Source organism: Sapajus apella, unplaced genomic scaffold (genome assembly GCF_009761245.1).
Source record: "Sapajus apella isolate SASKATOON/1434 unplaced genomic scaffold, GSC_monkey_1.0 scaffold109, whole genome shotgun sequence".
Lineage (NCBI taxonomy): Eukaryota > Metazoa > Chordata > Mammalia > Primates > Cebidae > Sapajus > Sapajus apella.
This window is the reverse complement of record NW_022437049.1, coordinates 769518-913696: the sequence shown is the minus strand read 5'-3', so window position 1 is coordinate 913696 and position 144179 is coordinate 769518. Positions and strand designations below refer to the sequence as shown.

The following is a 144179-nucleotide window of genomic DNA, read 5'->3' as shown; positions in this document are numbered from 1 at the left end:
GAGCATGGGCATGGTGAGAAGGAGAGAAGCAATATATTGCACTTAAACTGAACTGCTGGGGCTTGAATCGAGATCTCTCTACCAGCCAAGAAAACATGGGCAAGTTACTTAATCTGTCCGTGCTTCAATTTTCCCAGCAGGGATGATGACAATAACAGCAACTTGCAGGTCACTGGGAGGAACAAGTGGTTCAATATCTACAAGACATTTAGGATATTGCCCAGCACATAGTAAGTGCTGTGTAAATGTCAATGTTGTGGTTAGTTTTGGGTCAGAGATGTGACAGGAACCTCAGGGAACACTGATGGTTATAGGGGAACAACCCCATATACAGCAGTCCCCAATCTTTTGGGCACTAGGGACCAGTTTCATGGAAGACAGTTTTTCCACGGACCCAGGCTATGGGGAGATGGTTTTGGGGATGCCACTGCTCTACTTCAGATCATCGTCAGAAGGAGTGTGCAGCTCAGATCCCTCACATGCACAGTTCACAATAGGGTTCGCGCTCCTATGAGAATCTAATGCTGCCGCTGATCTGCCAGGAGGTGGAGCTCAGGTGGTAATGCTCCCTCGCCCACTGCTCACCTCCTTCTGTGCCATCTGCTTTCTAACTGGCCATGGACGGGTACTAGTCTGCGGCCTGGGAGTTGGGGATATAAGACACACCGTGTTGAGACCTTTTATTCTGGGCTCCTGAGCTTGCTGCTTCTCTCTTTTCATTGTAATCTTAACTGTCAGGTCTTAACTTTAAAAAGTCCTTTTAAAGAACGTACTCGTTGCCAAGAGCTTGGCTACTGACCCAAGTGGGAACTTCTCTTTTAAAACCAAAATACAGTGGCATGCTTGAGAGATCCAATTAGACAATCAAGTCTCAAAATAAATGCAAACATGATGAATTTCCAATGTTCAAAGGTGGAATCGTTGGCTAGATCCTTAACGGTTTTATTCTACTCCAGCCCTGGAACTGATGGATTTCTGACCTGTTAATACCAACACCACAGGCTGGCTGGGCAACTGCAGGTTGTCCTAAATGAGGGAATTTTGCTGTCTGGTAACAAACTCATTAGAGAGAAATAATTTTATTGTTGTTTTTTTAAGAAAAAGAGAAATTAAAGCATTTGACTTAAAGAAATTTTAAAAGTTGGGAAAAGTTGTGTTCTAATCCCATGTCAGTCCCTCATTACTGACCTGAAGACATCCTTTCTGAAGTTAGCTTCCTCATCTGTAAAACAAAAGGGTCCCCTTCTAGAGAGGGGGCATCACAACTCCCTCTGAAATCTACCAAAGAACAAAGGCCAAAACAAAGAAAAAAATATTCCATCATGATATTACTAGAGAATGGCCACAATCTCACACCATATATTTAAAAGATATTCATTCATTCATACATACACGTGTCATCCATTCAACAAATATTTACTGAGTGCCACTGAGGTGCCAGCACTGTTCTAGATGCCAGGAGCTCTAGCTGCCAGTTATAAAGAAATCTGATCCAAAAGAAAGGAGAGGACCAGGCCCTGACATCTTTTTCCTCTAATTCAAAGCAGGTACAGATTTAGAAATGTAAATCAAAGTGTACACAGAGGATGTGTAGTAAAGAATGTAACCTTGCCCAAGAGAGGTCTCCTCTGTGCCCTCAGCTTCCGGGAGGTAATGTCTAAAGCCCTTGGAATGTCATGCCTGATAGGAATGTTTTTGATTGTCTGAGCACCTTGAGTCACTCCAGATAGTATAACAATGTGATGTAGGGTGGGGACTTGGGTGGTGTGGTATCAGCTCCAGCTCTGGAGGGGCTGGAGACTGAGATCTGTGACACGCTCCTTCCAACAGAGCAAGGAAGGAGACGACCGGAAGCTCCATGCTTAGAAATTCCCTGGACTCTGCTGCATGGGCCTCTTCCTTTGGCTGATTTTAATTCATACACTTTTGCTGTAATAAATCAAAATTGTGAGTATACAGAGCTCATTGAGTTCTGTGAGTCTCTCTAGTGAATTATCAAATGCAAAGGTGGTTTTGGGAACCCCTAAACTTGCAATTGTTGTCAGAAGTGAGGGTAGTGTTTGGACAACTGCTTCTTAATGTTACAGGGTCCCTTTCCAGGGATATGGAATAAGAAAGAGTATATTAGTCTGTTCTTACACTGCTATAAAGAACTACCTGAGATGGGGTAATTTATAAAGAAAACAGCCTCAATTGGCTTATGGTTCTGCAGGCTGTACAGGTAGCATGACGGGGAGCCATTAAGAAACTTTCAATCGTGGTGGAAGGCGAAGGGAAGCAGGCAAGTCCACACGTGGTGGAGCAAGAGAGAGAGCGTGAAGGGGAAGGTGCCACACACTTTTAAACAACCAGGTCTAGTCAGAACTCACTGTCATGAGAACACCAAGGGGAAAATCTGTCCCCATGATTCAATCACCTCCTACCAGGCCCCTCCTCTAAAACTGAGGATTACAATTTGATGTGAGGTTTGGGTGGGGACACAGAGCCAAGCCATATCAAATGGTGAGCAAGACATAAACGAAAAAGGAGATGTGTTGCTTGAAGCCAGGAAGGTGGGGTTGAAGGAGATCTCCCAAATCTCTCTTCATTCAGTCTCACTCAATTTCATAATTGGAAAACCTTTCCAGATGACCTACTGGTCCCAAAGCGGAGGGACAGCCAAAACCAGAAGAGAGCTCCTCTTCTGTGGAGTGAGAGACGTGCAAAGATGGATGATCAGACACAACGCATTTAGGTCCCTTTCTACTGCTACCCCCTTGCCATCTCTCCACACAGGCAGACATCACTGTCAGAGGCTGCCATCAATGACCTGCCTTCCAACTCAAATTCAAAGTACATTTTAAATACCACTCAGGGAAAAAAAGGCAAACAGTTCAGGATAATTTTCAGACAGAATTACTGGGCACATAAGCTGGAATAGAATGTTTCACTGAAGATGAATAATATGCCTCACTATCCATCCCCCATGCCAAAAAGATTTCTATGCATTGAGAAAAGAGAAAGAGAAAAAGGAAAAAGAGATAAAGATAGGAAGAAACAAATATCAAGTATAAATTAGATAAAGAACATTCTAAGAGAAGAATCTCTCTGGAAAACAGGAGAGATTGTTTGGCTAAACTTCTCTGTAGATTAAGACTATAAAATTTTATAAAACATACTCAAAACCAGGATAATACCACAGGCTGATATTAATAAAATCTGAGACCTGGGTGCAGAGGGTCATGCCACCCAACACTTTGGGAGGCCGAGGCAGGTAGATCACTTGAGGCCAGGAGTTCAAGACGAGCCTGGCCAACATGATGAAACTCTGTCTCTACTAAAAATACAAAAATTAGCTAGGCATGGTGATGGGTGCCTCAGCTACTCCAGAGACTGAGGCACGAGAATCACTTGAAGCCAGGAGGCAGAGTTTGCAGTGAGCCGAGATGGTGCCGCTGTACTCCAGCCTGGGCAACAGAGCAAGAGTCTTGTCTCAATAAATAAATAAATAAGTAAAATATAGAAAACTAACATCTACTGAATCTTTACTATGTTTCAAATGCTCTTCTTAGTGGTTTCGATGTATTAGACATTTGAAATCAGCAACATTATTGCTATCCCCTATTGCATATGGCGACATTAAATAACTTTCCTGGCCAGGCCGGTGGCTCATGCCTGCAATCCCAGCACTTTGGGAGGCCCAGGTGGGCAGATCACCTGAGGTCAGAAGTTAAAGACCAGCCTGGTCAACATGGTGAAACCCCCTCTCTACTAAAAATGCAAAAATTAGCTGGACATGGTGGTGCGCACCTGTAATCCCAGCTACTGGAGAAACTGAGGCAGAAGAATTGCTTGTAGTCCCAGCTACTCAGGAGGCTGAGGAAAGAGAATTGCTTGAACCCAGAAGGCAGAGGTTGCAGTGAGCCGAGATCCCATCACTGCACTCCAGCCTGGGCAACAGAGAGAGACTCTGTCTCAAAAAAAAAAAAAAAAAACTTTTCCTAAATGTTTCGGTTAGTGGTAGAACTGAGCTACACCCGCATTTGGTTTGGCTCTTAACTTCTATCCTATCCTACCTGAAACATTTGAAAAATTTTTATCAAACAGACCACAATAAAACCCTATAAAAATTCCAAGAAGAATCTTTTCTGGCTACATTATCTGACTGTAATGAAATAGTATAAGTAGTAATTACTGAAAAATAACTTTTCACTACTCTATCCCAATAACTTAAAAATCTGAATAAAATTGATAATTTTCTAAGAAAATGTGTTATTCAAAATAAGTTTTAAAGAAGAAGGCAAACTTAAATTAGCAACAAGGAAAACAACAATAGGATAAACTGAGAAGGAAAATTGTCAGCCCAGTGTGGTGGCTTCCACCTGTAATCTCAGCACATTCGTAGGGCAGCGTGGGAGAATCACTTGAGCCCAGCAGTTCAAGGCTGCAGTTAAGCTATGATCGTTCCACTACACTGCAGGCTGGACAACAGAGTGAGATTCTGTCTCTTAAAAAAAAAAAGTAGAAAGAAAAAAGAAAAAATGAAGAAGGAAAACTGTCAAAGTCCTGGGCCTAGAGAGTTTTATGGATGAATACTTTAGGGAACAGATTAATTTGGATGCTATTCAAATATTACAGAGTGTTACAAAATAAGGAACACTTTCTGCTCTCCTATTAGCCTGAGAATTACAGTGATGACAGTGATGCTGAAAGCTGACGAACGTGGTAGATGTGCATACTCACCTGTGTTCATGCACAGCCCATGTGTCAGATGAGATGCTCTGAGCTGTGTGTAACAGGATCAGTGAGTAACAGTCACTTAAATATCAGTCCATTTAAGATCAAACCAAACACCACCCCAAGTCTAGAAGTAGGTGTTTTCATTGTTAGGTCAAGCATTTAATGAGGCCCTCTGGGATCACAGCTCCAGGAGTTCTGCTCTTAGAGGAGATAGGAGAGCAGGAATAGATAGGTGGATGAGGAGCAGAGCCAAGTTCAGAAATCAAGCTGTGTGGCCCATGCCACAGGGACTGCCCGAGCCTACCATTGCCCCTTTTCACGGTTCCTTTGCCATAATGTGTAGATGCCCTGTTCCGACTGACTGGGGAGCCCATATTATATCTGTTTTTAAATAGTTGAATATCACCCTGAATATACCAAGTAGTTTTGGAAATGTAGTATCCTAAAGTTGGCATCTCAAATCAGCAGAAAAAAAGGTTGTTTATACAGATACCCACTTCATTGCTTAGAACAAAATAAAGCCAAATCCCTGCCTTACCTGTTGTAGCGATCACTACCAATACTTCAAAGATTAAAATGTTAAAAAAAAAAAAAAGGAAAGAAAGAGAGAAAGAAAAACCTCAGATTTCTAGAAGAAAACAAGGATGAATCATCTTTAAAATCTTGGAATGAGAAAGACCTTTCTAAGCATGATGTGAAAGCTAGAAGCAATAAAGAAAACATTTGACAGCTGAAAAAAAGGAAAGTTTCTGTATGGAAAAAAATGGCATCCTAAAAAAAGTCAAAAGCCAATAAATCAAAAATCAAAATATAAAAACACTGCAAAACTGCATTTGCAATACACCTGACAGCTAAGGAGTTAATTTCCCATACGTACAAATCCATGTGCACTCTTACAAATCAGGGTCCAATAATTAAGAAAACGTTCATACCATCACTAATACCTGATACATATAAATCTCATCCTTGTTTATTTGTTTGTCCACTAGATAATACTCGGTGTTGGATAGGGTATGGGAAAGTGGGCACATTCATATGTTTGCTAATACAATTTTTTTAGGAGAATAATTTGTCAAATTTATTAAAACTTATATATACCTATTGACAGATTCATTCCTGGAAGCATCATGTGTAGCTTGGTAAAACTGGAAAAAACTCAAATATCTATCGATAGGGGATCAATGAGACAAATTAGAGTACATATATTTATCCAATCAAATGTTGATTGTCTACTATCTGATGATACTTGAATTCTCATGGGAGGAAATGCAGAGCAAATAACTAAACAAACAGCCACACAAGGTTTGTAATAAATGCTTTGAAGGAAATGAATGTATTGTATTATAGAGCAAGCATTGGCAACATATGGCCCATGGGCCTACCCAGGCCTGCCGCTTGTTTTTGTGTGGTTTGTGATATAGTTTAGATGTGTATCCCCTTCACATCTCATGTTGAAATGTAATCTCCAATGTTGGAAGCGAGGCATGGTGGGAGACCTCACCTCCAACATTGGGATCATAGGGGTGGATCCCTCATGAGTATCTTGGTACTGTCCTCATGACAGTGAGCGAGTTCTTGCTCTGAGTTCACACAAGATCTGTTTGTTTATAAGAGTGTGGCATCTCCTCTCTCTATCTTGCTTTTGCACTCATCTTCCACCATGATCCAAAGCTTCCTCAGGCTCTTACCAGAAGCAGATCCTGGAGCCATGTTTCCTGTAAAGCCTGCAGAACTGTGAGCCAATTAAACCTCCTCTCTTTATAAATTACCCAATCTAGGGTACTTCTTTATAGGAAGGCACAAATGGACAAAAACAGCTTGTGTGTTAACAGTGATTCTTATTTTTTAAATGGTTGTTTAAAAATCACAAGATGAATATTATTTTGTGATGTGAACATATGTACCCACAAAAATTTAAAAATTTTAAAAACCTTAAGAAAAGAAAATTATATGGCTTTTCAAATGTTAATGTTCATGAATAAAATGCAATCAGAATGCAGCCATACCTGTTTTATGTTGTCCTTGTCTGCTTTTGCACTGCAGTGATAGAGTTAAGTCATTTCTCTAGAGACTGTTTTATAAAGCCTAGAATATTTACTCATCTGGCCCTTTGCTGGAAAAGATTGCTAACCCCTGTTTTAGAAGAAATAAATAATAAAGGGCCTAAGAGAAATGAAAACATATGCCCAGACAAAACTTGTACATGAATGTTTGATGAACAAATGAATGGATAAACAAAATGTGGTATATCCATGCAATGGAATATTAGTGAACCATGAAAAAGAATGAAGTACTGCTCCATGGTACAACATGAATGAACCTTGAAAACATGCTAAGGGAAAGAAGCCAGTCTCAAAGGAATATATATTGTATGATTCCACTTAAGTGAAATAAGCATAATAGGCAAGTCTATACAGACAGAAAGTTAATTGGTGCTTACCTAGGCCGGGGGGGGTTGGGTGGAAATGGGGAGCAATTGCTAACAGGGGTTATGAAAATGTTCTGAAATTGATTATGATGATAGTTACACAACGCTGTACGTATACTAAAAGTTATCAAATTGTACACTTGGGTGGGTTATGTATGGTATGCAAATAATATCTCAATAAAGCTGTTTTAAAAAAGAGTGGAGCATGCAATGAATTTGAAAGCTACTTAAGATAGGGTTTCAGGAAAAGCCTCTCCAAGGATATAATGTTTGAATTAAGACTTCAAGGAAGAGAAAAGGCAGGAGAAGACTATTCCACTCAGAGGAAATAACAAAAGCAAAAGTCCTGAAGCAGGAAGAAGCTTGTCTTGTTTGAGAAATAACAAAGCCAAGCATGGCTGCAGCATCATATTCTGGCGGGAGAACATAAGGTCAGAAAAGTAGGCAGGGTCTAGACCATCTACGTCCTGTGGGAGCTACTTACAAAGGCGGAGAGTAGGATGGTGGTTATCAGAGGCTTGGAAGGGAAGAGGGGAGGGGGAAATGAAGAGAAGTTGCTTAGTGGGTACAAAAATAGAGTTCGATAGAAGGAATGAGTTCTAGCATTCAATAGTACAATAGGGCAATTATGGTTAATGTATTGTATATTTAAAAATAGCTAAAAGAATTGTAATGTTTCCAACTCACAAAAAAGATAAATGTTGGAGGCATTGGGTGTCCCAATTACCTTGATTTGATCATTGTATGCATGTGTCAAAATATCACATATATCCCACAAATATATACAACTATGATATATCAATAAAGAAAGAATCTAGCTCTAGTGGGAGGTTGAATCAGCTCTCTCTGAAGAAGGTGGCTGCGTGTAGGAGAAGGAGTTCTCTGAAAATCTGCTAGGCTATTAAGTAAGATCTGGGTGGGTGAACAACAATGTCTGGTGTGATAATAACCATAGGAAGATACTGAGTCCTTGGCATGTGTCAGGCATTTATTCCTCACAGCATCTTTTGAGATTGGCACTAATATTCTCCAACTCAAGTTACAGATAAGAAACTCAAAGCTTAGTGAGATTAAGTACCAGATCCAAGGTCCCACAGATAAATAAATAGGAGAGTTGAGATTTGAACCCAGGTCTCCCAGAAGCCAAAGTTTGTGTTCTTTACAACATCATCAAACTGTACCCCTCTCCCCCAAGCAAAAACAGAAAGCCATGTAGGCTAAAGTGGTTGGGAGACGTTTTATGGAGGAGGTTGGATTTGAGGTAGACCCAGAAATAGAGATAAAAGGAGACAGAGGGCAGCCCAGAAGAGATGATCAATGTGAGCTAAGATGCAAAGGCTGGAGAACACAAGAGATATGTGGAACGCATTGGTGAATTCACCTGCTGGTTTTGAGGGCTCAGTAGCAGAGTAGTGGGATGAAGCCTAGAATAGTACATGAGAGCCAAATTCTAGCAGTCTCAAATGCTGTCCTGCCCAGGTGACATTGTCTGGTGGGTGACATAGAGACACAAAATGTTATGAGCAGAGGAGTGACGAGGTCACAGTGTAGGTGATAAATAGGGGTATGGTAGTGATAGGTAAGAGCAGAATGGGGAAGACACTGAAGGCATGAACTGGAGTTAGGGGACTGCTGCCATCCTTTACCTCTGAGGAGGATGGCTTTGACCTTTAAGTGGGGGCAGTGACAGTGGCCGCACCCCAAAAATAGCTAAACATAAGAGCTATTTCCATGTGATAAATAATTGGACTTGGTATTTGAACAGAGCATGGAGCTTAGGAGAGGAAGAAATCAAGGAGGATTCCAAGGCTGGGATGACAGATATAGGGAAGCTTCTAGAGTTAGATGCAGGTAAAGTATATATAGAAAAGAACAAAAGGCTAAGGATTCCCTCAACCTTGGAGAGTATCACATGTGTAGAAGGTGTGCAGACCCTGCTAGTTGGTAATCTGGTATCTACCTGATTTTCTTTACTAAGTTAACCCTCAGCAGCAATGTTCCTGCTTCCAAAAGTACATTTCCCAGCTCCTTTGCAGCAGGGATAAGCATGGGACACCATTTCTAGTTATGAGACCTAAGTGGAAGCATGTTGGGGATTTCTGGGAAGGTTTTTCTTTTCTCATGTAAATAGCAGCCTTTCTTCCACATGGCTTCCTTCTTCATTCTGCCTGGATAGAGGACAGGAGGCAAGAGGTTGAATAGCCATTTTGCAATCATAGCTAATCATGAAGACAAAAGCCACCTGCTAAGGATGGGCAACCAGAAAGATAGAAGCTGCTTGGTAAACTGTGAACATTGCAGAGCCATTGTACCAGTCCTGGATTGTCTACCTATGTACTTCATATGAAATAAGAGAAACAAGGCCAGGTGTAGTGGCTTACACCTACAATCCCAGCACTTTGGGAGGCCAAAGCGGGAAGATAGTTTGAGTCCAGGAGTTTGAGACCAGCCTGGACAACATGGCGACACTCCATCTCTACAAAAAAAAAAAAAATAATAATAATAATAATCATAATCATAATAACTGCTGTTAATTTGCGTGGTGATGCATGCCTATAGTCTCAGCTGCTGGGGAGGCTGAGGTGGGAGGATCACTTGAGCACAGGAGTTTGAGGCTGCAGTGAGCCATGATTCTGCCACTGTTCTACAGCCCGGGTGACAGAGACTTTCTTAGGAAAGTCAGGAACTATTTGGAAAAGATAAGCAAGGCACAAGCCTATGTCTCAAAAAAAAAAAAAAAAATTTGGCCAGGTGCGGTGGCTCATGCCTATAATCCCAGCACTTTTGGGAGCCCAAGGCATGTGGATCACCTAAGGTCAGGAGTTCACAACCAGCCTGGCCAACATGGTAAAACCCTGTCTCTACTAAAAATACAAAAAATTAGCCTGGTGTGGTGGTGGGCACCTGTAATCCCAGCTACGTGGGAGGCTGAGGCAGGAGAATTGGTTGAACCCAGCAGGTGGAGATTGCAGTGAGTCATTGCACTACAGCCTGGGCAACAAGAGCGAAACTCTGTTTAAAAAAAAAAAATCTTTATTTTGTTAAGCCACTGTAGTGGGGTTACTATCATATGAAGCTAAATGTAATTCCTGACTGATACAGTGGGTTGGAAAACAGGCGAGAGAAAAAAAGGAGTGATCAGATAAGTAAGAAGGGAGCCAGAAAAGCTCATGTATAGTATCACAGGAGCTGATGGAATAGAGTCTGCACCCTAAGAGGGTGTTCGTTAAAGGTTGTAGAGTGGGTGAGAAGGCAGAAAGGGTGTTCTAAGGCCAAGCTCACCAGAGCAGAGCTGCAATCTCAGCCATGAGTGAGATGGTGAGACTGGCAGTGTCACTGATATGGAGTAGAGAAGAGGTCCATGTGGTCAAGGAGGCAGAAATAAATGCAGTGTCAGGTAATTGATATGAACGTTGAAAGGAACTGGGATGAGGGCAGGAAGGATAGAAAGAATGAGAGTTAGGTGCCAAAAAGCTATTGAGGAGCCTAGAAATGGGTCCCAAAAAGCAGGACTCAGTGTTGCCTTTAAAGACAGTACTAGCCCACACCTATGCAGGGTTTCCCAGCCTGTCATCTTCTTGGAGATGTCACAGTAACTCAGTTTGTTTCCATTTATCCTTAATTGACCAGATGTTCAGTAACAGGCTCTCACTTTCCTGATTAATAAAGTTGGACCTCAAAAGCCATGTGACTACTAACCAACTTCCTGGGAAATATCACCTTCGTAGGATCAATCAGCATGCTCAGAATTATGCCTGTTTTTCATAGATACCTGTACTTGGTTTCCGGGTAACTGGGAAAACAAATCCATTGTCAGAAGGTCGCTGAATGAGCCCAGAACTGGAATAAAATCACTCCTGCTTGGATTCATGTGCTTTTTCAGAAGTGGTAGGGTAGTACAGATGAATCTCCTTCTGCCTCTGTCTCTCTGGACTGTGTGCACAACTCTCAATGCTGAGCCCCAAGTCTTTCTTCTTTTCTTCTTCTTTTTTTTTTTTGGAGACAGAGTCTCGCTCTGTCCCACAGGCTGGAGTGCAGTGGCTGGCAGGATATCCTCTCACTGCAACCTCCACCTCCCAGGTTCAAGCGATTCTCCTGCCTCAGCCTTCTGAGTAGCTGGGACTACAGGTGCCATGCCATCACGCACAGCTGACTTTTGTATTTTTAGTAGACATGGGGTTTCACCATGTTGGCTAGAATGGTCTTGATTACTTGACCTCATGATCCACCCACCTCAGCCTCCCGAAGTGTTGGGATTACAGGAATGACCCAAGTCTTTCTTTAATCACACAGTGCCTCTTAGAGCTGCTGAGGTTATGACTTTCTTCATGCTATGATCCAAGCCTAAGGATATCCACTGGTCACCTGGACAGGTATGATGTAGGTGTGTCTTTCTCAACAAGCAATTTAAAAGCCACCTATAGCTTGGTGGAGAGACTCTGTAGCTGGTTATTCTCACCAGCTGTGCACTGATTAGCATCATTTTTACTGTCATGGGGTGATAATTATCTGGCTTCATCCTCAAAGTCAGGGTGGAGGGCACACGACTGAAAGCCCTATGAGCCCAAGACAAATGTGGATAATCATTTTAGTTCTTACCAAATTGATATCATAACTTCAAATCACAGAATCAACACAATTCCTAATGGTGGCCGAGCAGTCTTTTCAGAGGCTACCCATGAACTTCCAAGAGCCACAGGGGGCCGCTGGGCTGATGTATCAGCCTGCCGGTCCTTAGGCCTGCTCCTTTCTGCACAGGGGGGCATGGGATGGCCTTCGCTGCATAGCAGGCAACAATTTGGCTGGTGGTTAGCAGGTGCAGTTTTTGTCTCAGGAAATACAGCCACGAAACTCATAGTGTAACACTTGTCCTGGGTTTTCTCAGGAAAGTCAGGAAATATTTGGAAAATGTAAGCAAGGCACAAGCCCCACCCTTTAGTCCCTGTGCCTGACTGTGTGCCTATTGCCCTGTGTTGGTCAGGCCCCAGCTGCGTGGCTGCGGCCAGGTCTGAGTGCCTCTCTTTCACACAATGTGGCAGCAAGGTGGCTGCCCAGGGCAGTGGGGATGTGGATACCTGGATGCTGGTAGAGCAGTGGAATGTCCTGGAGAAGGACAGCCTGAAGACAACACTTGAGGTACCACAGCCGAAGCCATCAGTCTCCTCAAAGGGCCACTAGGAAATCAAGTTTTAATATGCATGTCAGTAGTCCCAGCTACTTGGGAGGCTGAGACAGGAGGATAGCTTGAGTCCAGGAATTCGAGGCTGCAGTCAGCTATGATTTTGCTTGTGAATGACTACTGCGCACCAGCCTGAGCAACACAACAAGGTCCCATCTCTAAAAAAAAAGTAAATTAAAAGTATATATATAAGACTGGACTTTAAATGCCCTGGAAGTCAAATGGCTTCTTTTTAGAGGAAGAGGGATGCCTGAGGAGCTTAGCTGAAGCACAGGTTAGGTGACACTGTCAGGAAGAATGTGAAAGGGATTTTTTTCCTGAGCAAGAAATCAGACCACATGATTCTAAGGTCTCTTCCAACTCAGTTGCCAGGTTCTGTGGTCTGATATATGGCAATTGACGGGACTGATACAGGGAGAGTATCTAGTATTTACGTATTTGGTGTGCTTACTTACCTCCTGATCATTAGTTGTTAAAATCCTCCCAGCCATAACTTTGAAAGGAATAGAAATGACAGTTTTTGTCAAATGTAAATGGACACAGAATACCATGGCTTTGGAGGCAGATCTTAAAGCACTAGGTATATCTGGCATCAGAAATACATAGCTGTCTTGTTCATGCATGCTAATATGGAATAATAGTCAAGAGATGTTAAACGAAGATGAAGCAAGGGTAACAGTGTAAAGCACGTTCCTCTAGCTGGGTGCAGTGGTTCACGCTTGTAATCCCAGCACTTTGGGAGGCAGAGGCGGGTGGATCACTTGAGGTCAGGAGTTTGAGGCCATCTTGGCCAACATAGTGAAACCCCTCTCTACTAAAAATACAAAAAATTAGCTGGGCGTGGTGGCACGTGCCTATAGTCCCAGCTACTCAGGAGGCTGAGGCACAAGAATCACTTGAACTCAGGAGGCAGAGGTTGCAGTGAGCCAAGATCATGCCACTGCACTCCATCCTGGGTAACAGAGCGAGACTCTGTCTGAAAAAAAAAACACAGAGAGAGCAAGAGCATACCTTCCTCAATTTTAAAAGATGACATGTATGTATATAAATTTGTATACTGTATATTCATGGAATAACTCCAGGAGGATAAAAAAAATCTGATACCAGTGCTTTGGTTGCTGAGTGGCTGAAGGTAAGAAAAAGAATTACTTTCCACTGATTACTTTTTTTTGTACTTTTCTACTTCTGTACATTGTGTTTGTATAAATAATAATAATGAACCTTAGCTGCCTTACCAAGAAACCACAGTTACTGGCAGGCATGCGGGAAGGGTAGGGAGGCTCTGGAAAGGGAGGCCTTTGGGGGGCCCAGGAAGAAGACAGTCTGTATTTAAATAAAATTCAATCCTGCCCACATTTAGAAATCATTTGTGAATTCCATGTGGGACTAGATCAATTTGAACTTGAGCCACCCACAAGTGGATCATAAAAGTGAAAGGGGGGTTAATGACTGTTCGTGTTAATAAGTTATTTCTTTGGGCTATGGACATTTTCCTCAAATGCTCTAGTCTTCCTGGATGAACAACTGGGCACCTACGTCCTGTCCTCATTCTGCCACTGGCTAAGAGTGTGACCCTGGGTAACAGACTCTGTTCTCTGGGCCTCTTGGAGAAGTAATGAGCTCAGAAATGTATTGTCTAATTCATTCTTTCTGAACCAGGGTGTGGGTGTGGAAACACCACTGCAGAACAATGAAAACTGAAGGCTGGTCTTGAGGAATCAGAGACTGTATCGAGGAAACCACAGCAGAGTGGGGCTAAGCCTCGAGAGAATTACCATATCCTGTTTTCTGTCAGAGTCTGGCCAGACTCTTCGCCAGGTTCCACTGAATCACCAAATCACTCTGGGCACAGCTCAATGCACAGATGGCGCTGGGAGCCGGGAGAGCTGCATTAGGCGGTAAATCTCTCCTGTGCTAATCCCAGGAAGCATATGCTTAATTAGGCAAGGGTGTGTTGGACTTCCAGAGTACAGATAATTGAAAATCAGTGCAGGAGATGGCTTGTTTTCATCTTAAAAAAAGATGAAATATACTCATATGGGTAAGTGACAACATTGAGGCCCAACTTTGTTAATCTTTGAATTTTTATTGTACGCTTAACTTCACAGAAAATAATTTTAACTGAAACACTGCCCTAGAGTCTCTTCTGATCTTGTTTGATATATAAACATATTTGTACTATTTATTTATATATTTATTTAGAGACAGGGTCTTACTCTGTCACCCAGGCTGGAGTGCAAGTGGTGATCACAGCTCATGGCAGCCTTAACCTCCTGGGCTCAAGTGATCCTCCCTTCTCAGCGTCCGAGTAGCTGGGACTACAGGTGAGCACCACCATGCCTGGCTTATTTATTTTTTATTATTTTTATTATTTTTTAGTAGAGGCGAGGTCTTGCTGTGTTGCCTAGGCTGGTCTCAAACTCCTAAGCTCAAGCAATTCTCCCACCTTGGCCTTCCAAATTGCTGAGATTACAGGTATAAGCCACCTCACCCGGCTACGAACACATTTTTTATTTCAGAGGTGATACATGTTTTTATAAAAGGGTAATTTTGTTTTAGATTCCTTTTATAGACATTTGGAAAACAAATATATATAGAAAAAATAGAACTCATGAAAGAGTGAAATGAAGAAAGAATAAAGTACTGTGTTAGCAAAGTTGCAAATTACTGAAGTCACACTTGGCTGTATTTTAAAAATGTGGTTTCATTTTGGATTAATATTGAACTGCTAGTCAATATTCAATATTAATATATCATCGATGTATTTCTGATATTCCCCATGAGCACCTCCTCACTGGATAGTAAGGAGCCCTAGGGGTTCCCAGTGAATAATATTCCCCTCTCCTCTGGTTAAAACAGGCTACTTCAATTTATAAATTTTTACTTCTCAGAGACCAATCCCCCATAAAGTGTCAGCTGCCCAGAGACTGTATCTGAACCTATAACTGCTGAATAATACCTACCCTGAACTGGTCCCTTGGGATTCTGTGCTAGCACATGTTGCTGGGGTCTTTGAGTCCCACTTGTTTTTGCTGGTCCCCTGACCCTCTCTGCTCTACCAGGGAATTTGGCCCCACGTGGATCCTTTGCTATTTGTGAGCAGACCATGGAAAGCCAGGAGCACATGGTCTATCTAACTACCTATCTCCTGCCAAACCTGTCTCAGCTTTCTCTGTGCTCAAAGTAACCACAGGTAGGGTTTCTCCTGCCTTGTGTCCAGGGAAATGAGCTGCTAGCCCCAATGTCCTTGTACTTACCAAAATTTATCTAGATGTGTAAGTGCCTGCCTGGCATATGTGGAGAGGAAAATAAAAAGGATCCAGCACCTGACCTTCTTGCACTGCATCACTCTAGCTCCTTCGTTCTCTCATCTGAGCAGGGAAGGTCTGCCTTTAGATGTTCTGCTGTTTCTGTATATATATGAATATATACAGTGACAAATAGATTATATATTATATATATTTGTCTCTGTATAATATCCTCTCTCTATGTACAAGTATACACAGGGGATATATACAGCAGACACAGTACATATAGGATATACAGTATATGTTAAGTATATGCAGAGGATATTATATGTATTATATTTATATAAATATATGTATATATTTACATCTATATTTGTATGTATAAATATATAATATATGCATACATAAATATATAAATTTATATATTTATATCAAACATATTAACATGTATTTATGTAAATATACATATATATTATATAAATATATATTAAATATATTTATGTGAAGATATTTATTATATAAATATATAATATATGTATGTAAATATGTTTATATAAATATATCAATAGTTACATATTAATGTGATATATCTATTTTTGTCTGTATAATATCCTCCTTGCCCCTTCTCCATCCTAGACTATAAGGTTAGCAGACATCATAGTTTAACTGTTATAGGCAGAGTGGAACTTTCTTCCACAGTGAAAGAGACTGCAGAAATTTAGAAATCCTGTTTCTTCTGACAAAGTCTGTCTCTCCAAGCTATAAAACCCAATTTTGGATATCAGAAGCAAATTATTAACTCTTGCTTTCTGTTACAGTAAGACTTCTATTTGCCCCACCTGACATTCTCCCACCCCTAATTTCTCTTCTTCCCCTTTACGGAACACAGATGGATTTTGTAGGCTGATTAGGGTAAGGTCAAATGCACAGAACCATTAAGAGGGGAAAAAAAGCACATTAATATACTTAGAAACATTTCTCCAGCTATGACATCTTTAAATCGCAATGTTTTGGTAGTGACAAGATTAAACATTTTTTAAACATCTCATGTTATATAAATATAAAATATTTTATTACTTTATAACAGCTCTGTATATAGTAAGGCTATTAACTCTTTGCCTTGGTGCACAGCTTTTTCTATACAACGTTTTTGGTCTTATAAAATTTCCATTTCTTTCATAATTTGATGCTTAGAAAATTTGCCTCCAGACTCTATTTTCTGTCACATTTTTCCGTCACCAAAATTTTTATGATTTTATTTATTCTCTTTAATATGTTGGGAATCTATTCTAGGATATACTGTAAGGAGAATATCTAACTTGATTATTTCTAAACTGCCAATTTTCCCGGAATCATTTGATGAATATTCTAGAAACATAAGTATTTATATCACTGTATCTCATGCAGATGCACTTGTTTGTGCTTTTCATCACTTAACCATCTTTGAATGGCAAGCATATGTACAACCTCTTCTTTCCAAATGAGTGCTTCCCCTCCTGTGTAATCTCTTTAGAAGGTTACTGAATTGTTCTAAGGATGCTTCCATTGCTGGAAGTTCTGTTCTGGTTTCCTTTGAAAATTATTTTTGGCGACAGGTTTTGAGCCATATAGAAAACCAGTCTTATAGCTTACTAATACTTTTTTATTGGACCCCAAATTACTGTAGCTTGATTACCTGATTTGCCAGGTAATGTGGCTCCAGATGACTCCTTCCTATTTCCAAAGAGCAAACACACTTTTAAAGCATGTTTGAGAAAAAGATGGCCTCAGTTCTGCTATGTTTGTTTTAAAATTAGTCTTATGACTTTATAGTTGCTTGCGATCAGGTGTGTGCGTGCACATACACAAATAAGGCTTAATATTCCTGTTCTGCATATTTGTCTGTAACTACAAATCAGAGTCATATGCACTTGGGAAGAAGATGACTTTCTAAAGATACTGGCCTCTAAGCAAGCTTAGAGGGCAAGAGGAACTCCTCCCTTCTCCCTCCAAGAAAAGATTCATTGGTTTCACCTCCTATAGTGGGATTCATCAATGGGGACAATGAGTGATTCTTGTATGTCAGTGGTAGAACCCATGGTTCCATTTAATTTTTTTCCAGTGCCCTATTTATTTCTAACAACAACATTGACTAAAGGAAAGAAATGCCAAAATTGATATCCCTCTGGATTTTATAGATTTCCTAATTTTCTAATTGCTACACTCCTGCCAACAAAACACAGTGAAATAATGCCCCGTGAGGAGAGGTCTCAGAACACACCACAGGATAGGACTACAAATTTCAGTGATTACAAACAATTAAAGCAGGCAGCCAACATGTAATTTTCTTTTTAGGCATGGACATAGAATGAGAAATGACACACTGGGTTGGAATAGACAGACACAGAGCTGTTTCCCTTTGTGTAAAAATCATACTTGATCTAGTAGAGATTACAGCTAATGTGCCCTCCTCCATTTGCCTTTAAAATTGAGGGATGTGGAAATTAGTGAAATTAAATTCACAGCTGCATTATTTGCAAATAACAAAAATTCTATTTGATCTTTCATAAGCCAAAAAAGGAATGTTTTGGCTTGTGGAAAAAAAGAAAGAGTTGAACATCCAAACAATGGGAGAGGAAGGGATACACTTGAGTCTTCAGGAACAATTGGAATTATGACCCCAAATATAACTAGAACTGTCTCCCTCTGTTCTGCATTTTGGCTTCTTCCCACACATTGACTTCATCCTGTCTCACTGCAGATCAGCCTTTTACATGTATCAGCGTGGACGTCTGCCCTAAGCTCCTGAATTTTATTGTCTCTACTGGAGAGATACTGCCTATCATATTGTTGGTAGTCTAAAATTCAAAATTCCTGCTGTTGGAGTTACTCCAAACAGCTAGGAGTGCCATATGCCCCATAAACATTGTAGATTTCAACAGTTTCCTAACACAGGGTATAAAGTGTCTTGAGGAAGGGCCACTTCTTTCTAATTTACCCAAAAGTGCCATATGGGCTTATGATGGCCCTGGGTAGAGTTCTGATTGGCACAGGCTAGGTCAGATGCCCATACCTGGACCAATCACTTATGGCCATACAGTTGAGGTCCTCTAAGAATATGGTAGTCCCTATGAGATTCTTATAAGTAGAAGAAGAACGGTTTGTAGAGAAGGAGGACATAGTTCCCTAAAGAAAGGGATGTGCTGGCAGGCAAAATATTAATTGTCCACTATGCCATGGTAGCAGTTTGGTGAGCCTATTTTACATTTTCTTTCTCCTTTGAAAAAATGTCTTGATTCTGTTGTTCTTCTTTGCTAAGTGTAAACTCTGATAGGGCAATGACTGAGGTTCCATATTTTTCCAGTAATTTTTACACTAATTTATTTATTAGGTGGTGCTATGGTTTGAATGCTCGTATCCCTCCAAAATTCTTGTTGAAACTTAATCTCCAATGCAATGGTATTAAGAGGTGGGGTCTTAAAGAGGTGATTAGACCACCTCCTTCTTTAAAAATGACATAAACTTGAATACACTTTACCTATTGAACACTGTGCTCCCAATCTTCTTCTTTTTATTCAGAATATTAATTTACTCTCCCTTTTATAAGCATGGATCATCAGTTATTTTGATTTTTATTTCAGTCAATATTAACTAAATTTGTGGAAATATATTTTCTTATTCTGTCCTCATCATATTTTCTTCTATTCCATGTCTTCATTTATCTTTCTTTCATTTTATTCTTTTTCTTCTTCCTTTCTTATTTCTTTAGATTAAAAGTTTTAAGGGTTCTCTTTTAGTGAGGCTTGAGGGTGGTAAACTCTCTCAAGTTATGTGTATGTGCCTATATTTTGCCATCTGTTGAATGGAAGTTTAGCTGGGTATAAAATTTTAGCTTGCCAAATATATTTCTTTGCATGTTGAAGATATTATTCCATTGTCTTTTGGCCTTAATTTTTTCCTATTAGAAGCCTATTATTAGTCTATCATTCAATGTTAGATGATCTATTATTTTCTTTACTAATTATTAAAGATTTTTGTTTATTTTTATGTTCTTTATGCAGTTTCACTGCATAAAGAATATAAGTGGGAATTTAGTTGTATTCTTCCTATTTGGTACTTGAAACACACTTTCAAACCAAGGACCTATATCATTGCTTAATTCTGGCTAATTTTCAGATACCACCTCTTCAATTATGACTTTTTCCTTATTCCTTCTGTTCTTTTCCTCTGGAACTCTTATTAGATGTATTATATGGTCTCTCAATTTATTATCCATGTCTTTTAATTATTATTTAAAACGTTTTATATATTTTGTGCTGCATTCTGAGTGCATTTTGTAACACTGTAAATCAGTTCATTAATTTGTTTATCAACAGTACTCATTTCTGGTCTACTAAAGTTTTAATTTCAAAAATCTATATTTCTATTTCAAAATTTATAATCAATTTTTGTCTTATCTATATAGTTCTTATTTCTGCCTGTTAGCTTGCTTGTTTTTGTTTTTGTTTTTCTCACTCTATTGTCCAGGCTGGAGTGCAATGGTGTGATCTCAGTTCACTGCAACCTCTGCCTCCTGGGTTCAAGCAATTTTCCTGCCTCAGCCTCCTGAGTAGCTGAGATTACAGGTGCACACCACCATGCCCAGCTAATTTTTGTATTTTTAGTGGAGATGAGGTTTCACCATGTTGGTCAGGCTGATCTTGAATTCCTGACCCTGTAATCTGCCTGCCTTCACTTCCCAAAGTGCTGAGATTACAGGCGTGAGCCGCTGTCCCTAGCCGTTTGCTTGTTTGTTTTTCTTATGGATTTTAGCATCCCAAGCACAGTTATGTTTTAGCCTTTCTCAGAATAACCCCTAAAATATATCTAATAAAGAAAATTATATTTTAATAACTGATTTTTATTCTGGTCTTTCTTGGCTTTTTAGTTTTCTTCAAATGCCTTATCATACTTTCAGTTTGTAGGATCATTTTGAGAGGGAGATTTGTTTCTATCTCTCTTCCCTATTTAGTAGGTTTATGATAGCTTATAGTTAGTTTCCCCCACCCTCATGCCAGTGTCTCAGTCCAGAACCAAGTATTCCATTTGTGATGGGGGATTCCTGCCCTATAAGGCACTGAAGATGCTTCAGATCCAGTCAGTAGGCTAGGAGGCAGCTTGATTCAGTTCCTAGTTATGTTTCTATCTTCTGCCTCCTTAGGGTTTCCTCCTGCTTTTATAAAAGCTATACGCTCACATATGCATCAACATGAGTTTTCTTTTTCAGCTTCTTTTCATGTTCAGGCAAATATTCCTGCCTTTAATACCTAATCTCATGTGGGGTCCACTTGGTCCTGTTATTCTACAGTACTGAGCTCCTAGACATGACTGCTGCCTCCAGACCAGAAGCCCAGAGCACAATGGTTTCAGCCCTCTTTACTTCTTGATGTTTACACTTTGTTTCTGGGTCATGGAGCTTTTCATCTTGTTATTGAGTCCAGTTGTATTGTTGCATTACTTTCGTTTCTTTTTTTAAATCATCATCTATTACTGCTATACTTTTTTAGTAAAAGGAATGCTTCTGAATTTACCATCTCCAGTAAAAATTTAAACTGCATCATTTTACAGTAAAATCACACAAAAGGTGAAGGGATATTCCTCAGATTAAATGCTAGTGTGGGTACTTATTCTTTTCTTTATCTTTTATTTTATTTCTTTAAGACAGAGTCTGCCTCTGTTGCCCAGGCTGATCTCGAACTGCCAGGCTCAAGCGATGCTCTCATTTCAGTCTCCCAAGTAGCTGAGACTACAGGCATGTGTGCCACCATGTCCAGCTCACGTGTACCTATTTATTTATAATTTTCTTTATTCCATAAATAAGGATTTTCATATAGCATTTATAATAAATAGTAAAATATAAATAAGATATTAAAATTGAGTTTAAGGAACATATAAATTAGAACATATTCCTAAGATTAGGAGGAAAACATAAAAATTCCATATTCACATTGCAGAGTATAAGGTCCCACATGTTGAGCTGTATATTTGCCTTTGAGCTTCCATATGGCCAAAGTGAATAAACACAATCGATTCCTGAGTTCTCTCTTTTCACAAAGAAAACTCTTCCCAGTTCTTTGAGAGAAGTCAGGTTCTTCTGGCAACAAATTCCAAAATAAATTTCTCCTGTGCGTATCATAGAGAGGATACCGAGAGGTGAAGTAGATGGTGCCTTCAAAAATGTAGCTGCAACATAAGTTAGCAAGGCTGATTTTAGAGATTCTTCAATGAAACCCTAAGGCACAATGCCCACTTCATTAGCACATGGCAGAGTTGAGACAAACTCAGATTTGAGCCATCATCAGATGTTCTTTAAACCTTACAACACTCCCTCCTCTCGAGGGCTTTCAGGGATCTCCAAGAATGAACCCTGTATTAGATCACTTTGGCCAGCCTGAGGCAAGAGGTGAATTCTCTTATTAGCCATTTCATTGTTTTTAGTGTTGTTGGCAATGGCCAGAACTCAACTCAAATTAATGTAAGCATAACAACATTAAACTTTTTAGTTTTGTTAACTCTAAAACCTAACTGAATAATTGTAGGCAAAGGGTCTACTGGCTATAGAGACAACTTACTCCAGGGAAGTGAACACTGCCACAATCTCCCCATCTTGTCTCTGCTTCCATTTGTATTGCACAACCAAAGAGAAAAGAGAGTCCTTCTCCAGTGGATCAAGTTACACAATCCTTGGGAAGGTTTGGTTTGGACCACATGCCCATCTTTGAACCTCTACTAACATTTATTAGTCACATACTGTGTGCCTAGCTCTGTACTCATGCCCTTATGTGAATTATATCATTCAATCTTCATGGTAACTCGATGGGAGAGGTAGAAAGGAACTGGCTGAAACTAACTTCTGCCAATAGGTGGTTTTACCTTTGCCTCTGTTTCTTGATTCCTCACCTGCAGTGATCTTACCCTCCACCTCACCAAGTCACACAATTCCATGGTCATACCCTAAACATTGTCTTCAACAACAACTGCAGATTCCCAATTTCAAGTGTCCTATTCTCTAATCACTATTGCCAGTATCCTAACTCCAACATTCATTGACCTTATTGGGTTCTTGAATCCACTGATCCCATTATTCTTCACCATCTATCAATCCTATCTTTTTTCCATCCCCATTCCCACCATCATGTACTTAATTCTTTTCTCACCCGGCTTGAAACTGTGGTTCGTCAGTGTCCTAGTTTGGTTATCTCAGAAGCTGACCCTGAGACAAAGATTTGAGTGCAAGTCATTTATTTAGGAAGTGATCCCAGGAAGCATTGGAGGGGAGTAGGAAGGTCACACAGGGAAGAGGAGGAAGTGAATACAGGGAATTTATTAAGCAGGTGTGTGGAACAGTCCTTAGAATTATTCCCCCTTAAGGGCAAGGAAAGTGTAGTATCCCATCCTTTGTTAGCTAAAGGTTACTCCCAGGGGCTTCCTAGCACTTCTGGACTATTCTAACACAGGCCAACAAGAAGCCTTCCCACTGAGAGCTGCAGGTGTTTGCTGTGAGAAGCCAACAACATGTGCTGTTATAAGGTGTGCAAAGTGAGGGTAAGGAATTGAGGACCATTATAACCACCCTGTTGGAGATGCCCTTGCTCATATCTCCAGCCATTGTACTCCCCTAGTAAAATCCAAACCCTGGTGAAACCCAACCACTGCCTAATCTGAGCATCTCAATGTGGTTAGAGAAAAGCACACAAACATGATGACTGATCTCACCTTAAAGAGTCCATGAACATCAAGTGAGTCTTTAGTCAATTCCCTCCCTGACCCTCTGAGACATCAATTTCAAACTTTTTCATTTCTTGTCAAACCTATAAAACTCCCTTCCTCCTTCTTGTATTTGGTTGTTCTTGCTCCTTTTTTCACTGGGAAATAGATGCCATCAGAAGAGAACTTTCACATGTTTCCAACATCTAAACACCGAACATCAGAACACTGATATCTACTCATATGCTCTCTGCCTTCACTTGAGTTACCGTAGATCAGTGTATCTCAAACTTTTCTTTTCATTGCTGCCCCTTAAAGAGTCTTTTTAAATACCTTTTTCCTAATTGCCTGTGCCATGAGATTACATACTGCATGCATATCTGTGCTTTGTATATAAAAAGAGTAGGAACCAACTTTTGTCCTCATCAAGGATACGTGCAATAGGTGAACCATCAAAGCTGCTGTCTTAGGCTAAACCTTCCCAGTGCACTGGGTCCCATCTCCTTTTACCAACTCTAGAGTGCCATTCTCACTGTTATCTATTCTCTTTCCTGTACTATCATTTCTCCCTTTCTACTGGATTATTCCCTTCAATCTATAAAAATATTCTATGTTCCATCTGATTAAAATCTTCTCTTAAATGCCTATGTCCCTTCACTGGTCTTTCCTATTTCTCTATATCCATTCCCCTTTACCAAAAACTCAAAAGACCATGTTTAGGTGTGCCGGCCAGCAGCCAGCATCACCCACCAGACATGTGAGTGAAAATGCCTCCACACAGTGCCAGCCCCAGCCCCACCCCCACCCCCAAGTCTCAAAAGGGCTTTTTGTCACTTTCCTTAGAACCAAAGAGCAGAGATACAAGAAAGGCCCCTGGAGGCCAGCTGTAAGAGAATTCAACCCCATTTTCACTCAGCTGAACTTGGCGATTGCCCATGTGACCACGGTTGGTGTATATTTCCTGGTTTTCATGTCAATTGGAAATGTCCACTGTGGCTTGTTGATCTTGGGTTATTTTACCTCTATGGGGACTTCTGTTACTTATGAGAAAAATACCTTCTTGATGGTGTTATTGGAAATTCAAATGAGATAAAGTGAGTTTGAAGAACCTTGTGGCTGGGCGCAGTGGCTCATGCCTATAATCCCAGCACTTTGCAAGGCCGGCAGATCACGAGGACAGGAGATCCAGACCATCTTGGCTAACACGGTGAAACCCTGTCTCTACTAAAAATTCAAAAAATTAGCCAGGCATGGTGGCACACACCTGTAGTCCCAGCTACTCAGGAGGCTGAGGCAGGAGAATTGCTTGAACTCAGAAGGCGGAGGTTGCAATGAGCCAAGATTGCGCCATTGCACTACAGCCTGGGTGACAGAGTGAGACTCTGTCTTAAAATAAAAAGAAGTTTTCACAATGAGAGAAGACAATAAACACTCCCCCGACCTCCTCTATGCCACTTCCAGTAGAACTGGAAGTTCACTGAGGGAAGGAACCATACCCACCATTTCTTTATATTCTTCATAGCCCATAGGACCCTACTTTGCTTGTAATATTTAATAAATGTTTTTTTTAAAAAATATACTTCTGCTGGGCGCAGTGGCTCACGCCTGTAATCCCAGCACTTTGGGAGGCCGAGGCGGGTGGATCACGAGGTCAATTGATCGAGACCACCCTGGTCAACAAGGAGAAACCCCGTCTCTACTAAAAATACAAAAATTAGCTGGGCATGGTGGCGCATGCCTGTAGTCCCAGCTACTCGGGAGGCTGAGGCAGGAGAATTGCTTGAACCCGGGAGGCGGAGGTTGCAGTGAGCTGAGATCGCGCCATTGCACTCCAGCCTGGGTAACAAGAGCAAAAACTTCGTCTCAAAAAAAAAAAAAAAATATATATATATATATACTTCTAGTGTTTTTCCCTGAATTGGACCAGAAGATAAAAGATTTCCAAAGCAAAAACAATTAAGAGCCTTCTTAGTTGAAGGCCCCTTGGTGTAGGGGTCTTTTAAAAAATTAAATCAATTATAATTGTTCCAATGAGGGACACTAATGTTGTTACAATTTGAATTCTTTGGTGGTGCCTCTTCTTCTGAATGAGAAATTTATTAAATATGTATAATATATAAAATATTACTGATTTCTTCATGTACCTCATGTGATTTAACACTTAATGCCTTGAAGTGAGGAACCAAGCATTGTGAAGCATTTTGTAGCCTCGGAGATTGGAGTAATCTCTTTTACATAGGAGGGTCTAAACACATATTTGTTAAATAATTAAAAGAAAATAATTTTAAACATTACTATTATTACACGTTGATGCCAAATTTGAAAAGTTTGATTAAAAGAGAAACACAATTACTTCTAATGCAAAGACTAAAAAGTAGCATTTCATCAATTGCTTTTGGTTTTTTACATTTTCCAATAAGTTTTTGTGTTTGTTTGGTGTTGAGAGGGTCAAACATTCAGTGAATATTTAATCTGCTGATTTTTGGGGATCCTTCCTCTTCAAGCAGAGGCACTTTTCCTTAGCTTGGCTTTCAAAGCCTTTAACAGCTCTTCTTTACTGGTTCAGCTTTCATTTCTTTCCACACCTCCTCATGTCCCTCCCCTCTTTCTCCTTTCCTTTCTCCTTCCCTTTCATACAGACATGCTCCTCTCACATCTGGGCCCTTGCTCTTATGTTTGCCTTTGCTCTGTTGGCTCTTTTCCTGGCTAACCCTTAGCAGTACCATCCTGGCCTTCCCTGACCACCAAGACCAGTTGAGCTGCATCCCCTACAACTGTCTCCTCTAACAGAATGGAAGATCCTGGAGGGCAAGGACTATATGTTAATTCTTGTCTTCCCAGTACAGTGCACAGTCCCTAACAGAGAAGACTCTTCAAGAACATGGCTTGTTGGCTTTTTTTTTTTTTTTTTTTTTGAGACTGCCTCACTCTGTTGCCCAGGCTGGAGTACAGTGGTGTGACTTGGCTCACTGCAACCTCTGCCTCCTGGGTTCAAGTGATTCTCATGCCTTAGCCTCCTGAGTAGCTGGGATTACAGGAGTAGGCCACCACACCTGGTTAATTTTTGTATTTTTAATAGAGACAGGGTTTCACCATATTAGCCAGGTTGGTCTCGAAGTGCCTTAGCCTCCTAAAGTGTTGGGGTTACAGGTGTGAGCTACCACACCCAGCCTTCCTTGGCATCTTTTAACAGGTCACAAAATGTCATTGGAGATACAGTTGTTTCATTAGTTCAGTGAAATATTTTATATATTGATAATAATTACAGTAACAGAAACAGTGAATCTTTGCCAGGTAAACCTTAGGCCTTCAATAACTATTAATAATCAATTATAAAAAGCCTAGAAGAACCTTATAAATTACTGGAGAGCCTACTTGGAGACAAGAGCATCAGAGGGGTGGAAGAAATTTTGAAACCAAGTTATGGTTTAAAAAGTAGTAGAGAAACATGAATGTTTACATCAGCATTATTCATAAGAGACAAAAAATGGAAACAACCAAATGCCCATTCACTGATGATGAATGGATAAACAAAATACGGTATATCCGTATCATAGAATATTATTCAGGTATAATAAAATAAAGAAATGAAATACTGATACGTGTTCTAACATAGCTGGACCTTGAAAACATGCTTAGTGAATGAAGCCAGGCACAAAAAAACACATACTATATGATTCCATTTATATGACCATTCAGAATAGGCAAATCTATAAATATAAAAAAGATTAGTAGTTGGCTAGGGTTGAGAGTCGGGGAGAGAAGAATGAGGGTGAATGCTACCATTTTATTTTTGGAGCGATGAAAATGTTATAAAATTATATTGTGGTGACATTTGCATAGCTCTGTGCATACCAAAAGCCATTGAACTGTACAGTTTAACTGGTTGAGTTTTATGGTATATGGATTATATCTCAATAACGCTGATTTTTTTTTTTTTTTTTTTTTTGAGACGGAGTCTCGCTCTTGTCACCCAGGCTGGAGTGCAGTGGCGTGATCTCGGTTCACTGCAACCTTTGCCTCCCAAATTCAAGCAATTCTCCTGCCTCAGCCTCCTGAGTAGCTGAGACTACAGGCACCCGCCACCACGCCTGGCTAATTTTTATATTTTTAGAAGAGATGGGGTTTTACCATGTTGACCAGGCTGGTGTTGAACTCCACACCTCAGGTAATCCACTCACTTTGGCCTCCCAAAGTGCTGGGATCACAGGTGTGAGCCACCGTACCTGGCCAATAAAGCTGATTTTTAAAAGTAGTACAGAATATTTGCTGCAAAGTTAAATCTCAGGAGGTCATCAAAAAAATAACTTTCTACATAATCGTTGCTGATATGGTTCTTCTTTGTACTTCTTAGTAAGTGAAAAACCGAATCTCTAAATAATCTGGGCCTTGGAAACCCTGTGCACACAGGCCAGAAAGCCCCCAACTCAGTGTTGACCAGTCAAGTGGGTGAGAAGCGGAGATTACAGGATGCTAAAGATGACAGCAATGCTGGTGCTGTGTGATGAATGCAAGAAAGAGAGCTGTAAATGAGGTGAGTAAACAGATTATTCGAAGGACACAGCATAATTAAGGGAAACAGCAAAATTACGTTTACAGTGTAAAATGTAAACATATACCTGGAAACTGACAGCTTGTAGAAAATGCGACTGTTTGTGGTATAGACGTCTCTCTGGCTAGCTGTCAGATTTGGAAAGCATTTGTTTCTGGCATCAGTATGGTTAAGTGTAGTTGGAAGGAATCTGGTCTAGGTCTTGGGACACCCGGGTTCCAGCTCTGGCTCTCTCATTTATTCACCATTCAACAAACAACTATTAAGCCTACTGTGTGCCAGGCACTGCAGCTGGCCCTGGTGACCCAAAGTTCAAAGACACACAGATTCCTACTTCAAGGATCGTACTGTTCTGAGAAAAACAATTTAAAAAGATAGTAATTAAGTGCTCTGGCAAGGAGCAAGATACGTCTTCTGTCTTGAGGTGTGAAGGAAGGAATAGATGTGAGAGAAAGACTTGCCACAACTTGAAGTGGTATTGTTTCCTTGTTAACTCTTTTTTAAAATATAGTTTTTATAGAGACAGGGTCCCACTATGTTGTCAAGGTTGTTCTTGAACTCCTGGCCTCAAGTGATCCTTTCAGGCCTCCCAAAGCTCTGAGATTACAGACATAACCAGGGGCCACTGGCGACCACCTTGTTAAGTCTGCTGTCCTACAAGCACATCAGCACCATGAGGAATTTTTATTGTATCCATATTTTATTTTATTTTGAGATGGAGTCTCACTCTGTCGCCTAGGCTGGAGTGCAGTGGCACAATCTCTGCTCACTATAACCTCTGACTCTTGGGGTCAAACAATTCTCTGCTTCGGCCTCCCAAGTAACTGGGATTATAGGAACCTGCCACCACACCCAGCTAATTTTTGTATTTTTAGTAGAGATGGGGTTTTACCATCTTGACCAGGCTGGTCTTGAATCTTGACCTCGTGATCCACTCACCTCAGTCTCCCAAAGTGCTGAGGTTAGAGGTGTGAGCCACGGTTCCCGGCCCTGTATTCATTTTTTATAAACAGCTTTATTAAGACATCACTCACATAGCATACAATTCACTCATTTAAAGTATATGATCCAGTGGTTTTTAGTATATTCACAGAACTATACAATCATCACTGCAATCTAATTTTACAGCATTTTCATTGCCACAGAAAGAAATCCTGTGCTCATGAGCTGTCACTTCCCTTCCCACCCCAGCTCTGCTCCCAGACCTTGCCAATCACAAATCCATTTTCTGTCTCCATAGATTTGCTTATTCTGGATGTTACATATAATGCAACGACACACTATGTGACCTTTGCTACTGTCTTCTTTCACTTAGCATAATGGTTCAAGTTTCAATATTCATCCACATGGTAGCAGGACTTAATACTCCATTATTTTTCATGGCCGAATAATATTCCATCGTATAGATGTGCCACATTTTGTTTATCATTCATCAGTTGGTGGATATTTGGGATATTTCTACTTTATGGTCTTATCAGTGCCATGAACATTTGTGTAAACACTTTTGGGTGGACATATGTTGCTATTTCCCTTGGCTGTATACCTAGAAGTGGAATTGCTGGATCATATGGTTACTCTGTTTGATCTTTGAAGGTATTAGTACTACCAGATTGTTTTTCAGAAGGACTGTACCATTTTACATTGTCACTCCACATCCTTAGGAACACTTGCTATTTTCTGTCTTTTTGTTCATAGCCATCTTAGCGGGTATGAAGTTGTCACTTTATTCATTTTCGTATCTTGAGTGCCTCAAAGACAACCTGGCACAGGTAGATGCACAATTTATTTGTTGAGCAATGTTGAGAACATGGTGGACATTTGTCATTTAGGGGCTCCCCAGAACCTGGCCCCCTTTCTTTTGTTTAGATAATTCTCTAAGGATTACTGGAAAGAAGCAAATCCCAAATATAATATAGAAGGCTCCCAATATGTCAGCTCCTTACTTTCTCAACCCTGCCTGCAAGTAGAGCATACAACATAGGCTAAGCTTGGTTGACCTAACGGATCTGCCCCGGGCTTCAAAGACAGGGCTCTAGTAATGCAAAATACAGGTGGTGAAGAAACAATTCTGGTGGCAGTAACAGGCACTGCAGTGATATCTGGTTGCCAGGAGCAACAGTGCTGATACTGAGAGTGGTGGGTAGCAAATGGTGGGTAGTGCCCAGTGGCACTGACTTGGAAGTGAAAGCTGTGGTATCCTGTGTGGAATGATGGTGGTCGTGATGGTTGCCTCTTTCCCCCAGTATGCTGTCCTGTGTCTTGGCTGTGTTCCTGGCTGCTGGCCAGCCTTCCTTGTTCCCGCTTGTTTGAGTCTGTTTCTGCAGCCTCCCCAGCAATTGTGTCAGCCAATATCCTTTCACTAAATTCTCTTTTTCCTTAAGTCAGCCAATGTCAGTTTCCTCTGTTGCTTGCAACTAAGAACTCTGGCTGTTACAATGAACACTGAATGTGTGTGTGTGTGTGTGTGTGTGTGTGTGTATGTGTGTGCGTGTGTGTGTCTGTGTATGTATGGATAGAGATCAATGGATGAATGAGGCTACTGAAGCTCTATACAGAGCTTTGAAAGATGAGTAGGGGTTGATCAGGCACCATAGGGCAAGTGCTTTCTAGCAGAACAAAGAGCACGGCATAGGTACTTCGGAATGAGAGAACATGGTGATTAGGAAAATTGTCAGGAGTTCAGTCTGGCTGGGGAAAAGGGAGCAAGGTGGGGAGTGTTGAGAGTGTTGAGACTGGCCTGGGATGGATCATGAAGGATCTTTTACGTTATGCTAAACAGTCATGATTTTATTCTGGAAAAAAAATAGGAAGGACACTATTAATCGAGGTAATGATATCAGATTTCTATTTAGAAAATATGCTATTAAAAAAAATTCTGGCAGTGGAAGAAGGATGAATTGGAAGGGAGCAAGACTAGAGACAAGGAGACCAGCTGCGGAACTAGAGCAATAATTCTAATGAAAGACAATGAAGTCTGAATCAAGGCAGTGAGCTTGGAGATGAGGCATTGGATCTGAGGTACATTAAGGAGGCAAAACCAATGGAAATTTTGTCTTTGTTTTGATATATAGGAATTAGGAAAGAAGGAAGACCATGGATGACTCCAAGGTTTCTGTTTAAGTAGGCCTGGCAGGTGGCAGTGTCATTTATGCAGGGATTTATTTGACAAAAGTTTAATTAGCACATAATGTGGTAGGTGCTGTGTATAATGAAGTGGATAAAATAAACCTGGTCTTACCTTTGCCGTAGTAATGATTACTCTATGTCAGCCTTCATTTACATGCCTTCTCAGATTTTCTGGGCCTCACCGTCTCTGGGACCCTTGACCTCTTCCTCTAATTTCAGCTGCTGCCACTAGAGACTTTGGTTAAGTCCCTTGTGGTTTAACTGCCTGAGGCCAACCAGCCACATACCCACAGTTTCCTCCCACCATTTCTGAACTCCAGGGATTGGGACCTGGCTTTCTGAGCGACTATCAAAGAAAATGGGTAACACAACTGGGAAGTGAGGGAATTTTAACTCCCTGAGGGACAAGCGAAGACCAACAGGAGATAGGAGACACAGGGATAAAATTCCTTATTTCTTCACATTGTTTCATGGTGTGATTTCTCCATACTGCCTGTCTAGAAATGTCCCGTATGGCTAAGGGGCTGCACCTGCCCAAGAGACAGGCTGTATTTCTTTAAGGATTTTCATGGAGTAGTGTTTAGCACAGTAATGCATTGCTGTACCTTGTTCCCCATGTTTTCTTGTCTTTTTTCTCATATTGCTGCCCTGGGATTATGCTTCCTAAAATAAAGCATCAACACTTAATCCTTGCATCAGGGTTTGTTTTCTAGGGAACTGGGCTAAGACATATCCAGATAGGAAAACAGGAGATGATCAGTTCCATTTGGATATGCTGAGTTTGAGTTAACTTGAGTGAAAATGATTCATCCATTCAAAAATACTTAGAGTGCCTCCCTGGATGCTTGAATTAGGAATACTATGGTGAACAAAACAGACATATTTTCTGCTCTTTTAGAGCTTACGTTGAGTGTTAAGGGGTGACAAGTGATAATTCAGTACAGAATAAGTGGACATGATGATTCTACATGATGATAAAAGTTTTTAAAGAAAAAAAATTTAAAGGTGATGTGATAGTGTGACACGTGTATGTTGGGAGGGGGTGCTAATCTAGACAGGGTGGTCAAAGAAACAGAGAGTAAGTGGAGGAAAAAGCCTCTCCAGAGGGAGAGAAAAGGCTTTTAAAGAAACTGGCTGGAAGAGTGGGTCTGGAGACAGATATATCTGCCCATCATTGGGGGTTTAGGCATGGGTAGGAAATTTGCCTCTATTTTCATGATGAAATAGTTGGTGAGGACATACGCATAAAAAGTAATGGAAACTTGGGAGTTTTGTAGAGCTCCGAGTTCAGAAATGTCGTTTTGCAGCATGGGTGTGCGTGCAGACCAGGAACAGGAAGAAGAGTGTGGGCAGTGCCAGAGCAGAAAAGGCAGATACTATGTGCACAATCGCTGGCCCTAATGGTCACAGGACTTTGGAGAAGGAAGCCTGGGCCTCAGTTTCCTCAACTGCAAAATAAGAGCACTGAATCGGGCTCCATGATTTTTCAAAGGCAAGGAGGAGTTGACATAAAACCTCCATATAGCTATATAATTTATCCTTGAAACTCACCAGTGAAGTCTTTAAGACCCAGTAGTAATTGGCTCTCTCCCACCATTAATTACATTCTGGCCACTTGTCAGCTAACACAATTGTCAGACTCCTTCAGCAAAATGTCTGTTTCATAGCAAGGACCATTTATAGTAAGGACAAACAATTGGGACTCATTAATTCAATAATTAGGACACTGCTTATGCATCTATTGTCTACTCTAGTCAGCTAAGTTAAGTAAGCTCTTCAGTCTTCATCAGAGCAATTATGCTAATATGCCTGAAATTTTCCAAGAGTATTATACCTTCATATACTTACCCTGCCTAGCAGCAGCCTGGCTCAGTCAATATTGTCACCCACAGACAATTATAATGAAGGCATAAGGCCCTATTGTTGGCATATGACTACCAAATAATCTCCCCTCACAACAGAATTTTAAACAATTTGTATATTGTCCTTTCAGGGTTTAGACACTGGCCTCTGTTATTCTTCTTTCAAAATATGTAGATCTCAGATATTTAAATGCTTTTAAGGGAGAGCTCATTGCATTGGAATTGTATTGTAATTTTCCAAGTAATATTTGAACAGTCATTGGGTTATCCAATGGTCTAAATGATTATTTATCCGCTTAAGTGTATAGATGAGAAATATAAGATGCTTGGAGAATAAGAAATATAATTTGTTTTGCATATACGTTTCTATCAGAGCCAACTTCTCTTTTAATCTCTTTCTAATTATAAAAAATCCTACTTATTTTCTCAAATGACTTTGGCCAAAGAGTGAGAATTCTCCAGTATGATCAAGCAATGCTTCTATGGTAGGTGCATGAACACTTGTTAAATTTGAAGGTTTTTTTTTGTCATATATGCCTTATTCCTGTCTCCTGCATTTCCTATCAGATGTGAAATACTAAAAACTAACGTGAAAAATGATTGTGTGTGTGTGGGGGGGGGTGCATATGTTCATATCTGGAACATAAATTCATTTGGAACCTGAAATTTCATTGTATCGATATAAAAATCTAGCTAGTGTTGGATTTCTTACCATTTACAATAAAAGTAACCCCACAGATTTGTTCTTTATAATTTTTACTTAGAAGATCTCATCTCATTTAATCAGTGTCCTTTCAGCTGCAAAAAACTGGATCTTTCCTTAAGATGTAATAATGCTCACTACAATTTAATCCCACTAAGATGAGCAAATGTATAGCTCTGATGTTGAAAACAGACCCAACAGTTGTATGGAGGGCCACTATAAACAGGAAGAATGGGTGCAAAGCTGTGTAGAATGTTTGCAGACCTGTGACACGTTTTCCTTTTATACAAATGCTGTGTTTTACCTTTCTTCAATTACTTAGTGCTTTGGTAAGGGTAGGGGAAGACAAGTGAGAATAAGTTGTCCTTGTCCTTCAGGGATTTACATTATAGATGGGGAGACAGTTTGTATACACAGAAGAAGCTAAATAAAACTGCTTAAGACTAAATGATTAAGATATTAATCATTATGAAGTAATTGTATGTATACCATTGTAGTTATGAGAGAGAAAATTCATATGTGAGTGATACAGCTTTAGGCTGGGGAAGCCAGAAAGGGCTTTAAAGATTTACCAGAGGGTAGATAGAATATGAGTTGTTTTTTGAAAAATCATGACTACATTTTTAAAAACATCAAACTACAGAAGAAATAACGATGAAATTTAAGTTTTCCACTTAGAAGCAACCACCATTATCATTTTTATGTGTCTCTAGTGCACTTAACCACTTTTGGATTCTGAATTGATTTAGATTTAATTGATTTTGCTGTGCCATGTGTAATGAAGGGTTAAACTTGGTCTTTATCCATATAAAAATAAGACTCACTCAATCTAATTTATACAATAGGGACCTACTGCTAGATCTTGAGGTACCCTAGTGCATTTCCAAGCTGTTTGTTGCCATGGCAATCCCTGCTCTATGTGCCTTCAGTTTCTGTCTTGACCCACTTTGGTTTAGATGCATTTCTAACAGAGGGGACAGTAGGCACGCTCCCATTTCTAAGCCCCTTGGGGATTGCATTGGTAGCCAGATTGTCCCTCCTCCCTCTTCCTCTATTATAGATATCCTGGAAGGTTTCCTAAATGAGAGTTCTGGACCCAAAGTCTGAGACTTCGGAGAAATGGTCTTTGACCTTAGGCATACTACCCACTCAATTAATGTAACCTCAAAGTACCTAACTCCCATACTGGGAGCACATTCTTCTGGAATCCCAGCTAGGCCTGCTTTTGTTCCTATTCCTATTATTCAGGTGGACACCCAAATCCACACCCTGTTCACATAGGAAAGAATACTGGTGTGACCAGGGCAGCTTTTAACATGCTACTTCATATTACAACTGTTGACTTGCATTAGCAGGAAGACAGGCCCAAAACCAGAAACAGCCTTCCTACTTTTAAGTTGAACAGCCTTTGCCCTAGACCATCCTCCCTAGTGGCTCTGGAAAGAGGAAACAAGGCAGAGGAGGTGGGACAGCTCCACCAATTAGCTTCCTGGGTTTCCTTCACAAACCTTTTTTATTAAAGGGTTAGTAGAGCTGCCTCTAAACTAACAATGGAAGAAACCACCCTGGAAGGAAATATCTGGAGGAAGAATTTCTGCTGAGTAGGTTTGTCTTAGCATAAATGTTTGCATGCAACAGAAGAGAAGTTAATGATCACAGACTTTCCTTGAACTTCAAAGTCCTATGCTATTTACTTTCATATTATTATTTAACCATCACACAACTATATTTAAGTAGGTATGGCTGCAGGTGAGTTCCATTTGCCAAAGATTAGCTATGGAACAGAGCCGTACTCAAAGCTACAATGTGCCTGATACCTGGGTTCATGCTCTTCCTCGCAACTTTTGCTTGAAAAAAGTTCCTCCATGTGTGAGGAGATGGTGGAGAGGACAGAGATTTTGAATGGACATCTGGAAAACTTGTCTCAGGGGATGGCCACGTTGCTCTTAAGATCCATCTGAAGGCACCCTCCTCTGGGACACCTTCATTTTTAAGAAAGAGTATACTTCAAAAGCTCTTATTGTTTGAAGTGCTCATTTGGTACTTCCTGATTACTGATTTGCATTGCTAGTGCTTCTTTCCAGCTTATCTGAAGTCCCCAACTGAATCTATAAAGTAATCCAGTTTCTGGACAGGCAGCCAAGGAAGCTGTGTTCTAGTCTTGTCTCTGGCACCTGTGTGAGACCTAAGTTTCTTTTCAACTTTAGTTCTACGATGCTCCCTGCTTGTGTCACAGTGGGTGCATAGTAAATACTTGATGTCATTAGTTGGGCTCAATATTTTGTCAGCAGAGGCTTGGGTGTTCCTAAGGGTAAAAGCAACAAGCTTTCCCCTGGGTGCAGTTATGCCCTGGGCAGTCGTAAGGGTAGGGCCTGCTGCCTCCTGTAGGCCAGATGTGCAGACCCGGGCCTAATCGCAGCAACAGTGGAGAAAAGGGGAAGGGAAGATAGCTCAATCATCAAGGGGCATCGTGACAGGCGTTTCTTTTAGACTTCACAAAGACCCTTCCGGACATGCATTATTGATATCATTTTTACTGAAGAAGGAACCAAGATCACGTTAAATACTTATATCTGGCAACCCCTGCCCGGGCCTAAGTGGTCTCCAAAGACCCCAGCTCCGGGCTTATTTACATCGCGAACTCGCTCTCCGCGGCCGCACGAGGGCCCCGCCCGCTCATTTGCATAGGGCGCACCCAGTCGCAGGCAAGGTCCTCCGGCTGCTCCAGAACCCCTGTCTTCCAGGCGCGTCCTCTGGGCTGCCCGGGGCCTCCCCGTGGCATGAGCACGTGTCCGCCCCGGCCTCACGACGGACGGTGGACGAGGCGGCAGGCCCCCACAGGACCCACCCCACGGTGCTGGCGAGGGACTCGGCATTTGCCGGGGATCGTTTCCTAGCGCGACAAGGCACGGGCCTCTCCCTCCCCACCCCCGAGCCCCGATGGGAGCGCGCCGAAGCCCAACTCAAGCGAAACCGCGGGCGTCCCGCCCCGCCCGGCCGCGCCCCGCCTCGCCTCACGCTAGACGGGGGAGGCGGGACCAATCAGCAAGCGACGTCTCCCTTCCGATTCGAGGCCCCCGACGCGCGGCTCACACCCCGAGCTCCCCGCGTGCCGATTGGCTGCAGGCGCCGCCGGTCCGGCCGGGAGGCGGGGCGGGCCGTAAGCAAAGGGAGGTGGGGAGGCGGTGGCCGGCGACTCCCCGCGCCCCGCTCGCCCCCTGGCCCTTCCCGCGGCGCTCGGCCTCGTTCCTTTCCTCCTCCGCTCCCTCCTTCTTCCGTACACGCCCCGCGCGGCGCTCGGCCAGCGTGCCTCGCGCCCTAACGGGCGGCTGGAGGCGCCAATCAGCGGGCGGCAGGGTGCCAGCCCCGGGGCTGCGCCGGCGAATCGGCGGGGCCCGCGGCCCGGGGTGGCAGGCGGGTCTACCCGCGCGGCCGCGGCGGCGGAGGAGCAGCTCGCCAGCCAGCAGCCCGCCAGCCGCCGGGAGGTGAGTGCGCGGCGGCCGGCGGCCGAGGGCGGAGGGCGGAAGCGGAGGTGGGGCGGCGGGGGAGGGCGCGGCCGTGCGGGAGGCCGAGAGGGCTGTGGGCGCGCGCCTGAGGGGAGGAGGGGCGGCGCGGGCGCGCGCGTCCTCACCCCCTTCTTCCCAGCGGGCGGCGGCCAGGCCCCCACCTCTCCTCTCCCCTCGCGCGCGCCGGGGCGGCTGGCCGGGCCCTGGCCTGGGGGCGGGGCGGGAAGACGGCGGCCGGGAGTGTTTTCAGTTCCGCCTCCAATCGCCCATTCCCCTCTTCCCCTCCCAGCCCCCTCCATCCCATCGGAAGAGGAAGGAACAAAAGGTCCCGGACCCCCCGGATCTGACGGGGCGGGACCTGGCGCCTCTGTGCAGGTAAAGCCTCGGCGCCCGCGGGCCTCGGGCTAGGGGTGTGTTTGTGCGGCCGCGGCTTGGGGCGATGGGCCGTGTCACATGGCCGCGGCGGGTGGGGGCTGGGGTGTGGCGAGTTCAGGGGCTGTGGGTGCGCGGGCCCGGTCGTGCGGGTTGGGGGCCGGAGAACCCGGGAGGGATGAGACTTGGCGGTCAGTGCTGCCACCCAGCCTGGCGGGGGCGGAGGATGCCTGCGTCCCTTCCCCTCGCAGCTCGCACGCTCCCTAGTTTGTGGTTCTGATTTTTAAAGCCGAAGGACCAGAGCTCTTGTTTCAGGAGTTGTGGGGGAAGCTGTGTTAGGGGCGCGTAATACTTTGTTTCCACTTTTTTTTTTTTTTTTTGGTCCGGTAACCTTTATTAACCATAGTAGTCTCGGGTTTTCCATGGCTTGTTTGTACTCACAAACACGCACACAGCTGATACTCTGTGATCATCCTTCACTCACTTGTGAAAGTTGTTCTGCGGGTGGAGCCTATTAGTTTTTATCACACGCCTTTGTAAAGCGCTATAAGTGGTTTCACGTATTTCAAATTTGGTTTTCAAAATTGCAACTTATTTTGTTCTCTTGGAGGGGGATACTGTCCTTGGGTCAAGTACTTTTGTCTTTTACTTATCCTTACGATTTCCTTTTGATCCTAAACAGAAGGAGAATACCTGGGATGGTTTTGTTATTCCTTCCTCTTGACCATTTGAAAGCAAAGCACCACCAGTGTGGTGTCAACCATATCTTTAAAAAAAAAAAAAAAAAAAAAAAAAATCTCCAGGTGAAACGGATTGGCAAGCAGCATTTTCCATTAGTCCTGGCTTGTTATAGTTTTCTTTTTTTTTTTTTTTTTTTGATCCGGTAACCTTTGTTAACCATAGTAGTCTCGAGTTTTCAATGGCTTGTTTGTACTCACAAACACGCACACAGCTGTTACTCTTAAATTTTGGTGTGTGAAAATTTTGAAAATATATGTGTAAAATAATTGTTAGTAAATAAATAACTTGGAAGTAATTTCACCTTTTTAGAAATGGTCCTTGAAATGTCAATGAATTTCCAAAATCCTTTTTCTCTCTTCTGACTTCATATGAATTGAACCTGATAGGCTCGTATGAATGAATCACTGATAGGATGTTTTTCTTGAGCCTAATAATAAATTTGCTCTTATGCTGAAAATTTGTACTTCTATTTTAACCCCCTTTCATAAAGTTTCCATCTTACATATAACTTAGTCAAATAGTTAAATGGAGATTCAACATTTTTTAATACATGAATTAGTGAAGCAAATGCTGCAGAGATGTGAGAAAGAATTTAAAATGGCCTTCATAAATGTATCACAGTTTGAGGGTTTTTTTAAAAAAAATTTGCCTTCAGAAAACCCACACAAGATATTTAAAGAATTTCCTCTGCCAAAAGATCATTTAGCGAACGTTTATATTAAATTCAAAAGTAATACTTTAATTTTTAAAGTTCCTTTGCCTTTGCGGTAAACTTGGCTGTGGCAGTAAATATATATAGTTCACACCTTTGGGCATTTCTAAAGCGAGTACCCACTTATACACTTACTGTAAATATTAACTGGATTTAATTGAGTTCAAGGCAGTTCTCTGGCCAGGTTTAATTAATGGAATGTGCTTGGAAACGTTCATTTTGGGGTTTTAGTAAGAAATTGCTCTTACAGCTTTTTTATACTTTGCCACACCTTCTAAAGTGCGGCTACAAGTGTTGTAGGTGTTCAACAAAAGTTTGGTGTTTCAAGGTTGTAACCTACGTGTACTTAGTCATAAGTGGTCATGTCTCCACATAGTCTGTAAGCTTCATGAAATAATAGTCTTTTAAGAAACTGTGCAGGGTAATTTCCTGTTGTGTGTGGCTTATCAGGCTTGGTATGTGTTTTTAACTCTTATGTAGGAATATTGGCGATGGTTTTGTGTATTTCAACAGAGCTTCTCTTTAATAGGAATAAAGGTTATTTCTATTCTACTTCAAGGTGGCAAGAGGTTGTCCCCTTTTCATTTTTATGTAATATTAGAATCATTTTGCTATAATCTTGCTATAATCTTACTTCACATTTGGGGAAATATATTTGAACGGAAAAACTCAGTTTAGCTGCATAAAATGCTGGCCAAAGACCTATTGAATTTTTACATTTTGCAAATGGAGATTTCATATTCTTGGGACAAGAGTCATTTTTAGAGGGTGAAGGGGTTCATGTCTTTTAAGATTCCTAGTCTTTTGATATGTATAGAACAGCTATTTTTAGGCCCTTAGTTTCTGTAAGAGGGAAGATGTATTCCACTAACTTTTGCAAAAGTGTGTCAGAAAATGTGAAATGTAAAGAATTCCAAGCCAATTTAGGAGAGGTATGTATTTATTCAACAAATAACTTGTATTGACCAAGTAGCATTTATTCATCAAGCAGCTTTTTCTGTGAGTCGGGCTTTGGTCTAGGCAATAAAGTATCTATCAGCAAAAAAGTACACCCCTTTTCCTTAATGGAATTAGAAAAATGGAAAGTCATGTCCATTGCCTGATTCTCCAGTGTTTAGAGTAAGAAAATTGTTAGTGTACAAATCGAGGGAGCATGTGTTACTGAGCCATTCCTTAAGTATGCTTGCCATGCTTCCTGTCACATGTAGTGGGGACAGCACTGGGGAAGATGTGAAGTGTTAACTCGGTGTCATTGGGAACAATTGATGTATTTTGGGGGGAATTGGTACCAGTTTTGCACAGTCTATATAAACAAGATATGGTCAGTCTTTCAGAAACGTGTTTATTGCTGAACAGATGTACACTTGTAGAGCTAAGCTTCATTTGGCCTTAATTTGATTACTTATTGCCCTTTAGTTACAGAAACTGGTTAAGGAAAGAAAGCAGACTTGAATGAATCAGGTTCCAGTGAAGGGATTAGGAATAAAGTGTAAAAGCAATTAGTTATACTGAGAACCAGAACTGGACAGCAATCTCATGTAGTGCAAAGGCCTTGGGTTTTGGAATCAGAGAGCCCCTAGGCTAATACTTTGTTTCTCAGTTACAGTATTGGGCAATTTACTACTTAATCCTTTACCCTTGGTTTTCTGACAGAAAATGGAAGTAATAACCCCTTCCTCTCATTAAGTGATCATAATTAAAGTACCTAGTACATTACCTGAAGATATAAGGGTCCCCCCAAATGATCTCTTCCTCTCTTGTAGTTGTGGGTTTGTTACTTGGGTTCTTTCTAATCCAAATGATTTGCCTACACTGTTATTATTGACCTATTAAAATTTATTCGAGCAGCAGACAGTGAACAGCAAAAGCCTGGGATAGCCAAATTGTCCCAGTCTGCAGCTTAAAGCTTAGGAGAGCCTCGGAGACCCCTAATAAGAATGTGTTGGCATTTATTTAAAGTGTTTCTAAAAAGCACATTTATCTGGCTTCTAAACCTGCACTAGATTAGAAACAAGTAGATTATGAGTACTGTGGGAGGTTTAAAGGGGGTGTGGTGGGGGTTGGATAGTAGGATGTTAGCCTAGTGTCTATTGTAAGAAAAAACAGATAACAGCCTGGTGAGGATAATAGAGATAATCTACAAGACACAGAAATAGTCAGAGCCTGGCTAGCATGTCTGGGTCCATTCCATGCAGGACCAGACCTGAAAGCATGTAATGAATGTTCATCAATTAGCTTAAATCATGTTTGGGAAAATCTTTTTAAGAGTGCAGTAATCTACATAATATACTTTAGATTGTCACTCAGGATGATTAACAAATGTTCTTAAAGGGGTAGAAGATTGTGCTATGGCTTATGACTTATTTCATGAAAGATCCACAGTACCTGTTATGACCAAGATGTTTTTTATTTGTTTTGCCATTCAAACAGCCATTCAGATTCCAAGCTGAAAGGGTAGCCAGCAGTAAAGGAAGGCTGTCTCAGTGTGGTAGCACCCTGTGCCACCCCTTTCTTCGAAGTAAGTAATTTTTTTGTCAGTCTGCAGGAGCATCATACAAAATTTCACTAGTGCTTTGAGAATAGCGTATGCTTTTCACTGTGCTTTGTGATAGAGTATGCTGGAGATTTCTGCGACAAAGCAAGAGAGGATAGTTGGCTGATCTCTCTGTTGAGGGTTTCTTGACTCTTGTAATGTGACTTCTGCCCAGTATTAGCATTGATACTTTCTTTGATCCCCTTTCTTCTAACCTTACCTCAGGGTTACTTTTTAAACCATCTGTATCATCAGATAATTATTGGTAACCTTGTAATATGTTGCCTAGGCTACTTTTAAAAATTGGATTTTTTTTTTTATCAGTACAAAAGTAATCTAGCATTTTTGGTTTAAAAATGCATAGTTAGAGGCCTATTGCTTGTCATTGATCAATTTTGATCATTGTTTTCAAGTTGATGTAATTGTGATATATTCAGGTAGGACGTAATTCAGTGTTGATTCTAGATTTACATCTCAAAGATAGCTCTCAGCTTCAGTTCAGCAATTTTATGTAGAGAGAATGTAATTTTTCCAAGCTAGGTGGATTTAGACACTGCCTTTAGTTTGATTAGCCAGAAATTTTAGGGCGATTCTGTTTTTTCTGTGCTTGCCTTACATTGTACAGTGTGAGTGGTTCTTCTTGGCTCAGTGGGTTTCTATTATTTGTAACTGAAGCACATTGATAGGACAGGTGCTTGATGTATTTAGGTTTGTACTCTTAAGAAAACAAATTCTACCATGATTCATTCTTATCAAAATTTGTGAATTTACTGTGAAATTGTCACTAATTCTCCTAGGTAGCTCATTTCTTTTTCAAAATCTGGTTTTACATTGGCTTGAAGTCTGTAGAGCAGTGGAAAGCTAGGATAGACTTTAGTTGCTTGTTTAGTGCACGTGTCCACCTTACATGTAAAAATCTGCATTTCCTTGAATAATCTACAGTGCCATACCTTCATTCTGTGGGGAAGGGGGATATAGTTTCAGATTTAATTTATTCAGTTAATAAGAAAGAGTAATCTTTGGTGAACCACTGTTAGTCCGTTTGTTCATTACTTTTAGTCTCTTAAGTCAAAAAAAACAACTATCTGAGGAAGTAGCGTGGTAAATCTGTATAGTTGATGCTATAGTTTGTCTGTACTTAAAAAAAAGTAAACTACATTTTCATATGCTGCTTCAGCTACTTCCAGAAATCCTATAAAGAGATCATGGTTAAGGTCTTGTAAATATCGAGGAAATGTTCCATCTTAATCACATCTTTCATTTCAGAATGTCGGGTGGTGAGGCTGGACGCGGTGGCTCAAGCCTGTAATCTCAGCACTTTGGGAGGCCAAGATGGGCGGATCACTTGAGGTCAGGAGTTTAGACCAGCCTGGCTAACATGGTGAAACCCTGTCTCTACTAAAAATGCAACAGTTAGCCAGGTGTGGTGGTGACGGCGGCGGTGCTGGTGGCAGCCGCCTGTAGTCCCAGCTACTTGGGAGGCTGAGGTAGGAGAATTGGGTGAACCTGGGAGTATGAGGTTGCAGTGAGCTGAGATCCCACCACTGCACTCCAGCCTGGGCAACAGAGTGAAGCTCCATCTCAAAAAAAAAAAATCTGGAGTGGCAGATCTTTTTTGTAGAGTCCCCTGTATAAACTCCTTATAAATGATGCAAGGGAAGCTGGGCCCACAAGCCTTCTCCCTTGACTTAAATGAACTATTGAAACTTTTTTGTTGACTAGAGATACTTTATCTGAGGCAGTGAATGCAAATTTTCCTTATTTGGATCAAATTAAAAAAATTTTTTTTTTTCAGATGGAGTTTTGCTCTTATGCTTAGGCTACCTCAGCCTCCCAAGTAGTTGGGATTACAGGCCTGGGCCACCACACCCGGCTAATTTTGTATTTTGGTAGAGATGGGGTTTCACTTTGTTGGTCAGGCTGGTCTTGAACTCCTGACCTCAGGTGATCTGCCTGCCTCAGACTCCCAAGTGCTGGGATTACGGGCATGAGCCACCGCACTCGGCCTAAAATTCTTAATAGATAGGTAGTTAGGTTGTAGTTCATGTTAACTGATCAATTACACTTTTCTTTTAAAAAATGTTTTAGTTATCAAGAGGGTCCGGCTTTGCCTGAGGTTTGTGCATTGGCCATTTCCACTCTAAACCAGTAGTAGTCAGACTTAAACACATATGCACACCTGTACACAAAGCAACAACTCTAAAGCCTTTAGAGAGAGATATGCAGAATCTCAAAATGTAAAATAGATAAAAAGAGTAAAGCTGTTTTGTGGAAGGAAGAGTAAGCAGTTGAAGTCCTGCCTGATCAGTGTTGCTCTCATCCTCAACCCAAGGAAGCCTTTGAAGCACCACTGAAGAACTTTACGTCTTAGAGAAATTTTTACTGTAGACCTGCTCTGTCTTAACAGGTAGCTGCCAGCCACATGTAGCTATTTAGCACCTGAAATGTGGCTGCTGTGACTGAGGAACTGAATATTAAATTTTACTTAATCTAAATGTATATAGCCATATGCAGCTGATGGCTACTGTATTAGACAGCAGATACCTAAGGACATTTACATCACTGTAGAAGGTTCTGTTGGAGGGCACTACTCTAAACTTTAATTGAACTTTTACTGCCTGAGGACCCCACTCGTGATTTGACATGGTATTAGTTGCTGCTTCAGAAGAGGGTCAAGATAGACTTTGGGAAATTGTAGAGCAGTTGGAGTACTTAATATTTGTGCTGATTTGAGTCTGGGCCTGTGTAGTGCTGTGAAATGTGTCTGCTTTTTTTTTTTTTTTTTGAACTGGGAATGATTAATAAATAAGTTGTATGTTTACAAGCTGATGATAGAGCTGTGGATTCCACAAAACTCATTATAGGTGATAGGAATATAACTCGTAGGTTTAAAAAAAAAAAAAAAAGGCAGTCATTTTCCATAGCAGTCCCTATTTAATGTGGACTTTTGGTAAAATAATAACTTTCTTGAATTCAAGCTTGCGTTAGGTTAGACAGTCCATAAAGTTGAACACATGAATGTTTCCTGTTTGCTTTTGTTTAAAAGACACATCACTCATTCTCCATGGGGCCAACTTAGGTTTCCAGTTGGCAGTGTCTTTTTTTTACTAACTTATGCTTTGGAAAGAACATCGTTATTAGTGAGAATTGAAAAATCTGTTTTTAAAAAATTGGCTTTTATGTATTTTAATTTTTTTGATATTTTCTATTGTCCTGGTTACTAATGAATCATTTATCTGACTAAAACTGTTGTAAAATTCCAGGTCATTGATGCTGTTGCTTTTTTCTCTGTCTTGTAGTATGTTTGACCATACATTGCTAAAAATCTCAGTCTCTTTAGGGGATTGTTTCCAGGACCTCCTGCAGGCACCAGAATCTGAGAATGCTGAAGTCCCTTGTATAAAATGGTGTAGAATTTGTTTGTAATGTATGCATATTTTATTGTTCAGTCTTCTCTAGATTGCTTAATATCTAATACAGTGCAAATAGTTGTTCTGTATTAAGAAATGACGAGAAAAAAGTCTGTACATGTTCAATACAGTCGGCTTTTTCCTGAATATTTTTTATCAATGGTTGGTTTAATCCATGTATTTGGAACCCACAGGTAAGCAGGACTGGCTGGACAGTGATTTTGTATTTCTAGTGGGCCCTTAAATGTTCTAGATGAGGCAGCACCATCATATTTAAAGTATTTTATGTTGAAATAGTTAACCTTGGTTTTCTTCTGAAATAAAAATTTACATAGGTATTTGGGGCCTATTTTGTATTTCTCTGTGGTTTGAAGATTTGAAATTCCTCTTTTCTCCATACCTTTGAAAAGTGCGGTCTACATTTGCTTTCTGCATGTAATCACCTCATCTGTTCTTGACTTCAACTTTGTGAAATTTTTTTTAACCATTCTTTTTCACATATCTCTTCCTACTGGCCTTCCAGATGAACTACCAAGTTTAGTGATCTTTTCTTAGTAATCATACCTTCATTGTTTGCCATTATTGCTTATACTCTATCTAAATTTCTTAAAATGGCACAGACACAAGTTCGGCCCATTGTTCCTACTGTAAAGAGATAAAAATGTTGGATAAAGCATAAAACAAGTTTTCTCATATGTATATAGTTGAGCTTAAGGGAGAGAGAAAGTGCCCTAGTACTAGAAACTTAGAAAAATCAGTCAACTTTAAGGAAATGCTGGCCTTGGGGGATTTACTAGAGATAAGATTCAGTAGCTGGGGCTGAGGTTATTCAATGAAGAGATGGAACTCTGGGAACTGTGTGCTTAAAAAAATTAAAAATAAAAACTTCTGGTATCATCGAAACATCTGGGGATTCTGGGAGAAAGAAGCCTCGGACCTCTCTATGGAGGAATTGAAAAAACAGTAGGCTTTAGATGGACTTAAATATCACAACAAGGCAAGGCAGAGTAAATGAAAACAGATCTGTAGCTGCATGTGGAATAGTGAATTTTTGTATATATGGTACATTACTACAATCCAAAATTCAGGGATACACAGTGAAGAGTCTCTTTACTAGTCTGTCCTTTGCCATACAGTTGCCTTTTCAAAGGCAAGTAGCTTTCCTAGGTTTTTGTGTGGTGGTACAGGTATTTTATGTATCTATGAACAATTTTGTATGTATATTACCTTTTAATACAAGTGGTCATATATGTCATTTAATAGTACATCTTATTTTGTGTCAGTATATAATGCGTGTCTTTTTTTTGGAGGAGTGGGTTATATAGTATTCTTTTGTATGGGTGTCTGTAATTTTTTTTTTTTTTTTTTAAGTCAGTGCTTCACTCTGTTACCCAGGCTGGGTTGCAGTGGTGTGATCACAGCTCACCACAGTCTTGACTGTCAGGGCTCAAGTGATCCTCCCACCTTGGCCACCTGAGTAGCTGGGACTCCAGACACATGCCTACGATGTCTAGCTAATTTTTAAATTTTTTGTAGAGAGGGGTTTTGCCATGTTGCCCAGGCTTGTCTTGAACTCCTAGTCTCAAGCGATTTGCCTGCCTCGGCCTCCCAAAGTTTTGGGATTACAGGCGTGAGCCACTGGGCCTGGCTGGGTGTCTGCATATATTTATCAGTCCTCTGTTGAACATTTAGATGATTTCCAGCCTTGTGGTATTAAAAACAATGCTACAACAAATAACTTTGTTTATATATAGTGTTTTGCTCCTTTGCAGGTATGTCTGTAAGATAGATTTCTAGGAGTCTAGGAGTAGTTCAAAGCATATGTACATTTGTAATTTATTTTAGAGAATGTACTTCATTTTTTTTTGAATAACACATGCACATGGTATAAAAGACCAGGAGAACAAAATTGTAGATACTGAAAAAAGTAAGTCTCCTTCACATCTCCTACCTCCTTCTGTCCAGTTGTGCTTTCCAGAAATGTAATAATTACTGTTACTAGCTTCTCATTTATCTTTCTAGAGTTGCTCTGTCCAGTGTGATAGCCACTGCCCACATATGGCTATTGAACTCTTGGAATGTAGCTAGTCTGAATTGAGATGGACCACAAGTGTAAAATATACACTAAATTTCTAATAGTACGAAAAGAGAATGTTAAATATCTCAGTGGTTTTTAATACTGATTGCAAATTGAAATAGTATTTTGGATATATTGGGTTAAATTAATAAAATTATTATGATTTCATCTTGTAATTCCTACTGTGATGGCCATCAGGAAGCGTGGGATCTTTGGGAGATAATGAGGTCAGAAGGGTAGAGCCCTCATGAATGGGTTTAGTGCCTTTATGAAAGAGACCCCTGTTAACATTCTGTCCTCCATGCGTAGATACCCCCAAAAAGCTGCAGTCTGCAACTCGAAGAGGGCCCTCACTGGAACCTAACTATGCTGGTACCCTGACCTGGGACTTCCAGCCTCTGGAACTATGAAAAATAAATTTCTGTTGTTTATAAGCCACCTAGTCTATAGTACTTTGTTATAGCAGCCTGAACTGACTAAAGCACACCTATTTTTACTTTTTTAATGTGGCTGATGAAAATTTAACAATACGTGGTTTGCATCATATTTCTGTTGGATAGCACTGGTTTAAAGAAATCCATACATATATAAACATGTACGAATACAGGAATTCCTCTTAGGCAATTTTTTTTTCTTTTGCATGGTAATCTATGGAATCAGAAATCTGCTGAGATGTTGGTTACAAAAAAGTGGTACAAGGCTGTTCTTCATGGCCCCATCAGTCACGCTCATCCATTTGTCATTATCATTGTGGGTGTAATCAGTGAAGGCTATGCTTCCATTGACTTTTGCAGTGTTCACTTTGGAGAGAAGGCTGCCATTGTTTTGGCTCCATCTTTTTTTAACTTGCTTCAATTTGCACTGGTTGCCTCTACACCTAGTGCGCAGCAGTCATACTGAGATTCTCCCTCACTAGTGTATTAGGGATTTCCTTCATTTTTTTTATTTGTTAGAGCTCCTATTCTTATTTTTTTATACTTTTTTTTTTTTTTTTTTTGAGACAAGGTCTTACTTTGTTGCCTAGTTGGAGTATAGTAGGGTGATCATGGCTCACTGCAGCCTTGCACTCCTGGGCTCAAGTGTAGATTATAGTCTTGTTTGTTTTCTAGTCTCTCCTTTTGATGAGACATAGTCTTCAGGACCTTCTGGAGAGAGTGTTGAGGGGGGTAAATATTTGGAGATGTTGCTTGTCTGAAAATGCCTTTGTTCTGGGTAACATAAGCCTAGGTTGGAAAAAAATTTTTTTTTTTTTAGATTATGAAGGCATTGCTTTTCTGACTTTATTTACAGTGTATTGTTGACAAAACCAAAGCCATTTTGATTGTTTTCTGTGTAACCTATTTTTTTTCCTCCTCGGAAACTTTAGGCCCTTTCTTTGTCCTTGGCATTTTGGTTTTGCTCCCATGGGCCTTCATGTAGGTTTGTTTTCATCTATTGCACTGGGGTCTTGATGGGCCCTTTTCATCTGGAAACGCCCATCTTTCAGTTCAGGGACTTTTTCTTAATTTAGTTATTTGACTTCCCTACTCTCCATCTCTGTACTTTGGAACTCCTCTTGGGACATTGGAGCTCCAGAACCAGCCTTCCAATTTTTTTCACTTTACTGTTTCCCATCTTTTTCTACTTTCTGGAAGATTTCTTCTACTTTATCTTCTAGCACTTCTGCTGATTTCCCCGCCCCGCTTTCTGCCGTCATGAGCTATCAAGCTATACAGGAGCTGTTCAGTTCTCTGCCGCCTTTGAGAGAGTGCTGCTCTTGCTTCAGGGTTGCTGTCTTACTTCTCTGGCTATATTGATGGTTTACAAATGTTTTTTTTTTTCTCTGTATGGTCTTATGTTGAAGCTGAATTTTTCTGGTTTTGTTTGACACTTCTCCTCAGATAATCAAAGTAATCATTAAGAAGTAAGGATCTAAAAAGCTGGTTGAAACTGAACATGTGGGTGAAGCTTGTCTCCTTTCAGTTTCACTGTAGAGCAATCTGAGCAGGCTGTTTGTTGGTAAACTCTCAATATTAGCACCTGTGTGCCTTTCCTCCTGGGCTGGTCGGGTACCCTAGTGAAGTCTTTTGATCTGAATAACTGGATGAAGTCTGGCTGCTAGTATTTGGGAGCCAGAACCCAGTGGAGGAAGGGGTTTGGGAGTTGACATTTAGCATAGTGTGCTCATGTTCATTCACATCTTATTTTCTTCCTACTTATACTCAGGCCATCTCCTAATCCAGGGATGTTGTTTTACCCTTTGCAGTAAGTAAGCATTGAGGCAGAGGATTAGTTATCCAGAGACAGTGTGGGAGCACAGATCTAAGAACTGAATTCCTTTCTAAATAGCTCTTAACAAGTGCTACCTATTACTTCTTTCCCCTCCTGACCTCCAGTTCCTGCCATATCTTGCTTTTGGTTCCTTAACTTTTTGAGGATTCTGTGGTAATGGATTGTTTTCAGCTTTCTGTACAGCTAGCCTAGAGTTAGTAGTTTCTGATCTGTTCAGTTACTACTCGCCCATTTTCCAGCCATTAAAAGTTTGCTTCTGTTTTCTCCTTACCCCTTTTCCCCATCCTCATGACCATGTTTTTGTTTTTTAAAAATTCCCTTGGTTGGGTGCTGTGGCTCATGCCTATAATCCTAGGACTTTGGGAGGCTGAGGCAGGAGGATCACTTGAGTCCAGGAGTTCAAGCCTGGGCAACATAGGGAGACCCCCATCTCTTAAAAAAAAAAATTCCTTTTATTTTGGTTTTGAATAGGCTACTGTTTTCATCTGCAATGCAATGATGAGTTAAAGTTTTCCATTAAAAATTTTTACCAGTAACCCTCCAAAAGAATTGAAATGGAAGAATAATGCATAACTCCAAGTCAGTGCAGATGAGGGATAGAAATGAAGAAAATTTGATCACTTCAATATAAGTCAGGGAAGAAGAAAAAAGAAGCAAAGGAAAATACATAGGTAGTAGAAAACACAAAATAAGATGGTAGAAAATAAGCTGAGATACCTCCATAAACCCGATACATAATCTCAGATTAAACTTGCTGGCTAAAGGAGAATGAAAATTTAAAAAATCCAAACAACCGTATTTTACAAGTGGAGTAACTCCTAAAGGTATGATGACATAGTTTAAAAGCAAAGGAATGGAAAAGATATACATGGTGCAATTTATAAGGTAAAATTGGAAGAATTACAGGGATAAATCAAATCTATAATCATAGTAGAAAATTTTAATATACCTCTCAGTAATTTATGAAAAGGAAGATTTAAAAAATTACAAGTTTTAAAGGATTAGCAAGCACCCAACAATTGCAGAAGATACGGTCTTTTCGGGTACCGATGGAATCTTACAGATTGGTTATATACTAGACTCCAGTGCAAGTGTTGACAAATTCTAAGAAATTTATACTGTACAGATTATATCCTTGGAGCCCAGTGCATTTAAGTTAGTAGCATGATAGGAGGATAGCAACATCCCCAAATTTACAGTCAAATACCAAAAACATTTCTAAACTTAGGGCTGAACAACTCAGTGGAAATGAGAAGATATTTCAAACAGAGTATGAAAATACTACCTATTGACACTGTGAGATAGAACAAAAGTGCATTTGACTCTATGGGAAGCTTGTATGAAAATACTACCTATTGACGCTGTGAGATAGAACAAAAGTGCATTTGACTCTATGGGAAGCTTGGAACCTTAAATGTTTACTTGTAGATAACTGAAAGTTAATGAGCTAACTAATATAAGGAGTTAGAAAAAATAGTTTAGAATGTAATAGAAAAAGGAAGGAAATAATAAAGTTTAGATTAGACATTAAAGAAAAGTAGACATTAATAAAAAAGGCAGATGGGCGCAGTGGCTCATGCCTGTAATCTCAGTACTTCGGGAGGCCGAGGCGGGTGGATCACGAGGTCAGGAGATTGAGACCATCCTGGCCAACATGGTGAAGCCCCGTCTCTACTAAAAATACAAAAATTAGCCGGGTATGGTAGCATGCACCTGTAGTTCCAGCTACTTGGGAGGCTGAGGCAGGAGGACCGCTTGAACTCAGGAGGCAGAGGTTGCCATGAGCCAAGATTGTACCACTGCACTCCAGCCTGGGTGACAGTGAGACTCTGTTCTCAAACAAACAAAAATAGCACCTTTGATTTAGTGTTTGTAATTAAATTGAAAAGACTGCCAGGATTGATAGAGGAGAAAAATAATGCACAAATCTTTTGGAAATGAAAAGGTGGTATAACTGCAAACAAATTGAGATGTTAAAACTACAAGAATACTGGGAACAGTTTTCTTTAAATTTGGAAATAGGTAAAGCGGACGGTTTCTCGCAAAGCAAATTACAGAGTTGGCTTAATAAGAATTAGAAGCTTCACTAGATTATGATTTAAAAACTTAAAGTCATATTTAGAAATATACCTATATCAGGCCAGGCATGGTGGCTCATGCCAGTAATCCCAGCACTTTGGGAGGCCGAGCGAGTGGATCACTTGAGGTCAGCAGTTTGAGACCAGCCTGGCCAGCATAGTGAAACCCCATCTCTACCAAAAGTACAAAAATTAGCTGAGCGTGGTGGTAGGTGCCTGTAATCCTAAATGGGCGGCTGAGGTGGGAGAATTGCTTGAGTCCAGGAGGCGGAGGTTGCAGTGAGGCAAGATCGTGCCACTACACTCCAGCCTGGGTGACAGAGTGAGACTCTTATCTCAAAACAAGAAAATAAAAAATAAAGAAATATACCCGTACCAAAATAAAATTTCAAATCCTCAAGCGAAACACCAATTACAAACGACAACCCCATATGGACAAGTGCAACCAAACGTGAGGAATTAACTTCAATCTTGTATAAAATCTTACAGAAAAATTATTTTGCAAGGCTTCTGTAATCTTGATACCCCAACCACAGAGTGTGAGAAGGGGATATAGCTGCATTCTCACCAATGAACATGGCAATAAAAATTGTAGTTTAAAATGTTAGCATTTACTCAAAACAAAAAAATAGCATGACTAATTAGAGTTTGTCTTAGGAATTTAGAGATGATTAAACATTAGAAAACTTGTGAAAGAAATTCGTCTTGTTAACACATTAAAGGAGAAAAGCCATATAATTTTGATGGACGACAGGAAGGCATGTGACAACTTTTAGTACTTGTTCGTGACAAAAGTTCTTAGAAAACGAGGAATACAAGAGAATTTTCAAAAGGGTGTTAAGACACAGAGAAGAGTACATATGGTATAATTCCATTTACACGAATTTCTAGAACAGGTAAAATTGATACTAAGTGATAGAAGACAGTAGTTGCCTGGGATGGGGAGGGTGGATTGACTGAAAAGCGGCATAGGGGAGACATCTGAGATGATGGAGATGTTGTCTTGTTTGGGATGGTGGTTATATGAGTGTAAACATTTGTTAGAATCATTGATTTCATGTTCACTCATGGTTCACAACCCTCAGTTTGGAGAAATTGTAGAGTGCAGCATGTGGTGAAATGTCTCTTCTGGCCGAATGTGTGTTTATACACTAGGTTGCAGTGTAAAAGGAACTTTTCACTGTGGGACTTTCTTTGGTTAAAAAGTTTGAAAGTTTCTGCCCTAGAAGAGCTTTTACATAGTATAAAATGAAATATACCAGATTATTTATAGCAGTTTATGAGAGGAAAATTGGAAACCTAACTAGTTATCCAGAGCGAATGGACAATGAACTGTGCTAGTCATAAAATAGGATGCTATATAGCAGCTAAAATGAATCAACTAGAATTTAGGATTATGTGTGTATCAGCATGGACTGGACAGTATCAAACTTTCATATAAATTCATAAAATGTATAGAAGTATATTGTATGTATACACTATGTAGCAAAACTGTTAAATGACCGTGGGGGGAACATCAGGATAGTGATTATCTCTGAGCAAGAGGGAGGGAAATGGTATCAAAAAGGAATACATAGGGTACTGTATCCTGGCTGTATCCATGGCTTGTCTTATTTCTTATATCTATGTGATCAAATACTGCAAAATTGTAAGATATGACGGCTGGATGGAAAGTACAAGAGTGTTCAATGTAATATTTTTGTATAATTAAAAAAATAAAGTCCCCATTTACAGTAAAAAACCAAGATACCTGGAAAAATAAGTAAATTTAACAAGATGTAGGTTTTTTATGCAGAAAATTATGCAACTTATCAATAGATAATAAATGGAAATATCCATTTGCATAATAGGAGTACTTGATACCATAAATGCGTTCTCCATAAACTAATATAAATTCATTGCACTTCCAATCAAAATCCTGTAGGATTTTTGTAGAACATGCTAAACTCAAAGTAATCAGCAATGCTACACATTTGAAAAATGAGGGAGGCTCACCCTGGCAAATATCAAGACTAACTAGAAAGCAGTAGTAATTAATATTCTCTTATATTGATGTTAAGTGTGAACAAATAACAGAATAGAAAGTGTGCGATCAGACCTTTAGTAGGAATTTGCTATTCGACAGAAGTAGCATTATGACTTAGTGAAAGGTAAACTTTAACAGGCTGTCCTTATGAGAGTTGGTTAGATCACTATCTCATCTCTTAAAACCAGATTTCTGATCTTTTAGAAACTCAAATATGAAACGTCAAATTAAAGTGTCTATAAAAATATCTAGAGGGGATTCTCTGTGTTACATCAGGATATTTGTGCTTCACATTCCTTATTTATAAATAATAGTACCTACCCCAGTTGGTTCTTAAGATTCTGCAAATTCATGCTTACTGGACTCTTAGGCTTAAGCACTCAATAAATGTTTCCGACTATATTTAGAGACAGAGCAAGATTTCTTTGGAAAGAAGCAAAGTTGTGTCATAAAAGATTTTGAATTAAAATATAACTTTGTGTGCTCCAAAAGACGACATAAAATGAAAAGTCATTTTAAGGATTTAGAGATTTTTTGTGTGTCTGTGATGGAGTTTTGCCCTTGCTACCCAGGCTGGAGTGCAATGGCGCAGTCTTGGCTCACCGCAACCTCCGCCTCCTGGGTTCAGGCAATTCTCCTGCTGGAGATTTTTTTTTTTTTTTTTTAATACATATGCAGTGATAGGTTTATGTCAGAATAAAAACAGTAAGAAAAGTACCACATATTTGAGGACTCTGGAATGAATATGAACTGTTGTTTAATTAAATATGTAGAGAATGCTATTTGTCAAACTATAGTTTAGAGTAAATAACTTGAAGGCTTTACTACGAGTTCAAGATAATTAGACCTCTTACCTAATTGAAACTTTCCGGTGAGTAATCTTAGAATCCTAATTTTACTAAGATGTAACATTTGGTAAGCTTACTTATTCAGCTGTAAAGATAAAGCCTTTGTGTTCTTTTGAAATCTGCATTATGTAAGTATCACTTATTGCTGGAATTAGAATTAGTGTCTGAACTTAGATTTCAATTCTTGCAGATGCTGAAAATTTATTTTAGTAGAGAACTTGCTGCCATACCATTGAAGGAGATCTGTGTATTCTGTAAATGACTCATTCACATTTTGATAGCAATTTGATCATAAATATAGTTTTCTTTTTTTGTATTTCATTTGTTTTTAACTTGGAACACATTGTTATCTATTCTTTGTCAACCTACATTCAGTCTATTTACACTTCAAAAATAGTGGCTAAATATAATATTTTAGCTTTTAAAATAAAAGCTTAACTAATTGATATGTATTATTAGCATTATTTACAACAAATGTTATTTTATTATATGATTTAAAAATTCTCCAGAGATATTAGACAGATGTCAGCCAACAGTGGTTACTGAGACATGTAAAGATAAGGCTGGTAACTTTTAAGTTCCAAAATGGTTTTAACTCCTCTTGTAAGACATGGGACACTGAAATCATGTGGCAATACCAGGTCATGTGGCCGTTCAGGTGACCTAGAATAGGCTTAAACTTAAGGTAGTTTCATTTTTGTGAAGAAAAAATATGGTAGAAGTTTTATAGAAAACTTGGAGAACCCCGGGAATACAGCTTAACTCATAGGAAACATTTCTCTAACAAAAGTGTAACAGAGGCTGGGTGCCGTGGCTCACACCTGTAATCCCAGCACTTTGGAAGGCCGAGGCGGGTGGATCATCTGAGATCAGGAGTCAAGACCAGCCTGACCAACATAGTGAAACCCAGTCTCTACTAAAAATACAAAAATCAGCTGAGCCTGGTGGTGTGGTATGTGCCTGTAATCCCAGCTACTCCAGAGGCTGAAGCAGGAGAATTGCTTGTACCCGGGAGGCAGAGTTTGCGGTGAGCCGTGGTCGTGCCATTGCACTCCAGCCTGGGCAACAAGAGCGAAATTCTGTCTCCAAGAAAAAAAAAATGTAACGGAAACTGTTTACTGTGATTTCTTCTAATACTGGAAATCTTTTATTTTTGCTGATTGTAAAGAGGCTTCATTTTTAAATTCATTTTTGTAGGCTAAATTCCTATGAATGAAATAATCAAACCAAAGATATAGACACTTCTAGGGAGATTCTTATATTTTGCTTTTTCTATCATTTTTTCACAAGGATCAGAGATATTACTCATGCTAACTCAAAAAGAGGTGTTGTTCAGAGGATATAATTGTGGAGCTGGAACAGGCCTGGATGGTCTTCAGAAACCAAGCCTAGTGATTGGCCACTCTGCTTTTCTTTAAGACTCCAGTTCTCTCTGCCTAGCTTGGGTACACACTCTTTGTGCACTGACTACTCTTTGCCCTGAGTCTACTATATCTTATGCCGCCTCCTGGCCATGTGATGAATATAGTTAGTTAAATGTATAAAACTGACCCTTTCACCTTAGCCCTCAGGTTTGCTCCTCTTTACTCGTTCCAAGTAGTGATGAATGTCTCATTACGTGCTGGTCAGTTAGTTACTCGGAGGTCACATTAGTTGTGTTTGAATCATTTTCCCTAAACTGTACATGTCCAGTAGGTCAGTAAAACATGTGAATTGTCACTGAAATAAAGTAATACTGTCATTAGCAGTAATTTCTGTCCTCAGCTCTTTAATCTGTGCTGGCCTTATTTGCCCCTCATCTACTGCCACAGTGCTTCCTGTGCACCATATTTTAGTGATAACCTAAATTTTTTGTCTCTTCCTAAAATGTTTCCTGCCTTTAGAAAACATGCTGAACTTTCTGCCTGGTGTACTATCTCTTTCTTCATACTTGCGCTCTGGTGCCAACTTTTGTGACACCTTTCCCTCCAAAGGTTGAATTAATCCTGTTCTCCGTGCTAGGATAAGACTGCGTCACAAGATACTAGTGTCTGTAGTTGGCGCCTCTAGAGCATGCTTTGTGGCACAGAGTAGGAATCCAGCAGGGGCCAAAGGTAGCCAGAGATACTTTGTGCTGCCCAGTAGTCCCAGGTTATTAGTTGGTAGGTTATTACACGTGTTTGATGGAGTTATGTGTGTTTGCTTTATTTTATCAAGTTATATAGTTCAGTGCTTATTTATGTGTAGTATTATAGGGTCTACCACTGTAGACAGTTTAACAGGGCTACTGTTAAGTTCTCTATTGCTCTTTTATTTGCATTACAATTTCCAAATTCTGTGCAAACCTCACTTTTCCACCATTTCTACTATATTGCTAAAGAAAGTCACATAATCCTATTACTGACTCCTTTCAAATTTTTAGTGTTTGAACCATAGTTGGACTCCCAAGGTTGCCAATGCAGTATTGTTATGTGGCATTCCATGCATCCCTAAAAGAGGGTTGACATGGCCAAATTTATGACATTTGGCATGCTGTGTTACCTCTTCCTGTAGGGAGGCCCTGGGGTCAGTCTCCTGAATTGAGCTTGAGGACTCCATTAATTGTTTTTCCCTTTTGAGGGGCGTGAGTATCATTATATTAGGTTATGGCTATTATTTTCTAGCTAATTATACCAAGGCCTAAATATCTTCAGTTTGAAGACCTTTTTTGAGAACAGTCTTTTGATAATTTATAGTTTTTTTGAGCCTTTACTTAATGTTTCTAAAAAGTAAATGTACAGTTGACCCTTGAACAATGAAGTGACTCGGTTGCTGTCCTGCAGAGTGAAGTCAGCATATAACTTTTGACTCTCCTAAAACTCAGCTAGTGACTTACTGTTGAGTGGAAGCCTTACCAGTACATAGAGCTGATTAACCATATTTTGTATGTCACATGCATAATAAACTATTCTTTAAGCTAGAGAAAAGAAGCTTACCAAGAAAATCATAAGGAAGAGAAAATACATATACTATTCACTAAGTGGAAGTGGGTCATCTTGAAGGTCTTCATTCTCATTGTCTTCACCCTGAGTAGGCTGAGGAGTTTGGTTGGTCATGCTGTTTCATGGCGGAAGAGGTAGACTGGGAGACAGGCACATTCAGTGTAACTTTATGAAAATAAATCATTTTTGCCTTTTTTTCATTTTCATTTCTCTGAAAATGTTTGTGTGGTACCAATCCTCTTTCCACCTTTTGCTTTAGTTTCAGTGCCCATGTCATAGAAGGATCTATGTTATAAAAGAAGTCAAAAGCGCCTTGAATAACTAGAACCCTTCTGCTAGATTATCCTATGTCAATTTGTTTTCTGACACTGCTGCTTCTGCATCTTCCTCATTGGGAGCTGGTTTAGAGGCACTCATCTCCATTATGTCATCTTCTGTTAATTCCTCTGGTATGGAGTCTGTTAGCCCTTGAATTTCTCCAAGATCCATGTCTTGAAACCCTTTACTCCCCTACCTTTTTTATCCCCCCCAATATCCACAGTCATGTATGATTTCCTTGATAGGCTTTGGCACAAATCCTGTGAAGTCGGGCACATCTTGACACTGTTTTCTCCAGCAGGAATGTAACTTTTTGGACTTGATGGCTTTCATGCTTTTTTTTTTTTTTTTTTTTTTTTCTGTAACAGCAAGGGCATCTTCAATGGCATAATCCTTCCATACTTTGATGACACTCTTATCAGAGTTCTTTTTCATAGCAATGACAGTTTTTTCCATGGAGTACCGTGTGTAATGAGCCTTAAAGGTCCTTACCACTCCCTGATCTAGAGACTGATTTAGAGATGTTATTAATATGTTCTGGGACAAGTAGATCACTTTGACACATTTGGTGTTGGAATCATGGGATTGTGGGTTACCAGGGGCATTGTCTAATGTCAAAAGAACTTTAAAAGGCAGTCCTTTACTGGCAGGCTCCTTCTTGACTTCATGGACAAAGCATTGATGGAACGAATCCAGAAAAAAGGGTTCTGGTTGCCCTGGCCTTTTTGTTGTGGCAGCTGGCGTTTATCTTTTCCTTTCAAGGATTGGAGGTCAGCAGCTTTATAGAGAAGGGCAGTCCCGATCATAAACCTGACGCACAAAACAGTAGAGTTAACCTGTCCTTTTCTGCCTCAAATCCTGGTGCTTGCTTCTCTTTTTGCTAATAAATGTCTTTTGTGTTAGTTTTTATCCCTAGAATTGAGCACTTGGGTCTGCATTAAAAACCTGTTCAGGCAGATACCTTTTCTCCTCAATGATTTTCTTAATGGTGCCTGGGAACTCATCTACTGCCTCTTGGTTGGCAGAAGCTCCTTTCCCGTTAATCTTGACATTTTTTAAGCCATGCTTCTTTCCAAATTCTTGACCATCTTTTGCTTTCATTAAATTTTTCAGCTTTAGATTCTTCACCTTCATTTTGCTTTAGGTTGCCATATAATGACTTCGTTTTTTCTTGAACAATGTGATAGTCTATAGGTATGCCTGCCTTTATAGTAATTCTGTACCTATATAAAACCTGCATTTCCAATGTGAGATAAAAGTTGTTTCACAAAAGGTGCAAGGTCTTTACACCTGCTGGTGTAGCTGCAGTGACAGCTTCACAAATTTCCTTTTCTTTTTTTACAGTGGTTTTTACCCTGGATTCATTTATCTTGAAATGGCGGGTGACAGCAGCTGCAGACCTCAGTCTGCGATATATACCAAGCAATTTGAGTTTTTCTTGTAATGTCATGACTTTTCTCTGCTACTTGGGAGCACTTTGAGCATCACTAGTGGCACATCGTATGGATCTCATGGTATGAGTTAAGGCTTATGGTATTGCACTACACATGGTGAAAAATACATGAGAAATGTGAAAAATCACTTTTTACTGTGATACTCAATTTACTGGAGAGAAGAACTGCTCATGCAGAGATGATTAGCCTCACTTGGTGGGTATTCGCAGCACTTCTGCTCACTGTGATAGCAACAGGAGGTGGCTATGGAATTATTACAGTAATACAGTATGTACTATGGTTAATCTTATGTAGTTATGATTACATACTTCCTTTGTATGTTTACATTTCTCTTGACTGTAAATGGTTCCATGTTTGGTCTGTGTGTATGTTTTGATAAATTTTAACTTTTTATAGTAGATTTTTATATTTCATGGTGGTAAACGATAGACTAGTAGCTACATATCTTTTATGCATTTATAACATACCTTTTTGTGAGTTTTTTTCAGTGTTTGTAGTCTACCTGCTTTATCTGAGCCTTTTTTTTTCCTTCAGATTGTCTCAAATCTCCAAGGCATTTTGCAGTATTTCTTGAATAAAATCTGTGAATAAGTGGACCTATACAGTTTAAACCTGTGTTGTTGAAGGGGTTGGCAAAAAAAAAACCCGTTTTTGTCAACTGTATAGCTCTGTTACAACAACCATTTTGTCAGTGCCTCACATAAGTTTGTGATTGGCTGTCATTTTGGCTCTCAGTTTTTGTCCTTAAAATAATACCCCTTCCATCCCCCATCCACCAACATTTGCCTAGATGTACTTACATGGGTACATCTGCATGTTGTGGACAGACGCTTCTAAGCTTACATCTTTGGTCACTTGCAACCTCCTTCCTTCTGAAATTGGCAATGTGCATTGGTAGATTGATGCTTTTGAGATGTTCTTCAGTAAAGAAGTCTATTTATTTAGGAACTTCTTAATGTGTTTGTTCAGGCATCTTTAAAATTTTTTTTTAATTGTAATTTACATATGCTAAAATGCACAAATTTTAAATGTTCTGTGTTTTTGAAATGGAGTCTTACCCTGTCACCTAGGCTGGAGTGCAGTGGCACGATGTTGACTCACTGCAACCTCTGCCTCCTGAACTCAAGTGATCCTTTCAAGTAGCTGGCCTATAGACACGCACATGGCTAACTTTTTCGGTATTTTTTGTACAAATGGGATTTCGCCACGTTGCCCAGGCTGGTCTCAAACTCCTGGACTCAAGTGATTTCTCCGCCTCAGCCTCCCAAAGTGCTGGGATTATAGGCGTGAGCCACTGGGCCCGGCCAGTTCTGTGAGCTTTTGATAATTTGTACTCACGTATGACTACCTTTCAAATAACATAGAAAACATTCAGGAATTCAACAGTGGATAGGCAGGGGTGGGGGAATAAAACAAAGATAGAGGACACTTTTACATCCCTAGAAAGGTACTTTGTGCTTCTGTCCAAACATTTCCACTTCTCTTCCTTGATGCCTCTGAGACGATCATTTTGACTTGTCATTAGATTAGTTTTGCCTGTTGCAGGAAGCCATGAATGAAATCAGTCTATATCTTTTTGTCTTTTGCCTAGCATATTTTGGAGACTGATCCATGTTGTGAAGTGTATATGCACATTCATTTTTGTTTCTAAGCAGTGTTTTTATGAGTACGCCAGAATTTTTTTGTTTTCTTTGGATATTTTGGCTGTTTTTAGTTTTTTGCTATTATTAATATGGCTACTATGAACATTCTCATACAGGTTTCTTTTTGTGGACATACGTATTCATTTTTCCTGAATGTGTGATACAGGGTAGACCTATGTTTAACTATTTGGAACTTGCCCGTTTTCCAAATGTGCTATACCATTCTATACTTTCATTTCGGCAGCGTTTGAGTGTTCTGGTTGCTTGATGTAGTAGGCTGAATCATGGTCTCCAAAGATTCAGGTTCTCATCCCAAGAACCTGTGCGTGTTGTTTTATATGGCAAAAGAGACTTTACAGGTGTGATTAAGTTAAGGATCTTGAGATGGGGAGATTATCCTGGATTATCTGGGTGGGCTTTAAATGTAATGCCAAGTGTTATTAGAAGAGGGTAGAGGGAGATTTGAATACAGAAGAGAAGGCAATGTGACAGTGGAAGCAGAGATTGGAATGATGTGCTCTGAAGGTGGAGAAAGGGGCAGCACAAGCTAAGGATTTCTGGTAACCACTAGAAGCTGAAAAAGACAAGGATGAACTTCCCCTCAGACACTCCAGGAGGAGTCAGTCCAGCCAACTTCCCCTCAGACACTCCAGGAGGAGTCAGTCCAGCCAACACTGTGACTTTAGTTCATTGAAACTGATTTTGCTAAATTTGTGCTGTAATTATGATCATTTGTTACAGCAGCAGTAGTATACTAATACACTCCCCCTCACCAACGTTTTGTAGTGTCAGAAAATTTTTAAACCATTCTAGATGGTGTGAAATGGTATTGCATTATGGTTGTACTTTGCGTTTTCCTGATGATTGGTGATACTAAATACCTCTTAATGTGCTCCTGTATCCTCTTTTATGAAATGTCTGTAATTTGTTCTTTTCTATTTAACAAAAATTGCTGAGCTCATCTTTTTCTGTGATTTGCAGGAGTTCTTTGTACATTTAAGATAGCCCTTTGTCAGATACATGTACTGTAAAAAAAATTTTGCCCCAGTTTCTGGTGTCTTTGGATAAGCAAGCAGACATTCTAAGTTTTGGTGGATTTGAGTATCCCTTACCCAAAATGCTTGGGACCAGAAGTGGTTCAGATTTTTTCTAATTTTTGGAATACTTGCATTACAGCTGTATACTGCAATGACCATTTTCTTTGGGTGTCATGATGGTACTCAAGAAATTTCAGATTTTGGAGGATTTTATATTTCAGTTTGCAGATTTGGGATGGTCAGTCTGTATTTTCTTTTGTTTTTTTTTTTTTAGACAGGGTCTCATACTCTCACCCAGCCTGGAGTGCAGTGGAGTGATCTTGGCTCACTGCAGCCTCTGCATGTCTGTGCTCAAATGATCCTCTCACCTCAGCCTCCTGAGTAATTGGGAGCACAGGCATGCATCACCATACCCAGCTTTTTTTTTTTTTTTTTTTTTTTTCTTTTTTAAGTAGAGATGGGGTCTTGCCATCCTGTCCCAGGCTGATCTCAAACTCTTGAGCTCAAGCAGTTTGCCTATTTTGGCCTCCCAAAGTGCTGGGAATACAGGCGTGAGCCACCATGCCTGGCTCAACCTGATTTCTTTTGTGGTTAATGGTTTTTAATGTTTTAAGGCCATGAATGTATTCTGTGTTTTCTTCTATAAGCTTAAGATTCTGCTTTCCCATTGAAGATAGTATGTAATTGTGGTTGAGGCTTATTATTTTCCATGTATGTTGAAAAGTTGTTGAAAACTAGATTGACCTTGTGCCTTAGTGGAAGAGGAGTTGACAATATGTATGGGTCTATTTCTAGACTTGTTCTGTTCCACTGATCTTTTCTTCTTATGCCTACTCTATAATCTTGATTACTGCGTCTTTTTAGTAAGCCTTGAAATAAGGTGGTGTAAGTCCTCCAGTTTCCTTTTTCAAGAATGGCTTGGCTATTCTAGTTTTTTTGTTGTTGTTGTTGTTTTTCCATATGAACTTTATGTCATATGAATGTCTTAACTCTGCTGGAATTTTGGTAGGGATTAAACTGAATCCATATATCAAATTGGAAAGAATGGACATTTAAGCAAAATGAGTCTTCTAGTCTGTGAACACGGTCTCTCTTTGTTCAGTGTTTTTCATTTTTCTTAGCAGTATTTTGTAATTCTTAGTGTCGAGGTCTTGAATATCTTTCTTTAGATATATAGAAAATATCTGTTGTTTGAAGTATATTTCTTGAAATTTCATTTTCCAGATGTTTTTGCTTTTATGTAGAAATAGTTTTTGTATGTTGAATTTGCCTCTTGACCACCCTGTATCTTGAAACTTTGCCAGCTTGTTCAGTGTTTTTGTAGATTCCATGTACTTTTCTATGAAGACAGTCACATCACTGGAGAATAAAGTCAGTTTTATTTTTTTCTTTCCAATGTATCTTTTCTTGGTTGTGTAGTTGTCCTGGCAAGAACATTCAATGCATTACTGAATAGAATGGGTGACCGTGGACAACCTTGTCTTATTCCCAGTTGTAAGGGAGAGATTTAATGTTTCTTCATGGCATATGATGTTAGCTTTAGGTTTTTCATAGATGTCCTTTTCAGGTTGAAGAAGTCTTTTCTAGTGCTGCTGGGGGTTTTAAATTATAGCTGAGTATTGAATTAACATTTTCAGATGCCTTTTTTTCTTGCTCATTTGAGAAAATCATAGGGGTGTTTTCTCCTTTATACTCTAAGTGAGGTGCTTGATTTTTAAATGTTAAACCAGTTTTGTTCCTTGGGATAAACCCTACTTGGTGATGTTGACCTTTTCTATTATGTTGCTGAATGTGATTTGCTAATATTTTGTTAAGGATTTTTGCGTCTAGTAGTAACAAACCTTTGCTATGTATTAGTACGAGATCTTGGGCCCAAGCCAGTTTCTTGTCCCTTTTTCAATAGCAAACAGCTGTTGCCTCTCATTCCTCAGCATCAGTGTACCTTTGTCTGGGACTGGTGGTGACAATGTTTCCTCCCTTCCTCTGGCAGTATAATGTGGTGGTTATTGTTACGGAGTGAAAGGCATGTTTATGTGTGGGAGGTGGGCCAGTAAGTTGTGCTCCACAAATCTCCCAACCCAACAGCACATGTCTTTTGCTCTACCCTTCCCCATGAAGGCAGGGCATCTTTGCTTGCCCTTGGGTTTGGTAGATCTCCCTGCATCTTCTGTCGTGGTTGAAATGAGATGCCACCAAGCGGGAGGAAGGAGCTCTCTCCCATTTTCTTCCTTTTTCAAGAACACTCAGTTGAGGCTCTTGGAAAAGAGCTTGCGAATGGATGCAGGTTTTCTTTCTGTCTGGGGCTCCTAGGGATTCTTAACTGTCATCCTAGCTCAGCCTTTAATCCTCACTTTTATCTTTAATATTCAGCAGGTTGACCATGAATGTGTTTTCTTTCCATATGTGGGTTAGTATCTGTCAACTCTTGAAAAGTTTGTGGTCATTATCTCTTCATACATTTTTTTCTTCCTCATTCTCTTTCATCTTCCTCTGGCATTCCAGTTACATCCAACTGAGATTTGGTTTTGGATAATCTGAGTTTTTTTCCCCCAAAATTTTTTTTTTCCTGTTTGTGTTTAAATATGCATACTTTAATTTGGCCTGTGTTCAAGTTCCCTGTTCATTTCTGTTAAGCCCATCTAATGATATCTTCAATTTCTAATACTGTATTTTTCATTTCTAACATCTTCCTGTGGTCTTCTTTTGTAGCTTCGATGTCTGATGAAATTCTTTCATTATTCATGTTGCCATCTCTTCCATCAGCTTCTTCAGCATTCTTATCATAGTTATCCGATGTTATTAATTCATGTTTTGACTGTTTGCTACTCCCCATATCTTGTAATTTTTGATTGAATGCTGAACATTTGTATAAAAACAATAGAGATTGAAGTAAAGAATATTTACCTTAGAAAATGGTCCATCATTTCTTGTGTCAGCCTGGTAAGTCTTTAAGATATGTAGTTGAGCTAGTCCTGGGCTTGCTTTCCACTTCAGTTTGATTTAGTTCAGGTGTTTTGAGGATAAGAGAATGACTTCCCATTTTGTCAGTTTTGTTGTCCAGGTATGATTTTGGATATCTCTTTTTGGTTTGTAGCTGAACCATGAGAGAATTTTCTGTAGCTCAGCTGTCAATTCCTTGGTCATTCTGATTTTCTTTCCCTCCCCCCACCTCTGTAGTCCTGCCTCCAAGCTTTTGTGCCTAGTGAGAGATCTTTCTGCTAGTAATACCTTCCAGAGATTTCTCTTAGCAAGCCTATCCTGTCTTCAAGTTCACTGCTCATTTCAGCCTTGGTAAGTCAATGTCCTGAGTATCTGGGTGAAAGTTTTTCTCTCATCTCTCCTTTTCCACCCCAGCCCTTGGCTGCTCAATGTCTAGAGTCTCTTGGGATCATTTTTTTTTATCACCTTTCTTGCCTGTCCCTCCCCCCACATCCCATTCAAAGGGTAGATTCTTTGCATTTGTGGGAGATCTTAAGCTTCTTAGGAGATCCCTCTCAGCTTTTCAGCCCTGTTCCCCAATCTTTGACATACTTTTCCAAGTACTTAGTGGAAACCCATGGGAATGAGTGGCTGGGATTGATACAGGCTTACTCTGTGGGATCCTTGCAGTTTTAATATGTCATGTCAGTCTGGTTTCTTCTTACTTTCATTTATGGCAGGATTATTCCTCTTTAGCCACTCCACCAGGAATGAGACCATCCATGCAGCCTCTCTTCTCTCAAGGCTCAACACTTTGGAATTAGTTCTACTTAACCTACTTTGTATCCTTAACTCTCCGGTTCAGAGAAACCACGATTTTGTCGCTTATCTGGCTAGTTTTGCTTATTAGAATGAAAGTGATGGTCTATTGTAACTTTCTACATCCTAATAAGAAGCGGAATTCCTTCTATGGAATACTTCTTAAATATATAGCCTGATAGTATATACCTGACACATTTTCTGTTTCATTCTGATTGATTTTCTAGATTTCTCAGGGCTAGGTTTCTAAATCTTTTCCCATTCTTCTCAAATCTTAACTCTCCATTTCTGTCCTCAAAAGTGATCTTCTGTCTTATTTTGAAATTAAAGTAATCAACATAAAATTATTTCAACTCAAAGATTAATAGTTGGGGAACATTTACTGCTGAAATGGAATGAGAAAATTTGAGGGGATAGGATGCAGTAGTTCTTGGTAGTCCAAGACTCTAAGTAAAAAAAAAAAAAAACCGGAAAAGTAAGTCAGGTAATTTACAAAAATTATATATTTAGAGATAGAGAACAGTGGGTGTAAAAATGTTTAAAGAAAGCAAAATTTTGCACTCTGGAAGAATACCTTTCACAAGTGAGCTGAGAGGTCTGCAGCTGATCGTGAGGCATTGTTATTTATGGGTACAGAGTAGAGGAGGCCTTTGGGCTGCAGCCTGAGTGGCACATTGAAAATGTGAGGGACCTTTAAACACAGAGAATCCTCTCGATATATTTGCTAAATTCCATAGTTCAACTGGGCGGAAGAGATAAACCAAAACCTCCGAAAAGGAGATTGGGATATTTTCTAGTCCTGTGGCATTGAGATAAAGATTCTCTAGGGGAAGCGACTTGAACAATAGGTGAGAGTTGAAAGCACTTGAGGAAGTGGTGAATACACACTGATGATTTTCAACACACCCAGTTTCTTCCCCCTGTAGACATTGCCAAATTCTGGAGCTGCTTAGGCTAAAGAGCTAAACCAGAAATCTCTTAAAAACAAAGCTATTCTTAAAGTATCTAGGTACCTAGAAGATAAGGATCTGCTAGCCTTTCAAATGAAAGCTGGGCAGAGCCTTGTCCTCCGAACAGGGACAAACCAGAGGTAGTCTTGTTCATAGCAAAATTGCTACTCAGCAGTGTTCTATAATTCTGGCCTTATAGAGGAAGTAGTAAAAGTATATGTATGAGATTATGTTCAATGAAGGACGAATAAGGAACTATGTAGGGTAACCACAAAAAGAAAAGGAAGAATGTGTAACAAATGAATACAGAGAAAAATTGGATACAGAATATGTGATAAATTTGAAAGAAGGCAAGTAAAAAATATAAAACAGACAGCTAAATTAGTAATTAAATGGAAAGAAATAGGCTAAATATTCCAAGCAAATGGCAAAAATTATCAGACTGGACAAATAATAATTACTTAATATAAGTACCTAGAAAGGTTGAGAGAAAATGATGGGAAAAGATACACCATCCAAATGCTAACTGAAAGAAATAAGTATGGACATATTAATTGGGCAAAGGGGACTTTAATACAGTAAACACTAGTAGAAAAAGAGAACTACATTTTATAGTGTAAGGGGATTGATCCACCAGAGTTACCACAATCCATAATCTGTACCTAGTAAAATAACCTGAACATCTATAAACCAAAAATTTTATTTTGAACTAAAAGAAACAAATATGCCACCACAATGGATGCAGGCATATAGGACACATATATACATTGCAATTAGCAGGATTTGATCTAATTATCATACATAGAACATTGAAACTATTAATGGTGATATTGAGCATCTTTTCCCTTGCACATGGAAATTCTACTAGAATTGACCGTGTGCTGGGGCCATAAAGCCTCAGCAAATATCATTGGATTTTAATAAATGAATGTGTTGTTTGTATTACAGTTAATAAAAAGAACAAAAAAAATTTTCCAACTGCCTGTTAATTAAATACTATGCTTATGAATAATATATGATTCAAAGAAGACATTACGATGGATATTAGAAAATACTTTAATTGAAAATGAAGGTGAACTACAATGATCTGGAATGCTGCTGTAATGCTAAGATGAAATTTATAGTCTTAAATTTATGCATTGGAAAAGAAACCTTTTTTAAGGAGGTAGAAAAGGAATAGGAAATCAAACCTAAAAAGAAGTAAGGAAATAATGAAGACGAATAGAAATTAGTGAGTGGAAAATAATTTTACATAGAGAAAATTGACAAAGCTAAGAAAAAGTTGGTTCTTTGAAAAGATTAATGTAATTGACCACTTAGCAACACAGATTGAAAGAGGATGGAAAGGGGGAGACAGATAAATTTAAATATTAGGAATGAAAAATGACACATCTCTACGGATCCTACAGTCATTAAATAGAGGTGTTTATGAACAGTTTTGTGGAGAATATGGAGTAGGGAGAGAGGGCAGAAATTTTGAGTGCTTAGGGCTGGACCATTCAATATTAATAGACAATACCTTTGTGTAGCTGTTGAGTACTTGAAATGTGGCTAGTCCTAGTTGAGTTGTCCTGTAAGTGTAAAGTACCCAGCAGATTTTGTAGACTTACTATGAAAAAAATGTATTAAAATCTTGTTTTTTATATGATTGCATGTTGAAATGATGGCATTTTGTATGTATTGGGTTAAATACATCATTAAAATGTCACCTGTTTCCTTTTTAAAATGTAGTCACTAGAAAAAAAGTACGTATGTGGCTCACATTACATCTTTTATAGAGGTTATTACATTGGCTTTAAGATAGATACTGTTATTATCCCTGTTTTACAGCTGAGAAAACGGGTGTATAGAGGTTGCCATACAACCAGTAAGTGGCATCCTTGGCATTTGTACTTGGCTAACTGGCTTCAGAATCTGTTCTCTTAAGCATTACACTGTTTATGTGTTCTTAAAGGATATTAAGTCATTTCACTGTCATTTTTTGCAAATATCGAAGGATTTTTTAGTAGTAAGGTGGCATGCAGTATGCATCAGAGAAGGTGGAAGGTGGAGACTGAAAGACTAAATGATTTATAGATTGAGAAAGGAGTTGGAGATAAATGTGTCATTCTAATCCCATCTAATGGACTAAGTTGTCAGGCATGGATAGCTCTGTTGATTGTATAGAGAGCTCAGCTTTTAATGATGGGTCTTTTTATGTCTTAGCTCCAGATTGTTATGTGCAACGAAGTGTATTGACACAATCAAGTACTTGTTCTCTGGCATCATGCTGCTCGATTCAAATCCTAGTGTTGGCACTTAAAAGTTGTGTTATCTTGTTGTGTTGCTATAAATTGTCCTTTGCATTCATAACACCTATCTCCCTAATCATCCACTTTTTCCCCATCTGATAACTCCTTTATATGTATTTCTTAGTTGTTTTTTTTTCTCCACTGAACTTGGCGCTTTCTGTACTCCCCCGTATACCAGTGTTTAATTACCACTTGACTGATTTCTCTGCTCAGCTTCAGACCTTTGTTTCTACCTGGTTATTGGACACTTCCTTCTGGAATTTTGTAGCCACAGCAAATAACATAACACTTGTGTTCCCCAAATACTTCATATTTTGCCCAATTGTATTTTCATTCAACTGGTTTTTCAAGCAAAAACCTGTAATTTGTAACCTTTTCTTAATCAACTCTGTTCTGTCTCCCTAATACCTATTCTTTCCTTCTGTGTATTGCAGTTCTCTGCTGGTTGATCTCTCTGCCCTTAGAAATTTGCCACTTACTCCCCATCCCCCACTGCCAGTACCTTGCTACAAAGGGTTTCTCTTCTTCCTACCAGTCCCAGCTCAAAAGTGTAGTTTGCAGATGAGTAACACAGAATGGATTTGAGAATAAACAGGTAAATACAGGCACAATAGATGGGCCAAAAAAAAATTGTTGAATGCAAGAAGAAATGAATAAATGGCAAGCTGCCTTTTAAGGGGGTGCAGATGTTTCCTCAGGAAAACCTTTACTGACACCTAAGACAAAGTTAGGTGTTGTTTCTTTGTGTACCTGTAATTCCCATTACAATTTATCTTATTTACCATGTGTATTTTAATCATGGCAGTCTTCTTCACTGTCATGACCATCCTGAGAAGAGGGAATGTTAAAAAAAATTATTCTTTTCATGTGGTGTGTGCCTAATGTATATATTTGTTTTTAAACCAAAATATTGGAATTATGGAGAGGTTAGAGTAGGAATGCACTTTGTGTACACTGGAAATGAATCTTAGCAGATTATCTATGAAAGTTAGCCAGTTTGATGGGGAATAACTTTTCATCTTGTGTTAGGATTTTTTTTTTTTTTTTTGAGATGGAGTCTCACTCTGTTGCCAGGGTGGAGTATTGTGGCACAATCTCGGCTCACTGCAACCTCCATCTTCCAGGTTGAAGTGATTCCCCTGCCTCAGCCTCCTGAGTAGCTGGGACTACAGTTGCACGACACCACTCCTGGCTATTTTTTGTATTTTAGTAGAGATGGGGTTTCACCATGTTGGCCAGGATGGTCTCCATCTGACCTTGTGATCCACCCGCCTTGGCCTCCCAGAGTGCTGGGATTACAGGCGTGAGCCACCACACCCGGCTGGATCTTCTTTAATGTTAAGAGTAAGTGCCAAGTGTGCTTAGAAACTGTTGTCTGATCATTATTATTCAGGAACAAACTCATGAAAATGTAAACATGATTGTATTCATAAAGATACACTTTGAAAACTGCAATTGCAGTATTTGGGGTGTGTGATGTAAAGACTACAGACCTCTTTACTTTCTAAAAAGGATGCTTTTGGGAACTTTATTAAATATGCAGATTGAACACATATTTTCCTTTTTCCTATATCTCACTAAAATTGGCAAAGAAGGAAAAGCATAAGAGCTAAGGAATGAGAGCGGAAACAGCAGTGGAAGGAGAGGTTACTCAGATCTTGGAATGTGAATCACATATAGAAATGTCTTAACTGATACAGCAGTACTAGAAGGCTGAAATCTTAAGTTCCACGAGAGACTACAGGGAAAATAGGGAAGAAAATAATCAAAGAAATAATAAAAAATAAGACTCAAAGAATTTTAGTATCAATTAAGTGCTCAGAGCAGTTGATGAGAAAAAGAATAAACACTGCATACATACCCTTTTAGAACATGATGAAATTTCAGAACCACAGATAAGATATTAAGAGCTTCTGGAGCAAATCAATTTTTAATCAAAGGATCAGGAATAAAAGTTATGTTAGACTTATTATCAGTAGTGGATTCTAGAAAATTGAGGGGACAGTGCTTTCTAAATTCTGTGTGAACTTACAAGGAATGACTTACAGCAAATTAAGCAAAAAAAAAAAAAAAAAAAAAGTCAAGGTATACAAAATCAAGGTAACGTTTGCTACTTTTATGTAGGAATAAGGTGGTGGGAATGTGGATAGATATTTGAACACATGTTTATATTTGTAAACTGTCACCGAATAGACAAAACAGCTTAATAAAAATGACTCCTATGGAGAAGACAGGTTATTCCTTAAATTGGGAAGAGAAACCCTCTAACTTTACTCACTATGCAAATTGTTTAGATGAAAATGAAAAAAATATAAAAAGTTTCTTTCAAGGGCAGGTGAAACTGGACTACAGCTTTTCTCTGTAGTTTGCCATGTTTATTTCTTTATTCTTGATTTCTTCACACTTTATGCATTTTCCCTTCTTGTAACTGTAGATTTTGCTTCCTGGTAGTTATGAAAGTTTAAAACCTGGGGGAGAGTGGGCTTATAAATTTTCAATGTATTTTTGTATAGTCTTTTAAGAGTAGATTGAAGTTCTAAAAAGTGAGAAAACCTTTTTTTGTGAAAATATTTTAATTGACACTTTTAAGAGTTTAGTATTGGTAGAGAAACATTGTTAAAAGTATCTGATTTTACTTGCAAAATTACTATTTGCCCACGAGACAAATCCTTATAACATTGTCTTGTTTTTAGACTAGTTTGTTTCCATAATTCATTTAAATTCATAAAGATAACATTTTCATGGGTTGGACAATCTGTTGGGAAAGTCAATTTGAATTTCTTTCTTGTTTTGCAGTTTGCTTTCTATGATACATTGAAATTATTTCTTGGTATTCAAGTTAGTCTCTACATGATCCTTTCAATATCTTTGCTAGGTTTGATACAAGAGGCTGTTTTCCTATCTGCCTTTGGTAAGAACATGTCGTCCATCTTGCCATTCACGCCGCCAGTTGTGAAGAGACTGCTGGGATGGAAGAAGTCAGCTGGTGGGTCTGGAGGAGCAGGTGGAGGAGAGCAGAATGGGCAGGAAGAAAAGTGGTGTGAGAAAGCAGTGAAAAGTCTGGTGAAGAAGCTGAAGAAAACAGGACGATTAGATGAGCTTGAGAAAGCCATCACCACTCAAAACTGTAATACTAAATGTGTTACCATACCAAGGTAAGTTTTGTTAGATCCCAAGTTTGATGATCAAATTATGTAAAGGAATCTGAAGGAAAGTTACTGAATTTGTGTTCAAGTCGCCTGTAAAAAGTGATGATTAAAATATGACTGTTTTTAACCTTGTTGTATAAATTGTTTTTAATAGCTGATTTGTTTTAGAAATTATTTTCTTGAACAGTGAGAAGGTTGAATCAAGCTTAACATGTTACTTAGATTTATTATCTTCATTGCCTAAATTTGTATGTTATCTTCATTTCTGTGATTGAATGATACTTGAATAAAGAATGGAAGCTTTTTCTACCACTAACACAGTAGCAACCTATGGTTTTCTCCCCTCTTGGTCAAAACTCATCAGTCAGGGGTGAAAAGAGGCTGCTCAATTTTTAATGAGTTTTATATGGTTTTTCTTTGAGTGGCAGCATTACTTCCAAAAGAATAGTGAGTTAGGTGGCTTCTTAAATGTTGTAAACATTAGTCAGACCTGTCTTAAAGACCTACCTCTTAGGTTAGAAGGACCTATTACTTTAAAAGGCTGAAGTTTTCTGAGGATAAATTGAATCATTTACAGATAAGTACCACTGTCATAGTATTTTTCTTTTTTAATAAAGTGGCAGGTGTTTTTAAATATGTTTTACTACTACTTGTATGCATTACGGGTTTTGGGGGGACTGTAAGAAATGTAGAATTCTCTAAAATTGTTTGCAGTGTTGTACCGTGGACTAGCATATAGCATGTGAAACCATTCTACTTGGCTTTGAGCTTTGAGAAGGACACTTTTGATGCTTGTTAGATAATAGATTCCAATAACATGAGCGCAGCCTGTCTAGTTGGAACTATTAACGGTAGAATGTTTCTTGCCTTGTTTGGTGGACCATCCATTTCTTTCCCTTACTTGTTTTGTGTATATCTTAAAGGTTGCTTTTTTAGTTTGTTCATTTGTTTTACAAATGCTTATTGAGTGTTTGCTGTGTAGAAGGCACTGTTTCTAGACATATGGAGATACAGTGATGAACAAAACACAAAACTCCTGCCTTCCTAAGGGATAGAAATATATAGTAAACAAGTAAACAAATTAATTGTGATTTGATATGGTAATGAGTGCAAAGAAGGCAGCCAAATGCAGTGATATGATAGAATAATTTGAAGAATTAAAAAGCTGCTTTGGCTTGGATTGTGTTGTTTGAGTAGAGCTTCGAGAAGCAGCAGCCAACTGAGGGAAGAGACAGTGTGAAAACACTGAGGTGGGATTCTTGTATTAGAAGATTTAAAAGGAGCCCAGAATAGATGGGCTTGCCCAAGGCTTGTATAGGACATCCTAGGGCATGGTGAGAGTTCGGATGTTAGTCTAAATATAACAGAAAGAAAATAAGTTTATTTGGATGGATTTTGAAGAGGATTTTTGAAATTCACATTTTAACCAAAATTTTTCTGGGTGCTGGAGACAAATGAGGGCATAATGGAATGTGTGGTAGGGCGGATAGAAGCAGGAAAATTAGGAGTCTGAGGAATCTAAATGCAAAATGATAGAGGCTGGACTGTGCTGTGTCTGTGCTAGCGCATAGGTTTTAGAAGTGGAACTGAGGATTTGCTGGTGAACTGGCTGAGAAGTCAGGCTCTATTTTTCATTGTGTAGTACCTGGCATTTCAGTTAGGTAACCATTTATCACATGCCTATTACGTGCCTGGTATGCTCTTCCTCACTGGAGATAAGATACAATGTTTGCTTTTAAACTGTTTGCTTTCTAGTAAGGGAGATCAATTTTTTTAAAAAAGAAAAAGTTTATAAGACATGGTAGATGTTAGAAGTATGCTCAGGGGGACTACCTGGGGAGGAAGCTTGTGGAAAGTTTCCTTCTGGAGGAATACTAGTGCTTGAGTTGAGTATGGAAAAGGAGGAATTAGAGGAGAAGCCTGTTTCATCACATGTAGTGCAGTGGTGTATACTGGTGAAGTGTTCCAAGCAAGTTGGTGTCCTTAGAGTATAAAGTAAGGGGTGGTAAGTGGCCGGGGTGAGTGTGTAGAGATAGTAAGGAGTCATTGCATGCTCTGTGAGAGTTCACACTTAACCTGAGGGTGACTGGTGAGGTTGAGGGCCATTGAAGTGCCTTAGGGTCTGAAGGCTCAGAAGTCAGATTAATTTCAAGTGTAATGTGGGCTGCAGTGAGAAAACTCCTTGTGAGGCTGTCAGGAATGGAGGCTGGGAGACGGGTTAGTAGGTTATCACTTGATCGAAGGGAGCTATGTGATACAGGCAGAGAGATAGAGCCATGTTTTTGTACAACTTCCAACAAGGCTCAAGTTCATTGCAGTGAGGTTATCCACAGAGCAGAGCCTGAGAGGGTCTAATCTTTTAAGGAAGTACAACAGTATTAAAATTGGCCAGTGCTGGTATTTAACCTGTGGAGGTCTGAGGTCACCTTCATCATGACTCTTTTATTCCCTTTTTTTTTTTTTTTTTTTTTAAACAGCCTCATTTGGAGATAGAGCTCTCTGAGCGGTCATATACTAGAGCTGCTTCATCATTAAAAACATTTTTTTTTCTGCCCTTTGACCTGCTTGATGATTTTAGATGTTGCAAAAATTGAGATTTGTTACTGATTGTGGTCTATCAAAAATTTTTTAACTTTTTGCACACTATAGCTTGGTGTCATATATTTTATGAAGTTTGTTTTTAGTAGAACAACTAAGTTTTGTCAGATTATTAGTGATTTCTTAACTACGAAACATACTTAAACGTAAGCAATTTAGTTGGAATTCAGGGAACTCATTTATATGTAGAGTGTAAAAGGTGGGGAATGGGATGGAAAAGGTCTGTTATGGATAAATCCAAACCTTAGCTTAAATAGAATTATTCAAAATGTGATACACAGTGGATTTAATATAAGCACGTTTACTCAAAATTGCAAGTAAAATGTTAATAAAGTACCTTTATGGTTTTATAAGCCAAAAAATACAATAAAGTTCAACTGATGAAGAACAGGAAACAAATTACTTAATTATAAGAAATGGCAAATGTTTTCTGTTGAAATGTTTTATTTACTGAACAGTTCCTCCTGTCTACTCTCAGCCCCTTAATATTAGAGGGGGGTTAAAGTTAGGGCAGAAACATAGTCCTGGCTTTGTATCACCCCACTCCCCTCACCTTATTACTCTTGTTGCCTCTGGCAGTTTAGAACTGTAGTTACAGATATGTCACTGTTACTTCCTTCCCAGCATTTTCTGTGATGACAGTAATTTATAGGTAGAACTTAACCTCAATAAAAGCTACAGTGAGCTATAATAAAAAATTTCAGGAAGCTTTTTCATCTCAAACATTTTTGAGTCTGAGGAATGGGAGACAATTTGGTCATGAAGCCAGAATGGCAGTTTATATTTAGGTAAAGAATCAGACATAAGGAAAAGGCTTTCAGTATATTATCCACAATAAAGCAAAATTGAAACTGCAGTGGGGATGTAAGGTTAAAAGTAAAGGAATCTGAAATGTTAAACATTCTGTAAAGTTAAAAGTAAGGGATGGAGTTCTGTAAAGTTAAATGTGAGGACTATGGGGTCTAAAATGGCAATATTATAATAATTACACATAAATGTATAGGAATGCAAAATTTATTTTCGTATGCATAAATTACAAGGACTTCCGTAGGGTGGTTCGCTGACTATGTAAACACATTTTTGATCGTTCATCCTAAGGAAAAAATCAGAATATTGTCAAAGATTTCTGATGTTCATTTCAGTGTTGTTTTTCCTTTTTTTCCACCAGTCCATTGGAATCTGAATTGTTTTTAATAACAGTGAATTAGAAAAAAAAAATCCAATCCTAACCTTTAGTTTCTTTAATAAAGAACACTGAGCTTATTTTATACCACAATTGAACAAGGATAACAAAAGAGAAGTTCATACCACTCTTATAAACATAGATGCAAAAGTTATAAATAAAATATCAAACTAGAGTTCAGTGGTTTATTAAAAACAAAATCACAAAAACATAACTAAGCACGGTTCTCACGCCTATAGTCCCAGCACTTTGGGAGGCTGAGGCAGGCAGATTGCTTGAGGTCAGGAATTTGAGACTAGCCTGGCAAAATCATATTTAAGAAGCACTTTACGATCATTACAGATACACAAAGGGCTTTCTGTAACATTCCTATTCATATTTACAAATTAGAAATGGGAGTTTTCTTAGCTTGATAAAGCATACTTCTAAAAATGTTAATAGTTATGAAACTTTTAGACATTAATTGACCAAATTTTTAGAAGTGACTATGGATGATCTTGAAAAGTCCTATAGTTTTTTCCTAATGTTTATATATAAAAGTATATTACTTTTATAGCCAACACAATTAAATGAGTAAATAGGACTTTGGGCAATTTAATTCTTGTCTCTTTATGACAAGACTATTCTTTTTTCTTTAAAGTCAATTTTTCTGTTACAGAGCAATTCTATTTTTTTAGCATTCTCTTTTGATATATGTACGTTTATGACTATTTTTGCCTTCAAAAAGTATGTTACTAGCCGGACGTGGTGGAATACACATGTAGTCCCAGCTGCTTGGGAGGTTGAGGCAGGAGAGTCACTTGAGCCCAGAAGTTCCAGGCTGCAGAGTGCGGTGATTACATCTGTGAACAGCCACTGCACTCCAGACCAGGCAACCTGTCTCTTTAAAAATAAAAAAGTTACTTAAAAACATAAAAATAGTGAGAACCTGTCTCTTTAAAAAAAAAAAAAAAAAAAAAGTTACCTAAAAACATAAAGTAGTGTGTATGTAACTGAAAAATCAACCGTGGTTATACAGTGGAAAAATCAGTCTCCTTCCCACTCCTGTTCTCTTGTCACCCAGTTTTCCTCTGTAGTGAACTTTATATTAGTAGTGCCTCATGTATCCTTCCAGGATGTTTCTTTTTAATGCTGCCATTAACATTTGGATTTTGTTTTGCTTCTTACAAACTTTTAAACATCAGAGTAATTAGTAACGTTATGCAGACTGTCTTGGAATAGAGCAGTTCCAATTAAAACTATCATCTTTTATTTCTAACTTCATGTTCATACCCTTTTTCTTCTCTAGATAACCAGGACTAGCTAAAGAGAAGTATTTTTGAACTCAAACTATGGTATTCTTTCATTCTTAAGTGAGTGCTTTTTCATAATAGGATAATTCTTTCTTCTCGCTCATACATAGGCATGTGTGTGTGTGTGTGTCTGTATTGTAATATGTATGAAGCACTATGGTGGAGAGAACTCTGAATTTCAAGCTTGATAACCTGTTTTTTTTTGTCAGCTTCTTCAGTATTGATGAGTGTAGCTCCTGTGGAATGTGACTGTACTTTTTACTATCCTCTCAGCTGTGAAAGGCAGTAGTACTATCTGAGTACTTCACAGTATAACTTCTGGGTCCATTGGAATAATGTAAATGAGCTTCATAAGCTGTTAAACATTATAGCTAGGAATATGATTAATTGGAAAAATTCAGATATTTCAGGTCTTTGTTTTCTTTCAATTTTTTCCCCAAGAGAATTTAGACATTAAAATATATTGTCTCTGCTTAGAAAAAGTTTTTGCCAGGCAACATTGCATAATGTATAATTTATTAAATGTGTAATTTATTAAATGTATAAAATTTGTTGATAAAGTCAATTAGAACAATAAAACTTCATAAATACAAATTAGAACTTTGAGGTTATGGGGAATGGGGACTTTTTATCAGCCTTAGCATCCAGTTTGTCATACCGTGTTTGTAAATGTGAAAGCACTTGTGATGAAGTCAAGGATCACCTGAAACACACTTTGGAAGGCACTTTGCTAAACCCTGGATCTTTATCTGGTGCCTGCATTTACAGTTAAGTATTTAGAGGGGGCTCCTGTTCCAGGACCCTAGTATTCAAAGTCCCTTGTGTATAATGATACATTCTTACATGGGACATTTTTATCACTTATCAGGGAAAATACCTACCTGTCCTAGGACTTTTGTCCCCTTACAAAAATTACTGAATTATACCCAAATTAATTAATTTCTTTAATTTCATCATGTAACACCTGTTGCAATAGACAACATATCGACTTTTCTCATCCTGTTAATACATTAGCTTCAGGAAAAAGAGTCAACCTAGCTAAAATAATAGGCATTTAAAAAATAACAATAATCTTTTGTTTTCCCAACATCCTTGGTCTGTTTCCAGTCTTATCTGGAACCATTCCAGTCTACCCAGGCCATATTTTTTTTTTTTTTTTTTAAGTATTTGCTGTCCAGCCCAAAATGTCATACCCAGGCCATTCTTACGTGACTGACTATGTTCTGGGAAAAAAACATACTGTTTACTCCTTCCCCTTCCTGTCTTGTAGTAGAGTACTTCCAGGCCTGTGTGGTCCTCATTGGCAATATAAGTAAATGTATCACTATCCAAAGTGCCTGAGATAGACAGTACCCACTTACAGACTATGGAAAGGTGAGATGACAGCAAAACAGCGGTTTAGGATATCTTGCTTTAAATCTTCTCTTGTACTTAGACTAAAATCAAAACATTTCTTATAGGCTGGTTTTTTTTTCTTTTTCTCTTTTTCAATGTAGATACTTTCTGTTGATCTACTTTGAGTTTAGTGGTCCTGTTTTTGTGCTGTATTCAGTCTGTTAAGCCTACATGAGTTCTTAATTTAAAATACTATATTCAGTTATAGTATGTTCATTTGGTATTATAGATCCCAAGTCCTTGTTGAAATTCTCCATCCATTTTGTTTATTTCCTTAATATATTTATGATAGTTACTTTAAAGTCCTTTGTCTGGCAGTTCTAATACCTGGATCGTCTGTTGGTCTGCTTCTGTTACTGTCCATTCTTCCTCAAATTTTCCTGCATTTTCATGTCATACAATTTTTATTGTATGCTATATATTGTGCACATTATGTAAAATTCACTTATAAAAGATCTTGTAAATGGTGCATTCTCCAGAGTATTTGACCTTACCTACCTATATCAGGTAGACAGAGAGGATGCTCATTTTAATCTGATTAGTGATTGAGCTGGGTTGGGGCTAGATTGCCATTTTAATTTGGTTTAGTCTGCCACTGGATTATACCTTTTCTGCAAACAAAGCTCTCCAGGGATTTTGGTTGAAAGCTTAGCAGACTGTCACCTAACCCCTGAAACACTGGGAGATTCACTTCTACCTTTTTGAAGTATGAGGTGACTTTCAAAGTATGAGCTCTTTACTCTCAGCTTTAAGATCTGATAATTATCTTGAGGAGGAATACTCCTGTGATTGTCAGAAGTTCTGTTTTTTATTTCTGAGAGCTGCTTTTCTCAGATCAAGCCTCATCCTCAGCTTGCACCTAGAATCTTCGCATGACCGCAGGGGAGGAAGTGATAGGCATTTGCCAGTTCACCTAGAAAGCTGCTGTGCTGCAGTTTTAGTTCATATGGATCTCACTAGTTTGTTAACTCCATTGTCTTTTGAGCAAGTTTTTTTTTTTTTTCTTCCTTTTTTTTCCCTTCTAGTTATTGTAGTAAGAACATTGGACTGTTGTGACCTGCTTATATTTTACCTGGAAGTGGAACTGTAGCAGAATATTATAATAGGAACTATTCTGGTATTTACCAAATCTGAGATTTACCTGAAATCTGAGAACAGTAGATTGCAAATAACCTACATTCAAAATTGAGGTGCTTCAGTGTTCTTGCAGAATTTGCAGAAAAAGACTCCCTGAGTCAAGCATTGCTACAGTTAAAACCCATTACTCACCTCTAGGCTATATAAAGATCATGAGTTCAGGAGAAGGACCCCACAGAACCTTTTTTGGCGAGAGTAGTTTATGTTAAGGTCTTTCTCCCTTTTTTGTTAATTCAATTTGAGGGACTTGACAAGAACTTCTCAGTTTGACATGTGTCTGCTGAAGTTTGAGAGATAAATTGACTGGTACTTGACTTCTACCTGAAAAAGCCTAAAAAGTGAGATAAAGGCTGGTGCTGCCCTTTTATCAGTAGAATGAAGAAATGACACAATGGGAGTGACCAGCAGTTTTTCAGAGTTTGATAGATCAGAGATAGAAGAATTACCCCCATGGACTAAACAGACTTTAGTAAGACATAATCATTGAAATTGGCTTTCCTTGAAAGGATCAAGAGGCCATACTTGGTTGGAGGGTCACAATGATCCAGGCAGACCAGCCTGAGAAGTTCCTGCATCAGGAACTAACTGTAGGTAAGAGAGTTTTTAGACTCTCACCTCCGCAGGACCCCACCACGTGACTGTCGCATCAGATTACAGTCCAGCCAGCCACATAAGATTGTGCCCTTTTTCTCTCAGATACCCTCTTCCTGCTATTTCAGAACCTAGAGGGGCCTTTAAAATAATATCTGGAGTACTGAAAGAGGTAGAGTGCAAAGAATTAATGAGATAGTAAGATTTTGTCTTTGCTCAGGCTGGATTTTTAATTTCTGAAGAAATTAATACAAATATCTGGACATGACTGGAAAGGTGTTGAAATCTTTTTGAGATTTTGTGCAGACAGGATAAAAGCCTCTTGAGAAGAGCTGCTTGTTGGAGAGCAATGACTAGAGTGGTGGCGGGAGGGAGCTCACTAAGTCCAGCTTGTTTCATGAGCTGTCTGTATCTTCCTTTTGAAAGTTTAGAATTCCAAATTTAGTGGTTGCTGGGGACAGGGAGAGGGGAGAACAGAGGGATGTTACGTGCGTCTGCATGAAATACATGCCATTTTAACAAAAGCATTTTTTTTTTTTTTACATGCAGTCGTGACACTGGTTGCTTTCTTTTCAACGAAAAGTTAAAACTACAATTTTCTTCTATTATCATCATTTTCCTTGAAGCGTTAGTTTAGCCTTTACTCTCAAAATCCAACTTTTAGCTCTGCCTTTGGGTTATGATGGGAAGCACTGTGAAATGGTCTTCGTGCTCTTATGAAACTGTGATGATCACTAATAACACTTAAATTAGAACTGAAATATGTAAGGAGACTTCTAACTTCTTCACCTCAGCCTTTTGTGTTTTAGAATTTTGCTTATCTTTATGGCTTTATATATATATACACACACACACACATAATTTCTCTGAAATTTGCTAGTACAATGAGGGCTGAGGACGGTGACAGAAGATTATATTTATATTGAGGATGATAGGGAAATTGAGAGATACTGAACGAAAATTTATAATGAAGTTAAGTAATTTAAAAGGGTTTTCCTATAATTTTTATATGATGCCTTATATAGTTTGCATCCACAGCCATAAAACATTAATCTATGTGCTTAAACATTTGCCTAAACATTTTAACATGTTATCTAAACATAACCTCTGTGTGAAAGCTGTTTATCATATTCAGAGTGCTGTACAAATTTGAGTTGATTTTATTTTGTGGGATGCTAATTTTCAAACATTGTCAGATTACAAAAACATCACAATCAGTTAAGCATTATAAAACTGTATAAAAAGTTGAATTTCATGAAATCATATTCTGTATTGCAATCCTTGTTTTATGTTTGATGTACAGTCATCCTTGGGATACCCCATAACTCCAAAATCTGGAGAGCTCAAGTGTCTTTTATAAAATGGCATTGTATTTGCAAATAACCTGTGTACATCCCCGCATATATTTTGTTTTGGAGGTGGATAGGGAGACAGTGTCTGGCTGTGTCGCCCAGGCTGGAGTGCAGTAGTGCAGTCTTGGCGTACTGCAACCTCAGCTTCCTGGGCTCCCGTGATCCTCCTACCTCAGCCTCTCCAGTAGCTGGGACTACAAGTGCATGCTACCATGCTAGGCTAAATTTTTATTTTTGGTAGAGACAGAGTTTCATCATGTTGCTCAGTCTGATCTTGAACTTCTGGGCTCAAGCGATCTGCCTGCCTCAGCCTCACTTACAGACATGAGTCACCATGCCCAGCCTGTATTCTTTAGTATTGTATTTTTTTTAAATAGAGTTTTTCCTCCAGTATTTTCTACCCATGGATATGGAGCCCACAGATATAGAGACCAGCCATGTATTCCAGATTTTTATGCACTTATTTTAAGATTAGAATGACATGTACTTATATTTATTTCTTTTGTCATTTAAAATACATTTAATTGTTAAAAAAATGCATATATTGGCCAGATACGGTGGCTCATGCTGTAATTCCAGTACTTTGGAAGGCCGAGGTGGGTGGGTCACTTGAGGTCATGAGTTTGAGACCAGCCTGGCCAACATGGCAAAACCCTGTCTCTACTAAACACACAAAAATTAGCCAGGCCAGGTGGCATAATTCCAGCTATCTGAGAGGCTGAGGCATGAGAATTGCTTGAACCCAGGAGGCAGAGGTTACAGTGAGCCAAGATTGTGCCACTGCACTTCAGCCTGAGGCAACAGAATGAGACTGTCTTGAAAAACTAAAATACATATATATATATATATATATTTGTATTTACATATACAAATATATATAATGTATATGACTAAATCTAGAAAATTGATAAGCTGTGTTATTAAAGTAAATGTACCTGTAACCTTTCAGTGCTAGTTTTTAAGTAAAAAGTTTCTAGTTGGAAGGGCTTGAAATATTTCAAGCAACCATTTTTAGAATTGATATTTAAATCTTTTCAATAGTGGAGATTTATATGTGTGGAGATGTTTTTTCAAAGGCAGCAGAAATATCAAGCAGTATCTCAAAGTAGAGTTTTTAATACAACATTTGGAGGTAGAGGTGAAAAATATTGAGAAAGTTTTTTTCAGTCATCACCTGGCCCTCCTCCTAAGAAAGGCTATACTATATCTAAGATGAGTAGAAGTGTCAATTTTATTCTTAAAGCACTGTGTAACTTATTGGACTGTGACTGTGTAAGCTCTGTTGTTTCCCCCTATTTTTTATTTAGTTATTAATATTTGGAAACCAAAGCTTATTTTAATTTGGAAGGGCTCTATCAAGTTACTTGTCCAAAGAAATTTTATTTCCTGAGAAGATACCTCTTACAGTGAAATCTTCAGTTTTTATAATTAAACATGTACTGTAAATGTTGTATATACCTGGGATACTATACCAGTGTTACTGTTTTAGTTTTGATTTGTTATGTTTATATTACTTGTTTCTTATTAGTAACTATATGAGGCGGAATAATGTTGGTGATTAAGAATGTGGCCTCTGTCTCTGCCACTTGCTGGCTGTAGGACCTTAGACATGTTACTTTATCTCTGTGCTTCCATTACCTCATTTGTCAAATGCGGACATGCCTGATTGACATCATCATTTCCATAAAATGACGTACTTTCTTGAATGTTCATGGCAGCTTTATTCACAATAATTAAAACCTGGCAACAGGTCAGGTGTCCATCAATATAAGAATGACTAAACATTGTGCCTGTTCAAGTAATGAAAAACTCCTTAGCACTTAAAAAAAAAAGTCATATACATTAACATGGATGAATCTCAAAATCATGCTGAGTCAAAAAAGCTAGACCCAAAAGAATATGTACCATATTCCATTCATAGGCTTTCCAGCAGATACTGCACCTACGGTGAGAAAAGATCAGATTAGATTAGTGGTTGCCTTTGGGGATGGGGGAATGGGTGGCAAACATTGAGAAAGGACGTGGGTGATGATCTTAACAGGGTTGAAAAGTATAAACTTAATGCATCTGAGAAAACTCAGGTGGTACCATTAAGATGTGTTTCATGCTATGCAAATTTTACCTAAAGTAAAAAAGAACAGCAAACTCTACTTAATGTGCATTCTTAAGTGTCTGGATTTGTGGTATCTGCAGCTTTTTTTTTTTTTTTTTTCTGAGACAGGGTCCAGCTCTGTCACCCAGGCTGGAGTGAGTGCAGTGGTGCAGTCACTGCAACCTCCACCTACTGGGGTCAAGCCTCGGGTTGGCCCCGAGTACTAGGAGCACAGGCGTACATCAGCAAACCCAGCTAATATTTTGTATTTTTGGTAGAGATGGGGTTTGACCATGTTGCCCAGGATGCTCAGGTACAACTTTATGTTTAACGTTCCAAAAAATAAGAGATGGAAAGAGAGGTTAAGTAAATAGATGTTAGAGCAAAGAAAAAAAATTTTAATTGCAGAATCTAGCTGATTAATATGTAGGGTGCTTACTTGTAACTCTATAGGATGTTTGAAATTTTTGTAATACAGAACTCAGGAGAAGATGGAAAGCTTGTTGATTGAAATATCTGAGAAGTTTGAATAAATACTTGGAAACTGTTAAGTTTTTTTTTTCTGAGGCATTTCTCCCCAAAAGTTTGCTTGATCCTTTTATGTTTTATTTTTTTTAAACTGGGATCTCTCTGTTACCCAGGCTGGAGTGCAGTGGTGCATCATAGCTCACTTTGGCCTGAGACTCTGAACTCAAATCATCCTCCTGCCTCAGCCTCCCAAGTAGCTGGAACTGTAGGCTTGTGCCACCATGCCTGGCTAATTTTTTAATTATTTTGTAGAGATAGATGGGGGCCTCACTTTGCTGTCCAGGCCAAGACTGCTTGATTCTTAAGAACGTGTAGGGACCTAGCTCTACAGAGCTTTCCACAAACTTCGATAATGGAATTAGTTGTTAAAATTGTGCTTGTTACATGAGCATCTGAAACCTTGGAATAAAGCCAAGGTCTGATACCTGGATGTATATTTGAATTTACTGTGTTATTGATTAGAAAGACTCAGCATGAGTTTATTTTTTAAAATTGTTTTGTGTATATTCTTATAAAATTATAAGAGTACCACAGCATTGCGTGGTGAGCTCTACTTAGAGCTGTGTACAGCTCAGGTATCTGGAATGTAGACATGCTCTGTTCTGATTTGAAACTTAGAATAAAACCCTGATTTCTGGGATGCACATTTGGTGACTCTGTTTTTGAATGGTTACTGTTACTACAAAATAAAATTGAAAAACATTTTTACACAGCTAAGGTTTAAACCAGTTAAGAATCCTGTTAAGCTGTGGCTAGATTTAATTACTGCCCAGTTGTGCCTTAATTATGATGGAATGTGAGCACTTACTAGCTACTGAAGATTCAACGTTTTTGAAATAAATTTCTTACTGTATTTCTTTTATATTTTCAATTTTTCAAGAATATCTCAAGTTTTCAAGAGAGACAGTTTTTTTTGCATCTGTAATACAGCAACTTAAAAAATCATTTGCACCTACTTATTTCTCAATCAGGATTGTCTACATTTTGCGATCAAAATATAGGGAAGAGACTGGATTTTGAGGCACATGAAAGGCTGTTATTCTTAATCATTGATGAAGAATTTAAGTTTAATCAAAGCAGTCACAGTGTTTTCAGTGATGTGATAGATAAATGACATTTAAACATTTGTAATTCAATACTACAGTCTATTTTGTGTCTTTCAATTATATTTGTAGTGAAGATAAAGTACACAGGCACACATAGTACTTGTAATTATGGAGACCTAAAAAAATTATTACAATGATTAGCTCTTCATTCCTGAGCTGTTTAAAATCTAAACTTTTAGTCTACAATGAAAGGATTATTTTAAGTAGAAATAATTATGGATGCATAGTTGCAAATTGAGTAGATCGGTAGTCAAGAGCTGGAGCCTCAGGTAAAGTTCCTTTTGTTGATACTATTCTGCTAATTTATTAATTAATTTTGCTGAGTGTTGGGCATGCTTTAATCTTACCAAGGTGACAGCTTAGGTTGTTATCCTTTTGATTTGTTTAAATAAATATACTGTTTAGGCAAGAAGATCATGAAAAATAACTTAGTAAAACAATGGGGTTTGTTACTTTTGACATTGGTTGTCTAACTGCAGCAGTAAGTCTTGCAGATATGGCAGGAACAGTAAAACTGGTTTAAAGGGTTACCAGATTCTGTGATATGAGCCCCTTTTTTCCCAAAGTTGGTAGTGTTTTCTTAACTCTCACTGCTTCTCTTTTCTTTCTCCATAACAAAGATGTGAATATATATATAATATATATATATCCTTAATGCAAAAAAGGTAGTATATTAATTGACATAAACATATCAATGATTGGAACAAAGTGCCAAATGTTAATTTAGATGGGTATATATGTAGGCAAGTGTATAATTTGTAAATTGTACACTAGATATTAAATTTTAACTTCAGTTTTCAAAAGTCAGCTTATTAGATGAAGAAAATCTTTAATGTGTGTATTTTACTGATACTCATTGTAAAAGTTATTACTAAGGAAATTTGATAAGGATTTCTGTCAGGTTTACTATCAAGTCATCCTGTTAGTTTAGTGATTAATATACTGTATGCCAACAAATGTAGTTGACATCTTAGTATATTTATGACTTTAATAACTCTTTTACTTCTTCTCCCCACATCTTTTTAAATTCAAGCTAGATATATAAGTAAGAACGTTACATAGTTGATAGGGGGATAATCTGTTGTTAAGAAACTGTTCCATGCAAAGAACTTTGGGACTTAGCATGAGATACTAACGTACGTATACTTGTTCATCTGTGAATTGATGCAGAAACATCACTGTAGTTAGTTAATGGTCTGTTACATCTTATTTCATCATATTGTAATATTTGACATTAATTTGTTAGTAAACAATATCAAATTTGTTCAGGCAAAATTTATGAGATAATTTTTGCATGATATTTTTCAATACATAAGAATTTTAAGAATATCCTGAAGTTAGGTGGCCAAATAAATTTAGGAAATGTTGAGCCAATGTGTTTGGGATATTGCTGTCATTGTTATAATAACTTAATCTCTTTAGGATATGTTGTTGATTTCACATAACAAGTAGTCTTAGTTTAACATTTTCAGACCTATTTTCTATCCTTAGTACTTTGTAAACAGCTTGTTGTTGTACACCTTCATGTTTTTCACATTTGAGAATTGTGCAGACATTTCTTGTGGACTTCCTTTAGTATTATATAAATGTAAATAAACGTACTTAAGTGCAAACTTATGCTAACCAAAAGACAAATTTATACTCAGTTATGTAACCCACAAAATTCCGATTACCATCAATTTCATAGGTGATGGATACTGTTTTTACATAACTTGCAGGTTACTGTGAGGTCCATAATCCATTTAGTCTTACACAGTATTTGATATGAAGTAGCTAGCTTATGAAGACAATTGTTATTAAATATTTGTTTCTAAGATGCATGTTTTTTTCACTTTGGGATGCACCTTATAAATAAAATTGAAAGAAGTTTTTCAGGTATTACATTTTGTTGCATTTTAAAGTAGATTATCTTAGATTAGTGAAATTTATTGCACTTGTAAAAGGCTTTTTATATAGTTGTTATAATCAGTGCAACTTCTCTAAAATTTTCCCTGTGTTTGTTTCTTTTAATATTATTTAGAAACTGACCATACCTGCAGTTATAACTTGCACTTTTTATTAACAAACTGAAAACCTGGGAGGTGTAATTTTCCCCCAGTGTTATGTAGAATGTTATGATTTAATGTGACTAGGAATATTGTAATCCACTTTTTGTACTATGAAAATACCAGTTGGGTCACCAAATATGTTGTTTTCTGGCTGGTACAGAAAGACCTTTGGAAGCTCAGGGTGTTGTGGGGAAATACATTGTAATTAGACAAAATTAATATTTAAGGACGAGTGGGGGATCAAAACTGCTGGATTAAAACCTACCAAAAGGCATCTAAAAAATTGACCTGGTTTGCTAGACATATTAAAGAACTAGTAGTAAAGTTAATAGGTAGCTAGAAGGGGCAGCTGACATAAATGCATGTGGAAGGAAATCGGTACCAAAGGTTCATGTGAGACAGAAAGGACATTGTGTCAGAAGAGAATGATCAGGGCTCAGGCTGCCATGTTATTGTTTGTCTTTTATAGTAATGCTCAAACTGTGTTTTAAATTATGCAGTACAGAACTAATGTGCCGCTGATATTTAGTTATATAAAGTTAGAACCATATCTTTATAGAAACATCGAAATGACATAAACTTGCATTTAATTCTCTGGTGATATTTTCTTTTATTTTTAAAATTTTGGTGTAAGACAATACATTCACATAGTTCAAAAATATGTATGTTTATGTGTGTATACACATACAGGCATGCATACACACAAACATACATTGGAATGTCTTCCTTCCCACTCTGTCTGCATCTCAGGTAACTACTGTTCATGATGTATGTGTGTCTTTATGCATATATTAGCAAGTACTTATAGATCTTTTTACCTGTCCTTTTTTAATAGAAGGAATAGCATATGTTAGAGACCTTTCCATATCAATTCATAGGGTATCTTCACCTTATGCTAAATTGCCCTATGAATTTTTTGTTGGGACTTTTCTGTTTTGGGTTTTACTTTTTTTTGTGGTCTGTTCCTTTTTTCAGGTAAAATTTTCATATGGTGAAGTGCACAAATCATATATTCAGTTTAGTTAGATTTGACAAATGCATATACCTGTGTCAAGATAAAGAACATTTCAATCATCCAGAAAGTTCTTGCATACTCTTTCCTAGTGGTTCTCCTGGAAACAACCACTGTTTGAAATTTTTCACTTTGAATTTGTTTTGCCACTTCTAGAACTTCATGTAAGTGGAATCATGCAGTGTAGATACTTTAATTTTCAGCTTCTCTTGATCAGAATATTCCCAAGATTCATTCATGGGTCAGTAATTCTTTTTCAAGATTGCTTTGCTATTCAGGATTCTTAGTATTTCCATTTGTATTTTAGATCAGCTTGTCAGTTGCTACAAAAATATTTTTGCTGAAATGGTGGCTGTAATAGATATCAAACAAATAGGCAATAGTCATTAGGGAATTAGGGCAGATGGACATCTTAATATTGACCCATCTGCTGTATCTCTATATACTTAGCTTTTAAAAAATATCTTTGAGCAAAGTTGAGTTTGAGCAGAGTTCACAGTCACATTTTGATGTTTTTCCCTTGTGCCTCTTTCTTTACAGGATATCTTCCTTCTTTTTTCAAACTCTCTGGCAGCCCCAAATGTGTCCTCTGATTCTAGGTCAGTAAAACTGCAGTTTTCTAAAAACAACAACATTACCCTGCAGTGTTCTGTTTGAATTCTAGTTGCCCTGCCTAGCGGTGACTGGGGAGTGCCCTTGGGGACACAGCCACAGAAATGCAGCTCTTTTCCAGTGCAGTTTGCAGCTTTGACAGGTGGTCCTCCCTCCAACTTTTGTCTGTTTTTGATCTGCCTCCACTGTTTTCAGATAGTTGATTGTTATATTTTGTTCAGTTTATCATTGTTATGTGAAGGAATGTTAGCCTGACTGAGGCTGCTCTGCCATTACTGATAGTAGAACCTCCCTTCTGTTTTGTGTATTTTGCTAATTGCATACTGTTTTAATTATGGAGAATTTATAATGTGGTTCAGAACCTGGTAGGGCAAGTCTTTACTATTTTTTGTTAGAATTTTTCTGGTCATATTTGTTTATTTTGGCATATTGTGGTATTTGGACTAATACCTGGATTTTAAAAAAATTTATTGAGATTGTACGAAATATATAAATTTGGTAGAAGAATTCTCTCTCTGATGATATCTTCCTGTCTAGGGTCATATGTTTTTCTCTTTGCTCAGTGTACTTTTGTGTTCTTTAGTTATGTTTAAAATGTTTCTTTGGGGCCGGGCGCGGTGGCTCAAGCCTGTAATCCCAGCACTTTGGGAGGCCAAGGCGGGTGGATCACGAGGTCAAGAGATCGAGACCATCCTGGTCAACATGGTGAAACCCCGTCTCTACTACAAATACAAAAAATTAGCTGGGCATGGTGGCACGTGCCTGTAATCCCAGCTACTCAGGAGACTGAGGCAGGAGAATTACCTGAACCCGGGAGGCGGAGGTTGCGGTGAGCCGAGATCGCGCCATTGCACTCCAGCCTGGGTAACAAGACCGAAACTCCATCTCAAAAAAAAAAAAAAATAAATAAAATAAAATGTTTCTTTGTATAGTTTGACACAGTTATAATTTATCTAGATGCTGCTTATACAGCTCTCATTATCTAGGGGGAATTGGTTGTGGGATTTCCCACTGATACCAGAATTAGTGGATGCTCAGGTCTGTGATATAAAATGGCATTGTAAGGCTGGGCGTGTTGACTCACTTCTGTAATCCCAGCGCTTTGGGAGGCCGAGGTGGAAGGATCACATGAGTCCAGGACTTCAAGACCATATTTGGCAACACAGTGAGACTTTGACTCTACAAAAAGTGTTGAAATTAGCCAAGGGTGATGGCACATGCCTGTAGTCCCAGCTACTCAGGAGGCTGAGGTGGGAGAACTACTTGAGGCTGGGAGGTCAAGACTGCAGTGAGCCTTATTTTAAAAATAAAATGGCATTGTATTTGCATATAAACTATGCACATTTTCTCATACTTTAAGTTGGCTATTCCTGACCTTTTTGGCACCAGGAGCCAGTTTTGTGAAAGACAGTTTTTCCATGGACAGTGGCAGTGCAGTGATGGTTTTGGGATGAAACTGTTCCACTTCAGATCATCAGGCGTTAGTTAGATTCTCTTAAGGAGTGCCCAACCTAAATCCCTCACATGCGCAGTTCACAATAGTTCACAATAGGGTTCTCGCTCCTATGAGAATCTAATGCCGCTGCTGATCTTACAGGAGGTGGGGCTCAGGCGATAATGGTCTCTCCCCTGCTGCACACCTCCTGCTGTGCATCCTGGTTCCTGACTGGCCAAGAACCAGTATCAGCCTGTGGCCTTGGAGACTCCTGCTTTAAATCATCTCTGTATTATGCATAATATGTAATACAATGTAAATGCTGTGTAAATAGTTGTTATATTCCATATTGTTTTTAAATTTTATATTTTTCTGTTGCATTATTTTTTAGTTTTTAAAATTTATTTTTACTTTTTTTGATCCACAGTTGGTTGAATACAAGGATGTGGAACCCTTGGATACAGAGAACTGTGTTTTGTTATAAATTGGATTATTTTTAAAAATATCTTATTATGTAAATAGGCAATGGTTTTACTAGCTAGAAGCAAATTTAATATTTTTAAATAAACCTTTCAATTTTGTTAGGTATGATTATGATGGAACTGAGGCTTAAATATACCCTATGACAGAAGTTGGAAAGTGGCAGAATTAGGGTTGGGGTCTAGATCAGTCTGCCTCTAGATTGATTGCAAATTCTTCATAATTACTGTTTATTCTTTTCTGATTCCTTTCAAGGATTAAATAAAGTACAACTTAAACTTCAGACTCTATTTTAGATTCTGGTTTTCATGTCAGTCTCAGAATAACTTGAGTAAAATGTTCTGATAGCAGAGCAAATAGCCTCCTGTGCTACACTTTTGTTAATTATTTTCGAAGAAGAGTCTGCTGTATACCATTTCTTTAATAAACTCAGACTCACAAGTCTAGAATTTAGATGACTCTGTTGTGATTTAAACTACATCGTGTTATATATTTCCAATAGTTATTTGACAGATCTTTTAAATCATTAATGTCAGGTTTTTAAATCAGTTTATCTTTGGAAAAAAGGCAAAGGTCTAAGTTAGCTGTAATTTACCTGGCATTTTCTGACTTTTATTGTCTGGTAAATATTGCAGCCTGAAAAAGCAAGAGAATCTATAAAACACTTCAGTGAGGTGCTGGAAAATTTCTGAACATGTTTTGTTTTGAACTGTCCGGTCACTGTAGCCCCTAAAGCCGATTGTGTCTTGTTCCTGCAGCCTGATGGCTATGCGACAGCACCTGTAGCACTGAAGCTGAGGATACCCCGTGATTCTGTTGCCTAGCCACAGGAAGCCAGCACTTCTCACCATTGCCCTTTGAAATGTTGATCCAGTTAAGCTTACTAACGTGTAAATTTTAAATTTTATCAGCTCCTTGATTTATTTTCAAAAGATGTTTTGAAATACTCCTTTCTCCGCATTGAAGTTTTGATGATTTTGTAATATGTGAGAAATGAACTTTTCAGAAATTATCTTTTGACTAGCTTAAAAAGTACAACTTAATACCTGAGACATTGGCTGTCAAAAGTTCCATTCCAAAACTTTGTTTTAAGCTCTTTCCCTTCTCTCACTGACCAGAAGTTACTTTGACATGAAGTAGAGGTAGAGAAAAAGGGAGAATTATCTCTGGGCTGCCCATAGTCTGGAAAGAAATATGAGAGAAAAATTTTAAGGTGCTATACTAAATTAGAATGATTTCGAAATCTATTTCTTTGTCTATTCTAGTGATAAGAGAACAAAGTAATTTTCAGTAAAACTTAGAAGTATCGTGACCAAATAACCTAAAAATCTTAACCGTGAATGTATGTCTATTGGGATTTTTTTTCTATATTAAAAATCAGTTGACATCTGTTTTTAGATAATTTTTTTGAAAACTGGATTGTAAAATGAAGCGCTGTTAGTAAAGCTCATGGCACAGGTTTTAGATCTTTTGAATACAGGAAATTGGAAAGGGCATTATAGGCGTGATTCATTGAGCTAGAGGGCATTGGTGTTCACATTTTAAAAACATAATCATGACTTATCTGGAGTCACATGTTCCATTTTATTGGCTTCCTTCATATAGAAAATATAGTAACCAGCACTAAATGCCTGTGAAAAAGTGAAGCAATTGTATATTTTCTGGGTGAAGGAAGTATTCTGTACATTCTCCATGTTTTACATCATGGTATTTTGAATAACCATGCTTCCATGTTCACATCAATTTTTTGTTTTTCAATTTATGCACAGCACTTGCTCTGAAATTTGGGGACTGAGTACACCAAATACGATAGATCAGTGGGATACAACAGGCCTTTACAGCTTCTCTGAACAAACCAGGTGAATATTCTGCCCTCTGTTGAATCCTAGAGATCTTGTGGGAGGGGGGGTATATTTTGGAAGACCTATATGGGGTTGCTTAGTATAATTTTGCCTAGGATGTTTCCTTAATGTAAAATAAGGCATAGCATTTAAAATATCTGCTTGCCAGTATAAAAAATATATTAAATGTTTCAGCTGATGTTTTAATCAATGCACTTCTAGTTTGAATCTTCTTTATTGTATCCCCTAAAGAATAAGAAGTTTGATAACTATTTATTTTAGCTTGAGATCAGATTATAATCTGTTGTTGGGCTAATTTTTAAGTAGATACATGATCAGTTTTGCTAAATTTGTTATCAGAATCTCTTTATACTAATGAATACATATTTAATGAACCCCTTATATCACAATTAACAGTAGGTTAACTCATTTTTATGTTACTTCTAAAAATCATTTCATTCTCTTTTTTTGCATATGGTATTTGTTCATTTCATCTCATCATATACATTACCATCCACATTTATTTGTGAACTATATAAATATACCTCAGTTCTCAAAACAGTCATAACTGGGTAATGAGTTGCAGTAGTCTGAGGAAGTTACTGTCACATCATTGTTGGTATTTATCATTCTTCACACTAGTTTCTTTTTTGACTGTTCAGTCACCTCCAGAATTAATACCCTTAGAAGCATCTCTAAAATGAGTTTGATTGACTAAACATAGAAGTTGAGAAAGTATTTCCAGTATAACTGCATAATACTTTTTTAAAAATCAGTTTTTCCCAAGTATTTAGCCTTTCATTGGCATTTGAGTCATTTATGTGACATATTTATAAGAAACATTTGCTAGTGCTGCTGCATACTTTTATCAGATCCATTAAATAGTACATTTTTCTTCTTGATTCTCACTAAAACTAACTAAATGGCTGTCATTCTTTTCTTTATGCTCTTAATGTACTAATTTAGTCCATTTGACTACATTTTTTTTCCTAAAGTTCCCTCCTTTCTTTTTCCCTTGCTTCCCAATAGGTCTCTTGATGGTCGTCTCCAGGTATCCCATCGAAAAGGATTGCCACATGTTATATATTGCCGATTATGGCGCTGGCCTGATCTTCACAGTCATCATGAACTCAAGGCAATTGAAAACTGCGAATATGCTTTTAATCTTAAAAAGGATGAAGTATGTGTAAACCCTTACCACTATCAGAGAGTTGAGACACCAGGTAGGAACGTTGCAAGTTTTTTTCCTGGTTTTGTATTAAATGCCTGAACTTAAGTATATTTAGGTACTGTTGTGACCCAGGAAAATTTTAGTGTAAAATTCTAATAAATTACCTTAAATTGTGCATATTATTTGGTGGTAAAGTGTTTTTTATTTTTTAAAAATTTTTAATGGGAAAACATATCTTAGAGGGAAAAATATGTCTGTTTCTTGGAATAGCACATGACTTGGCATGAAAGTACGTATCCAGGAAATACTGTAGATTGGCAGTCTGCTTAGAGCTACACTGATGTGCTTCTACATGTCTTTGCTGCAGTAACTTATTTTCAAGCATTTTGCACTTGGCGTGCTTTTAGAAGTACTTTAATGACATCGTTTGTATATAAGCTGTTTAGTAAAGCTTGTGACAAGACTTTTCATTTAGTTAGCTGTCTACCTGAAACTATTAAAAAAAATATAGCAGTAGCTGTGAAAATTTCCTATATCTGATTTTACAGATAAAGACAATGTTAACTTTTCCAGTGGGAATTTATGAACTTTTATGGTAATATAATATTACCAGGATCACATTGTTCCCAAAAGTTTGAGATAAATTAGAACTTGGAAAATTGAATAGTAGACTATGTAAGTTAAAGGCATAGTCAGATTTGTCATTTTTTTAATAACGGACACTTAGTTAAATACATAGTCAAATAGGTGGACCCTAACTTTAAAAATTAAGCTACAACTGCTTTGTCTTCTTCTTGTTGCAAACTTAAAAAGGTCCCCCCACTCTCCTTTGCTCTTTGCCGTTAACTTGGATTTCTTGAACTTTTTCAGTTTTGCCTCCAGTATTAGTGCCCCGACACACTGAGATCCTAACAGAACTTCCGCCTCTCGATGACTATACTCACTCCATTCCAGAAAACACTAACTTCCCAGCAGGAATTGAGCCACAGAGTAATTATATTCCAGGTATTTTTGCCTTCTGAATCTCCTAAAACTTGGATAGATACAAATTTTGTTTATAAGCATTCAAGTATTAGTAAATTGTGGTTTCACTTTTTAAAAAATGCTTTTTAGTTTTTAATAGAAAAATCTGGTTTGTTGGGCGAGTATCTTGTGAAATGTATAAGCCTAGTACATTAAACAGTTTTGTTTGGAGAAGAGTTTTACTTTATATTTCATTTTCTTTTGCAGTGACTTTAATCAAAGTACTGTGAGAAGCAGAAAAGAAAAGATCTTAGTAAGTTTGTCTTAGTTGTTGAAGCTAAGCGAGATGCAGAATGTAAGCAAAACAAATGGTGTAGGAGAAAAGAACCCCCGAAGCATATGTAACTGAAAATCCACCCAGTGATGATTTTTTCTTAGCTAACTTGGTAATATTGAACAGAAATGTAACATTTTTATAAGAAATATAATACTTAGTTTTATAGACATAGCAACACTCCATGTTATACTGAACATCAGAAAACCTCTGTTTTAATTATGTTTTGTCTATGTCTCAGTAATTCCTGATGAAAAACGAATTCAGCTACATGGTTCTCAAATTTTGTTCTAATATATTATGTGATCTAGTAATATTCCACCATATGATATCTGGCTTTTTCATTTTTTATTTTTTTTAGGATAACAACTAATACTTTGTTAACTTTTCTTGGATGTTTCCCTTTTTGTTTGATTTTAAAATACAGTTTTACTACTTATTATTTCTTGTATCCATGTTGGAAATAGTGCTTATTGATTGAAGATAGTTTTTAATATATAAGAAAAGGAAGAAAAAAAGAAAACTAAGAAAAGAAGTAGTATTTTTTTTTTAATAGCTGGTTTTACAGATGGGAAGTGGTTTTTGATTGTTTCAATGTATATTTCTTTGATTACTGTTTTGTTCCAGAAGAGGATTTAAGGCTACTTTTTGGGTTTTTAAGAAATACAAACTAAAGTTAAGAGAGGGAGTGGGTGTGGTATAGTATGATACACTAGGATGAGGGAAAACATGAGACTGTGAAACAGGGCAATTGCTAGGTAGAAAAATTTGGTTTTACTTTTGTAAACTTAGCTGGGAGTGGAGTTTTGTGAATGTTGCTATTGGGAAGGGGAGGCATTTTAAGCCATTAGTGTGGGAATTACTGTTATTCAGCCAGCAATACTAAGAAACTTAGGTATAAGCATGCAGTATTATAACACACATACCCAGTAATTATTTGGAAGGATATTCACCAGAATGTTTAGGGGCTTTTACTTGTGAAAATGTTCGGGCTCATTTTTCCTTTCTTTTTTATTCCTTTATTTAGATTGGAATATTTTATAAAGTAGAAAATAGAAGTAGATTATACCCATTTGCTTTTCTAGACAGTGGGGCTTTATCCAGTTCCAAGCAACAGCAAAACCACTTAAAGGAAATTTTAACATTTTCTTGAAAATGCTAATAGCTTTATTATTTATTATAATGATAATGGAAAAAATAGGATACACATTTTAAGGTTGAGCATTTCTTTCTGATTAGATCTTTGAGATACTGGTTAAACTCACAAAGCTTAGCTCTGTTTAATTTTATTAGCTTTAACTTTTAAAATATGCATAATATGTAAACTTATATTCTTTATTGTTTGAGTATATGAAGATACTGTATTCTTAGAATTTTTGTTTTAAAAATTTGGGGGTACGGACACTTAAATGAAAAGTTTGATACTTAAAGTTTATGGTTAGTTTATTGAATAGATACTGTAAAAGGTTATTGAAGGATACCCTTAACCCTCCTGTTGCCCCCCTCCCCCCCTTTTTTTTTCCTTTGAGGTGGAGTTTCATTCTTGTTGCCCTGGCTGGATGCAATGGCGTGATCTTGGCTCACCACAACCTCTGCCTCCTGGGTTCAAGTGATTCTCCTGCCTCAGCATACTGAGCAAGCTGGGATTACAGGCATGTGCCACCATGCCTGGCTAATTTTGTATTTTTAGTAGAGATGGGGTTTCTCCATGTTGGTCAGGCTGGTCTCAAACTCCCGACCTCAGGTGGTCTGCCCGCCTTCACCTCTCAAAGTGCTGGGATTACAGGCCTGAACCACCCTGCCCAGCCTCTTTCTTTTGCTAATTTTAAAATTCTTTTTGGATATGTGTCGGTGTTATTGAATTGCTCGAAAATGTTCAGCAATGTAAATGTTAAACTGATGAAAATCTTTTGAACTTGTTTTTCCTCCTGGGAGTTACAATTGATGAAATTGTATACATGATTTTATTTTATATGTAGTTTATTCAGCTATTCAGGTACCTTTCTGAACATAAATGTTTTATTCAGACAGCATATTGGAAATAACATGTTAGTATCCTAATGTTTATTTTCATGGAGCATTTTACATTTTTATACAGTAGTATATATTTGAATTGAATGTTCTGCTTCAAATGCTTAGACTTTACCAGTTAGGAATCCTTGGAGAAATATACTCTTTAGGTAGAATTCAGGCTGGACCAATCCTGAACCGTACTACCCTATTTTAGCCTATAGAGCTTAGTGTAAGTTGTAAGCCTCTAATATTTAATACTTTTATAATCCAAAATCTTGTGTGCATGTGCTTTTAATTTTCTAAGTCCTCATAAAATAATGATGCTCATTAGATTAAACAACGACAACAATGAAAAACATTGTAGTTACTAATGGTTTTGCAGCCTACTGATTCAGATCTGAGGCATTTTTGAAGTTACATTTTTGGCTCTTGCCCCAGAATATGTACCTATAGGAACGAGCAAGATATGTGGATAATGTCTGAGAAAATATGTCCAGAGAGCAGGAGTTTATTAAAAGTAGATGTTAAGGATTCACCTGCAAAATTTAGACAAGGTCCTGAACCATACACCCTCCGTATGCAATATTACTTTTATAATAATGTTATATAACATTATTTGTTATTTGGAGTGATTCATTGGTTACCTTTGGTAGCTGGGGGAAAAGGTAGTGGGATTATGTTGCAGCTATGCTTGATTTGTTTTAAACTTTTGTAGAAACGCCACCTCCTGGGTATATCAGTGAAGATGGAGAAACAAGTGACCAACAGTTGAATCAAAGTATGGACACAGGTAAAAATAAATAAATAAGTCTTTGAAAATTCCTCAGTGATTAGATATACATTTCTGATATTGTTTGAAACTCACAAAAGATGATCTTCTATCTTGATTTAACATATCTGAACCATCAAAGGGGTCCATGTTGTCACTGAAAAATTACTGTATACTCTGCAGAGTAATTGTTAATTTTTTTATTAGAGTAAATGGAAAATTTGAAAACATGCACATGCTTTTATTTCTTTTTAAGTATATGCTTCTGTTGAAAGTTTTAGTTAACCCTGTGACTAAATAACTCTCTGTGATAAAAGACCATAATTAGTCAAATAACATATTTTCAGAGGAATTTGGGGTTGAAGGATAGGGATCAGCTGTTCACTGCTCCTTGAACCTAATAGTGAGTTTTAATTATAGTAGATTAATTTCTTATATTTAGCTATAAATTCCAAACAATGATAGAGAAAGCTTTAAATCGCATTTTATGTAATACAGTGTATAACTCAGCAGAACTAATAAATTACCGGTGAAATGACTTTGATGTTATTGTAATTGTCCAGTTTGATTCATTTCATTCTGTCCGTATCTTAACTATTGGACACCTTAATAATATCACAGCCAATTAACACAGCCAATATATGCTATCAGTCTTAATATCATAAACAAATTATGCTATCAGTCTTTCTCCACATCTTAATACTAATGTATTTTGTGGTTATGATAATTAAATTATTTTAAGATGGATTACCGTTGGTGGGGGAGGGAGGGGTTACAATAATTCTGTTGTTTAAATCCTTCCATTTTTTAGATTCCCAGGTAAAGAAGTTTCTGCTGTAGCTAATCATATATTTGGCTGTTTAGGGGTACCAGATAACTAAGAAAAGTAGATAATCTAATAACGTTGGAAATAGCATGTTATACATCTTAATGCAAATATCTTAATGCAAATGATATTTGATTTTCCACATGTCTTTCTAACATTAGATATCAACTCTCTTCTTGAAGCAATAATATTCTTTTTTGCCTGTGATGGACAGCTGTTACTGTGACATTAAAAAGTGAATGACATGAAAAGATACTGAACATCATAAACCACAGTGAGATACTACCTCACACCCCCTAGATGGCTATAATCAAAAAAGGACAATTACAAATGTTGGTGAGGATGTGGAGAAATTGGAGTCCTCATATATTGCTGGTAGGAATGTTAAATGGTTCAGCACTTTGGAAAAGTTTGCTGTTCCTCAGAAAGCTAAATATAGAGTTAACGTATGTGGCCAGCTGTGTACCCGAGCAAATTGAAAACATGTCTACTCAAAAACTTGTACATGACCATTTATGCAAGTGTTATTCTTAATATTCAAAACAACTCAGATGTTCATCAAATGATGAATGGATAAATAAGATGAGGTATGTTTCTGCAATAGAGTTATTCAACCATATAAAGGAATGACAGTACAACATGAAGTTTGAAGTTAGCAACATGGATGGACCTGGAAAGCAGTATGATAAGTGAAAGAAGCCAGTTAAAAAAGGCTGTAGGTATTCTAATTAGTGCACAGACACCTATTCAACAATGTAACTGAAACAGAGGGAGCAATAATACAAGTATTGGTTATGATAAGTGAATCAATGTAAAAAAGTAGAGAAAAACCTGAGTCAGCCAGCTAAAATGATTGCAGTGTTGGGGCTAACTTTGAACCCAACCTAATATTTCTGTTTCAGTGGAGTAGTGTTACTGGCTTTCTGAATGACATGTTTAAAATTACCGTATGGCAATATCTGATTCATCAGATGCCAGCAGTTGGTTTGGCTGCCAGCCTCTTACCCAATATCAGTTTCTTTCCTTCTCGGGGCCATGGCAAGAAACAATTCTGACTGATGCAGGGCTCCAGTTTAGAGCACAGTTGGCCACCTCTCTAACTGTGGTTCATACCTTCCAGAGGGAATCCTGCTGGGAAAAAAAAATGAAGTGAAATTTTTTAAAAGGGCAACCAGAGGATAAATTGGGCATGATGAGTAACTATATGAACAAGCACTTGTTACTTTTTTTTTTTTTTTTTTTAATTTAGATTTCTCTGGTCAAGACTTTATTCTTTCTTTATAGTCCTGTGGACATTAGAGATCAGGCTGGACATCGTTAAGAAATTGAAAAGTTTGATTAACCTTTGTAGTATTGTAAAATCAGTCCCTTTTCAAGTCATGATTTTTATGAACATATTTGTTTAAATAGGTATATAGAGAAATAGAATATAATCATAAAATGTGGATTTTATAACTCTCCATTTAGTTTTGTATCTTCTACATACACTATGCTTGGTCCAAGATATACTAACAAAGAGACTTAAAGGGTTTTTTAATCTGCCCGTGTCCCAGAAGATACAATGAGGTCCTAACCTCCAATACTTCAGAATGTGGCCTCCTTTGGAAGTAGCATCTTTGTAAATGTAATTAAGATGAAGTCATACTGAACAATGGACACCTAATTCTATATGACTGGTGTCTTTATAAGATAGGGAAGAATGCGCCATATGAAGATGGAGGCAGATAACTGGAGTTAGTAGCCGCAAGCTGAGCTTGGGTTTCCTAATGCGAAACCCAAAAGCTTAAGAGAAGGGCATAGAACAGATTCTCCCCTTGAGCCTTTGAGAGAGCATGGCTTTGCTGACACCTTGACTTGGGACTTATGTCCTCCAGAGCTCTGAGAAAATAAATTTCTGTTGTTTTAAGCCACCCAGTTTGTGGTATTTTGTTAGAGCAAGCCCTAGGAAGCTAATACAGTGAATATTAAGATTTTGAGACTGTCCTACTCATATGTGTATTTAGTTATTTGTAAGTTATATACACTTTAAAATATAAACAAAAATTAGAAATTGAAGGATGAGATTAAATAAATAGAAAATATTTTTTAATTTTTTCTTTTTGTAAACAAGTAGTTTTGTGTTCTCCTAGATAGTGTTCACATACTCCACTTACAAGACTACTTCTCTTAAGCAAATGCATATAATCAAGATAGCATTGTCAGATTCTGAGCTAGACTACCTGAGTTTAAAATGTTTCTGTTCCATATACTAGCTAGGTAACCTAGTTTTAAAATCTGTAAAACAGGGATAATAATAGCACTTAACTCATAGGGTATTAACAGGCCTAATATTTATAATCCATCTACGTGTTCCTAACCTGTAATAAGCACTGTATGAATGTAGCTAAAGAAAATGTTAAAAGAGAAGTCAACCCTTCAGAAAAAGGAAGATAGTAGATTGCACAACGATTTGAAGGAAAACAATTGAGATCCAGACATAGAAGCACTTGACCTTTGTGGTTTAGGATCATCTCTATAAAGTAGGAAAGAAAGATTTTTGTCAAAAATGAGGGATTAGACTTGACAATTTCATGTTAGTTTTAACTATGCCTTATTTCTGCCATGTTGTTACAGTTTTTGATGTAGATGTATAGCATGTCGTTCATTAGGTGAATTTTTTAGTATTTTGTACTTTTAGTGCTGTTATACATGTTTTTGCTTTTACATTTTATTTTCCAACTGTTTGTTCTTAGGATATGGGAAATGTTTGATTTTTGTATATTAATCTTTTCTTTTGCATCCTTGCTAAATTGACTTCTTGGTTCTAGACTTTTGTAGATTCTTGAGATTTTCTGCATATACAACCATGTCATCTGTTGATAAGGACAATTTTTTCCCCCCAGTCTTTATGCTTTTTCCTTTTTCCGTCCTAAGACCTTCAACAATAAAGTGTTGAAGTTATAAGAATGGACGTTTGTGCATTGTTCTGATTATAGGAGGAATACATTTTACAGTTCCCCCTTTAAGTTTGATGTTGTGGATATTTTGGAGATTTTATCTGATTGAGGAAGTTCCTTTTCCTTTTTGTTCTTAATGTTCTAATTGTGTTTTATGAATGGCTCTTGAATTTTTTTCTGCATTTGCAAGAGGATCATGTAAATTCGTGGATTTGATTGAATTGTTTTGTTTTTGAGATTTTTTTCTATTTATATTTATGAGAGATTGGCCTATAGGGTTTTTTCCCTTCTAATGTGTTGATTAGTTTTAATGCCAATAAAATGTGTTGGAAAGGGCTTTCTCCTGTTTTCTGAAGGGGTTTCTTTTAGGTCGGCCTTATTTCTTTCTTAAATTTTTGATAGGACTGGGCATGATGGTTCTCACCTGTAATCCCAGCACTTGAGGAGGCCAAGGCTGGAGAATTGCTTGAGCGCAGGAGGTCAAGACCTCGTCTCTAAAAATATATATATATATTTTTAATTAGCCAGGGTAGTGACATTCACCTGTGGTCCCAGCTACTTAAGAGGCTAAGGCAGGAGGGTCACTTTAGCCCACGAGGTTGAGGTTGCAGTGAGCCATGTTTGCACTGCTGTACCCCAGCCTGGCCAAAACCTGAGACCCTGTATCCAAAAAAAAAGTTCAATAGATTTTACCAGGGAAACCATCTCTTGTAGGAAAGGGATTTTTAAATTGAGGATTATTTACATTTTTTTTTTTTTTTTTGAGACGGAGTTTCACTCTTGTTACCCAGGCTGGAGTGCAATGGCGCGATCTCGGCTCACCGCAATCTCCGCCTCCTGGGTTCAGGCAATTCTCCTGCCTCAGCCTCCTGAGTAGCTGGGATTACAGGCACGCGCCACCATGCCCAGCTAATTTTTTGTATTTTCAGTAGAGACGGGGTTTCACCATGTTGACCAGGATGGTCTCGATCTCTTGACCTCGTGATCCACCCGCCTCGGCCTGCCAAAGTGCTGGGATTACAGGCTTGAGCCACCGCGCCCGGCCTATTTACATTTTTAATTTTGTATATGTGTTTGATAAACTTGTATTTTGTTAGAAATGTGTTCGTTTCATCTAAGCTGTAGGACTGATTGAGACAGGGTCTCACTCTGTTGCCCAGGCTGGAGTGCAATGGCATAGTTGACTCCCTGCAGCCTCAACTTCCCAGGCTCAGGCAATCCTCCCAATTTTAGCCCCCTGAGGAGCTGGGACCACAGGTACATGCCACTGTGCCTGGCTAATTTCTTTGTTTTATATGGAGATGGGTTCACTTTGTTGCCCAGGCTGAAGAATTTATTTATACAAAGTTATTTCTGATATTTGTTATTCCTTTAATGTATGTGAGATCCATTTTGAAACTTAGGATGTTACTAATTTGACTTTTTAATTTTTTATTAAAACATCTTGCAAGGGATTTATCAGTAGTCTCAAAGGACCAATTTTTTGTCTTGTTAATTTTTTCTGTTATCTTGGTCTCTTTTCTGTTACACTTGTTTGTATTCATCATCTTTTTGTCTACTTTTCAGTTAATCTCTTTCTAGCCTCTTGTATACATTTAGATCATCAATTTGTTTATAATGTAAGCATTTAAAGCTATAGATTTCCCTCTAAACTTTGTTAGCTGTATATTACAAATTTTATATTTTTATTTTCTAATTCCTCTTGATTCATGGCTTATTTAGAAGTTTGAGTTTTTTAAAGGAGTGTGAGGATTTTCTAGATACTTCATTGATGTCTCATTTAATTGTGTTACAGTCCAACACATAGTGTGTGTGACTTTAGTCCTTGGAAATTTGTGAAAATTATTTTATGCTACAACCTGTAGCTTATCTTGATAAGAATTTCATATATTCATTGTAAATAATGTATTATAGTGTTCTAAATGTCATTTAGGTCAGGGTGGCTGACGGTGTTTATATCTTCTTAATCCTGTATGATTTTTTTAAAATCTCCTTTGTCAGTTATGATGACAAAATCACCAGCTCTGATTTTGGAGTCACCTGTTTCTGCCTTTAGTCCTGTGAGTTTTTGTTTCATATGTCTTTAATCTCTGTTACTATGATGCAGAAATGATATGCATTTAGAATTACTACATCGTCCTAATGAATTCATATAAACATCACCATATCTTTTTTCTTACCTCAGTGGTTACATGATGTATTTTTATTTCTTTCAGTTTATCTGAATCTTTGTATTTATGGTGTGTTTCTTGTGGACAGCATTTTTTTGGTTTTATTTAACAATTTTTGTCTTTTAGTTGGAAAATTTAATTCACTTATATTTAGAGGAATTATTGATACCATTGGGTTTAGGCTACCATTTTGCAGATGTTTTTCTATTTGTTCTCTCTAGTTTTTGTTTTTCAGTTTTCCTGCCTTTTAGACTAATCAAGTAATTTTTGTTTCATTCTATTTACTCTCTTGGCTTTTTACCAATAACAGTATTATTTTCTCAGTTGGTATTCTGGTCATTACATTGTACTTACCATGTTATACCTAGAAGGTTACTTAAGTTGTAATATTTTATTTACAATGTCTTGTAAAATTTAAGAACTTACACAACTATAATTTCATTCATCCACCTCTGTTGTTTGTGCGATTATTGACATGTATTTTACTTAATAAAAATGTATGACCCCCAAGGTACAGTGTTATTTTTGCTTTAGACTTTAAGTTGATTTTTAAAGAAAATGAGAAGGGATAAAAAGGAGTGTTTTGTATTTACCTACATATATACCATGTTTGCTCCTTTTTGCTGCTTTTTGTTCCTTTCCTACAGACATTTCTTTCATTTGTTTTAGCACCGTTTCTTGGGGAGGCTTTCCTTTCTCCATTGATTTACATTGGCTCCTTTGTTGAAAATCAAGTGATAATATGTATGTGAGTCTGAGTTTGGGTCTGCTTTTAATCCAGTTAAATGAATTTTTTATTTCAGATAATTTATGTTTTAGCTATATAATTTTCATGTAAAAATCATTGATAATTTGTGTCCAGTTAATATGTAATATGGCCTGCTTTTGTTGACTGTTTATCTCTTGATTATGGGTTATTTTTTCCCTCCATCTTTGAATATCTTTTGTTTTTAACTAGATACTGGGTATTTTATATAAAATAATAGAGACCAAAATAAATATGCTTTCTTTGGAAAGACCCACCCTTTTCTCTCTCCAATTGCTAAGTTGAGAAGCTGATCCCTTCCCTGCTCTTAGGATTTGAGTTGGAAATGTGATAATTCCATGCTTTAATATCACATCACTCAGGTTTCAGGGAGGATCAGTCCTCTACCTCAGCAGGACTTTGAGGCATGAGGCTGCATATTCTCATTGCTTTCCAGCCTTGCCCAAGACTTCCTGTGCTACCATGTACTCAGCTAAAAACATGTATTGGAACTGACTAGTGAAGAGGACTAGCTCTGCTTGCAGCTTCTTAGGTTCCCATTGTCTGTGCATGGCCAGTGAAATTTTAATTGGCTTCGCTTTTGGCAGGCCCAGTCCTTTGTGTCCTGATTTGGCAGATGCTATCAGTAGTGAAAGTGATTACCACTGTCTTAACTGAGGAGGAACTCATCCCTCTCTCTAAATTAGTTCCTGCAGACTTATTTAGATCTATATCTGTAAGATAACTTTAAAGAAAAATAGGAGTTTTAAAATTTATTGTCTTACCTCTATTTCAGAAGCAAAGGATTTCCCCAGTCTTCTACCTACTAACTGTAAGGGGAACTCTATAGGAGTTTCTAATAAAAACAAAAGCTGCTTTTTTTCTCATTATGAACGGAATTATGCTCATAGAAAATTTGGGAATATATAAAACCTAAGATGGTATCACATTGGGGATTAAGTTTTTTAAAACAAGAAATGAGAAAATGGTTATTTGTGCATTATATATTTCATAAGCTGAATTTGACAATTGTGTTCACTTTGGCAGGGAGGCTTAACCTCTTATTTCTACCATTCTATGTCAGATAAAAGTTAGGTTATGATGTAACATTTCAAATGATACAACAAATGGATATTCATTATAAAAAATTAGAATAGTTAGAACAGGAAAACTTAAGCATTGCATGTAATTGTATCTAGCAACAAATTAAAATTTTAAAAGGTTCAACTTTTACCAGAAATTAAAAACACAACACTGTAATTAACCTCCGAAAAATAGCTAGAAAATGCAGAGAAATTCAGTAGGATGTCAGATTCTAGAGTTCCTGCTCTTGTTTACTACACTATATCTCTGGCTGATTTTAGGTGACATGGGGGAGAAATGGGTGCTTTTGGTACATATTGCTGAGGTTTAGAATATAATGAGTTATCATTTTTGGGATAAGGTCGAAAGAACAATCCAGGGTGATTCCCAGTTTTCTGGAAGGTTTGTGAACACTTTGGTCTATATTTTAGTAAATTAGACTTTTTAAAGCATACATTTTTATTGTATATTTTTAAGGTATATAACATGATGTTTGGTGTATGTAGTGAAGTGGTTACAAGAGTAAACTAAATCCATCATCTCAATAGTCAGCTGTTTGTGTGTGTGATAAAGTCACCTCTTTGTGTGTGTGATCAACTCTAAATTTCCAGTGTACAACACAATATTGCAACTGTAATCCTCAGGTTGTACATTAGATCTCTTAGGCTTACCTTACATATGTACGACTTTTTTTTTATACCCTTTGACCTATAATCCTCCTGTTTCCCCCCAACCTGTAATCGCCATTTTATTGTGTTTCTATGTATTTGGTTAACAAAAAACCCTACATACGAGATTATGTCATGTTTCTTTCTATGTCCACCTTATTTCCATTAACATAATGTCTTCCAGATTCATCTATGCCAAAAGTGGTAGGATATCTCTTTTTAAGGCTGAATAACATTCAGTTGTGTGTGTAACCCACCGTTTCTTTTTTCATTCATCTGTTGATGGGACACTTGGGTTGTTTTCTGTATCTTTGCTATTGTGAATAAAAGCAGCAAGAGAAAAAGCAATATGCCACATAACAAGGAAGTCTTCATTAGACAATCAGATTTCTCACCAGAAAGTTTGCAGACCGGCCGGGCGCGGTGGCTCACGCCTGTAATCCCAGCACTTTGGGAGGCCGAGGCGGGTGGATCACGAGGTCAAGAGATCGAGACCATCCTGGTCAACATGGTGAAACCCCGTCTCTACTAAAACTACAAAAAATTAGCTGGGCATGGTGGCGCGTGCCTGTAATCCCAGCTACTCAGGAGGCTGAGGCAGGAGAATTGCCTGAACCCAGGAGGCGGAGGTTGCGGTGAGCCGAGATCGCGCCATTGCACTCCAGCCTGGGTAACAAGAGCGAAACTCTGTCTCAAAAAAAAGAAAGTTTGCACACCAGGAGAGATGGGTGGTGTATTTAAAGGGCTGAAAGAATTAAAAAACAAAACTGAAATTAGCCGAGTATGGTAGTATGCACCTGTGGTCCCAGCTGCTCAGGAGGCTAAGGTGGGAGAATTGCTTGGGCCTAGGAGGCAGGGATTGTACTGAGCCAAGATTGTGCTACTGCCCTTCACTCCAACATGGGTGACAGAGTGAGGCCCCATCTAAAAAAAAAAAAGTACCCTTGCCAACCAAGAATACTATAACCAGGAAGGCTGTCCTTCAGAAATGAAGGAGAAATAAAAAAATTTCTCAAACAAAAGCTGAGGGAGTTCATTAGTGCTGGTGTGGTGAGGATGGGAAGCAACAGGCACACTCATTTATCGCTGGTCAGAATGAAAAACGGTATAGCCACTTTGGAAGACAGTTTGGTGATTTCTTACAAAACGAACCATATTTTTACCATATGTATGGTTTAGCAGCCTTGTTTCTCCTTGGTGTTTACCCAAATGAATTGAAAACTTAGGTCTACACAAAAACCTGCAGATAGATGTTCATAGCAGTTTTTTTATAATTAGCAAACTTGGAAGTAACCAAGATGTCTTTAATAGGTGACTGAGTAAATGAACTGATACATCCAAGTAAGGTGCAACAGGTCTTCAAGTAATGTCATTTCATTGTAATGATGATTGGGGAAAGTTGGTTTTGTTGTACAATTATTTTGCTTAAAAAGTCAGTTTTCAAAAATGTATGGAAGATGTTAAATGAGGACTTACTGTATGACATTCTGGGGAAGGCAGAACTACGGAGACAAAGATAAGTGGTTACTGAGACTGTGTGGGAGGGAAGGAGGACTAGGTGGAGCACATGGCATTTTTAGGGCAGTGAAACTACTCTACTTGGTACTATAAATGGATACACGTCATTATACATTTGTCAAAACCCAGAGAATGTGTAACATAGTGAGCCCTAATGTGAATTATGGACTTTCAGTGATAACGATTTGTGTAGGTTCATTATTATAACAAATGGACCATTGTGGTGTGCGGGTATTGATGGGGAACTTGGGGAAGCAGGCCAGGGGTCATATGGGAGCTCTTTGTACTTTCTGTTCAGTTTTGGTATGATCTTGAAAATACTGTTTAAAAAAATGGTCTATAATTAAAAATTAATGTCCCCTTAAAAGATAATAGATCAAAAAAAAACCGGGTGAATATTTGCAAATAGATGACAAGTCTAAAACTGATTTTTAAGTTTAAAAATGTACATATCAAGAAGAAAAAAATAGTTAATAGAACTGGCTAAAAGAACAGGAATACACTATTTCAACAACAACAACAAAAAGTTGCTCCCTTTAAACCTGTCATATTGGCAGATATCAACATGTAGTGACACAGTGTGACACACTAACTTATAAATTCTTGATAAGATGAAACATTTTTGAGAGGGTATTTTGGCACTTAACAAAAGTTTAACACATTTCATTTGACATTTGTTAATTTGTCAAACAAAGGTTTGACAAATGTGTTCTACAAATATATGTAAACTTGTATATAAAGTTACATGCACAAGGATTTCTCTAGTTGGTTTAGCTGTAAGTAGATAACTGCTAATTCACACTGGCTCTCAAATAGGATATTTATAATATTACCTCTCCTAAGTGGAAGGCCTGTGGTAGGCGAAACTTCAGTAGCAGCATTTATGTATGAATAATTCATAGGCTAATCATCAGTTCCTTGCCTATGTTATTTTTCAGAAAATTTTTTTTTAAAAAAAGGCTTCTATTGTTAGCTTATTTTAAGTTTTTAACATTTGTCTTTTTTTGTAATCTGTAATTCTAACTCGTCACATCTCACTGAACGCCTATTAGTCTAAGTGATCCTACTGGTCATTTCTAAGTATTTAGACGAGTAAACAGTTAAAAGATATGAATAATTGGGCAGTTTCCTCCATTTCTAATAGTGGCTTTGTTTATTTTATATTGGCTTCAGGAAACATCAGCGAATTTTAGCTCATTGTTCTAAATATATTTTGACCTTTCTTAGTTGTACCTGTTATGACTTGCCAGCAGATTTTTCAAACTGAGAAATAAAGAATGAACATAACTTAATTGTGTTGTGGCAGACTGTTCTGTCTTCTAAAAAATAAGCATTTCTTCTCTATTTCTGATTCATTTATTTAGGGGCTGCCATTTCACCTTTATTGCTTGGTATTTTATGTCACAGTCATAATGGTGTGTAGTAGGGAGGAGGTGTGTAAGGCAGTCTGACCTATCTTATTCTTTTTGTTGAGACAGAGTCTTACTTTCGCCCAGGCTGGAGTGCAGTGGCACGATCTCAGCCTACTGCACCCTCTGCCTCCTGGGTTCAAGTGATACTTCTGCCTCAGCCTCCCAAGTAGCTGGGATTACAGGTGTGCACCACCACACCCTGCTAAGTGTTGTGTTTTCAGTAGAGACAGGGTTTCACTGTGTTGGCCAGGCTGTTCTTGAATTCCTGACCTCGTGATCCATCCTCCTCAGTCTCCCAGAGTGCTGGGATTACAGGTGTGAGCCACCATGCCTGGCCTGACCTATCTTATTCTACATTTATACTCTTGGTATACCTTTGAAGCTTGGGTTATGCTCTTTTAGATAACTTTCCCTAAATGTGTAGAGAATGATGATCATAAAATATATTTTATATTTTTAATACGATTATTTATCAATGTTTACAGCAAATGTGTTTTAAAATTGAGTTGCATGGAATTACGCAGAGTAGTTGTGCCATGATTTTCCATCTGTTGTCTGTGGTGGTTCTTATTTTGTGTACTTTTACCCCCTTATTTTCTTGAGTAGATTTAGCCTGTTTACTCAAAAGAGGAACCGGATCATTTTCTAAGAAAGTGCAGTTTACCAAAACTGACTCTAGAAAATAGATCAGAACAAGTCATGCTTCATAGAATAATGTCTCATAGGAAACTCTATAAAGTTACTAACTATAAATAATTTCACAGAAGAACTCTACCAAACTTTTAAAGAATATGCTCTTACAATGCTATTTGAACCTTTGCATAAGATAAAGTTGCTAGATTGTCATAGCATTGACTACAGAGCCTTGCAAACATAGCACTCATCTAAAATTAGGCTCATACTGCTTGAGACTATTGATGCAAAACTCCTAAATAAGTATTTTATTGCTGTCAACCTCAAAGCCAATGCCATGCTTAATCAGAAAAATGGTGAAAATATTACTCTAAAAGTCCAGAGTAAGATAACATCCACTGTCACCACTGTTTCATCCCAAAGTGTGACACTAACCCGAAGATGATTGATAAATCATGTAGAAGGGTTTTTTTTAGTGCCACATGATCAAAATGAGGATTAAGAGTCATAAAACCAGTGACCAAATATTTGTAACTCATACCATAAAAAGACTTATATCCCTAATATATGTAAAAAGCTTTCAAACAATCAGTAAGAAAATGATCAACATCGCAAAAAGAAAACAACAGACTATACAGAAAGGAAGCACAATATAAACGTGTAAAGCCACTCAAAATTAAAACTGTACTTGTGACCATGTCTCCATCTATAAGCAGTAACACCATAGGCATCACTTTACTATGTTGTGACTGGTCATGTAAACTGGTACAACCTTGACGAATGATAATTTTACCCAAATTTATCAAAATTGCACGTGACACAAACCTTTCAACCTGGCAGTTTCTTGTTTAGGATTGTATCCTTCAGATGTGATTGGAAACATGCAAAATGGTCAAGATTAGTTACTGCAATCTTATGGCACTGATTCTTATAGCAAAAGATAAAAAATATCCTGAATATTTGTCAGTATGGGATCGCAATGTTATGTGACTAATTATGTAGACAGACAAATAAGGAAACACATCGTGAACAATTTGATAGAATAATATAGAAATTCAAAAACTATTACCACTTATGTGTAAAAAGAAAAGGCACAGAACAAAAATATATCTGCTTATGTGGTTCATAGAATATTTTGGAAAGATACCCAAGGAACGGTCAACATTAGATACCTTTGGGAAGATGAACTGTAGACTAGAAGCCAAAACTGTACCCTTTTGTACCTTTTATACAGGAGTCCCCTTTCTCCCCCACCCAATTAAATTTAAGCACTTACATATTCTGAATTCTTAGTATTTAAATGATCTTTGTATTATTGTTGATAATTATAACCAGTTTTATGATTACTTGATCAGAAGTTCTGGAAATATTTATTATTAAATTAAATCCTTTTGTTTTAGGCTCTCCAGCAGAACTATCTCCTACTACTCTTTCCCCTGTTAATCATAGCTTGGGTAAGTTGCAAATACGTTCTCCTCATCATATTTATACTGTATCATCTGCTTAATAATAATCCTCTCTAGGAGTTATATATATATATGAAAGAGATCCTAAGAAATAATCAAATGATTATGTATGTGGTTTACAATGATGCTTTTAAAAAAGAATACTGATATCATCCCTCAATATTATTAAAAGTCTTTTCTGCTGGAACAAGAAATGGGTTTAATCTTTTTATTATTGAAATCATATTCTTCATAGAAAATCATATAACCTATTATGGCTAGATTTTTATGGTTATGTTTATTTTATGATGTAGCAATTAATAAAAGATGTGTATTGCATATATACACATTGACATAAATATGTATACGTGTATGAGAATATAAATATGAGAGCATGTGTGTATATGTACAGATGTGTATGTGTACAGTCCCTTCATAACCATGAGTTCTGCATCTCCAGATTCAACCAACTGCAGGTTGAAAATACTCAGGAGAAAATGAAAATAACAATAAAAGCTAATACATATTTTTTGAGACAGATCTCGCTTTGTCACCCATGCTGGAATGCAGTGGTGTGATCTCGGCTCACTCCAACCTCTGCCTCCTGGGTTCAAGCAGTTCTCCTGCCTCAGCCTCCTGAGTAGCTGGGACTACAGGTGCATGCCACCACCCACAGCTAATTTTTGTATTTTCAGTAGAGATAGAGTTTCACCGTGTTGGCCAGGCTGGTCTCAAACTCCTGGCCTCAAACGATCCACCTACCTTGGCCTCTTAAAGTGCTAGTGTGAGCCACCATGCCTGGCCCAAATTTTAAAATACAGTATAACAACTATGTAACATTTACATTGTTAGATATTATAAATAATGTAGAAATGATTTAAAGTATAAGGATGATGTGAATATACGTTACATGCAAATACTATGTGATTTTATGTCAGGGACATGAACATCTGAGGATTTTTAGTGGGGTAGGAGGGCGGGGGGCAGTCCTGGAACCATACCCTGTAAATACCAAAGGATGACTATGTGTACATTTCTGTATTACTATTACTATTTTTGCCATCATTTTACCCTGCTGTTTCACAATTTCTCTTCGGTTGTTACATGTTTGGAATTTATTCTACAAAATCGTGAAGTTTTTTCTTTTGTAATATTTCTTAACGATATGTTTTAGTCAAAATTGCAGCAGCTAAATATATAGTTTTCCAGTGAAAAAAGCAGTCTCTTGACTCTATGGTCTGTTTCTACTTGCATGATGCTTTCCAGTTCTTATATATGAATGGGTTTTCTATTTTTGTAGCTAGGGTATCTCACCAAAAATTTGATGTTAAAATAGACAAATGTCAAAAATATCATATTTTGTATATTTTTATCATGAATGTTTTTCTTTGTGTGGCTTTTGACTCATCTTTGATCCAGCTTTATCTTACCTCACATTAGTTTTTTTATGTGCTTTAGAAATGTACCAAGTATGGCAAGTTGACTTACTTTGTCTGTGATTGTTTTGTGGTTGAACAGTAGCTAGACTAAAACTACTGGTAAAACAAATAATCCAACATAAAGTGATTTAATGACATGGGAGAAATTTGAAAAAATCTTGTATGATCTATGAGACTGGAGTTTTGAGTGAAAAATACTGAGAATCTAGTATGATCTATGGAAACTGATACAGATGTATGTCTACTTCCTGAGCTTTTGCCAATGCATGCTCGCATAGAGCATGTAAAGATGATTGTATTCAATCCATTTTTGGCTTAAATTGTTCACACCTTTTTTCTTTTTCAGATTTACAGCCAGTTACTTACTCAGAACCTGCATTTTGGTGTTCAATAGCATATTATGAATTAAATCAGAGGGTTGGAGAAACCTTCCACGCATCACAGCCCTCACTCACTGTAGATGGCTTTACAGACCCATCAAATTCAGAGAGGTTCTGCTTAGGTTTACTCTCCAATGTTAACCGAAATGCCACAGTAGAAATGACAAGAAGGCACATAGGTATGTTTCATTTTCCTTGTTGTGAAAAACCAGTGCTGTATACTCATAATGTAGGCATTGCATGGTGTGCCAAATGAAGAGCTTCTGTGCAGTAAAACAGCATTCTCTCTGGAGGTTTAAATGCCAACACATTTAAGTCCACAGGCTTCACTGCTTCTAATAGATCCTGGTGATTCTTCAGCTGCAAACTCTATAACTTTTATTTGGCACCCTTGATACTGGAAAGTTCTTCAATAAATATGTTTTAAGATAAGTTTAATTTGCTGAGTCTCTACCAGTCATAAAATTGTGATGTTCAGATTTTGGGGTTAATACGTTTTTATAAATCTTTTTTTTCTAGTTTCTTTATGTATCTCCTGGGTTTTTTTCCCCCCTTTGGTGAACTCATATATTAAATCAAATCTGCTTTGCTTGCTGTTCATCTGAAATGAGATCTCTAAGACAAGAATTGTCATTTAATATAGTTGAAAATGTAATTCAGGGAGATCTCGAAATGTGATCTGGGGACTTCCGGTAGTCCCAGAAATCCTTTCAGCTAGTTTGTGAGGTCAAAGTTATTTTTGCCAAGGTGAGTGGATCACCAGTGCTCAGGAGTTTGAGACCACCCAGGTCAACGTGGTGAAACCCCATCTCTACTAAAAATTAAAAAAAAAAAAAAAAAAACCAGGTTTGGTGGTGTATGCCTCTAGTCCCAGCTACTTGGGAGGCTGAGCCATGAGAATTGCTTGAGCCCCACAGGTGAAGGTTGCAGTAAGTCTAGATTGTGCCACTGCATTCCAGCTGGGCTGCCGAGTGAGCCTCCATCTCAAGAAAAAAAGTTATTTTCATAGTAGTACGGAGATACTGTTTACCATTTTTACTCTCATTCTCTCATTGAGTACACAGTGGAATATTCCAGAGCCTACATGCATATGATTTTGCAAGAGATGAAATGTAGATTTGATAATGAGACTCCAACTTTGTTTCACTAGACATTAAAGAGATTTGCAAAAATGTGAAATGTTGCCACTCTTTTTTTGCTTTGGAAACAGTTTCATAAACGTTGTTTGTGTTAATATGTAATGGATTTATTGTGTGATTTTTAAATGATTTTTTTTTAAATCTTAGTTTTTATATCTAATATGGCCATTTTCCATAATATTCACATAAACAAAAGCACTTTGGGGGTCCTCAGTATTTCCTTAACGATGAAGTGAAAAAGTGTGAGAGCCACTAATAATTGAACACCATTCTTATCACCTTAAAGTAACTTCTTTTAACAATAGTTTGCTTCTGTTTTTTTTTTTTTTTTTCTTCTAATTAACCATCACCTTCTGTGAGATGTAATGCTGGTTATGACTAGAAGATCTATTACTTGGTTCCATGTGGAAGCTCTCGAGTCTTGCTTGATGTATAAATTTGGATGATCTTGTTAAGATACCCAGGTGTCACTGTAGGTGCTTTAAAAGAGTTAGTTTTTTGTCCTTCCGTCTTAATTGAGGTTCTGTAAAAAAAATTTAATGGGTTTTCTCTGCTCTGTTCACTTCTCCCTCCAAAGTTTTAGATTGCTGTAATTATTAGGTTATCTTTTCATTTTTGATTTCTAATTTTGCAGCTGATTTTGGTCAGGGAATATAGCCTGAAAAAGCTCTATTTTTTGGACTTAATGTTTTCCCAATGACCATGTGCATGATTGTTCTACAAATATTCCATAGTCTTAACAGAACCAGGGTACCAGGTTCTGTAGTTATTAAATCTGGCATGTTGTTTTATGAGTTTTTTTTTTTTTCTTTCTATGAAACAAATTACCACAAACTCAGTGGCCTAAAATACCAATTTTTTATCTCACAGTTTCTATGGATCAGGATTCCAGACATGGATTAGGTGGTCTTCTTAGGGTTTAACAAGGTGAAAATTGAGGTGTCAGCTGGCCTGTGTTCTTAGCTGGAGCTTGAGGTCCTCTTAAGCCCACATGATTGTGGCAGAGTTCAGCTCCTGGGTGCCACCTGAATTCCTTGCTATACGATCCCATCTGTCTTCAAAGTCAGCAGTGGAACATGCCTTTGTGTTGAATCCCTATCATGCTTTGAATCACTTTAGCCCAGAACAGTCCGGTCCTTTTTAAAGGATTGCCTGATTAAGTCAGGCCCACCAAAGATAACCTCCCTTTATTAAGGTTACCTGATTTGCTGCCTTAATTACATCTGAGAAATTTCTTAACAGCAGCAATTAGTGTCTGATTAACAGAGAATGTATGTGCATTTCAAGGCTGAGACTCTTCGTGCTGTTACAACTCTGCCTCTCAATTGTTTTTTTAAAATCCTTGTATCTCGTTATTTTGCATGTGTGATCTGTCAGATTCTGAAAGAAGTATATTAAAAATCTCCCAGTAGAATTTTTTCTCACCTAATTAGGCTTATACATCTAGAGGTTTGGTTTCTACCATAATATATAGTTTTTAAAATGGTGAATGACTCTTAACCTCTTGATATTTTTACATCATTTTTCTTAACCTTAGTGGGATCTTTAAAAAAAATAACAGTTGTAATGAAGATATATTTCTCCAAACATTAGTGAATTCCTTCAAAATTAACTCAATCTTTCACTTCTTTTAAAATAATATATATCATTTGTGTGAAACTATTTTACTGTCTACTTTTTCTACAGTGTTTACTTTTGATATGCATGTATTTTAAAATCAATAAAATTATTGTTAGAAAATACTTAGAGAAATATACAGTAGTATATTTAAAGTTAGATTTCAGAAAGACTTTATCTGTGAAAAAGATTCTGGAAATACCTTATATCATTTTAGAATTTTTCCAAGAAAATGCTTCCAAAGTCAAACTGAAATAGTAAATGTTACAAAACTAATCTCTTATGTATTTTGTTTCAGGAAGAGGAGTGCGCTTATATTATATAGGTGGGGAAGTTTTTGCTGAGTGCCTAAGTGACAGTGCAATCTTTGTGCAGAGCCCCAATTGTAATCAGAGATATGGCTGGCACCCTGCAACAGTGTGTAAAATTCCACCAGGTATGGATTCAATAATGTAAATAAACCTATTATGTCAACTTGCTTTGTTTTTCTGGTTGCTAGTTTTAGGAATCAGGAGATGATTGCATGCTCATATTCTAAAACTTGTAACCCTTTTAAAATTATTTTTAATAATACTCTTTTTTGACAGTTTCTTGTACTTTTTTGAATCATAGGCTGTAATCTGAAGATCTTCAACAACCAGGAATTTGCTGCTCTTCTGGCTCAGTCTGTTAATCAGGGTTTTGAAGCCGTCTATCAGCTAACTAGAATGTGCACCATAAGAATGAGTTTTGTGAAAGGGTGGGGAGCAGAATACCGGTATGAAATGCATATTTGTTTATTAAATTTCCACAGTGTAATTGTGTTTCATTCTATTCTTGCATATTCTGGAGTTGTTTTGTATTTATTCTCATTGAGGTTACAGTGTCAGCTGATCTCTATGTAAAATAAAGTTGGAGGCCTCCAAATTCAAAACTATTGAAAATTACTGGGCTGCCATTATGGAAGATATCATTAAAATATGTACAGGCATGCATTTTAACATAATGCAGAGTGTTAAATATCACAAAAGGGGTGTGTATGAAGGGTAATGTATGAAGGGTTATGTCAGTTTATGGAAGGAGAGATGTTTTCACATGGTGCTCAAGGAAAACTTAATGGCACATATCTAGTTGTAAAAGATGTTTTGGATTTCAGTAGTCATAAATGGGACAGGCAGAGTTGGGAAGTGATAATCTTGACAATAGCATTAGCAATTCAGTATGGAGTATAGAAAAGGCTGTACAAATAAGTTGAGACAAACTAAATGTAGGTTAAGAGGAGGAACTTCATTCAGAAGTAGAAGGGATACTTGCTAATGTGCCAGACACTGTGCTGTTTAAAGTGTAGTATCTAAAAATTACTCTCTCTTAATTAGATCTTTATAAGGTTGAAATAAATGAAATTGCTGTCCTTGTAGGTAACAAATGGTTCAAACTAATAAATATTTGGAAATAGGCATAGAAAACTGATAACTTGCCCAAGGTTACATTATAAGTGGTTGAGATCGGACTGGAAGATAGTTCTTCTGGACTCTTAACCTATTCAGTTATATATTTAAGTTTTACAAAACCTAATTTGCCATCAGTAGATAAGATAGACTAGATTATTGATAAGCAATAGATTGGATTTTGCATCAGAGGGAAGACTTCTTTACCATATTTAAAGGTAGAAATTAAGTAAAATACTTAGCCTTCCTTCAATTTGTATTGCTTACTCTTTGTACGCCTGCTGAAGAAATAATTCATGTAGTATAGTGATTGTATTCCTGCTTCTTCCAGCAATTTGGTGCCTTCCACATTTATTTTATTTCTTTTGGACTTGCTTGTCTAAAGTTTTGTCAGAAATCTGACTTTGAGATTGTGAAATGTGAGGTCTACTTGTTGAATACTTTTTAAAAAATATGTTACATGCTTCTATCTGAGAATCAAGACTTGTCATTATTTTGTCTGAGCTATATTGGTAGAATAATTCATTTTGTGATTTTGCTGTAGTTCTCTTTTGATTATTACCCTTTTGAGATGATGTTACCTGTAAAGAATGCTGAATGCCGTTTTTCAAAACTTTAGACTTGAACTGAGTTGATAGCAAAATTAGATTTAAGTTATATTGTCTAATAATAAGTTTTCAGGTCAGACTTTTTTTTTTTCTTCCAAAGGTTAGAATAATGCAAAATGTGGTAGGAATTTAGTGGAAGTAAGAGTGAACTGCAGAGAGAATTAAATGTTTATCTATAAATCTTCTAAGAACAGTTTTAATTGGTAAAGATACTACCCTTCATTCACTGTGGACCCTGCTATTCTTTAACTCAGATATAAAGTAAAATCATTAATTACAGAAGCAGCAATATACAGTATGTCTTTATGAATATTTGGAGTCAGGTATATCTGACTTTGGAAAATCAAGTCGTTTCCTGTAACATTTACAAATCAAAATGGCAAATATCCATTTATCTGTGGACTTGTGGGTAGCTACCAGGAACTTTTTGTCATTAATCATTCTGGAGCTGAGGAATAGACCTAATGTGCAGGTTTTTAAAACTTTTTTTTTTTTTTAATTTCTTTAATGCCATCTTGGTTGTTAGCATAAAAATTAGGAAATGTAGTAAACAGGGAATTTAGATGTATGAAGAATTCATATTTGAGAAATATATCTGAGGGGCAGCCTTCTTAAACCTACTCCCCTTGGGTGACCTGGATTATGAATTATTCTTGAAAGGGAAGCTGGACAGAGGAGACAAAGGCAGCCAGGACTATTGTTAAGCTATCTGCCACAGTGGGTGGGTCACTAGAACCGACACCCTTGGGGAAACTTTGGGAAACAGTACACAGTGTGCAGAATTATCCCACCCAGGGGAACAGAAGTGCTGGGCATGTAAATGTCAATTTCTGTTTCCTTGGTTGAGGGCTGCTCCTGGGGATGTTAATTTCCTGGCACTTTTAGCCTGCTTCTCTGGGTATATCAGAGAAGTTCCTGGGGACAGAAATGCAGATACCTGCAGCTGGAAGTTGCCTAGAGCACACTGAAAAATCTGAAGAGTATGGTGGGGTACTGATACCATCTGCCTCAGAAAACGACATTCTTGGAAGCACAGTTTTAAATTATATTGAAGCTGTGTCGCTTGGAGGTGAACAGTTAATAATGGGCTTTTCTCATAATTGAAGGGCTGTTAGTCTATAGAAGCAAGTGGGTTTATTGACTTACTCTGTGTAGCAGATCAGATGGAACTAAAATCAGTGCATGGAAGTGTCAGGATATCATTGAATAATTTGTAATTCCCATAGAGTTGCCCCTTTTGTTGAAGCACTGTTAAAAGCCCAAATGGTGTTGCTAAGAGGGATGTTCATTGGCTTAGTCAGGGAAAGTTGAACTCCAGCTTTTAACACTCTCTGTGGTAAGGGTTTAGCTTGGGCCAGGATTTTGTTTTTGATATACTTTTATTTAGACTCCATTTGATTATTTGAGTATCTACTGTTCTGTAGTTGATTTGTTACGTACAGTGACTGTATGTATGTCTTGGTTTGCTTGGGAGAATCCTGATTCATGTCTCTCCTTCTGGCTTTATTTATTTATTTTTATTTATTTATTTGTTGGGACAGAGTCTCACTGTCTCGCCAGGCTAGAATGCGGTGGTGTGATCTTGGCCCACTGCAACATCCACCTCCTGGGTTCAAGTGATTCTCCTGCCTCAGCCTCCCAAGTAGCTAGGACTACAGGTGCCCGCCACCACCCCAACTAATTTTTGTATTTTTAGTAGAGATTGGGTTTCACCATGTTAGCCAGGATGGTCTCGATCTCTTGACCTCATGATCCGCCCGCCTCAGCCTCCCAGAGTGCTGGGATTACAGGTGTGAGCCACTGCACTCAGCCCTGGCCTGATTACTAATAATACCTACAGTCTCTCTCAGGTGTTCAGTTTTGGATGATAGTGAATAATAAGATCACCTTATTAATTATAGTTTGATGAGAAAAAGATGTTCTTGTAAATCACTTTTAAAACAAGGTCATCAGAAGTACTTTGACTCTGAGGATCAACCATTTTTCAAAACAATTATGTATCCAAAATTATATACTCAACCTTTTAATTTCTGTAAATTTTTAATGCGGTGTACATAAACAGCCATTTTCCCTGCTTGTGGACTTTAATTTCATAATCATTTTCCTATATTCTTTTAAACAGAAGACAGACTGTAACAAGTACTCCTTGCTGGATTGAACTTCATCTGAATGGACCTCTACAGTGGTTGGACAAAGTATTAACTCAGATGGGATCTCCTTCAGTGCGTTGCTCAAGCATGTCATAAAGCTTCATCACCAATCAATTTCCATCAAAAGACTTAATGTAACAACTCTTCTGTCATAGTATTGTGTGTGGTCCCCATGGACTGTTTACCATCCAAAAGTTCAAGAGAGAAAACAGCACTTGAGGTCTCATCAATTAAAGCACCTTGTGGAATCTGTTTCCTATATTTGAATATTAGATGGGAAAATTAGTGTCTAGAAATACTCTCCCATAAAAGAGGAAGAGAAGATTTTAAAGACTTAATGATGTCTTATTGGGCATAAAACTGAGTGTCCCAAAGGTTTATTAATAACAGTAGTAGTTATGTGTACAGGTAATGTATCATGATCCAGTATCACAGTATTGTGCTGTTTATATACATTTTTAGTTTGCATAGATGAGGTGTGTGTGCGCTGCTTCTTGATCTAGGCAAACCTTTATAAAGTTACAGTACCTAATCTGTTATTCCCACTTCTCTGTTATTTTTGTGTGTCTTTTTTAATATATAATATATATCAAGATTTTCAAATTATTTAGAAGCAGATTTTCCTTGTAGAAAAACTAATTTTTCTGCCTTTTACCAAAAATAAACTCTTGGGGGAAGAAAAGTGGATTAACTTTTGAAATCTTTATCCTTAATGTGTTCATTGGGGCTTAAACAGTCATTCTTTGTGTGTGTGTGTTTGTGTGTGTTTTTACTGCTAAATCTTATTATAAGGAAACCATACTGAAAATCTTTCCAAGCCTCTTTTCTCCATTCCCATTTTTGTCCTGATAATCAAAACAGCGTAGCATGACATCTTCACCAGTAATAGTTGCACTGATACTGCTGGCACCAATGAATTCTGGGGTACAGTAAGAATTCATATGGAGACAGTCCCTTTGTCTTACACCCAATTTTCAACAGGAATAATTGGCTTGTATAACCTAGCAGTCTGTTGATTTAACCTTACACCTATAAAAAACACATAGGTGGCAATATAATTATTTTCAGGGATATGCTAGAATTACTTCCACTTATTTTTCCCTTTTTAAAAAAGCTAATCTATAAATACCCCTTTTTCAAAAGGTATTTTAAAATACTTCAACAGCAGACCTTCTGGTCTTCAAGTGGTTTCATTTGATTTAGTTACCAGATTGTATTATGAAATGGACCTTTTGTAGATGTAATTGTTTCTGCAACATAACTAGAAAAGTGATGCTGAGGTACGATCAGCAGATATGGGCCATCTGTTTTTAAAGTATGTTGTATTCAATTTGTAAATTGATTGTTATTCTACATGTAATTATGAATTCAGAATTTTAAAAATTGGGGGAAAAGCCATTTCTTTAGCAAGTTTTTTAGCTTCTAAGTTACCTGCAGTCTGAGCTGTTCTTAACTGATCCTCGGTTTGTGGTTGACCATATTTCATACTCTGTAGCAAGAGCAGATTTCCAAAACTCTGTTGGTAGTTCATTCTGCAGCAAATTATTATTATGTCTAATGTTGACTCATTGCGGTTTAAAGATTTCTTCTTGTTTGCATCTTAGTAGAAATGGAAAATAACCACTCCTGGTTGTCTTTTCATAAATTTTCATATTTTTGAAGCTATCTTTGGTACTTGTTCTTTGAAGTCATACTCAACCTGTCTCTACAGGTATCATTTTCGATACTTCAAACATTTGGTGGTTTTCTATTGGATATTCCCCATTTTCCTGTATTTGTATGTATATGTATGTGTTCATGTAAATTTGGTATAGTAATTTTTTACTCGTTCAACAGATATTTATTGTTCACCTGTTTGTACCAGGAACTTTGTTAGTCTTTGGGTAAAGGTGAACAAGACAGCTACAGTTCCTGCCTTTGCTGAGACAGCGGTTACACTAACCCATAATCATCTTACTTGTCTTTGAAGGAGATAAACAGGGTACTGTACTGGAGAATAACAGATGGATGCTTCAGGTAGGACATCAAGGAAAGCCTCTAAGGAAATGATGCATGAGCTAATACCTGACATTGAAGAAGCAAGCCAAGTGATGAGCCAGGGAAGATAAGCATTCCTGGCAAAGAGAATAGCATCAAATGCAAAAAGGCTTACACTAAAGGAAACTCATGATTAGGTATTAATGCTTTATACAGAAAACTCTACAAATCCAAACTTGAAGATCAGAATGGTTCTACAGTTTATAATATTTTGAAGGTAGCCTTATTTTGTGATAGTCTGCTTCATGTTATTCTCACTAATATATCTTCTTCCTCAACCTTTGCTGTAAAAATTTCATTTACAGCAAAGGTTGTACCACATCAGTACTACTTAACAACCCTTTCTTGTATGAACTCTCACTGTTATGGTGCCCAGCTGCTTGCTTCCAGACTTCGCACTGCCCGGTAATTATGTCTTCTGCTACCCATCTTGGGAGCAGAGTAAATGTCCTAGGTATTACCACTGTCAGGCCTGTGGGAGATACTCAGTGGAGCCTCTGCCCTTCTTTTACTTGAGAACTTGTAATGGTGTTAGACAAAAGTTCTAGGGGCAGAAAACAACTCTGAAAGTGTTAGAAGGTCCTGGTCTTGGTGGTTGGTCTTGGTTACTCTTGCGTTACTGTGTTAAGTGAAGCAGTGCCTACTATGCTGTTTCAATAGTGGAGCACACCTCTACAGTTCTGGTGCGATTTTTCTGAACAGTATGAAATTGGGACTCGACTCTTTGAAAACACCTATTGAGCATTTATACCTGTTGAGCAGTTTACTTCATGGTCATAATTACATTTGTGTGAACATGATGCTTTTTAATGAGATGATTTTTTTGCGTTTTGTCTACTGTGGCCTAATTTTTACTGATTTCTGCCCCCCATCCCCTATTTATAGGTGTGGTTTTCATTTTTGTAAGTGATAGAATGCACTCTTTGTTGAATTTTATCTTTATTTAAATTAGCAACATTATTTAGGATTTATTCTCCACAATACTGGTAATTTTCTAGGTTTGATGACCTGAGAATTGAATGCCCATGCTTTCTATCATATTTCTAAGATGAGTAGTAGTTTTTCCAGTAGGTTTCACAGAGACACCTTGGGGGCTGGTTTAGGAGAGGCTTTTGGGGTTCCTACTGATTTTGGTATAACCAGTGGCACTTTTATTCTGTATTGAAATATACTGCATGAGATTTCTTTTGGAAAGAGTTTCATTGCTTTAAAAAGAAACTCAAAACCTTTATAACCACTGGTTGAGATTGGAAAATATAACTGGAATTAAGCCTACCTTCTGGAATACCATTGATTGTGCTCTTTTCTTCTTACTTTAAAGAAGCTTTCCTGATTAGATTTAAGCTCTACCAATTATACTGATTATACCTTATGATATACATTCAGTCAATAAACATTTATTGATGCCTGTTGTTTGCCAGCCACTGTGACAGATATTGAATAATAAAAAGATGACTAGAATGGGGCCCTGACCCTTCAGCTGTGCTTGCTCTTGTAGAGGTTATGTTTTTTCCTGGGGACCTGTCACTTTGCCAGGAGGAAATCTGCCTAATTTTCTTGAAAACTAAATTTTCTTTGTATGGTTTTACAAATTGTTTAATATCTAGTTGTATTTTTTACCTTAAACCACATTCAGTTTTGCTTGATTCATCTGTCTTTTGAACACTATCATGATTTCTCTTTTGTTAAAATTATTTTAATTTCACTTTATTTGTGCCTTTGTCAGCTTAAGACTAAGACTTTGATGGTAAAACAAACAAACATCAGTCTTAGTCTCTTGCTAGTTGAAATCAAATAAAAGAGAATATATACCCAGTTGGTTTCTCTACCTCTTCCAGAAGCTTCCCATACATACCTTTAAGATCCTCTTTTTTCTTTTTTAACTACTAAATACTTTCAGCATTTGTTTAGCATAAAATACCGTCTTGGTCTGAGGGTCGGGTAGGTTTATGGTGGGATGTAAAGTAACACGAGACAATTTCACTGTACTTAAAATATGTCTTCATGTACAGTCTTTGCTTTAAAAGCTGAACATTCCAATTTCCTAGTTTGACCCTCTCCATTCCAAGCCCCTCTCCACCAAGTATCTCTTTAGATACCTAGTCTGTGAACATGAACAGTGAATGACTTTTTTCTTACTGATCTAAGGCATGGATACTTAGACATATCAAACATTTCCTTCCTTTCATATACTTTACTTTGCTAAATCTATTATTTTCGTTACCTGAATTTTATTCTTCCTCCCCTCCTGACAACACGTATCCAGGTGGTACTTGCTGGTTACCCTCTTTCTTGTTAGCCATGTTTTTATCTGCATATATCAAAGTGTTTCCTTTGAACTTACTAACAAAAAGGAACGTGCTTTTCATACCTAGAGTCCTAATTTCTTCATTATGAAGGTTGCTGTTCAAATTGATTAGCCGCTTTAATTTTACAAATGGCTCAAAAATTGTTTAGTAAATGTCTTTGTGACAGGCAAATGGTAGAAATTTAAGATTACGAACTTTTCTGACACTTCTAGCCAATCTTTTCCCTACGATGCCAGATTTCCATCTTGGGGCATATTGGATTGTTGGATTTAGGACAATCGGGAGTAATGATACTGTGTGGTCTCCAGAGGTAGTCAGAATCCTGCTATTGAGTTCTTTTTATATCTTTCTTTTCAAATTTTTATTACTATTTTATTTGTTTAGACTACACTTTGTATGTGGGGATTGAGGGGAAATTATCTCTTGGAGTGGAATTCCTGTGTTTTGAGCCTTACAACCAGGAAATATGAGCTATACTATAGCCTCATGATAGCATTTATGATAAGAACTTATCTTGTGTGTTTATGTAATTTTTTGAGTAGGAACTGTTTTATCTTGAATATTATAGCTACCTATATATAGCAGAACTGCCTCAATCTTTTTAGTAGGAAATAAATGTGTGTGTGTATGAATTTATATATACATATACACTCATAGAAAAACTAACAGTTGGGCTTATTCTAACAGTGTTGAAACAGTTGTTCCATTGTTTAAATCTCAGATCTCAGTAAAATGTTCTTAATTTGTCTGTATACATTTTTCTTTCATGGACAGACCATCAGAGTACATTAATTTTCTTAATCTGCTATTTGGCAATTCAATTATTATACCATTTTTTGGCAACTTGGTAACTAAGACTCACAGCTAAAATTTATTAACATCAAAAAATGCTCTGTCATAAACCCCTTTACTAAATTATTCTACATTCAGCAGACTCTGGGATGTACTAACTAAGAGTTAATTTTTTTGTTGTTGATAATATTAGATTGTTCCCTCTTTAATTCTCCCCTGGTGTGAGATTGCTGCTTAAGTTACCCTGGGAAGTACTACTTGTAAGGTCAAATTTTCCTGTGTCTGACAGCCTGACTGAAGGTGTTTCAGCTCTGACTTTATCTTTGCTCAACATAAATGGATTTTCCAAGATTCTCTGGGCCATCCTTGACCCACAGGTGATCTCACTGGAGTATATTCACTTCAGTGTCAGTTGGTTTGGTGCCATGAGATCCATAATGGACCCAGAACTTCACCATTGCTTAGATGCAAGAGTCTCTTGAAAGAATAATGCCACTGATGATAGGGATCAGAAAGGTATATTAACTCAATATATAGGCTTTTAGATGTTCTTCAAAAAATTTCAAGAAAAATACTATTCTTTTACCCTCCAAAAAAGTAAGAGCTCTTAGTTTCTCCAAAATATGCTGTTTGATTTACTTCTTATTTTTAATTAAAGATGGTAATTTATTGAACAATGAAATCCATAATATATTGATTTAAGGACAAAAGTGAAGTTTTAGAATTTTAAAAATACTTAAATATTATATATTTTCCATTTCATGATTGTTCTCTTTTCTCTATAGCTTTAAAGTTTTTGACTATTTTATAATGTTAGAAGGTAACTTGCCATATTTCTGGTTCTATATTAAGTTCTACCCTTTATAATGCTGTTATTATAAAGTTGGTTTTCAGCATTTGTCTGTAGCAATAGAAATTTTACTAAGTCTGTTTTTCCAGTAAGGTTGTTCTTTTCTAAGTTCCTAAGAAAATATTTGTTTGCCACTCTTACTATTCCAAATCTTGGATTGTTCAAGCTGGAAAAAAAAAAAAAAAAAAAAATTGGTGAGAAACATTAGGGTCCTTTTCTGGTGAATATAGGTTCCTGCTTTAAGACTGGAAATCTGTTGCTTTATACAACTAATATACACACAGATTAATTAAAATTGTGAGAAATACTTTACACATAACAGGTAACATGCCTGAGTTTTGAATTTTTTTTTTTTTAAACTCAGCTTTTTGACAAAACGCAGAACTCAAATTGGTACTTTCTTAGACCAGCTTTACCTCATGCCTCGTTCTTGCTTTTCCAACCCTGACTTTAAAGGCATGTTTGTATCTTTTTATTAGTGATAGTGAAGATGTGACACTAACCATTTTATACAAAAGAGTAAAGAAAGAAAAACTACAGAGATTAAGATGAAAACAGCTCTACAGTTGTTGAATTAGATCACAGCATGGTGGGCAGAATAAAAATGTTCCTATCTGAGAATATTCCATTTGCCATCTTTTCCCAAGGCCAGACCTCCTGGCGGAGAGCATTTAAAAGTAACATTCACGGCCTTTGTTATCAGAGGGCTGTCTCTCCAGCTGGCAATTTTTTTTTCTTTTTTTTTTTTTTTTTTTTTGTGAAGAAGTTCTACTCTTGTTGCCCAGACTGGAGTACAGTGGTACAATCTTGGCTCACTGCAACGTCCACCTCGCAAGTTCAAGCAGTTCTCTTGTCTCAGTCTCAGTCTCCTGAGTAGTTGGGATTACAGGCATGCATCACCACATCTGGCTAATTTTGTATTTTTTTTTTTTAGTAGAGACAGGGTTTCACCATGTTGGTCAGGCTGGTCTCAAACTCCTGACCTTAGGTGATCCACCTGCCTTGGCCTCCCAAAGTACTGGGATTACAGTTGTGAGCCGCCACACCCAGCCAGTTTTTGTTTTAATATGATGCAAGATGGTGGAAAACAGTTGGCATAGAATATTTTCACCTAAAAAAATGACATGCAAAACTGGATTAATTGCAAAAAGAGAATACAGTCAAATAGCATACAACTGGACAAAGCTAGAAGAGCCTTTAGAAGATTTGTCTGAAAACAGGTTTCAACAGTGAGCTTTTATACACTGCTCACTAATTTGCTTGATTACTACCAACTGTTCTTAATGTTAACACCTTTAAATAAGGTTTTTCTGGACTTCTTGCCTTTTAGCAAACTTGGAGGAACTAGCCATTAGCTAGTGACATAAAAATATCTTGGGGACCGAAGCCCTTAAAGGTAGCTTTATGCTCTTGAAAATTCTTAGCTTTTCTCTAGTGTTATTAAGGAAGGAGTGAGTAGTGTTCTCAGGGTGACCAGTTGCCCTAGTGTTGCCTGGGACTGAGGGTTTCCCTGGATGTGGGACTTTTCAGTACTAAACCCAAGCAAGACCCAGGCACACCAGAAGGAGCTGACCACCTTAGGTGTTCTTGTGATTTACCCTCATTTCCTTATGTTGTCATAGTTGCTTCTCAACTCAGCTGCACCGTGGCTGTCAACATTTCTGATACATACTGGGATATGTGTGCTCTAGTCACTTACTACTGTGAATAGAATGTGAGGTTTATAACACAAGTAGTAGCTGAAGGTACCAGCATGGTGGTGAGACTCACACTTAGTGATCCAGCAAAGATAAATGATGTTTTAATGGAACAGCAGGGGCCAACTAGATAGCTAAGTTCTTCTGAACCTTTGTGTATATGTAAGTACAAATCATGTGTCCTTACAGGGTTAAACTTCATCTGAAATTTAGATTGTTCGTAGTAAGAGAAAACCAATTGTGGTTGTGGATTTCTTTTCTTGTGAGGAAATACATGGCCTTTGATACTCTGACCTCTTCTGCATCTCACAGTCTGTCCTGCTCAAGAAGCTAGAATGTGTTGTTACATTTTTCAGTGAATGTTGTGTTGAAATGACTAAATGCATCAGCCAATGGCAAGTGAAGGACTCGAGTGTCCTGGCAGACTGAGCAGTTGCTTTCAATTCTTATAGCCTCCTACTTATAAGGTGCTTACTAGCTAGAACACTGAGCACGTAAGGTGAGATTTTTTTTTTTCTCTGATGGGATTAACTTTGTAATGCAATATGATGGATGCAGACCCTGTTTCTCTCTGGTAGTTCTCAGTGGCTGCATCCTTGGTGCACTGTGATGGAGATATTAAATGTGCTCTTTGTAAGCTTTCATTCTATGACTGTCAAAAATACGATGTGGTTCCTTTTTTATTTTTATTAAACAATGAGCTGAGGCTGTATTACAGCTGGTTCAGTTAAAATTGTTGAATACTGATGTCTTTTCCCCACCTACACCAAATACTTTATTCTGTTTAAAGTACAAAAAAAAGTTCCGCTTAGGAAAACATTGCTTACATGTCCTGTGATTTCTGGTCAATTTTTATATATATTTGTGTGCATCATCTGTATGTGCTTTCACTTTTTACCTTGTTTGATCTTAACCTGTGTTAACAGCACTGTCACCGTTGAAAGGCGGACAGTTTTCCTAGCATTAAAAGAAAGCCATTTGAGTTGTTTAACATGTTATTTATGAGACTAATTTTTGTTTTTTATTTATTTTTTTTTAGATGGAATTACATTTTGGTGTTCACTCCCTAAATTTTGCGGAAACCAAAAAAGTGATTATATTTCACATATGGACATACGATTTTAAGAGTGCATGTTTTTGTTTTTTTAATTTGGTGTTACATAAAAAATTATCCTATTCTCCCGGCAGATAAATCTATACTACTTAATATAGCCCCACAACAGGCACACACCACACACTGCACAGTGATAGTTAGACATTTTGATTTATTTCAGAGCTTGCCTATGCCACATTAGCACTCTGTGAGATCTATGCCATAAACAAAAACAAATTCAAAGTTGAAATTTGCTGCAGTATACTTTTAGCAAAATAAAATGTTTGAGGCTCCATTGAAAAATACTAGATAAGATATATAATCATCATGAAATAATTTTTAAAATGACAGATATTTATGTCAGCCACACTTCCTTTGTGCCTTGCAAGAATTCACTTCTGTAGATGAATCAGTATTTTTCTGTTTAGCAGAATGTTTTCTGCAAACCATTTTAAACATGCTTCAGTATGCAACAAAAAGCGACCTCAAATGCTACATTACGGTATCCTGCTTGGCATTGAATAGCCCTGGGACTAGTGCAGTTTTATCAACACTTTTTTATTAGGAGGAAAGCCAAGAAGATTTACTATAATTGCTACCACCTGCCACTATATAAATCTGAAAGGAGCCTCCCAACATCGAACAACATTGAGGGATGACTAGAGGAGATCTTTCTACTAGAAAGATCTGGTAGAAAGGGTGTCACCTCACCCTGGCATTGTCTTTCACTGCTTAGCTTGAAGTAGTGACACTGATCTATATCAGGAGATTTTTATAATGGCCCTAGCATCCATAATTCCACATGTTCATCAAGAGGCTGGAGAGAGTGAGAGAAGTATTAAAGTCTATGTTTGAGCTGTTTCCCCACTTGGCTTATTCTTTTTTCTCCTTCTCTTCAAAATGGATTGAAAGCCTCCTAGTGCTTAAAGCAGACATATCAGTATCAAACTAATGTCATCCAGTGCAGTTTATTTTAAGCTCCAGGTTTGTCTAAGTTTGGGTGAAGAATGTGTTAGTTTGCTACTCAAGAACATGTTTGCAGCATACAGCTATCCAGCTTCTTTTTTGACAGACTCATCCTTTTCATCAAAATACACAGTAAGTCCAACCTAAAAATTAAAGTTTATAAGAATTAAAAAACCAGGGAAGCTAATTTACACATAAAGATTATCTTCTGCTGCAATAAATAGATGTGGAAATATTTGTAGAATTGGTTTAACTGATTTTGTAAAACAAATGTCATGCTATTTTGCCATAGTGAGACATGCAGCAATTCTTAAAATCACATTAGTAGATGGTAAGAACATTGAGTTAGACTTAGCAGATAACAAGTTCAGTGAACAATAGACTAAGCATGCTCTTTAGGAAGCTGCATGGGAACAGAATGTGTTAACTGTGCTCCAGTCCAAGCTGCATGACTTTATTGGTTATAGAATAAATGGAATTTGAATGGGGATTTGCCAATTTTTCCAGTCTGCAATAGTTGTTGGCTGCCTCTGCACCTTTCTAAATGTTATGTGAAAATACAATGAAGTTTTAAAGTAGTTTAGGAAAGAGGTGTGATGACAGAGGAAAGAGAAGTTAACTTCTGAACACTTTGGTCCAGGAAGAAGGTGGGCACAATGCAGTTTAAGCCCAGGGTTGAAGAATACATTGAATTTGGAGAGATGGAGAGGACTTTTGAAGCAGGTCAAAATGAGACACAAACAGAACTCTCACCTGTATGTCTGGATATGCATGAAAACTGAACAGTATTATTGAGCTACTTGTATGGTGAGCAGAAGATTGATAATCGCAAGCTGGGTAGGTTCTGCTATGAAGCTCACATCTAATCACAAGGTCTAGATAGCCTGGAGTTAAAAGCCAAGGGTAACTGTATAGTTTGGGTTCTGTAGTTTACAGTGAGATTGTGCTACTGAGCAGTCATTTTGGGGGCAGTCATTCGGAGAATACAAGCCATAACCTAGTCAAGAATGGGTGACGTGGAATGAGGATGAGGAAGTTGCTACATACACACACTAGTGTCTCCGTCTGTCTCTGTCTCCCTCCCTCCCTCCCCCCATTCCCCCCCCATGTGTGTGTGTGTGTGTGAGAAACATTTTTTTGCTCACAGCCAAAGATTATTCGTCTAGAGAAGCCATTGGAATTTTAGCAGAGTTTTCTATGTGTGTGGATTTTTCTGATAAGTAGCAAATCAGAGGCCTTAACCACTGCCCAACAGCAGTTCTTCATTGAGACTACATATCCTGAACTTAAGCAAGAAATTCATTTGCTCTGATTTTAAATCTTACAAAGTTTTTCTTCATTAGAAGTCTTATCTTTATATTGTGGAGGTATTTGATCAAATTACTTAACATATAAGTACCATTTTAATACACAGGATGACTCACTTTTACATAGTTTGCCACTTAAAAGTGTGCTTCAGTGGGAAAAATGATTTTTTTTTTTTTTTTTTTTTTGAGAGAGGGATTCTTCCTCTGTCACCCAGGCTGAAGTGCAGTTGCATGATCTCAGATCACTGTAACCTCCACCTCCTGGGTTCAAGTGATTCTCCTACCTCAGCCTCCTGAGTAGCTGGGATTACAGGTGCACATCACTATACTGGGTTACTTGCATTTTTAGTAGAGATGGGGTTTCACAGTGTTTGCCAGGCTGGTCTTGAACTCCTGACCTCAGGTGGTTTGCCTGCCTCATCCTCCCAAAGTGTTAGAATTACAGACATAAACCATTGCACTTGGCCGAAAAATGAAAATTTAAATAAGCCTAGCTTACCACCTGGAATAAAAATGTTTTATAGGAATGTCTACATTGCTCTTTTATATTGAAAAAAGCATTTTTGTATCTGTTTTACCCAAGAACTGCAAGCTGCTTCAAGTTTTAAATCATGAATAATAGCATGTATTATCACCACATTTAGAAATGAACATAGTTAATCAAAAACACATCTTAAAGAATTGAATTTTATAGAGATAATTGAATGCTTTCACCTGTAAAAGAATTAGTGACCTGCAAACCACTGTGGTTTCTTGCTATGCGTTGAAGTTGTCAGTGGGGGAATTTGCTGCTACAAGTTACATGCACTTGTAGGCAAAGGGAAATTCATATTTTTAATTCTAAAATGAAAACCACTGACCAACTTTTAAACACAAAAAGTTTAGTTATTAGCTTAGGCATTATTTTCCTGTTCTTTATCATTTCAGGATTCAGGTTCTTAAATTTAACATAAAAATTTATAAAACACAAAAATCAAGCTACATTTGGTAAGCCAAATTTTAGGATTAAAAGTCTCTTAACAGTCTCTGTGACATGTCATATGGGGCAATTTTTATTTGCCAAAATGTCTTATTTCATACTACCTGGGTGCTGCTTCCCCTTTTTATCTCTCTACTCCTAACCCCCTATAATTAAACACCTAGAAAACTGCCACCTTTTAGAATACCTAATTGATTTTTTTTAAATGTTTTTTCAGAATCAAAATTACAAAAGGGAGAGATACCTAAGAATCTGGCTTGTTGATATTCTTTAAAAGATCACATTTGATTGAAGGTGGGTGCATATATTTTATATCCACTCTTTGCCGATTTGTATATGACCATTGTAAAATTGGATGTGCTTTTTTTGTAACCAGCATTGCCACCAAGTAATCATATCTTAATTCACAATTTACATAGTGATTGACTAAATAGGGGTATTGAACATAAATTTATTTTTAAGATTAAACTGAGAAATGGAGGATTTACATGATTTTAGTCTCTAGTTGGTGTTTTTCTACTGGGAATAGCAGTATCTTAAAGGCCATTTTTAACAAGAATGCTAAGGATGGAATGCTTGAAGGAAACAGTCCTATACAGTCAAATACTTCAGTTATCTTAGATAATAGAATGAAAACTCAGTTGCCTACTTTGAACAAAATTTTTTGGATTTTAATGGCTGGACAGAATAACATTCTGCTAATTTTAAACCTTGGTTATTTCCGACGTAATGGAAAATGCAGTTTGACTCAGAGTCAGAGGTCTGGAGTTTGGGCCCTGATTGTGCCAATTTATGTGACTTTAGATAAATCTTTTCATCAGTGTGCTTTAAAGTTCCTCTTTTCCTCCAATTCCACAAAAATGAGGATGTTAATTTTCAGGGTGGTTATGAGAATTAAATGAGAACACTTGAGAGAGCATTTAGTCCAAAGTGGGTACTCAATATTAGATGGCTGAATCTGCACAGTCTACAGAATACAAGGCAAAGGTTACTCTGAAGGTCTTTGCTGATAATGAATCTTTCTCTAAGAAAGTTTGCAAATGAGATGTCAAACTCAGAAATGTCACATAAAACATATTGGATCGATTATTGCCACAAAAGTAACTCAGCAACCAAAAAAACCCAGTGGTATGCAGCAATAAACAGTTTATGAATTGATAAGTGATTCTGGCTAGGTGTCTCTGGGTCAGTTACAGTCTTTCCTCATTGATGAGGGAGTGGGCCTCAAGTGGAAAGACTTGGCATTTTTCCTCATGCCTCCTATCCTCCATTAAATAAGCATGTTTTTGTGGAGCTTGTAGAAGGCAATAACAACCAAGCCCAATCCCATAACTCCCTTTCAAGTCTGCATGCCTCTTGCTAACCAACATTCACCAGGAGCAAGCCACATGGCTAAACCCAGTGTGGAAATGTACTACAGAGTTTTTAGACCAAGGGAGAGAACACAGGAGGGGCAAATAATTGGAGCCTTAAGTGCAGTGCAGTCTACTACACACTTGCTTTGTATTTGATGGGTTACTGTACTGGTTTGCCAGCAAATAACAGAAATGTGGAGAAGCTAAAGATTGCTCAAGCTGGGTCTTAATAGAGTGGTCTGTTTGGTTCGAAGTGTTTTAACTCATGGAGCATCAAGTAAAAGCCTAATCTGACATACATTAGGAAGACAAAAGCAAATGAATGTGTTTTCTATCTAAAAGTTCATTATTGTGGTTGCTCCTGGCCATTATCATGTGACTGGAAATTAACACCCTCTAAACCCTGAGCCTATCCTGTATAGCACTAGAAGAGTCCACTTCATATATGAGGTAGAAAGAATCATTCAATTCAGGGAAACCTTTTTCTTTTAATGTGAACATTTACATTAATGCCATTTCTAAAATCTTTCTGGGACTTCTTAAATGCAAAGATGCTATCTATACATGCTGGCTGTTTTTAGAAGCTTGGAGTGCTTTTAGGAAACTTCCCAATACTGCTTTAGCAGTAATTTGGTTGACTGATCAAGGTATGTTTTACTTTGACCCTGAAATTTTTAAAAGACAGCAATTATCTTGCCTGGAGAGTCAAGTTTTTGCTTCCAAGGAAGTCGGGAAGTAAGCTTCTCTTTGGTGATGTGGCTGTGCTTGGTAGCCTAGAAAGTGGAGTCAACATCAGTCTTCAATGTTTGTGTGCCTGTCTTAGTCTGTTTTGTTACTGTAATAGGATATCTGAGGCAGAGTCACTTAGGAAGAAAGCTCACAATTCTGCAGGCTGGGAAGTTCAAGGGCATGGCCCCGGGCTTCTGGCAAGGGCTTTGCTGCTGCTTCATAGCTTGATGGAGAAGGTTAAAGGGGAAGCAGACGTGCAAAGAGATCAAACAACCCACTTTTTAACAACAACTAAACAAGTTTCTTAATAACCCTCTCATGGGGACTAATCTAGCCTTGAGAGAGGGAGAACTCAGCACAAGAGCAGCACCAAACCATTTGTGAGGCATCTGCCTCCACGAACCAAACATCTCCCACTAGGCCCCAGCTCAGCACATGAAGAAAAAAATCTCACAATGTGTTTGAGGGGCAGTTTGGGAGACAAACCATAGCAGTGCTCAATATTTCTACCAAAATTTTCAGGTAACTTAATATATTTTTCCTTGAATGTATGTTTAAATGGGCTTCCCGTCCCCACACTCATCTTGAATGGTCCCATAACAACTTTTGATTATCACTTTCCTGTAAATACACAAAAATATTTTGTGGTCTTCTGGCAGCCCAATGGATGGAACTTTTAAAAATCTTTTTGTTGTTGTTCTTGGTTTCAAACTTTCTAATATACCCATTATTTTTGTAAAATATGAAAGCACCACCAACAGAAAATCACCCAGATTCCAGCAACCAGAGAAAACAACTGTTTGGTGTGTATTTTTTTCCCAGTCTTTATTTGAATGTCTGTGTATATTCAATGGAAAATGTTTGAAGCTTCACTCACAGCGCATTCCATTGGAGAAAACTACTAAAATCATAAGGAAAATCTAAAATGTGGTAATCCAGTCAGCAAGCTAATGGGCATATGAAAACATAAAAGTTTTTTACCATGATTTGTGGACCACAAAAGATCTGTGTTACTAGTCTATTTAAATTTGGTGTTTGGAATTAAATATAAAAATTTTAGACATACTTTTTGTGTGATTCTTTTTTAATGTATACTGTGTATATTAAAAAGTATACTGTACTTTAATTCGTGTTTTTGGAAGCAGATGTCCCAAAATAAAAGTATACTGTAGAACCAAAGAATTGTATTTATCAGCTAGCATTTAGTTCTAAAAGAAAATGATGTTGATTTGGGAATAGGGCATTGCAAAGGGAATATGCATGTCGCAGTAAACTGTGTGTTCGGGAAGGTAAAGGAAGACAGGTTTTTAAATGACAGATAAAGAGGATTATATAATTGTCTTGAAATAATTATTCTTGTCTATAAGAATAACAAGGATGCTGCCAGTTCAGGGTTGGGCAGTCAGCTTCTGGGCACATGTCCTCGCTAAAGTATTTTCTATGTAAGGTTGCAAATAGTCATGCGAGCTGGCATGGTTTCTTCTGGGTCTTACAAGGTAGTGCATAAGAACCCTCTCTTCATGGACTAGGGAACCCTGGCCCATTTGTCAGGGCTTTTGGAAACATGACTCTGTTTTGAATCTGACGGCTTTCACCTTTCCCTCTTTTGATCAAGATCTTTTTCTTAAAAGCATCTATGATCAGTCATCCTGTAGTTAGATTTGATTGTCCCTTGGTGACAGAATAAACTTTTTCCAGATTATTGGTCTGGCCCTGTATTGGCAGGAGTGATTGGCAACTAAGTCAGTGTTAAAACCCTTTTAGCCACATTTGAGGGTAGGGAGGCTTGAAGGGAGTGGCACGCAGGCTAGGTCCACCTGGAGTACATTACCGAGTTCAAATTTTTTCCTTAGTCCTTTGCTGTCACCACAAAGTGCTGGGCTAGTCTGTTAGAAATTGTGCTGCTTTCTGCAAAAAAATTTAACAACAGATATAAAGTTTAAAAAGGAAATACACAAAGTAAAATTAATAGTAATGTCACACTCCCAGTTTGCATAATGGTTTTGAGCCCTGAACGTAGGCTTAAAGGCAACCAATTGAATAAACCAAATTATAATACAATTCTTGCTCAGATGTCTTTGGAAAAATGTCTACAGCCTGAAATCATCAACTTTTTGTCCTGGTTTGCAGTTTGAATATCTCTAGTTATGGCATTGGTTGGTGTGGTGAACTTTTGTGTGACCCATACATCAGCATGAGACTTATTCCTTTAAAAATTCATCACATATTAGTTTATAGGCCCCAGAGCATGTAAATAGTTTTTTGTTTTTTTTTTCTTAGAGAGATGTAGCCAAATATTGAAGGAAATTAGAATTCAGGAGAAAATCCAGTCTGCAGGTGGATAACTGGAGTTTCAAAAAAGGTTACAGAGCTGTGATTTAATAACAGGTACATATAGCTTGATTTTTACCAAAGATGTTCAGAATAAAACAGATTTGTAAAATTTATCAGATTTTGTCTGCAAGAATAGTAGCATGGTCACAGTAAGCTCAGATTTAAAAACCTCCCTTGAGGCTAGGAAGCTAAATCAAGGTAGACTTTAAATTTTACCCATATTTTTAAGGTTTCCTGGGCCTGCCAGGAAATGACAATTTTTAACTCAGTGTAATGCTGAGAACCATTGAAGCCAGGCATTCTACACATTCTCAAAGATGACATTTCAGTCAAAGACTTGGTAATATAACCACTGTTTCCATTCGTATCCTGTTATAAAGAGAGCAGATTTTTATTCAACTTAAGCAAATTATATTGCCTTAAGAATACTCACAAATAGGTCGGGCACGGTGGCTAATGCTGGTAATCCCAGCACTTTGAGGGGCCAAGACGGGCAGATCGCCTGAAGTCAGGAGTAGGAAACTAGCCTGGCCAACATGGTGAATGCCCCGCCCCACCCCTTCTCTACTAAAAAATACAAAAATTAGCTGGGTATGGTGGCGCAAACCTGTAGTCCCAACTACTTGGGAGGCTGAGGCTGAAGAATTGCTTGAACTTGGGAGGCAGAAGTTTTATTGAGCCAAGATTGTGCCATCTTGGTGAGAGTGAGACTCCATCTCAAAAACAAAAACAGAAGGAATACTCAGTTTCCAAATCTTGGAGTGATCGAGAAGAAAGAAAAAGCAAATATTTCCACTTTTGTTCATGAAAGTATACTTTCCAAATTGCTGTAAACTGTAGATAACATGAGAGAATTTCCTTAAATACAAAAAACAAAACATTTAAGTAAAAATGTTTCAAATAAAAGTCAAAATCCTCAGTTACTCAGTCTCATGTAACTTTTTTGTTACTTGATCTTAATAATTTCATGGACCCATCAGTTTCTTCATTCAAGTTCTGAAAAATTTAATCCATTGGTAGTAAAGTTATTAGTAACCTCTATTTAAAAGTACACTAGCACCTTTTCCATGAATCTGATTGCAAATGCTTTTAGAGAAAAAGCAGTAACTGGTGATGACAAAAACTTAGAATAACCAGGATTAAAAATCTGATGAGAGTTTAGCATAACCAGAAATAGACAAGGAATTTTGGTTATTTTGTTGGCATACAGCATAATCAGAATTATGACCAATGACAGATTTCTAACGGCATCATACAATTTTGGAACACTCATCAATAACACCCATAAATGTAACTGTGTCTAGTATTACATGATTAAACAGTGCTTTTTATATAATTTAATACATCAAACAAGCCTAATTAATTAACATCTCTACCAGATGGCATACACATGCTCTGAGGCTTTCCAGAGGCACAAGTGGAAGACTCCAAAAGGTAATTTTAAGTCAAAAACATTTAATTTAGAACTTGATCTTAGAGAAGCCTGTCAAAGATGTCAGAAGGTTCAAAACAGGATCACGGGTCACTGTAAAATACTAAACAGGAAAGATAATCAAAAGACTTCAGAAGCAATACAGAAAGTTACATTTTAAAAAACTTTCATCGTTTCAAAGCTTCATTTTTCCTTAGGAAAAAAAAAAACACAAATGTAAACACAGGAATTTATTTTGGTAAACAAAATCTTCTTAGGTCAGTTACCAAAATGGTAAAGGAAAAACCTCTTGCAGTGTGACTGCCTTTCCTTATGGGAAGCCTATTTGGATATACTGAAAGTTGAATCTGATGAAAATGTACTTGAATTTAATCAGACACAGGAAGAGTATTTCCAAGGCTATGAGTGTATGCCTTACTATAGAGGAATGTAAGTAAGAAAGCTAGTACTTTGAGCAGAATACATGGCTCTTGGAAAAATTATGAGAAATCTTTGTTGCTTGGAACAATTCAAACATCCAAAAAAGCCAAGAATTCAGAATCAAGTTATACTGGAGGAAAACATTGCTTTTCTATGTCTTCTACAGGACATTTCAGTATCAAGTCATAACGGCAAGAGTTAGAACCAGAGAAAAAATGTTACAGGAGCTAATGAAAAAGTTAAGAGTTATTACTCCAGCCAGACAAAAAGATGTACCTTCTTAAGGGAAGAAAGAGCTGAAGGCAATGATGTGTGACCTGCAAATAAGGTGCAGTAAGACAGCAAAAGTTGAACTTATGAAATACAAATCGGGATCTTCAAGAAGAAAACTCTACCTCAAGAAATAAAATGACCATTTTAAATGGAAAAGACAGCCTCTCTAACCTGAATCTAGGGGAAATTAAACGAATCTCAGAAGGAAATAAGGCAGAAATTAAAACGATGCATTTTAGAAAATGGCTGATTTTGGAATTAAAAATTAAACCTCTTTCAGTTTTATTAAAAGCAGATCCTTAAAAAGAACCTTGTTCTAGCATAGAGGACCAAATTTTTGGTGTTAGTGTATATAATATACATGTATAGCATTTATACTATAGTGTATATACAAATATACGATATGTGTATATTTGTATATATATACTGTATTACATATAATACAAGTAATATACTGTATTAGTGTATATATACGTATGTATATATATGTAAGCTCAATCTTTCGAAAGTCTTATGATTTCATTCTAGCCTATAGCCAACTTCATTACACACAAAACTCCTTTCATAAATTTATCCTTCATGAACCTTTCATGACCTGTACAGACCTTCAGTAACATGCTTAAACTTTCTGCTTTGTTTTATACTTCCTCCTACTTAAACAATTGATCATCCTGCTTTAGGACAAAGATTTACTGTGCAAGACTCATACAGAATTTTTCTGTTAACTTTGTAACCTTCCTTACCAACAGTACATTCACATACCTGTAACCATATTTCTCTCTCCTCCTCCCACTTACTGGTTCTTTTATCTTGTTTCCATATTTGAAACAACCTCTAATAAACTCTGAATTTAAACAACTATTTTTTCCCAATAAACAATTTTTATGCCTTATAACTTTTCTTATTAAAACACATTTTTTGGTACACTTTGTCTATGGAATTGTAGATTTTCAAATTTTAACTCTTATTAACCTTATTTTTTAGTGAAAACCTAGAAAGCAAAATTTTTCAACTGTTATGTCAGCATTTTATAGATGAGAACCATTTAATAATTTTTAAAAACGTTTCCTTATAATTTAATGTATTAATGGGCCCAAATATATTTAGCTTTTCTATAATTTGGGAAGCCAGGAACAACTAATATTTTCAACAATTTATGTATCCATTTTTATTTGGAAATGATCCAGAATTTGATGAATACTACTTAATTTAACATTAAGATTTCAAATTACATGTAAAGTGTATGAACATCATATTTTTAAAAACATTCTTTTGGTTTATTTTTTAGAGTTAAGATCTTGCTGTATTATCCAGGCTTGAGTTCAATGGCTGTTCACAGGCACCACTGTTGCACACTAGCCTCAAACTCCAACACACGCAATCCTCTTGCCTCCGTTTCCTGAGTAGCTGGAACTATAGATGCATACCACCGTGACTCACCCTTGCTTAACCCATTTATACCCATCCGATTCATTTTTTAACAATTATTCCTAGATTACTTATAAAAACCAAGATATTAGACATACCTAATCATTTCAAGTTATTTTCCTGTTAACCATTTTTTTTATTACCTGTGAATGTCATGTATTCAGTTAAGTAAGAACCATAAAAATGAAATACATGGATATTTTGCCAGTAACTCAGAGGATACAGCTGTTTTCATTAACAGTACTAAATTAGTCCAACTTATAGTTACACAAAGATCATTCTGTTTTTAAGTTCATAGTTTTATGACCTTAAAACATCTAACAGACAATATAAAACTGAGTAGTCAATTCAGGCAAAAATTTTAAAGACATTGTTATTTTTGATTTACCAATTATTTTTAAACCAGCTTATTAAATATTTATTTAAGTCATATGAACTGAAAAGCATTTGTGTTAATTACTGTATATTTTGTATTAGCACTTATTTATCTGAGCCAATATGAATAGAATTCTTTAAGGGATTTATGACCAACTACGCCAGATTTTACCATGTAGGCACAACATACAATATATATGTATATATGTGTAAACACACCTAACATACACATATACAAACAGCTTTCATTTTAGAATTTTAGTTATAAGATACTGATACAGACTTGCTGGTTTATGAAAGACAGTTTTTGGATTCAAATTATATTTCTGATAAAATGAGACCTCAGCTGAGTAAACTTGCCAGAATAGGTAATCTTACGAAGGCTGTGAACCAAAAGTTTGAGTAAATAGCAGTTTTGATTTTTAAAAAAACCTCTTATCCCACCTCCCCAACCCCTTTTTTTTCAGTTTCAAATGAGTTTAATGTTAAATATTTAAATGCTTACATTTTTAGCTCGGACTGGCTGAATTGTATAATAAAAAACAATCTCCAAATGGCCTTGAAATTTTAGTAACAAATCTTTTTGCCATTTTGATTTTTTTGACTAGTCAGTGCAGGCAAGAAAGCATTTTATTTAGCAGCTGTGGGTGGGGGTTTTGTTTGTGTTGTTTTTCTGGCCTTTGCATAGCTGGCAAACCATTTTTGGACCAGAGATACCTTATATTATTGCACTGAGCTCAATATTTTGACTGTTTGATTTGAGAGCCTAATTTTCATAAAAATTTATCTAGTTATTTTATGCTAGTAATCCTTTAATTGTTCCATCACACTAAGCAGTTATTAGGCAAACCTAAATTTATATTGAAAGGGATACTTCTTAAGTCTAGGTGTTGGTTGCCATGGAGTTGTTGTAATTTGTAAAGCCATTAATGTGAAGGCCCTTTAAGACCTTTTTTTTTTTTTTTTTTGATCTTGGCTGGAATGCCATAGGAGTGAGTTTTATCTCAACACCTGCAGAAAAGTCAGCAGATTTAAAGTAGGCAGAAAAATAGAGAACTTGGAAGACTCTACATGTTAACTCTATAGCTGTAGCCACTTGGCATTAAAAATAAGCTTGGGGAGTTTAATCTCTATGATGGTCTGATCCAAAAATGCGTATGAGGAAAAGCCATGTAGCCGACGTGAAGTCCCTTTTCTGGGACTTTTCTGAAGTCCCAGAAAAGCAAGCACGCCTCAACGTTTGAGAATTCCCATTTTGTTTCTTCTCAATCTCTTAACAGCAAAGAAAATTCTGTAAATCCTATCATCAGAGAAGTCAGCTGTTTGGACCAGTGTTTTAGTTTGTGGCAACTGCCCTAGTGGCTTTTAACGAGCCACCCTGTGCCCCAAATTTAGAATGTTTATTTTTGCTCTTGGGAGATGTTCAGAAACAAGGGAAAAGAGCCAAATCATCTACAGATACATGTAACCAAACCAAAACAAAACCAAAATCAGTGTTCTCAAAAGTTCTAATCTAGTCATGCAGGTTTTTTTAAAAAATGAAAGCACACAGAGGAACCCAAAGTAAATTCATCAGAAAAGGCATGCCTTAGAATCCAGAGTAATTGGCCAGGTACGGTGGCTCATGCCTGTAATCCCAGCACTTTGGGAGGCTGAGGCGGGAGGATCACTTGAGCCCACCATTTCAGGACCAGCCTCAGCAGCATAGTGAGACACTGTCTCTAAAAAAATTTTTTTTTAAATCCAGAGTACTCAAACCAGAGGGACACTTGTCTTTATATCAAAAAGGACTTGTCAGAAAAGACAAAGTATTTTGTCATCCCAAGAGGGATATGAAGTCCTTTATTAAAGTGGTCTTAGAACCAAGACAAATCCAAAGTCAAGTCAAAAAGCCACTGCCAAAAGTAGGAGGCTCCACCTGAGAGAAGACTCACTAGGGCAGAACACACAAGCTGTGTAAGCTGGGAGCCCAAAGGGCTCCAGCGAGTACTGCATACTGGCTCCCAGGTCACCAGTTCCCTCCGAAAGGTGTCCTGCTTTAGGTCCTACTGCTGGACACCATTTTTGTCTAATAACAAGCTCTCTAAAAGAAAACTATTTGGGAATACAACATTGCAATAGAAATACACATGTCATGGTAAACTGTGTATATTCAGGGAAGGAAGACAGATTTAAAAAAAAAATGAGGAGGGTTGCATAATTGTTTTGAGGTAATTGTCCTTGGCTATAAAGATCAATAGCAAGGGTGGTGCCAGTCTGAGGTTGGACAGGCAGTTGCTAGGCAGAAGTATTTTGTGTGTAAGATTTGGTGGCCTTTGTGATAGGTTGCAGTTTTTGCAACACAAGTTATTTTCCCAAAAACTTTCACAGTACATACAAAATATATTGGACATGTATAGTATTAAATGTGCCAAATTAGTAATATTACATTAAAATATTTGTTATTAATGTTTTTAATAAGTTGTTTAGGCAGTTATACCAGAATCTATCTTTTCTCATTTTCCAATTTATAAGTGTATTATCCAAAAACAAGTGTTTTAGAGTGACCACTGTATATTGTATTTTTTAAAGCTACCCAATTATCTATAATTTATTAAAAAAAACTTTTTTTCATAAGACCTAAAACTTCTGACCAATACATAGGTACAAATAAAAATCAATACAATTCCTTTTCATCTCATACCCATTTCCACTGCCCTCTCTGAAGAAAGCCTTTTATTAGTGTCTTGACTAAATGTGGCATGGGAGCTAGCATTTTCGAGGGAAGTTGATCTTATCTCCAGGCTCTAGGAGCCAGGATGTGAGGTGACTCTCCAGAACTTTCATTCTCAAGCCCCGCCCTCACTGCCAGTTCCTCCTCGGCTTCTTAGCCAAGTGGCAAAGGAAAAATGGTCTCTTATGTCGGAACTAAGCCATGTGCTCTGAGCCCTGGGGAAGTCTGCAAGGCCTCTCAAGAACACATACATAAATTATTCCTCCTCTAGCTTCTTCCTACAGCCTACATGGGCTCAGTAAATCCTCCTCTATTAAGACAACAGGAAAATTAAGACAACATCCTTGCAACTCCCGTAACTACTTTCTATCTCTGCTATTTACAGCCAAGTGCGTCAAGATCAGTTCACACAAACCATGTTGATTTTCTGTTTTACCCCCTCCTTACTGAATCATCCCTCCATTTGCTGCAATTGCATGGGGTGCTATACTCAGACTTGGAGGAAGTGATGTCTTATTCAAGGCCAATTCTTGTACTAGTGGTTAAATAAGTGGTTTTGAAATTGGAGTCACAAGGAGAGCTTCTAAAATTCAGGTTCCCTGGCCTCAATTGTGGGATTCTGATTTAGCAGGTCTGGAATTGGAGCATTGGGATCTGCATTTTCAGAAGACCCAAAGTGTTATCAGCCAGGACGTAAACCTCTGCTTTAGATCACATTTCCTGTGGCTTTCGGATTTTTCTATCAGTGTTTTTCCCTCTTCCCAACTCCCACACATTAAAACTCAGATCATGCAGAAAAGAAGTTGCAGTTCCTTCATTTCACATCAATTTCTCATACATTCCATCTGGCTTTGGGAGGGTGTGGGAAGAGGTGGATGGCCTTAAACTTGCCAATCAAAGATAACGTTCTCTTTAGATTCAGATAGCCTATCTCAGGCTTAAAACCACCTCTCTGGATAAATGCTCAGCTTTTCAAAGGTTCTTGCTATCTTCTTCCTCATGATGGCATCTAGAGGATGAGAGCAGTCATCTCCAGGTGACACAGGAAGCAGGTTCTCTAATGCATGTGCTGAGGTCCTTGACAGTCCTGCTGCTCATGCACTTCCTGCCATCTTCATTGGATGCCCCTGAATCCACTGGTTAATGTAAGTGGTTCACAGGCTTTTGTTCACATGCTGTCATGACCTGCTGCTGACCACAACTCTGCCATTGCCTTTGGTCTCAAGGTCTCTGCCTTAATAGCCCCCATCTCCCAACTGTGGGATGATTAATCTGCTTGGCTTTG

The 144179-nt window shown here is 37.6% G+C and overlaps 1 protein-coding gene and 2 long non-coding RNA genes across 11 annotated transcripts; all 3 read left to right on the top strand.

Annotated features, from left to right (window-relative positions):
• Positions 1–36638: 36638 nt before the first annotated feature.
• SMAD2 (SMAD family member 2) lies at positions 36639–126139 on the top strand. 9 transcript variants are annotated; one of them, XM_032259394.1, is made up of 12 exons: positions 36639–37027; positions 37338–37423; positions 71383–71662; positions 92287–92376; positions 93388–93581; positions 94400–94534; positions 97555–97629; positions 111001–111054; positions 112831–113043; positions 115919–116056; positions 116233–116377; positions 119778–126139. In XM_032259394.1, the coding sequence occupies exons 3-12, from the start codon at positions 71427–71429 to the stop codon at positions 119899–119901; spliced, it is 1404 nt and encodes a 467-aa protein (XP_032115285.1). In that variant the 5' UTR covers positions 36639–37027; positions 37338–37423; positions 71383–71426; the 3' UTR covers positions 119902–126139. The 9 variants fall into 9 exon arrangements, with proteins under 9 accessions (XP_032115285.1, XP_032115281.1, XP_032115288.1 ...); XM_032259390.1 differs by lacking the exon at positions 119778–126139 and adding an exon at positions 41304–41391 and having other exon boundaries at positions 116233–116835; XM_032259397.1 differs by lacking the exon at positions 92287–92376.
• LOC116537333 lies at positions 97636–101349 on the top strand. Its single transcript, XR_004263077.1, has 2 exons — positions 97636–98494; positions 98596–101349. It is a non-coding gene; the product is annotated as an uncharacterized LOC116537333 (long non-coding RNA).
• Positions 102423–108014, top strand: LOC116537332. Its single transcript, XR_004263076.1, has 2 exons — positions 102423–106460; positions 106757–108014. It is a non-coding gene; the product is annotated as an uncharacterized LOC116537332 (long non-coding RNA).
• Positions 126140–144179: the final 18040 nt, after the last annotated feature.

Bases quoted from the DNA above. Each gene is read 5' to 3' on its own strand.
- SMAD2 (XM_032259393.1), top strand. From the start codon at position 71,427: ATGTCGTCCATCTTGCCATTCACGCCGCCAGTTGTGAAGAGACTGCTG. The intron at 94,535-97,554 runs GTATTTTTGCCT...AAACTTTTGTAG, and splicing joins ACAGAGTAATTATATTCCAG to AAACGCCACCTCCTGGGTAT. The intron at 97,630-111,000 runs GTAAAAATAAAT...CTTTTGTTTTAG, and splicing joins GAATCAAAGTATGGACACAG to GCTCTCCAGCAGAACTATCT.